Genomic DNA, 144,179 nt, shown 5'->3' with positions numbered 1-144,179 from the left:
TGCCATAGGGGTCCTTTCAGGGCTCCTCTTAGTAGCCAACTTTATTTAATGTTTCCCTGCAACATTTGGGGGCTTATCTGCATCCTATAGGGTTTAAAATGTATATTTATGTGGGCGATATTCAAATGTTACTTTGGAGGGGGATTGTGGAGCAATCCAATTTATTGGTTGTGGAGTGTTTGGAAGCAGTGCGAGAGGATATTACATCCCCTGGGGGGGGGGGGGGGGGCAGGTCCTAGCTACAGGCTTACTTTCTGCTTCACCAGGGTGATGCTCTCCTTTCAAGTGACTGCCCTCCTCCAAGGCAGCAAAGGATCTTCCAGACTGGAGGTGGGATATCTCTACGATATCCCTGTAGGTTTCCTCTATACATCTATTTGTTAGCCTCAACTCCTCCAAGTCTGCCACTCTAGCTTCAAGAAACCAGATCCATTTTCTAAGAGCCAGGAGCTCTTTGCACCGAGCACACACATGTAACCGCTCACAAACTGGGAGATAATCATACATTTGACACTCAATGCAAAAGATCAGATAGCATCCCTCTCGCTGCTGGACTCCTGTCTGCATCTTAATATTGGCGAATTGAATAATTAAAATGTACTACTACTACTACTTATTTTTATAGTGCTACTAGACTTTATATGCAGGTACTTTCTCTGTCCCTAGTGGGTTCACAATCTAAGTTTGTTTGTGTTTTTGTATCTGGGGCAATGGAATGACTTGACCAAGATCACAAGGAGCTGCAGTGTGAATTGAACCCAGTTCCCCAAGATTCCAGTTCACTGCACTAACCATTAGGCTACTCCTTCACTTGTTAATGCACTAGGGATGTGAAAAAAGCCTTAAGATTATATGGTATAGTGTGTGATTTATTTAGGGTCTCTTATCAAGCTGCACTAGTGGTTCCCATGGGGCAATGCAGACGGAGCCCATTCAAAGTGAATGGGTGCTGTCAATATTAGCACAGATTGATGAAAGGCCCTTAGTGTTTTAATTCTCAGCAAGTATGAAATTGTTAAAGCCAATTACTTGCAGATGAATTTATTCTGTAATGACAAGCTCCCTCTGGTTCTCTTAATTGTAATAATTGACTGTAAATTAAATGATTAGCAAGGGGTGGGAGGTTGCTGGGGAGGTTAGTGGGAAAGAAGACTGAACTAGGCCCTGTTATGCCTTCTAGAGGATATCTATCTGTTAATGTTCTAGGCTGCGACAATTAAAGTTTCAACCTCTAGCAAGAGAGATGTGGTAGCAGCGTTAGTCCACTTTCAAAGGTAATCAATAGAAAAGAAAATAAGATACATTTTTTTATTGTACAAGATTAAAGACTATGGGGGGGAAAGGTTTTACACTATATAAACTAGTTAGTAAATAGAGTTTGTGTTTTTTAAATTCAAACTGATTTTATTAATAAACCTACAATCTCTCTTATCCCAATCATTAGGTCACCAAAGCAGAATGCCTCAGTAAAGTTAATTGTCTGCTTCATCAGTTGACTGTTGGAAGGTAGGGGAGGCATCAAAATTATCTTTGGGAAAGGAAGGACAGACTCTGGTCAAATCTTATGATCTAGCAAGATTTTTCTCTTAGCTCTTCCATTGATTAAAAGTTTTACCTCAAAGAGGATTATGGAGCAGTTCCTTTCAGGAGTGACTCCCAAGATAGTGGAATAGGTTGCCTCTGACTCTAGGGAAACCCCAGGATTATTATATATTGTTTCAAAGTAGTTTGAAGACCTAGTTATATGATGAAGAGGAATAATGTAAGGAGGAGAGGTTTTGGGGGTTATTTAAATGTTTTTTATTGATGACAAACAGAAAGCATAAATTCTTCATTAAAAGACAATTTCCACAACCGTGTACATTTCTCCCACATTAACCCATTCAAACAAATCCATTATACAGTCATCAAGATTTTATTTTTTTTCTCCCCCCCTCCTCCCCCCTCTCAACTGTATAAATTTATGCGTCAACACTTTACTGAGGAACTTCCAAGTTAAGAACACCTTCAACATTTCAAATGCACAAGAGATCAGTCTTAAACCAACAAACCAATAAACAGGTGATCTAAACGGTAGCGTACAGCCATCAAACTTGTTTATCAGGCCTTCCCCTCCATCCCCCCCCCCCCCCCCCCCCCCCACTCTCTATTTACATCTTCTCATAGGTAGTACAGGACGTCAGACTCACAGAAGCAGAAGCCTGTGCAGCCTTCTACATGGAATGTTGCTAGTGGAATAGCAACATTCCATGTAGAATCTCCAATAGTAGCAACATTCCATGTAGAATCTCCAATAGTATCTATTTTATTTTTGTTACATTTGTACCCCGCACTTTCCCACTCACGGCAGGCTCAATGCGGCTTACATGGGGGCAATGGAGGGTTAAGTGACTTGCCCAGAGTCACATTAGTCAAATCAAAGGTAGCACAGTGTGCTAAGAAGAGTCCAAGGTATGATAGCCTAAACTGAACACATGGAGCACAGGAGCCGGCTCTGTGAGTGCTTGGGGATCCCCAGCATTTAGCAGGAGCCCAAGAAATGATGTAGGTGAGCAGAAACCAAAAAAATATATATATATTCATTAACATGAGATTTCCTTGGATGAGATACTGGTCAGAGAAACACTTAAACTGCAAAAAAAAAAAAAAAAGGTTTTCAAACATGCTTAGAATCTCTTTTTCATAAATTGTGTTAACCCTTTGGTGCCTGTTAAATTTTTTATGGCTCAGGGCACTTCAGGTCTAACCCTGAGCACAAATTTTGACTAGCATAGTGTTAAAAAAAATGGCAGGTGCTAACGGAGACTGTGATGTGAGACCAAGAGATATTAATATACATTAATGATACTGAAATAACGTTCATACAGACAGCATTTAAGCTATTCCAGAGAACCTGGTCTCCAAGAGCTGACTTGGGTTGGTAATTCTACCTAGTGGCTTATTTATTTATTATTATTATTACATTTGTACCCCGCGCTTTCCCACACAATGCAGGCTCAATGCGGCTTAAATAGTAATTTGAAATACAAAGTTAATAGAATTTTAATAAAACAGTAGTAAAACCATGTAAAAGTTGGGCTTAGTAGTGTATGATAAGTTGAGCTAGATAATATATGAGAAGCTAAAATTTGGTTACTGCAAGACTAACAAAAAACCCCAAACCCCCCAAAAAAGAATAGTGAGGTTTGTAATTAAAAGATCATTAAGGACCAGAAACGGGCCTCGGCCCTGATACACTCAGTCCTCACGCACTGTATTTTTGTGTAACGGGGGGGGGGGGGGGGGGGGAAGATAAACTTACCTCTAAGAGAACGATTCTTCGCTCCATGTACTCCATTAAGGACTGTTGGCCTCTTCCAGTGGACACGAAGGCACTCAGAACCACCATAAATAAAAATTGCGGCTGCATCGTGAACGGTTGCTTTTTTTTTTTGTGAGGGTAATGGCTTGCTTTTGTGCAGTCCAGCTGATTTTTTTTTTTTTGTCTTGAGAAAGGGATCTTTGCTCCTGCATGCAGGCGCACTACCCCTTGGCTTACCAGTAAAGCTTATTTTACCTCACAACTTTGGAATGTTTTTACAGTTTCTCCTGGAAGAAAGGAGGAGGAACACTGCCACATCTGACTTTCGACTTCCTATGATTTTTTTTTTCCTATTATTAAACCCAGATGTAGAGAGTAAAAGCTCCTTCGCAATCTGACTTTGATTTCAGATGTCTTAACCTTTTCACTGCCAGAACTTCTTGCAAAAGTCGTGAACTGCTTTCACAGGCCTTTTCTAAAAAATTTTTTTCACCAAGAATTGCGAAGACCTTCCAGTGTTTCATTCAGAAAGCGTTGAGTGGGTTGTAAGGCTTGGGTACTAGCAGATGCCCTGAAAAAGACAGGTGCAAACCAAGGTAAAGTATACACAAAAAATGGCACATGTGAGTTTATCTTGTTGGGCAGACTGGATGGACCGTGCAGGTCTTTTTCTGCCGTCATCTACTATGTTACTATGTAGATCAACTCTCGGGTACGAGCTGTGTGTCAGAAGTCTGTGAAATTAAGCAGAGTCCCAGAACGGAGTAAGGAGGACAGGCTGATTAAGGAATAAGACAGTGCGGTGTTTCAAAGCTTTGAACTGACACCTAGACTACTCAACGGGTATTAAAGATGGCAGCTAGCAGTTTATCACTTTGGTATAACTGACCTTTCAAGCCTGCTGCTCTCTCACCTGTAGAAGGGGTTGAAATAGTTACAGGAAAAAACATGGGGGAGGGGGAGGGTTTCCTAATGGGTGGGCCATATGGTCACTATCTGCCATCTTTTTTTTTTATGTTTCTATGAATGTACTCCTTTCTGAGCATTTCTACAGGCTATTGGGAATTGAGCTGCTATATAAATTAAGAATATGAAATGAAGGATCAAAAATGGTGGAAATCCTAGCAAGGTGCATTTCATTACACATAATATAAATTTATTTATTTATTTATGGTTCATTTATACCCCACAGTTTCCCACAATTGCAGGCACAACCAAATATCCACTTTTTCATAGTAGCAAACCCATTTCACAGCTGATCACATTACCGGCATTATATTGACTACAGACTCAACAGAATTGTATCTATTGATTGTAGCTATTCATCATCACTCTTTTATTTTGTTACATTTGTACCCCACACTTTCCCACTCATGGCAGGCTCAATGCGGCTTACATGTGGCAATGAAGGGTTAAGTGACTTGCCCAGAGTCACAAGGAGCTGCCTGTGCCTGAAGTGGGAATCGAACTCAGTCCCTCAGGACCAAAATCCAGCACCCTAACCACTAGGCCACTCCTCCACTGTTGCTACTATTGGAGATTCTACATGGAATGTTGCTATTCCACTAGCAACATTCCATGTAGAAGTCGGCCCTTGCAGATCACCAATGTGGCCACGCAGGCTTCTACTTCTGTGAGTCTGACGTCCTGCACGTACGTGCAGGACGTCAGACTCACAGAAACAGAAGCCTGCGCAGCCTTCTACATGGAATGTTGCTAGTGGAATAGCAACATTCCATGTAGAATCTCCAATAGTATCTATTTTATTTTTGTTCCATTTGTACCCTGCGCTTTCCCACTCATGGCAGGCTCAATGCGGCTTACATGGGGCAACGGAGGGTTAAGTGACTTGCCCAGAGTCACAAGGATCTGCCTGTGCCTGAAGTGGGAATCAAACTCAGTTCCTCAGTTCCCCAGGACCAAAGTCCACCACCCTAACCACTAGGCCACTCCTCCACTTCTTGGTCAATCACAATAGCATGACTGCTACGCAACCTTCCTTTGCTAACAAACCTCTTCAGAATCACACAGTGTAGGCCCCAACAGTCCACCTGCATGGTTAGCACGATTCTACGGGAAGAGGAGTAACCCAACTGGTGTGAACAGTGGGCCAAGAACCAGGGAAGCTAGGATTCAAAGGTCACCAACACTCCTCGTGATCTTGGGCTAGTCACGTAAACCTATACAAACAGACTAATCTCTTTTAGGACTGGGAAATACCCATTGTACCTAAATGTAACTTGCCTTGAACTATTACTGAAAAGACAGGAATTAGAGTTAAATTCAAATCCCTTTGCTTTTCCCTTTTCCTAATTCTTCTGCATTGGCAGTAGTTGTTAACGGAATGTTTCTGACAGATTTGGGAAACAGGGTATTATTCCGCCTGTAGTCTACCCAAGTTCTCAGCTTCAGGCAAAAGGGACAGCCCGTGGCTCATAGCTCAGCACACTCTTAGCCTCATGCAGTGGCTTTGTCTTCCAGTCCTTGAGGACTGGATTTTCAGAACCGTCCTAATGAATACACATGAATGAATTTCTATACAGTCAGGGGCGGACTGACCATTGAGACAATAGGGCCCTAATGCATCCAGCTTCTCTTACATAAGCACACAACTATGGAATGCATTACCCAGTGCTGTGAAAACAATATATGACCACCTAAACTTCCGGAAACTCCTAAAAACTAACCTGTTCAAAAAGGCGTACCCTAGCGATCTACCTTAAATGCCTTAACCCTGCAACACAATGAAATATAAGCTCATACTGGACATAACCTAACTCTTCCTTCTCTGGTTTCCAAATTTATCTGTCACACATGAACTTTACTCTACCATAACCTCACCCGGTATTTGTTCATACTGGTATTGGTGATCGCCTCTCCGGCACTATGTAAGCCACATTGAGCCTGCAAATAGGTGGGAAAATGTGGGATACAAATGTAACAAATAAATAAATAAAACAAAAAGAGGAAAGAAACACAAACATTTAACAGCAGTAACACTTGAGCAAAAATATACCCCCCCCCCCCCCCCAAGTAGTTGGTGATAAAACCACTCCGTCCAGTACTCATTAATTACGCCTGTGCAAAAAGCCAGGTCTTCAGCAACTATTTAAACTCTGGAATTCGTTGCCAGAGAATGTAGTAAAAGCTTAGCAGGGTTTAAAAAAAGGTTTGGATGGCTTCCTAAAGAAAAAGTCCCTAGACCATTATTAAAATGGACTTGGGGAAACTCCACTGCTTATTTCTGGGATAAGCAGCATAAAATGTTTTGTACTTTTTGGGGGGATCTTGCCAGGTACTTGAGACCTGGATTGGCCACTGTTGGAAACAGGATGCTGGGCTTGATGGACCTTCGGTCTGTCCTAGTATGGCAATACTTATGTACTTATGTAAGGAGAGTTGACTCGCAAGGACAACAGCACAGGATTCCACTATGATGTTGCGACAGAAATGAAAGCACTGTTATTAAGCCAGTTCTTGTATTCCGCTTATACCTGTTCAGTTCAAGGCCAGATTACAGTAATCAAGAGCTGGACCAATCTATTCAGGAGCTACAAATAATTAGAGCACGCTAATATCATGTATTAAACAGTAGACAGACTATGCCAAGTACATTCCATCTGGGCCAAACGAGGCCCAGGCAGAATCAAACGATGGTCATTTATAGAGCTCAGAACTCGTGCTGGTGAGTAAGGAATAGTCAGTGTAGAAAGCTAGGGTGGAGTGCCCTGATGAAGAAGGATTTTCAATTGAATGCGATAACTGATAGGTAACCAATGATGACTTTTTAAGTAGAATGAAACGCGATCTGTCTTGCGGAGGTGGCAAAGAAGGCGGATAGCCATGTTTTGAAGCATCTGAAGTCATTTAAGCATAGATTTAGATGATCCTAAATAAACACTATAACAATAATCAAGTCTGCATAATCAAAAAAAAAAGGACGTACAGTACGTAGCTGTCACAGAAGCAAGAAACCGGCCTTACACAGCGAAGATAGTCTGTGGTTCAAAAGTGAGTCAAGAATCTAAAATACCCAAGTACTGAAAGCTAGAGTGGAAGAGTGGCCTAGTGGTTAGAGCACCTGTCTTGCAATCCAGAGGTGGCTGGTTCAAACCCCACTGCTGCTCCTTGTGATCTTGGGCAAGTCACTTAACCCTCCATTGCTGCAGGTACAAACTTTGATTGTGAGCCCTCCTGGGACAGAGAAATATCCAGTGTACCTGAATATAACTCACCTTGAGCTACTACTGAAAAAGGTGTGAGCAAAGTCCACATAAAATGAAGCCTGCCATGAGTGGGAAAGCACGGGGTACAAATGTAATAAAATTTGAGATTCTGTTGCTGCTATCTGAAATTTTACATGGAACGTTGGTACTATTTGAGATTCTACATGGAATGTTGCTATTCCACTATCAACATTCCATGCAGAAGCCTGCCATTGCAGATCAGCAATGCGGCCGCGCAGGCTTCTGTTTCTGTGAGTCTGAAGCCTGCGCAGCTGCATTGGTGATCTGCAAGGGCAGGCTTCTACATGGAATGTTGCTAGTGGAGGCGTAGCCTAGTGGTTAGTTCAGTGGAACATCGAACATTGCTACTATTTGAGATTCTAGATAGAATGTTGCTAGTGGAGGAGTGGCCTAGTGGTTAGAGCACCTGTCTTGCAATCCAGAGGTGGCCGGTTCAAATCCTGCTGCTCCTTGTGATCTTGGGCAAGTGCAAGTTACTTAACCCTCCATTGCCTCAGATACAAACCTAGATTGCAAGCCCTCCTGGGACAGAGAAATATCCAGAGTACCTGAATGCAACTCACCTTGAGCTACTACTGAAAAAAAGGTGTGAGCAAAATCTAAATAGATACAGGAGTAATCAAGGTTCCCAACAAAGAAAGCAAGGTGGCAGTCAAATAACCAGTTAGCCAACACAATTCAAAACAGGTCAGTGTTCAATATATTTTATACTGTACAACGTGAACAAATTAGAATGCATTCTACCTCCAAAGCAAAGCTTTGGGACATAATAGGATTCATCTTTCACCTGCTCTAACAATTCGTGCTAAGGGTTAGACCTGATTCACCCCGAGCCATATAATCTTCCACAAGCACCAAAATGTTTGAAAACATTTTTTTGTTGTTGATTTTGCAGTTTTAAGTATTTCTCTGACCAGTTCCTCATCCAAGGAAATCTCATGTTGTTGATGGACCTATTACGATTTTTGCTAGTCCTGCCTCACTTCTTGGGCTCCTGCTTTGTAGAACCAATTATCAAGCTGTCCCTGTTAATAGGGCAGGGGGGGAAATCCTGTCTTTACATGTGTTCAGATTAGTCTATCATACACTGGACTCTTACTTCTTAGCACAACTGTAATACCTATAAAAAGATGTTATAGCATATGAACGTGTCAACCACAGGGTCCTTTATTCAGATGTACTTCCTGAATCTTTAACATAATAAGCAAACTTGTGACCTTTATGTGCACTTGAAAAAGAGAGACAATCCTATGCCGCTGATTCATTTCTTACCTTCTCTTGGGGCTTCTGAACTGACCTCCTGTTTCTAAACAAAGCATAAGGAGTGGAGTTTAAAATGTCAGTGTCAGGGTCGTGCCCATGTTTCAGGCTGTCAATCATCTCGCCCCCTGGTGGCCAGACCTGGTGGCTACACAGCCTGCACAGCACCCGTAGCTGCCTGGTGATTGCTGCAGCTGAATCTCAGCTGCTGTTGGGCTTATTAGCCATTTGGAAACTCTCTGCTTTGCATCGTCTAAGGTCCCTGGTATGTTGGGGTGCTGGTGCACTTTTGCCTAATCCAGTTATAGTCTGTAATTCTTGCCTGATTCTAGTTTAGTCTTTGTGTAGCTTCTTGTTCTGTATTGCTTGTTTCCCCGTCTTGTTTCTTGGTTGTATGTCTTTGTCTAGTTCTAGGTTGTCTGTGTTTCTTGTTCAGTGGCTGCCTGGCAGCTTTCAGTTCTGTCTCTTAGCTATCAGTGTTTGTTCCCTGTTTTAGTGGCTGCTTTCAGTTCTGTCCCTTGTCTGGCTGAGAGTCCTAGTCTAGTATTCTGCCTAGCCTCCCTGTGTACTCTGGTCCCTGAGTGTATCCTGCTGGTATCCAGTTCCGGCCCTGTCCGGCAAGTCCTGCCGGCCACCTGCACCCAGGGGCTCAACTCCTGAGGAACGGTGGTCAAGTGCAGGTGAAGTCTAGCTGTGTGGGGTGGTTTTGCCGCTCCTCGGCAGTGGCCCAAGGGCTCACGAGCCTAGTTCCTGCTTTTGGAAAACGTGACAGTAAGAAACTTACATTGCAAGCTAAATGTACTATTTACCTCTTCACCTGCTACAAGACAACAGGGTTTTGTATGCTTACTGTTGTCTGAAGTCTCTCCCCCCCACCCCCAAGTGCCATAGAGATCTGCATAGTGGATATTCACCTCTCCTCATCAGAAATTCCTCATCATGCATACTGCAGCAATATTGTAATTATTGCATATGATATAAAAGCTTCTGCATCACAGAAAGCCAACAGGGGATTCATTAAGAATTTTTTACAATCAAACTGACCCATGAAAATAACTAGGGACAAGCAGTCCTCTCTCTATGGGGTTGAATGACCCAGTTCTTATTAATAATCCTTTTTTAAAAGTAGCATTAACCATGTCTATGTTTATTTTACAGACATTGCAATCCGTCTGTTGCATAGATTTGCTTAAACCACCTCCTGGGGAGAAGAGGATCAAGGGAATGAAGGAATTGTTGCGAAACAGGAGTTGTTTCACTTGTTTTGGATTTTGTTCTGCAAAAACTTTTTACCCTGCTCTTTCAACAAGCAGGGGATATGTAGGCACACTTGGCAGGGATGTTTCCCAGACTGCTGCAGTCTGCAAAAGCTCTCCTCTAGGTCAGGGAGCCCTTAGGAGGTTCCCTGAACATGCATGAGTTATTTCACACTGGCAATCACTCACCCTTCTCTTTAGTTTAAAATTTCCCACTGGACCCAACCAAGATTCAGCTCTCTTCCTCCACAAGAGTCCAATCAATAGGAGGAATCTTCAGTACAACTCCCAAGGGCCTGCACCCCATACAGACCACACCCAGCACCTTTACCAGTCCAGGACCATTTGTAGATTTGGACCACCATCAGCCTCACTCTTACCTCCTTCCACAAGGCCCCAATCGGTCACCCACAGGCCAGATCAAGTTGTAGAAGAGTAAAAAGCTGAATACCCAGATGTGGCACTCATGCTACCTATAATGATCCAGTATGACAAATATACTTTATGGAATTAAGCATCCTTTCTCCCTGAGATACTTTCTAAGGCATTTCTTTTTGTTGTAGGGTTGTTTTTTTTAAACCTAGATGTCCATAATTCAGAAAACAGTAGTTGAAACAGTCATATTAACAAGAGAAGACATGTGCCGTTGGGGGCCCGCCTCCCCCACAATTTGTGTTCAGGATCCATGCCTCGTCAGTGGAAGTGCTCCTCATGACCACCATACCAGGCCTCCCTCCTGCAACAGATTGCTTTGCAAAAACTGAGTATGCCCAGGGGGCAGAGCTCTCCTGTACATGCTCAATATCATGGAAACTGAACATACACTGTGGGGGAGAGGGGGAGGGGGAGGAGGCCTGGCACAGAGGTGGCAACAGTCGCAGGTGGGAGGAGCACTTCTGCCGGTGGGGTTGGGGACCTTCACCAGTTCAAGTATGTGGGGGCTGCAGGGGGACAGAGCAACAGCAGGGCAAGGCAAAATGTTGTCATCCCCCCCCCCCCCCAACCAACCTTAAGCACACAATCCAGGAGCATAGCCAGTCTTTTCATTTTGGGTGGGCCCAGAGTTTGGATGGCTGGGCCTTCCAAAATCCCCCCTCCTTTGTCCTGCATCTTTCTCCCCCTCCTCTGCCCCCAGATCCAGCACTCCCCGTCCTTACTGAGGCCCAGCATCTCCCACTTCTCTGAAACTCCCCCCATACCTCAGTACTTTCAACAGTAGCTATGTACGTCCACTGCCTGGCCAGCCCGCAGGCTTCCCTCTGCCATGTTGTCCTACCAAGGAGGAAACAGGAAGTGATGTCAGTGAGGGTAGGATGTGGCAAAGGGAAGCTGCTGAGGTAGAACAGGGAAGGGGTGTGTTGTGGCGCTTCAGGCAGGAGGCAAATGCCAGATCTGGGGGTGAAGGGGAGAGAAAGAAGGGAGTGAGGCAGCCGCTACTGAACTATTTTGAAGGCCACACAGGGTGGGCCTGAGTCAGGAATGAGTGGGCCTGTGCCCACTCAGACCCACCCACAGCTACGCCACTGACACAATCACACATCTATGTCAGTGGACCTCATTGACTAGAGCAGGGATTCCTAAACCTGTCCTATTTTCAGGATAGCCACAATGAATATTCATGAGATAGATTTGCATAGCAAGGAGGCAGCATATGGTGTTTTGAGGCATAAAAACACATTTGTGTGGCTGAGGCACAACAACAGAGCGGAGGATCCAGGGAAAAGCTAAGAGAAGCAGGGCCGCCGTGATGTGGGGGGGGGGGGGGGCAGGGAGGACAAAACTCACTGGGCCCGAGACTCCAAGGAGCGCCCGGCGCTGGGGTCTCTCGTCCTCTCCTGCTCCCAGGCCGCTGGTGCTGCAGTCCCCAGTCTCCACCTACCTTCCCCTCAGATCCCTTCTGTCTGCCATTTGACCTTCATTTAAAAAATAAAAAAAAAATCTTGAAATCAGCAGCGCAGCACCTTGTGTGTGAAAGCGGCAGAGAGTGAGGGCAGGGCCGCCAAGAGACTAAGCTGGGCCTGGAGCAAGGCCACCCCCCCCCTGCAGTCCCCGGTCTCACCTGTCTGCCCTCAGCTCCGTCCACCACTGGGCCCCCCTGCATTAAAATCGGCAGCGCCTCAGCTCCGTTTGGAAAGGCAGATCGCCTCCCTTTGGGCCTTCCCTCACTGTGTCCCACCCTCATCTGATGTAACTTCCGTGCAAGGGCGGGACACAGGTAGGGCCCAAAGGGAAGTGATCTGCCTTTCCAAACGGAACTGAGGTGCTGCCGATTTTAATGCAGGGGGCCCAGTGGCAGACGGAGCCGAGGGCAGGTAGGTGAGACCGGGGACTGCAGCACTGGCCCCCCTTGGAGGCCTGGGGAATTTTGTTCCCCCCTGCCCCCCCTCGGTGGCCCTGAATGAGGGAAGGCCCACCCGAGACGATCTGCCGCTTTCACACAGAAGGCGCTGCGCTGCCGATTTTGAGATTTTATTTTTATGTTTTTAAATGAAGGGAGTCAAATGGAAGACAGAAAGGAGCCAAGGGAAGGTAGGTGGAGACTGGGGACTGTGGCGCCGGTGGCCTGGGAAGAGAGGGAGGCGACAGCAGTAGCAACTGGGGGGAGGCGGTCTTGACCTGGGCCCGGCTCAGTCTCTCAGCGGCCCTGAAGAGAAGCAGGGCTTCTCAACCTACTCGTGCCACGTTTTTAGGATATCCACGAGATATATTTGCATGAACTACCTCCATTCTGTGTAAATCTATCTTATGCATATTCATTGTGGGTATCCTGAAAATCTGATTAGGTGTGTCCCAAAGAAAAAATAAGGTTGCTTACCTGTAATGCAGGTCTCCCCCCCCCCCCCCCCCCCCCCCAATGCAACTTCCTGCTTCCACATGGGCGGGACATGTCAGTGAAGATTCTAGGGTAGACTGTAGGCAGAAGATGTGAAGCCCCACTGCTGCCCACAACCTTTAGTGGTAAAACAAATTTAAAGGTAGATGTGGAAGTGAGGGAGGGGGAATGGAGTTTGAGAGAAAGGAAACGCCAGATTTAGTGGTAAAATAAATTTGTAAGTGGATAATGGTGGGGGGGAAGCATTTGAGAGAAAGGGTGAGGGGATGAAGACATGCTATATACCGAGGGCGGGGGGGGAGGGGGGGGGAGAAAGGATGCTGAAAATTGAGAGAGTGGAAGAAATGTTGAGCCTGCGAATAGGTGGGAAAATGTGGGGTACAAACGTAACAAATAAATAAATTCTGGATAATGAGAGGGAAAAGAGGGAGAGATGCCGAAGGAATGGATCCTCAGGAGCTTAGTCAAGATCGGGAGGCGGGGCTGGTGGTTGGGAGGCGGGGATAGTGCTGGGCAGACTTATACGGTCTGTGCCAGAGCCGGTGGTTGGGAGGAGGGGCTGGTGGTTGGGAGGCGGGGATAGTGCTGGGCAGACTTATACGGTCTGTGCCAGAGCCGGTGGTTGGGAGGAGGGGCTGGTGGTTGGGAGGCAGGGTTAGTGCTGGGCAGACTTATACGGTCTGTGCCAGAGCCGGTGGTTGGGAGGAGGGGTTGGTGGTTGGGAGGCAGGGATAGTGCTGGGCAGACTTATACGGTCTATGCCCTGAAGAGCACAGGTACAAATCAAAGAAGGGTATACACAAAAAGCAGCAAATATGAGTTATCTTGTTGGGCAGACTGGATGGACCGTGCAGGTCTTTTTCTGCCATCATCTACTATGTTACTGGTGGTGGTGGTGGGGGGGGGGGGCCTTAGCGTCAACATGACATACGGCTTTCTATTTTATTGCCCTGAAACTTCGGCATGAACTCCCTTCCTGTTATTCGAGGGGAGCTGTTTTACAACAATTTTAAAATATTATTAAAAACCCATTTTTTCCTCCAGGCCTTTGGATGCGAGGACGTAGGGACCCAGTCCATCTCTTTAGATGTTTTGTCCTTTATATTTTAATTTTTTTTCTTGAAGTGTATCTAACATTCCGGGTGATTGTGTTCCTTTCCTATCAATAATGGACTTCCCTTTTCCGATTTCATTTGCTATACTTTTTTTTTTTTTTTTTTTTAAGATTAATAAAACTTTCTTTACCACAGTTTATAACCATTAAACAAGTATATTGGTATTCTAGGGTGCTGCCTTTTAAAAGCGAAACTTTAAGGAAGGGTTATTGTAATTTGAGTTCTGGACTGGAGACTGGTGCTGCTTTATTATGACAGGTTTTCTATCTGTATAGGTCTGGAATGGATGTTTTGTTGGGTTTGGTTACTAGAACTCTGAAAGTGTCTTTCCCACCTCCCCATCAGACCCCACTATCTTGGGAGAAATGGTGTTAGAGGGTCCATCTTAATTTTTCTGCTCTGCATTCCAGATTAGTTAAAAGATAATGAAAAGGGAAGAGAACCCTATAAGGCAGTGGATGAGAGAAAACGCCTGTCCCTCAGTAACTTAAAAGCAGTTCAATGAGCTTGGCAGACTTTTCAGATCCCCTGCAATTACACTAACATTTCACAGCTGGCATACAGTGCGTCCACAGAAACCTGGCCTCACACCAGGACTGGAAAGTTTTGGAAGCCTCGTTAACCCAGTTTCATGTGCTATATATACATACATATATACAAACCATAGCCTTCCACTCCTTTAAAACTTCAGCAAACGACTATGCTTTTCCATTTAGACACATACAGTGGGGGAAATAAGTATTTGATCCCTTGCTGATTTTGTAAGTTTGCCCACTGACAAAGACATGAGCAGCCCATAATTGAAGGGTAGGTTATTGGTAACAGTGAGAGATAGCACATCACAAATTAAATCCGGAAAATCACATTGTGGAAAGTATATGAATTTATTTGCATTCTGCAGAGGGAAATAAGTATTTAATCCCTCTGGCAAACAAGACCTAATACTTGGTGGCAAAACCCTTGTTGGCAAGCACAGCGGTCAGACGTCTTCTGTAGTTGATGATGAGGTTTGCACACATGTCAGGAGGAATTTTGGTCCACTCCTCTTTGCAGATCATCTCTAAATCATTAAGAGTTCTGGGCTGTCGCTTGGCAACTCGCAGCTTCAGCTCCGTCCATAAGTTTTCAATGGGATTAAGGTCTGGTGACTGGCTAGGCCACTCCATGACCCTAATGTGCTTCTTCCTGAGCCACTCCTTTGTTGCCTTGGCTGTATGTTTTGGGTCATTGTCGTGCTGGAAGACCCAGCCACGACCCATTTTTAAGGCCCTGGCGGAGGGAAGGAGGTTGTCACTCAGAATTTTTACGGTACATGGCCCCATCCATTCTCCCATTGATGCGGTGAAGTAGTCCTGTGCCCTTAGCAGAGAAACACCCCCAAAACATAACATTTCCACCTCCATGCTTGACAGTGGGGACGGTGTTCTTTGGGTCATAGGCAGCATTTCTCTTCCTCCAAACACGGCGAGTTGAGTTCATGCCAAAGAGCTCAATTTTTGTCTCATCTGACCACAGCACCTTCTCCCAATCACTCTCGGCATCATCCAGGTGTTCACTGGCAAACTTCAGACGGGCCGTCACATGTGCCTTCCGGAGCAGGGGGACCTTGCGGGCACTGCAGGATTGCAATCCGTTATGTCGTAATGTGTTACCAATGGTTTTCGTGGTGACAGTGGTCCCAGCTGCCTTGAGATCATTGACAAGTTCCCCCCTTGTAGTTGTAGGCTGATTTCTAACCTTCCTCATGATCAAGGATACCCCACGAGGTGAGATTTTGCGTGGAGCCCCAGATCTTTGTCGATTGACAGTCATTTTGTACTTCTTCCATTTTCTTACTATGGCACCAACAGTTGTCTCCTTCTCGCCCAGCGTCTTACTGATGGTTTTGTAGCCCATTCCAGCCTTGTGCAGGTGTATGATCTTGTCCCTGACATCCTTAGACAGCTCCTTGCTCTTGGCCATTTTGTAGAGGTTAGAGTCTGACTGATTCACTGAGTCTGTGGACAGGTGTCTTTCATACAGGTGACCATTGCCGACAGCTGTCTGTCATGCAGGTAACGAGTTGATTTGGAGCATCTACCTGGTCTGTAGGGGCCAGATCTCTTACTGGTTGGTGGGGATCAAATACTTATTTCCCTCTGCAGAATGCAAATAAATTCATATACTTTCCACAATGTGATTTTCCGGATTTAATTTGTGATGTGCTATCTCTCACTGTTACCAATAACCTACCCTTCAATTATGGGCTGCTCATGTCTTTGTCAGTGGGCAAACTTACAAAATCAGCAAGGGATCAAATACTTATTTCCCCCACTGTACATGGGAACTAAATGCAAAGGAAGCCATCATGGAGACATAACTCAGTGTCTAGCCATCTTCCACTTAATTTACCAAATGCAAAGTCTTGAAAAAATCATCTCATTGCCAACATCTTGGGGAAGGTTCAACAATCTAAGATTGAACTTCAGGAGTGTATTTTCCAATTATTCATATTTACGATGTAACATTACACAATCCTCTATGATCTTACTCTGCACTTCCTGTGCAGATTTTAAATTTCTCTCAAAACTTTCCAGCTTCTGCACTCCACTTCGTGTTGGTTTCCAACGTAGATACTTTAGCATTTAAAGAGTTTACATCCATCTCTACTTTCCTCAAACTTACGCACTTTTATGTCCAGATGAGCAATTGCTTGCCAAATGATTCCAAAAAAGTTACCGGTCCTGATGGTAAAACTTCCGTCGTGCTGAGTTGTGGGAGCCTCTCTTCTAGCTGACACCGCTATCGATGGAACTCCTTCCCACTCCTCATCTAAGGTGCCCCGCGGTTTCTACTACTACTTAACATTTCTAGAGCGCTACTAGGGTTACGCAGCGCTGTACAAAATAAACAAAGAAGGACGGTCCCTGCTCAGATGAGCTTACAATCTAAAGAACGAAATGTCAAGTTGGGCAGTCTAGATTTCCTGTGTAGAGGTTAGGTGCCGAAGGCGACATTGAAGAGGTGGGCTTTAAGCAGAGGTTTGAAGATGGGGAGGGAGGGGGCCTGACGTATGGGCTCGGGGAGTTTGTTCCACGCGTGTGGTGAGGCGAGGCAGAAAGGGCGGAGCCTGGAGTTGGCGGTGGTGGAGAACGGTACTAAAAGGAGGGATTTGTCTTGAGAGCGGAGGTTACGGGTTGGAACTTAAGGGGAGATGAGGGTTGAGAGATAAGGAGGGGCTGCAGATCGAGTACATTTGTAGGTTAGTAGGAGAAGCTTGAATTGAATGCGGTACCTGATCGGAAGCCAATGAAGTGACTTGAGGAGAGGGGTGATGTGAGTGTATCGGTTCAGGCGGAAGATAAGACGTGCAGCAGAGTTCTGAATGGACTGAAGGGGGGATAGGTGGCTAAGTGGGAGACCAGTGAGTAGGTTGCAGTAGTCAAGGCGAGAGGTAAAGAGAGAGTGGATGAGAGTTCGGGTGGTGTGCTCAGAGAGGAAAGGGCGGATTTTGCTAATGTTATAGAGGAAGAAGCGACAGGTCTTGGCTATCTGCTGGATGTGTGCAGAGGAGAGGGAGGAGTCGAAGATGACACCGAGGTTGCGGGCAGATGAGACGGGGACGATGAGGGTGTTATCAACTGAGATAGAGAGTGGAGGTAGAGGAGAAGTGGGTTTGGGTGGGAAGACAAGAAGTTCGGTCTTGGCCATGTTCAGTTTCAGGTGGCGGTTGGACATCCAGGCAGCAATGTCGGATAAGCAGGCCGATACTTTGGCCTGGGGTTTCCACAGTAATTGAACTTCAGGAGTGTATTTTCTAATTATTCATATTTACGATGTAACATTACACAATCCTCTATGATCTTACTCTGCACTTCCTGTGCAGATTTTAAATTTCTCTCAAAACTTTCCAGCTTCTGCACTCCACTTCGTGTTGGTTTCCAACGTAGATACTTTAGCATTTAAAGAGTTTACATCCATCTCTACTTTCCTCAAACTTACGTACTTTTATGTCCAGATGAGCAATTGCTTGCCAAATGATTCCAAAAAAGTTACCGGTCCTGATGGTAAAACTGCTGCCGTGCTGAGTTGTGGGAGCCTCTCTTCTAGCTGACACCGCTATCGATGGAACTCCTTTCCACTCCTCATCTGAGGTGCCCCGCGGTTTCTGACCTGCAGTCGCCACTTGCTGCACTTCTCCACTTCCAGAAGAATCAGTGTCAGAACTCCCTCCAACGGCAACAACTCTCGTCAGGGCTGCCGGCCTGCAGCGCCAAACTTGTTGCCGTGGATTGTGGTGGTGTGTAGGGCTGGTGGGCTCAAGACAACTTCCTCAAGGTCCGAGAGACCTCCTTCTCCCGTGCCAGCAAGGGAGCCTCCTGCGTTGCCAATCAAGGTAATTGTATAATGGGTTATCACAGCCGAGAGGATGCTGGAAGAGGTACAAAGCTTCCTTCACCTTTCCTCTTCTTTTCCCCATCACTGTGATCACCCAAGGTAATAAAAATCAGGCATAAACTAAGGAATAGACTTCCTGAGCCGGTATGTCAAGCTCCATCTTTGGCCATCTTCAAATCTAAGCTAAAAGCCCACCTTTTTGATGCAGCTTTTAACTCCTAACCCTTATTCACTTGTTCAGAACCCTTATTTTATCATCCTCACTTTAATATTCCCTTATCTCTTGTTTGTCCTGTTTGTCTGTCCGAATTAGATTGTAAGCTCTGTCGAGCAGGGACTGTCTCTTCATGTTCAAGTGTACAGCACTGCGTACGTCTAGTAGTGCTAAAGAAATGATTAGTAGTAGTAGTAGTAGTAAGGTGATCAGGAGTTACCAGCCCGGCATCTTGCCTCAGCAGCCATCTTGATTAAGAAATATATGATTGAGGTCAAGATGCCAACGGAGGCTATTACACCTATTAGTAAAGCCTATTTGCCATTGAGAAAGAGGACCTCTGAGGCAGTTTAAATGTGTCAGAGTTGTTGGAGCAACTTTACTAGTAACGTTTCCTTTTGAAACTGGATCAAAATCGTGTTTTGACACTATTTTAAACACAGAGCTGAACTGTTTTATGGACAGAAAATTTGGTGTTTCCCGGAAGCAGTTTCTCACCCTAACTTGGGTCTGTACAAAATGGAGGTACTTTTTTTCCTACATTTTCAATTAAATGTTTGGTTCAGTTTGGGACTACAAGATGTATATCCTACGACCCTAAACAGTTGCAGTCACTATTGGATAATAAGTTTCCTGCCCAGACAGAAGCTTTGGACCAAACTGTAGGAGTTCACTAAAATGTGCAAGTTATAGATTTGCTCTAAGGCCATCATATATATTGTAGATATTTTTTCTATTATAATAAGGATGTTTCCATGATCTTTTCTTCCCCGGTTTTAGGGGACTTAGTAATCTTTTTTGCCTTGTTTTTGTACGGATGTTTCCATTATTCCTTAAAAGAATTATGTTTTGTCCCCGTTTTCTATTATTCAAGTGATTGTTATGCTTTGCTTGAAATGTAAGCTAAAATTTCAATAAATACAAAATGAAAAAAAGAGAACTAATCTCAGAAGTAAATACACACTGCATTAGCACATCAGATATAGCAAGCAAATGAAAAAGTTGAAGGACTATGAACTGAAAATGCAGACGCTTAGTAGATGACTACAACACACTATTACCAGCACTAGAAACCAATTTACATGGTCTGCTCTGGTTGGCCCTTTCAGTCCCCCCATTCCACACCTTGGGTGTTTTGATGGTGAGACTGAGAAACCCCTGGATTAACACCATGTGGCCTGTTCAAATTGCACAACTCAAGACCTAGTGTTCAGAGTACCCCCACAAATAGGCAAATTAATCCAGTTCTTGGACCAAATGTAAACTGATGACTAGTCTGTGTACATACAGTCTTTGAAGACCGGAGCTGAAAGCCTCTAATTTTAACATCCTACTGCTGTTATAGTATGGATCAGTGGCGTTGTGTGTTCTGCTGAAGTTGCTGGACTTTAGCAATCAGCCAATGAAATTGTTTGCTTGTTCCATATTTTTTTTTTATAATAACCTACAGTTTGTAATGTAACTTCTAAGAACTCCGTAACTAGAAGTTTTATTTTTTGGCTTTTTTTTCTTAAGTTTTGTGCATTGAGAGTATTAAAGATCTGCTATTTCTGTTACTAGGGTGTCGTCTGATGCCATGGCACAACAGCGCCATCTAGTGTGTGGATCTGGATTTCATTACTTCCCTCTCCAAGACTCAGCTATAAAGGGGTACACAGTATGTATTTCCCTGCCCCAGGGGCCCTTTTAGTAAAGGGTTGGCACATGGCAACAGGGTTTTCATGCGCCAATCTGGAACTACAGCCGGGCTACCACCCCCAGGGCACACGTCATTTTTAATGCTAAAAAATATATTCTTGTAGAACCAGTGCTTATCTGGCAGTGATCAGGCATTGCCACACACTGTCCGGTTACTGCGGGTTAACGCGGGAGCCCTTACCGCCTCCTCAATGGGCAGCAATGCGTGCTCCCCCTCCCCCCCAAAATGGCCATGCAACAAAAATGGTTCTCTTACCGCATGACCATTTCCTTTCTGGAAAAAAGACAGTCTTTAATCCACTTCAGTAAAAAAAGAGGGGGTGGGGGACTCAGCGTGTGTCGAACACACACACCGACGCTAGCGCAGATCCCCTGAAGGGACATGCAAAAGGTCATAAGGCGCCTCGGTGGAGAAGCGAGATTGAAGCCTGGCTTTCTTGACCTTAGGCCACTCCTCCAGCGTTGACAAAAATATCATCTTATAAGTGTACATAAACTATTAATTTCTCTCCAGGATTGTTTTCTATTACAACTTAAATAGCAACCAACCTCACCAACATATGTGGATCTGCAAAAGGTTCCTCTTTACCCTGCAATTCCCTTGCCCGTAATGTCTTCTCTGTCTGTTTTACCTAGATTGTAAGCTCTTTGAGCAGGGACTGTCTCTCTATGTCAATTGTTCAGCGCTGCGTGCGCTCTGGTAGCGCTATATAAATGCAAATAGTAGTAGTACACCTATTTTTTTTTTTAACTTGGCAAAGGTGGGGGTAGGGCAGGTGAATGAGAGGAAGATTCATAACTTTATTTTCATCAGTCACTTCCTTATCTCACACACACCACCACAGAATCAAAATATCAACAAGTGTGAAAAAGCAGCATTAACACCATAGTACGGAAAATTAATTTTTTTTTATTGATGCATTGCAATTATCCTACATTTCTGCCATATTTGTAGAAAATACAAAGCTACTTTGTAGAACCAAAGACAAACATTGAATCCAAAGATAAACTTGTTTACCCCAATGGCCCCCTTTCCCGTATAGTTAGTATTAAATTTTAAATATCCATATTTCTGTTTGTTAAACAGATTACTTTATACACCCCCTCTAAGCAAATCCATATTGCAAACAATACCTCCATAATTCCCAGAATCTACCTGTTCATAGCTGCTTATAAAAAATAAACAAAAATGAAGGAAAGGAAGAGGAAATAACATCCTTAAGAGGGGAAAATATAACATTAAAATTTCACACAGTAACTAGGATACCAAAGACATTGAATAAAGCAAGCAGAAACACCACTGCAATGATTCAAAGTGAAAACAGAATATTAACATTACACAGAATGTGTTGTAACACATTGCGAAACATTTCAAGCAGATTCCAAAAGTCCACATTATATAAAAAGTTCAACAAACACCACAAGGCAGACCATGCAGTTCCATCAGCTAAGAAAAAAATAAAATCATAGAAAAAACAAACAAAAACTCCTGTTGACATGAGCCTGGGTTTTGCTAGCAGGTTGTTCAGTCGCCAGCATAAGCCTTAAAGCAGAGCAGGAAAAAAACCTTTCACCCTTTTTATCTCACGGTTTCAAGACTAACCTTTAAAACTGGTGGAATTTTGGCAAAAAAAAGTGGAAGGAAAAGGAATATTTATTTCAAATTTGAATGCTGATTCTGTTCTCTGTTACCCTCCCCTTGTTGCAGTTTACTCACGCCCGCTCCCTTTTTTCTTATTGCGTGTGTTGGTTCTTTCGATGCAGCTGGGTTTCATTTCTACTGGAACTGATCAGATCCTACAGAAGTGAACCTCAGCTGCAGCAGGGCTCAGAGTTCCACACGGGTCGGGGCAGCACATCAGATATAAAGACATTATTACAGAACCATCTTCCACCTGGTTCACTCGTAACATCGCTTTTCGCGTTTAAGCAACCATGCAGGATGGCTCCGAGAGTTTTTGGTCTCTGCTGAAGAGCTTTGAAAAGACCTTTCCTTACTAGGGAAATGGGAATATGTAGTGGTCTGTGCACTCTGACCCGAGGTTACTTAAAGGCATATTCAGAAAATCCTTCATAACTGTATCACAACGTGTGTCTTGTAGCCACACGTCACAAAAATAACCTGCAAAGCGCCATGTTCTGTATGAAAAGTGATAAAGAGAGAAAGACTGTGATGAAGCCAAACTTGTGAATAGTGTAACTATGTTAATTCTGGCTTTTGCTATATCAATAGGAAGTCGGCCACTAGTTCGGGGATGTGGGGGGGGGGGGGGGGGGGGGGCAGAGTGCTGGAGACAGCCTAATCCTATTCCAATATCTGTGATGGAAGAGAAACGTCTACACTCATCTGAAAAACCCCAGCACTGCATCAAGATTTACAAGATGTCACATTGGAATTATCAATCTCAACCTATTAAAGTAAAAATAAAAATTACCTTAACCTATGTCTATATATAGATCTTAGGAAAACTAACATCCATTTCCAGGAAATTCAACAAGGAAAGTTTAAAAAATAAATAAATAAAATAAACAAAAAAAATCCAGACATAAACAAACCCTAGGATAGAGTTAATTTTGGAGTCCAGCAGCTTCACCAGGCTACGGTACTATGAACTTAATTACCTGGAGGTTGCCCCAGCACCATTTTTAATTCTCTCCTCATTCCTGTCTAGTAAATAAAAAATTGTTTTCTGGGGGTTAAATACACATAAAATGTTCTAATTAAATGTGCAGTGCGTTTGTGTTTTCTGGTACGGGCAACGGTCCTATAGCCCAATTAATAAAATATATTTACATGACCTTTATTCCCCTAGCCTTCCTCGACTCCGTCATGGTACTGGCCGTTATTAAGTACCCGAATCAGGAAGCTGCTATAGAGTTCCTGAGCCATTAACAGAGTCCAGTTGGATGACTGTAAATTCCACCCCACAGCTAGAACCACACACCTTAGGCATAAATTTAATTCTAGACTGTGAAACTTTTAAATCAAACCATTTTTAAATCCAGATGCTGCTTATTTAACACTGCACATTTTCTATGGGTTACACAGATTGCACCGTCCTTTAACTGGTTACAATTGAATCTGTCATCTTTCTAAGAAAATGGTCTAAATACGTCGGCAAAGGAAGGAAGGAAACGGTTCAGAGGAAAAACCCTTTTTAAACTATATCAGGCAACCTCTTAAAAGTTTTAATAAAATTGCTGTATATATATTTATATACCACTTTGCACATAAGCAGAGGAGTTCAGAAAGCAGAGGGTTAAATAAGGTGCGACAGTGTGAGAAACAAGGATGACAAATAAAAACACTACAGAACTCTACCAAAGTCACTGGAGAGCTCCATGTCTTAAGGGTAGGGAAAGGCAGGAGACCTAGCTCAGCCCATCCCTTACGACATGAAGCCATCATGACCCTTTACCCTACTGCCAAAGGGAGACGATACAGCTAGAAGTACTGGAGATCTCACTCACAAATGTATAATACATATACGACATATGTACTGGGAATTAACAAAACGCTGGTTGAAAGAAACAGATTTTTAAGTCTGAACCAGACTGTTGGGAGAGAGGGGTCTTTGGCAAACAGAGAAGGAACAATATCCACAGATGAAAGGTAGCAAAAAAAAAAAAAAAAAACAAGAGCCTGGTTGCAGAAGGGCATAAGGAAAGCTGAAGGCGGTGCAAGAGAATGGAGGTTTCTGCAGGACAGAATAAAGAATTAAGTATGAGATGTCGGAAAAAATGGATGGAACTTGAGAGACGGGAGCAAAGGCACGGTGAATGAGAGAGCAGGCTCTCCCTATCATCCCCACAGATAGTGCCAGAAACGCACTGAATTAACATACGTCCTCATTTTATTTTCTCATTTAACTGGTCTATGGTCCTTTTCGTTAAAATGACCTGAGCTGCTACTGCTGCCTAATTAACAGGCTCCATCAAAGTTAACTGGCTTTCTGCTGCTCCTCAAAACAGGAGATTCACGTTATAGCGTTTACTTAAGGAGCTGATGTACCCAATGTACGCAAGCTAAAGTACTGAATAATATAAATATTTATTTTTAAATGAACTCTTAGCAAGAGCAGAAACAAACATATTGAAAAGGAGAAAAAAAAAAAAAAGACGTACAATTACCACACAAAAAATATTCTAACACCTGAACTGTAAACTATTTAATTGCATTTTAGCCTTAGATATTCTAAACTTCATAGAGAAAAAAAAAAGGTCAAAACTAAAAACGATAAAAGGAAAAAAAAAAATGCTGACAGCCGCCCTCTTTCTGCCATTTGTTTTGGAGGTGTTTACTACCCAACCAAGCACACTTCCACTGTAGCTTTAGTCGTAAAACGCCAGTAAACGGTCAATTCTGTAGCTTACCAAAGACAATCTCATTAAATTGGTAGCTGGAAAACATTCCTAATTAACCTGGGCAGAGCACAAAATGGAACCTTCTCTCAGATGCTGTAGCTCCTCCTTAGGACAGCAGCGATTTGGTTCCTCTAAATACCACAGTTTTAACGTGGCTCCGGAAATGCCCGGGAGCGGAGAAACTTCATGAGGGAACCTGAGGAAGCAAAGTGATGAACACTGGGGGGGGAGGGGGGGAGGGGGGGGGTCTATTAGTTTCACATTTTCTCTGGAAAGCATGGTGGTACACAAACAGTACATGTGTGGGCAGCTCAAATTTTAACTGCTGCATGCTAAGCTTTCTTTGGTATAATTATCTTATCTACTTTAACATTATCTCACAAGGAGGGTCTTATAGGGAGGGTCACCACACAGGGAGAAAGGGGGGGGGGGGGTGTCACAAAATTTAACAGGAAAAAAAATTGCACACAAACCAAAAATGAAAGGAACACGGAAATCACTTCTGTATAATAGATTAAATATTGTTAGGCAATATTGTTAGCAAATTCTCAACACATGGGTAAACGTATCTAACAGTATACATGTGTGCCATTTTAAAAGAGCGGGGTGGGGGAAGCTTTCATGAACTGTTCAAACCGGAACCAAACAAAAAGTAGCTTATGCTGGCAGAGAACGTGAGAACAAAGGAACCTAGACGATGCAACGCTACTCTTGTGACTTTGCAGCTGGGTGAACTGCTCAGGTTTCAGGAGGGGGCTTGCTGGTCTCTTATAAAGCAAGCTCACTGTAAAATCTATGAAATTCTACATTAGCATTTAAGGCACTACAAGAAAAAGACTTACATCAAACAATTCTTCACCATACATACCTGTGCAAAACAAATCAGAAAATTGTCCTCTCGTCACAATGCGAGTCCATTTTATACATTTACTTGCTTCAATATTTTCATTTTCAGTGCTACAGTTTTAGGATCCAGCAAGTGTATTAGGTCACATACATTCCAAGAATTCATTTTGGTTTCAAAACAGAAAGGATGCACCAATTCCATTCCCCAAGAACGGTTAACAACCAAACATCGCCTACAGAAGTTCAAGTATAATCACTACAACAGTTTGATTACAAAGACAGAACGGGTTGAACTGAAAGGAACGTTTGCTTGTTAATATTTGAGTTAGAAGGTACATATTCAATCTGATGGAAAATATTAAAATGCCACCATTACAAAATTTCCAAAATAGTATTTGATTTAGTAATAAACTTTTAAAATCTGGTTTTCTTTGCATTTCCCGCGTGCGCCCATGTTAAGTCCACAAAGGCGCTGAGCTTGCAGTTTGCTGGTTGAGTTACAGGGCACAGTATAAAAATACAGTCTGAAGCTGTGCACTGTGTGTATGATATTCTAAAAACCGCCCGAGCTCTTCCTGCTGGAGGATCAGGCGGATCCACAATGAAAATAGGGTTTGGAGGGAAACCTCTTCAGATAACACACTGTGTAAATAAGAGATCTGTGCTTCTGTTTGTCTAGAGTTGTCAGATAGTTGGTTGAAACCCAATTAGATAATCACATCCTGTTGTTAAAATCAGCTGTACAGACATCACATCTTGATCTGTATTTGGAGGTTAAACATTCAGAAGAACTTTACAATGTAAGGAGGGTTAAGCACTGCAATCTGTTAGGAAGGAAGCCAATGGAACCCCTCATTCAGGAAGGTCCCTTAAGAACATATTAGATTAACATTTATCTGGGGGCTGTTTACATAACTGGTTTCTGAATAAGTCTTCCAGATCCACCCCTCAAGTTTTCAGACCAGCCACAATGAATATGCACGATTTGTCACACTGCAATGCATGTAGGATCGCTTAGGAAAAGGAAGAGTTAGGGGTTACCGAGGATGGGCAGACTGGATGGGCCATTCGGCCTTTATCTGCAGTCATGTTTCTATACGTGTGTATCTATCGTATATATCCATTGTGACTATCTTGAAAACTTTAAACACTGGTTCTAGGTAGAGTTGAACTGCCTAGAAGCCAGGGATTTAACCAGATCATCATCTCTTGAGATCGCTTCCAGTGCCTTCTATTTATGATTGCATTTAGGCTTTCAATCTATACATCTATGATTTGTATCATGAGATAGGATGAGTCTGGGCTTACGTTAAAGGAAAACCACATACAGGTAAACCCACAGCTCTCCTCCTTACACAGTAAGCTTTATCCTTACGACAGTTTTAAGTGTTTATGACATTACTATTACCAACCTAAGAACTACTATGCCAGCAAAATCATCTTGACACAGACAGCAGTGTGGTAATGCAGTACTAGCATTGGAAAATAGGCCGCAGCAACAAAAAAATACTGACTCGTGGATTGTTGTGCTTTTGGCCAAGATAAAGTAGCATCAGGGTGTTCTCTGTCTCCATCTGCTGGCAGGATGGCATAACACACACATCTGGACTGGTCAAGCAGGGAACAGAGTCTTGATGAACTGAACCCACCTAAAAGTACTCAGAAGTGTTCTCAGCTTCTATGGTGCAGTGTGTGCACCCCAATTTACCAAGTAAAATGATGAGCAGGAAGAAGTTGTTTAAATATCAAATACCATGTGCCCTGGCTGCAGGGGTAATTCTACAGGCTTGGACTGATGACAACTGTGGCCCATAGGGGGAACCAATGGCTCACTCAATAAATGAGAAGCTTTAGTGCACGGCTCAAAGCAGGTACTTCCTTTATCCAACCACCCAACTTCCTCCTCTAGAGATGTGTTACAGTTTCAGCTGCATTTCTGGGATGCTTTCAGTGAAAAACCTGAAAGCTCAGTGATCATTTTGTAGCAGATGACCAGACCCACTAAAGCAGCCTGCGTTGTCCAAGGTACCAACACTACCCCAAAAGACCAGCACTCACACACTGCTTACAGGCTAGTCCGAGCCTTGACCCAATTAAATTTTGCACAAGGGTTTTATGTAGCTTCACGCCAACACATCTGCTGTAATTACAAATGCCTGGATGAGTTGTGCACATTGGTTAGCTTTTTTTCTGCTTTAAAAGGAGGACTTTTCTGGTATAAACCATCTCTATGGCTTAATGGAATATTAAACGGAAGCAGTATTGTATGACCCAGCAAAGAAATAGCGGCAAATCACCGAGAACACTGTATAAAACCATATCGTTAAAAAGGGGCAAACAGCTACTTACATTATAAAACAGAAAGTATTCAAAACATATTAAAAATGGCAACACAAAGCTAAAAAAGTGGAACTTGAACGCTGTTTTATGGCAGGATCCATCCCACCCAAAAACAAGTGCATTAAAATCATTACACCGGTAGCCCATCTGCCCCTAGTAAAGGAAATAAAAGATATTGCCATTCAGCTTATTAAATGGGGCTGTTCTGAATAAACAGGACTTTTGTGTATTAAAAGAAATGGGTAAAATAAAATGTCACCAATAAAAGTATAAAGTCTTGCAGCAGAACACACACAAAGTGCACCTCCTGCTCATTCGCATCTTCTCTGCTCAGAAACATCCTGAAAAGGGATCCATTTGAAAATGAAAAGTTGCTTTGGGAGGCAACTCAGCAGCAGTCAGCAGGTCAGAATGGCTCCCCCCTCATTTAGAGGCCTGCACCGAAGAAGCCTCTGGAGGGCTATAAATAAGAGAACTGATTGATGTTGGTTGGGCTCAGGGGGTATCCAGTGTAAATTGCTGATCCTCTAGAGGCGCCGATGTACGACTGTGTAGCAAACTGGTGAGGATACTGAGCAGGAGCCATGTTAGCCGAAGTCAGCAGGCTGGGACCCGCGCTGACAGGGACTTGATGGACAAGAGTACTAGGGTGGGTGGCATAGGTTGGATGTCTGGAGGAACCCTGAGGAGAGAAAAGATGGGCAATGGAGGTGGTGGAGCCCAGTGTTGCAGCTGTGGTGGGTGCGTAACTGTACATATGCGGCTGGCTGGTAAGGTGCGTGGTGGCCGTGGCTGCCAGGTGAGGATGCACAGTGGAATGTAGCGGACTGCTGTGCTGGAAAGTGAATGGTGCCTGAGAAATTGCTGCCGGGAGGGGTGCGACGTATGCTTGCTGCCTGCGTGGAACGGGGTTGACATTTCTGTCTTGCGTGGCCATCACTGCCGTCTGCTGGTTCTGTAGAGAGAAGAAAAACAAAGAGGCCATGAAGAAAGTCAGGAAGCTGCTCTGGTGTTCTGGCTGCACCGTTATGCTGCATAACTTATATAAGAACATAAGAATAGCCATACTGGGGTCAGACCGATGATCCCATCTGGCCCTGTATCCTGCTTCCAACAATGGCAAATCCAGGTCACAAGTACCTGGCAGAATCTTAAAGATTAACAAGATTCCTGAATCCCAAAGAGTAGAAAGATTCATGTTACCAATCCCAGGGCAAAAAGTAGGATCAGCAAAATAATACACTATATTTTAAGCTGTACGATATTCGGTAAATTTTTCATTTGGTGCTATAATCCTAAGAACTTAAGCTAGAGGGCTTTTCTTTTATTATACAAAGCAACTTGCCAGCACTAATTTTAACTACTGGTAATGTAATCCATATACAATAGGGATCATGCATGGGCTACAGTGCATTTTGGTGCCTAAAAATTTGTGACGTGCCCACAAATCGCTTCTCCAGGCACACGGCTATGAATTAATATGCGTGCAATCGACTGTATACATTTTTAAGTTCATGCAATGTATACGTGTGCCTAAAAACTGAATAGTGTAATGAACATGAAAAAATGCCCCAAAATAGGGAAACTTCTGCTTTAAACAACTATGATAAACCAATCCTTAAATGTCCCAATGTGTGGGGGTATCCTTGTATAACAATGTTACAGACAACCCAGCTCAAAACCAAATCTTTTAATGACTGTACGTGAACTAGGTAACTACTGTGAGAGAAGCTTCGGCAGCTATTCGTTTCGCGTCGGAACCACTGCTCGACGACTCATTTAGCTGATCATCGGCTTCAACTATTCTCACAGAATTTCCAAAATTCCACCCTTTATTATCTATGTAAAGCTTAACATTTTTCAATCCTTAGAATGCTTGAATAATAACTTAGAACACGTCATGTTGGCACAGGTTCTAGGCGATTGGCAAAATTGTTCTAAGTTATCCCTGAAGCATTATAAAATAAGTGAAAACTTTTATTAAGCTTTACAGAGATAAAGGGTGGAATTTTGGCAATGCTGTGAGAGCAGTTGAAGCCGATGATGAAATAAATGGTTCTGACGTGAAACGAGTCACTGCCGAGGCTTCTCTCGTAACAGTTACCCAGTTCACGTACATTCAGAGCTGGTTTTGCGCTGGGTTGGTTATAATATTGGTAAACAACTATGAAGCAGCTTTGCTTTTTAAACAAGAAAACAAAAAAAGGAGAAAGGTCTCCATGGAAGGAAGACAAGGAAGTAGGGGTTGACCAATAAAAATGAATCGTGGAACCTTGGATTAAGAACTCGTAAAACAAAGTACACTGTGATTAAAAATAAGACTGTACGTCTACATAAAATAAATCCCCAAAAGATGGTGGAAATTCCAGACTCAGATTTGACATAGTTTTATGTTTCAGAATCAGCAGTCAATGATCTGAGTGATTTAAAATGCAGATAACTCTGGTTAGGGGCTTGGTAATCTTTTGAAGGGAAATAAATTGGTATAAATACTTTCTCTGCATCAAGCTGTGAGAAAACACAAATCTTAACATAATAAACTTAGTGTTTTATCAGTTCTTACTCCAAGATTCCACCATTCATTTTTATTGGCTCACCCCTACTTCCTTGTCCTGCAGTTTTGCTTTTGGCCATGCACACCCCACATAAAAAGTAAGCTCCACCTTGAATTACCTTCAGACTCATTTTCGAAAGAGAAGGACGCCCATCTTTCAACACAAATCGCAAGATGGGCGTCCTTCTCACAGGGTCGCCCAAATCGGCATAATCAAAAGTCGATTTTGGGCGTTCCCATCACGGGGACAACCAAAGTTCACGGGGGCGTGTCGGTCGCGTAGCGAAGGCAGGACTTGGGTGTGCTTAACACATGGGCATCCTCAACCCATAATGGAAAAAAAGGGCGTCCCTGACGAGCACTTGGACGACTTGACCTGGTCCTGTTTTTCTTATGACCAACGCACAAAAAGGTGGCCGACATGACCAGATGACCACCGGAGAGAATCGGGGATGACCTCCCCCTCCTCCCCCAGTGGTTACTAACCCCCTCCCACCCTCAAAAAACATCTTTAAAAATATTTTGTGCCAGCCTCAAATGTCATAGTCAGGTCCATCACAGCAGTATGCAGGTCCCTGGAGCAGTTTTAGTGAGTGCAGTGCACTTCAGGCAGGCGGATCCAGCCCCCCCCCCCCCCCCCCCCACCGTTACACTTGTGGTGGTAAATGTGAGCCCTCCAAAACCCACCACAAACCCACATCGAGGTGCTCCCCTTCACCCGTAAGGGCTATGGTAGTGGTGTACAGTTGTGGGTAGTGGGTCTTGGTGGGCTCAGCACACAAGGTAAGGGAGCTATGTACCTGGGATCAATTTATGAAGTCCACTGCAGTGCCCCCTAGGGTGCCAGGTTGGTGTCCTGGCATGTCAGGGGGACCAGTGCACTACGAATGTTGGCTCCTCCCACGACCAAAGGGCTTGCATTTGGTCATTTCTGAGATGGGCGTCCTTGGTTTCCATTATCGTCGAAAATCAGAAACGACCAAGTCTAGGGACGACCTAAATGTCAAGATTTGGGCGTCCCCGACCGTATTATCGAAACGAAAGATGGACGTCCATCTTGTTTCGCTAATACGGGTTTCCCCGCCCCTGGTTGGGGACATTTTGCGAGGACGTCCTCAGCAAAACTTGGGCATCCCTTTCGATTATGCCCCTCCTTGTCTTTTTTAAGAGGTTAAGTGACTCATTTATGGCACGCAGTGATTTGGTTACAGTAGTAGGACTGGTTCTAATTTTGTTTTTCTTTCTCTTAGCAGAACACCCAGCTATCTCTCTTGAAGAACTAAGAGCATCCCTACTGTCTGTTCCATCCCTTACCTTTTCTTAAATAGATTTCCTCTCCTTTTACCTCACTCTCTGATTATTTGTCTGTGTGTACACACTATTACCTTCTCTTATATTTGAAGATTTTGTAAGCCGTCTAGATGGTACTTCCGAATGGAAGATTAGTACATTGAAATAAACTTGATACATCTAAAATACCAAGTGATCCTGGTAGCTGTCATCCATAATTCAGATTTCCTGTCCTCATGCGCAATGATAGATCTACTCAGCTCAGACTAGCCTTTTCAATAAACTAAGAAAACTAAATGTAGCCAAGAAGGAATTCTGGTGGACACTGGTCATGTATGAACAAGACTGAACCTCTCAAATAAACTGCAACTCCTTACTCATACCTGAGGAACTCTGTGCTTCAGAATGACACTGCAGAGAAAAACCTCTCTCTCTACTTTCAGAACATGAAATACAGGTGTGTTCAGGAAGTTTTTACCTGGCTGAGGTTCAGTGGCTGCATGCCATTAACCATACGGTGAGAGCGATATCCAGATGAACAAATTCTGGATGACTGTCCACTAACTGTGGAGGATTTTGCCTTGCTAACACTAGTTGGAATGCCTGAAAAACAAATAAACAAAAAAGGCATTTCATCAGCTGAGAGTCTGATCAGTGTAAGCATAAAAGTTAAAGAAAATGTCTTGTCGAAAAATATTCCCAGTTAAATGAATTGTCCCATGGATTGCCAAAAGGCTGGAGAGCTTTCGGTTCCCAGGATGCCAGTAGAGAATGACACGAGGACGGGGACCAGCAGTAACCGTAGGGATGGGGACAGAGCCCACGGAGACAAATTTTGTTCTTGTGTCATTTTCTACTTTGAAGCCTGTTAATGAACTGGACTGTTATTTAAGTTTGAGTGATGCAGACAATGATATTTTGATTTTTTTGGAAAAACAAGCAAACATGCTGGCCACAACTAGCAAAATTTGCTTGGGGGATCCTGTACATTCCTGCTACCAGCACATCTTCTAAGAAGACATCTTCTATTGCAGGAGGGACTATGGAAGACAGGAGAGCCAGACTGAATCCTGAGATTGTTGATGGCCTCTTATTCATCCACAGATTAAAAAATCATAACACTGCTTCAAAGGGCATATTTCTCCCCTCTAGGGCATAGAGAACAAGTTGTATTTTGTACCCCTGGATATTTTAATTTGGTGGGTTAGGATTCCTTGGGGTAGTAGAAATTAGCTATTGTTAGGGTTGGAAGGGTAGAGGGTGGTGGTGAGGAGGGTTATTATAGCTGCTCATTGTTATTTCTTTTTCTATTTGTAATTTTTACACAACAGTTGCACAGCATATTGTTCCTTTTTATACTTTTTTAATAAAAAGATTTAAATATAAAATCATAATTGTTTGAGGCTTCTGCAGATGAGGACAGAGCCCATGGGGACGGGACGGGGCGGGGACAGAGATGGGGCCTGCAGGGATGGGGCAGGGACAGAGATGGGGCAGGGACAGAGATGGGGCCTGCAGGGATGGGGCAGGGACGGAGACAGTGCGTGCGGGGACGGGGCAGGGACAGAGACAGAACTTGCGGGGATCGGGTGGGGACGGAAACAGAACCCACAGGGACGGGGACAACTTTGTCCCCGTGATTCTCTAGTTGCCAGTTAAACTCTGACTATACTGAACAGTGAGTGAATCTTAGAGCGGATCACCATCCCTTTAACAACCCAACATCACTAATCGGCACCTTTAACAGCAGTCTCAGGAAAGCTACCAAAAATTACCCAGGCACCCAATAAATCTCACGCCCTCAGAGGTGGTGCCTACAGAGCACACATAAGGCAGCATATGGGAGAAAGCTTGTGTAACTGCTCCCCAGGCTCCATAAGAAGAGGTCTGATTTCTAGTGTCATGTACCCAGCATACGTCTCAGTAGACATGGAAAGACTGCAGAAAACTCTTGAGGTACCTGAGACGTGGTTATCCACTGTACAGTCATGAATATGAGTTTTTAAAGGTGGTACAATGATTGTGCGAGAACTGGAAGTCTGACTTTGCTCCACCCGGCTGGGGATTTCCAACACACTGTTCATCGTGGCCAGGGGATCCACAGAATACGGGCTGCCCAAGGAAGAATCGGAATCGGGCGAGTCGTTGACTGTCACATAGCTGATGACGTTGGATCTCTGCTTCATGTTTGAGCTGAAGGAGGAATCAAATTTACCACTTTAAGTTCCCATTTTTAATCTTATCAATCCATTTCCTCTTATAAGGGGTGGGATGGGGGAGGGACACTGCCAACATATGTTTTCATTGGGTATTTCTAGGTCATATCTCCAATTTTAGCACAGGGTGCTTTACGAGTTTCTTTTTAGGTACAAGATGAAAGAGAAGCAACAGCAAAATGCCAGAAGTAAGTAAATTTCTGGTTTCTGTAACACTTCAACATACAGTGCATATGATTATTACCAGTGGCTTGTTTCTCTTCAGAAGGAGAAAAGATTGTTCCACTTTTTATTCTTATGATCACTTCTTTTCATCTTTCAATATTCAGATGTGCAAAAGGAACATTTAATGGAGCAGGTTTAACTGAGAGGTGGGTGGGAGGGGCAAAACAGATTGCATATTTCCAAATACAAAGCAATCGTACCATTTAATGCACTTCGATTGCCATTAATGCCGTGTTGCCTTTGTTAACATAGGGTGACAAATTGAAAATCTAATGTAATATTACTGTAAAGTTTACAAAGCAGGATTAAATCATGGGAAGTTATCAGAACATGAAACTGCTCTTTTGCCACATTACTTGGGAATATGTTCAAGCGTTACATAAAATGTTGCCACCTCTGTATGTTGTGACATCTTTCAAACAAAAAAAATCACATTTAAAAAGAGTTGCAACCCATATGCAAATATTAGAAAAGGAACATGTTTTAAATGGATTACAGTCCAAGTGAAGCATGGGTCTGCTTTGCGCAGCTTAATGGAGAAAGTACCAGGGGCGTACCCAGACCTCGGCAGGAGGGGGGGCGGGGCACTGTTTAGCCGCCAACCCCCCCCCCCCCCGCCGCAACCGCACCCCTCCCACTGCCGCCGCCGCCACCACTTTGGACCGCCGCCGCAACCGTAACCCCCCCCCCCACCCCCGCATCAGGTACCTTGTTTGCTGGCAGGGGTTCCCAATCCCCGCCAGCCGAAGAGTCTTCTTCAGCGCCGGCTGACTCCGGCGCCTTCGTTGTGGAATCATCTGTTTCTGACGCCTTACGTCCTGCACAGGGCTACATGCACGGTGCAGGATGTAAGGCGTCAGAAACAGATGATCCCACAACGAAGGCGCCGGAGTTGACCGGCGCTGAAGAAAACCGGCTGGCGGGGTTTGGGGACCCCCGCCAGCAAACAAGATACCTGATGTGGCGGCGGGGGTGGACGATCAAATGTAGAGGGGGCCAGGGCATAATCTGTGGGAGCCCATGCCCCTGTGGCCCCACGTAGCTACGCTCCTGGAAAGGACACTTACATAGAAATATAGAAAAATGTAGGCGGATAAAGACCATATGGCCTATCCAGTCTGCCAATCCATGCCATCTACTACTACTTAACATTTCTAAAGCGCTACTATGGTTATGCAGCGCTGTACAATTTAACATGGAAGAACAGTCCCTGCTCGAAGAGCTTACAATCTAAAAAGACAAATGTACAGTTAATCAGATAGGTCAGATTGGGGCAACCTATGTGTTCGAAAGGTTAGGTTCCATCTACTTTCCCCATCACTCCCTTAGAGATCTCATGTATAGCTCTCCACCACTTCAACTGGGAGGCCACTGCACGAACTCACCACCCTTTTCGTGAAGTATTTCCTCAGGTTACTTCTGAGTTCGTTCCCTTTCACCTTCATCCTATGCCCCCTCATTCCAGAGCTTTCTTTTAATTGAAAGGGACTCGCTTCCTGTGCATTTATGCCACACAGGTATTTAAATGTTTCTATCATGTCTCCCTTCTCTCACCTTTCTTCCAAAGTATGTAAGTCTGTCCTAGTACGCTTAATGACAAAGACCACTAACCATTTTAGTAGCTGCCCTCTGGATTGACTCCATCCTGGTTTACATCTTTTTGAAGACACAGTCTCCAGAGCTGTACACAATATTCTAAATAGGGTCTGATCAGAGTCTTATACAGGGACATTACCTCATTTTTCCTACTAGCTATTCCTCTCCCTATGCACTTCTGAAACTCATGAATATGTAACCTGGTCGCCACAGCAAGAGATGAGGCATCCAGGTTCCAAACTTCCATCTCACTGTACTGCCACATGGGCTGTGAAGTTGGCTTTTATTAGACTGTAGTGTCTAAGCTACACATTTTAGGACAAGTGAGAAGCTGTTGGGTCGCTATTTCCAGATTAGGATTCACACTATCTCTGCTTCAATGACCTCTTGGGAACCTTGAGATGAGAGAAGCAAAGCTACGAGAACAGTGATCAGACAGGAAGAGGAGTGTTCGGAATTCATCTCTCTTAGGACTCAGGAAATCAAGAATGGGTAAGAAATTTAAATTACCTGAATCCACCTCTATTCCAATTCCCTCATAAAACACAGTGAAACAGCAGCAGAAGTAACGAGGGCATTTTTGAAGCTTTTCTACCTTGGGGAAAATATTTCTGGGATAAGCAGCATAAAATGTTTTGTACTTTTTTGGCATCTTGCCAGGTATTTGTGACCTGGATTGGCCACTGTTGGAAACAGGATGCTGGGCTTGATGGACCTTTGGTCTGTCCCAGTGTGGCAACACTTATGTACTTGGGATTCTGAATGGAATCTTGCTAATCTTTGGGGTTCTACATGGAATCTTGTTATTCTTTAGAATTCTAGAATCTTGCTATTCTTTGGGGTTCTACATGGAATGTTGCTACTCTTTGGGTTTCTGCCAGGTATTTGTGACCTGGATTGGCCACTGTTGGAAACAGGATGCTGGGCTTGATGGACTTTTGGTCTGGCCCAGTGTGGCAATATTTTGCATCGTATTGCAGATCAAGACTTACACTCTTATCTTACGTGTGGCTCTGATTATTTAAGTTTTATTGTTTTCCTTTTAAGATTTTACAAGGTGATCCTCCAACTTATATATGTATGAATTTTTTTTTTACTTTCCCCGATACGTTAGTCCCTTTCATTTTCTAAATCCTAGGGAGAAAAAAATGAACAAAACTATTCAATTCCTCTTTCACTTTTCAGGCTGCAAAACTTTGGAGAATTCTTCCAACCCAATTTAGGGCTATTTCTGACTACAGAAAATTTTGAAAAAACTTTTAAAAACCTTTCTATTTCAAAAAGTTTTTATGTTAGCGGATTTAGGTGGATGTATTGATCGAACTGTATACTTTGGTTGTAATTTCTGGGTCTTTGTCCACAGCTCTTTTAAATTGTAATCCGCACTGAACCTGATTTTTTTTCCTAGGCATATGCGGAATAGAAAAATAAATGTTATGCTATACTTATAGGCAGGGAGACGTGACATTCCAAGGTCAGAGAGACAGTGTGAAATCCCAAGGCACAGAAAAGGCTTTTACCCGATGTCCAGGATCCTGCAGCAGCTGTTAGTATTACCACAAAGGTCAGAAAATTCTGTAAAATGAATTTTAAGATTCTCTGGTTGCTCTGCTGGCACACTTGCATAACTTAACATACATTTTACAGAATTTTATATCCAAAAAGGCATTCAATCTATCAAAATATTTCACATTTAAATTTTAAAAAATGGTTTTCAACCCTTGCCTGTTTGCCTTCTTTATTTATAACTCCTTTTCTGGAGTACAATATTTGATTTTCTTTCCTTTATTTACCTCACTCCTATCACCACTCCCCATCTCCCTTCACCCTTTCCCTAAAGGGAACTATGTTTCCCCTCTTCTGCTCAACCTCCCATACAATCCAGTTTCTCCTCCTGAGTCTCACCTTTGCCTGTGTCTTCGCTCTCCCTATATATCTGTCTCCCCTACCCCCAAAGTTCAACCTTCCGCAGTCACATCAGTATTTTACCTTCCCGGTTTATACTTGCTGTCCTCCTCTTCATCGGTGTCGCTGCGAATGGTAATGACACTTACAGGGGGGCTGGGGGTGTCTGGAATTACGATTGGCTGACGCTGTTCCTGGATTGGAAGGAGCCCACTGTAAGAAGAGGAGGCATGTAGAGGGCTGCTCCTCACCAGGGAGTAAACTTGGGAAGGTACGATATCCAAAGCAGCGAGGGTCCTAGAAGAACACAGAACACAGCCTCAGCAGTGCTGTATTTCCCTCATTGGGGCAGCTTTCTTTCAAAATTGAGCGAGTTTGTGGTTTGTTGGGTTGGGAAACTCTTTGCAGATTCATCTGAAATTTATGCTGTCATTCTATTCCCAGGGTTACTCCCTAGGGACAGGCTGACAACATAACCTCAGAGTGGCATAGAATCGCAGGGTTAGCGAGACGCAGCCGAGCCTACGAGCTGCAGGGAATCGCAGGGTTAGCGAGACGCAGCCGAGCCTACGAGCAGCAGGGAATCGCAGGGTTAGCGAGACGCAGCCGAGCCTACGAGCTGCAGGGAATCGCAGGGTTAGCGAGACGCAGCCGAGCCTACGAGCTGCAGGGAATCGCAGGGTTAGCGAGACGCAGCCGAGCCTACGAGCTGCAGGGAATCGCAGGGTTAGCGAGACGCAGCCGAGCCTACGAGCTGCAGGGAATCGCAGGGTTAGCGAGACGCAGCCGAGCCTACGAGCTGCAGGGAATCGCAGGATTATGGAGATACAGCAGAGTCTATGCGTGGAAGGGAGCTTAAGAGTTATGGTTATGTAGCAGAGCCTATCAAAGGAGAGAACTGCAGGGTTACAGTGACAAAGCACAGCCTATGAGTAGTAGGGAGTCCCAGGGTTACAGAGATGCAGCAGAGATCATGGGTGGGAAACAAAAATAAAATTCAGATGAAGAATCTGCAGTGAGTTTAAATGGTGCTGTAAACAGCTTTAAACCTCGCCCCCAACCGCACATCTTAAGAAGCAAAAATAAAAATTCAGAGGACGCTGGGAAGCTGGCAGCCTTTTTACCCATTTGGCACCTACCAATGGTAATGTCAATATTATGCCCCACTTACTTGGCCGGCGCTTGTGCAGGTTGTGATTTGTTCTTCTTGGCAGGCAGGGCCCCGCTGGGTTGCTGCCGCACAACATGTGCGACACCAACGTTCAGAGGCTGGGCTGTAGCTAGCGTGACGTGGTTCGTGAGCAAGGGTGGTTGCTGCATTATGGCACTGTACTGGTTTCCATGGGAATGGGCACTCCTAAGAGATAACAGCACAGAATACAAACAATTCACATGGGCAGAAAGCTGAATAGCAATGAAGCCAACATCACAAGCATTTAGGTCTCAAGGTCTTACACCTTATCACCTTCCTGTTTTGTCCAATATACTTTGCCACATCTTTTTTGTTCCTACGTTCTAGGAATAAGACAGATGTAGGTTTTAGTACAGCCAGGGGTCTTGTTTTTGAAAATCTGTTTCTCGGAAAGGGGCTTCACATTTGTCAGTGTAATGCTGGATTGGGAGTTTTACAAGCACAATTCAAGTAGGCGTGCCCATTTAACATAAAACTCATTCTAGTGAAGTAGCTAAGTGAGATAAAGGCGTCCTTGAACTCTCTTCTGTGTCTTGGTGCCTCTACTCTCCTCGAATATACCGAGTGTTGCGTTTCCATGTAAGCTAATGAATATACGATAATGAATGATTATGGTTTCTTAGCCCATCTTTCTAAAAGCTGTCCTACGTTATTATTAAATGAACTAGCAAGAGAAGAGCCAAAAAAGGTTCAACAAACAATAATTAAATAACATCGTTAATAAAATTAAAATAATAACATCAAAATAACCCATTCGTAAGCAGGTGTTCTCTAAGGACAGCAGGATGCATATTCTGAGTGAGCCCAGCGCAGGAACTGCTCCCCAGCGACCATTCCGGAAGCCTTCAAGAGTGGCTCACTGTGTCACCCACCATCGCCATGTGGATCCACAATGCAAATACAAGGTGAAGAGGGCAGTCAAAATATGCATCCTGCTGTCCTCAGAGAACATCTGCTACAGGTGAGTAACTTTGCTTTCTCAGAAGACAAGCAGGATGCAGTTATTCTGACTAATGGGGGTCAAAAGTAACAAAAAGCTGGGTGGACATTCTGTAGGCTTTAGTCTGCTCCAGAGAGAAGGCCAAGGCTCTCTTGCAGTCCAAAGTGTGCAGTGCGCTTTCACTTAATAAGCATGTGACTTTGGGAAAAATGTTGCCAGAACAATTGACTGGTCAAGATGGAATTCCATTACTACCTTAGAAAGGAACGTGGACGAGTATGCAAAACCAGTGTTAGGTGGATCAGCTACTGGGAACTGGAGCTCATGGATACTGTGGGTTGAACTGACCACCACAAAAAAAACCAAGACCTCCCCAGTGACAGGTATCAAGTAGCTCAAAGGGAGCTTCATCAGTTGAGTAAGGAAAACACTGAGATCCCATGACACCGTGGAGGACTTGATAGGATCTTTCAATAGAAGCCCTTCATAAGGCAAACAACTAAATGATAAGCAGAGATAGGCTTACCCTCTATACTATGACAAGTTCCAACTGAACTGAAGTGAACTCTTACCGAATTGGTCTTGAGACCTGATAGGTATAGAAGGTACTCAAGCAGTTTTGGGGTAGGACAGAAAAAAAGGGCATCTAGGGCCTTGCCCTCACACCATGCAATAAACCTCTTCCATTTGAATCCATATGACCTCCTAGTGGAATCTCTCCTAGAAGTATTCAGGACCTGAGAGAAACCCTCTGGTAAGCCCATGGAGTCTTTTTACCTCTCAACATCAAGAGGTAGAAAGGAGGACTCCTCTTTCTGAGTGATGGAAGGTCAGAAAGCATTCCAGTTGCCATGGGTCCATATCTGCTGCTGCCAGTAAAGCATGATGAGAATCATGGACCCCAGATGCTGCTTGAGAGTTTTCACTATAAGAAGCATTGGAAAATATGAATACAGAAGACCCTTTTCCCAACTGAAAAGAAAAGCATCTGAGGCTAGCCTGCCATGTGAGCCCAGTCTGGTGCAGAACCGAGAGACCTTGATTCACAGAGCATAGCCAATCTGTTTCCTAGATCATGGGAAATATGGTCACAGGAAAATCATTCTGAACTTCTCCTTTTCCAAGTACTTGTTCAGGGACCGTAAGTCTAGGATGGGAAGATATCCTCCCATTTTATTGGTGACCAGGAAGTACTTTGGGTAAAATCCCTTCCCTTTTTCCCCTGCCTTGGTCTATAAAAGGGAAGAGAGTTCCTTTATAAGAAATTCTTGTTGCTGAGAACGTAACTTTTATGCTCTTGGTGGGCAATTTGGAGAGACTCTGTCCAGGCTATTTTGAGAACTCCACCGTCTTCAGGTTACAAGGGGCTACCTTTGTTGAAAAAAAACTTCAGCTTCCCTCCTATCAGAAGGTCATCTGGAACAGTCACAGGAATTGCGGCTATGCTCTCCTGGAGCCACTCAAAAGCTCATCCTTTGCTTTGACGGAGCTGGTCAGGACTTCTGCAAGATACAATCTCAAAATGGCAGTCAAGGCTTCCTGTGGCGGTCTTGTGAGGCTGCCATGGGAAACTGTAGCCATTTTGACTGTGGAGCTGGCATGAGTAAGAACAACTGGCTGTCCCTATGAGGCCACTAGATCACCACAGCTTCTAAGCTAGGCCCAGGGAGGGCCTAAGGGTGGCGCCTTTTGCATGGGGAGGGGGGAGTAAAGTGCGATCATGATTTGTGTTGGGGGGCAGAGAGTAGAAAGTAGCATGCTTTTTGTTTGGGGGGTGGGGCTCGTTTCAGCTAAAGATGTACTGGCACTTTTGGCTGAAACATTGCCAAGTATGAACTTCAGGCTGGTTTTGGCGCCAAATCCTAAACCTGGTCAGCCTCTAGCCTCCCCCCCAGGAACACAGTAGATTGAGTCTTGAAGCTCTTGGCTTGTTTCAGAGTGCACTCAACCACCACAGAATGGTGAGAAAGCTGGTGCTTCCCAAATCACATAGCCTTCTGGACTGTATACATAGTCAACCTTTTTATTGACAAGTGAAGGGGGTCTCCCACTACTTCATCTGCACAAGTTTAAGGATTCTATGCATGGGCATTGTCCCAGCTTCCTTCAAAGTGTGTGTGTGGGGGGGGGGGGGGGGGGGAGTGCGAGGGCATCAAACAGAAGTATTCCAACATCTTGGCCTTAGGCTCATCCTCGGTCTCAAAGTCAATCGGATGGACTTAACCATCTCCCACACAAAACTGAGGGGACCCAGGTACTTCCTCATACAACCAGAAGCAGTCAGAATCAGCTTCATAAAAGTACTGACTTGGAGACATCAGAGTCTCTGCCTGCCTTACACAACTGACACTGTGGTCAGGCCTGGGGCAGGACATGTTCAGTGCAGACTGGCTCTGAGGCCCTTTGAGGCTTTGGTGTTGACAATGAATGGGCCTTCAAAACAGGCTGGAGCTCCCAAAGAGCTGGAATTGACACCCTCGATGCCATAGCTTCTTGCTGAGCAAACAATCGCCTCAATCTCTCCTGAAGCATGGACCTGTGCCTTTCCTTAAGAGTGGCAATCAATGAAGGTTGGGGCTCAGCAACAGCAGTCACATCTTTCAAAATCATCAGGGTAGTATCAGTGACCTGGTCTCAGCTCAATGGAGGCTGTTGTGACCCACACGGATCCAGGGAGGATGAGTGGTCATCTTGTTGAGGGTGCTTTGAGGGTATGTATGCTCTCGATACCATACTTTGAGGTGGATCGATGACTATGCTTCTTGGCCTCTGCCCAATGCTTAGCACTGGACTCCCTCAGCATCGATGACGAATCCTTCCTCATCCTTGAAAGGGAACTGGGGGATACTCAATCGCAGGATCTGGTATTGATGGAAGGTGAAGGCCTTCTCGATGCTAATGAGTTTCCAGTATCTGATTGCTACTCATGAAGTCAGAGACCGATACTTCTAATGCTTTGGTTGATGGACCAGAATTCTTAGCGCCAAAACAACATTTGCACTGCTTTTCATAACCTCCAATGTATCTTTCGGCATCTGGGAGCAAGAAGACGGATTATGATTGGGCCCCAGGTACAAATTATGGATGTCCACAAGAAACATGGTCATGCTGTACTGGGTGCAGGTTTTAAAACCAATGGAAGTTTTCTGGGACATGGTAGGAAAAATAACAGAGGCGAAATAAAATGGCTCGAAAAAGTCCATGGCTGGGTATCTGAGGACTAGTGGGCTGCAGAAAAACAAAGAAGACTTAAAAGTGTCAAAAAATCTGTCTAGGGAAATAAAAAGGGAAGAGAAGGGAACACTGGCCCCGCGCAAACACGTACACACAAAATGCTAGAACAGAACATCGCAAATGTGATTACACTTGAAGACATGAGCTGTGTGGAGGAAGCAGAAGATGCATCCACACTGCTCTGCAAAAAAAAAAAAAAAAAAAAAATGACCGATCTGGTTCTGCACCACAATGGCAGGTGGGAAAATGTATGAATGCTCAGTAAGCCACTCTCAAGCTTCTGGAATAGTCATTGGGGTGTGATTCCCATGCTGAACTCTGTCGGATCCCCAGAGAGATTACAATCTAAGTGGATACCTGAGGCATCAGAAGGTAGCTTGCCAAAGGAGAGCCAGTGGGAGAGGTGGGATTTGAACCCTGATTCCTTACCCTCCCCTCTAAAAATAAGAGAAAAATCAGAAAAGCAGGGCAACTGATTGCTTTAATGTTTGACAAGAGAAAAATGAAAGGGAAGAGAAAGATATGGGTTTTAAATTGATAGTAAAGCCTTTCCACCCCCCCCCCCCCCCCAAAAACAAACAAACAAAAACAGAAACAGGAATTCCTCACCTCCAGTCTGCAAGCTGCTGGTTGCTTGCAATGGTCTCAGGCATCACAGCCGTGGGCTGGACAGAGTTGTGCAGGGTCACCCCAGGGAGCTGCTGCCAGGTGGAGGGGAGTAAGATCTGCTGTGCCGCCCCAGGCCATGCCTGCTGAGGGAGGGAGGGAGGGAGGGAAACACCTTTATACTAAACTGCATCTACTTTTGAAACAATTAGAAAAAAAAATGTGTTCAAAACCATTTGTAGAGCATTAACTTGCAGAAACAAAAGGATAACAGACTGCACTGCAGGCACAAGACTCCTCCGAGACTTTTGGAATGATGAGCAAAGGTCAGCTAAGGTGGCCCTGAATGAAAAGGTGAGGTCGGAAGCACATTTTGTACTGAATAATTACGTTTCTCAAGGTAATGTTTGGGAACTCTGCCAAATATTGTAGAAAGGTACTCCCCCAACCCCAAAATCATCTTAGGTGAGCCCATTAAGATGGAGAACCGTACAAAATTTTGTTCAGCCATGTGGTGATGTGTTTGAATCTCTCCAGCATTATGTTCTGAGACATAGGGTTTTAATATAGACCCCTTACTCTTATATTATCAAAACTTCTTTTTTTTTTTTTTTTTTTGGGGGGGGGGGGGGGGGAGGGTTAGAAATGCCCTCCAGTTACTAGCCCCAAACTATTACTTACTGAAATGCACAACTAAATTGTCAATTCCATGTCTGCAGAAACAAGGAGAAAGTAAAGTAAAAATCTTATTTTGGGCACCTTACAAAAGCTGTATTGTGCATTTTTGTATTATGTACAATAATGTACAAGTCCCCCCATGATAGAATCCAATATTTTCTCCTAAGTGATTAAAAAGGAAAATCCCCAAATTACATGCCCACCAGCTTCAGGTTGAATAACTGTACTTCGAGGCTCGAAGGGCCATCTGAGCTGCCGTTTTGTTGGCCAGTGTCTAAAATAAGCGCTTTCCGAGAACAGCTCCAGTGGACCGGCCCTAGTTTAGATCAACTCTCCTCCGTGTAGAGGGATTCCCTCAGTGGAACGCAACTGGAACCTGCTATCCTGATAGCCATCACAGGGTCTATGACATGTGCGCATGTAAGCCAGACATTTCTGCAAGTTACTGATCTACCTGTTACATCCTGGACAAGAAGCCTTCAAGCAGAAGACTGCAAACACCCTCTGCCGACATAAGCAGTATTAAATAAAGAGGTAAAAACAAAATTAAAATAAAAAAAGGTTTGAATGTTAAGTCACACCATGCGTCTTTCCAAAAGCCAACACCTGCACAAGACAAAGCGTATAGTTTAATACACAGCAAGAACCCACGTCCCCCGCTGGCTGTGGAAAATCTGGCGTTCCAAGTGACCAACTGTTATGACAGAGGGAAGACAAAAAAATATGCAAAGCTCAGCAATGACTCAAATGCAAACTTATGTAAAAAGCAGCGACAGAGGAGTGGGCGTGCCTTCCGGTACGACACACTCTTAAACTTAAGGTGAGCTCCAAGTCAGACGTCTAAAACTTTAGAAGTAAACTTCTATCTGGAGTTCTTCTCGGATTTGGGGGGGGGGGGGGGGGGGGGGGAGGAGGACAGTGGGAAACGTGACTGATGGTTTCCTGGAAGCTAATGCTCCACTGGGTGTGGGAGTAACATTTATAGTAAATTTGATTTCCAGCCAATGTGAAACTAGACAGATATATATATATATATATATATACACATGGACAGTCAGTGGTGAGTGGTTATATATATATATATATATATTTTGGCGGTTGCAGTCAAACAAAATCCAAGAAAATGAATCCATTGAAACAAGAAAAATAAGACACCTGAAGAAAACAGGCTTGAAAACAAAAAAGAACTACATACATCTAAGGGTAACTGGTCAAAATAGCCCCGACAAAATAGCTCCAAACAAAAAAAGCTCCCAAAGTAATAGTCCCTGACATTAACAGCCACTGTCAAAATGTCCTGCCCACAATATAGCCCTTGACAAATTAGTCCCCCGACAAAAAGGCCAGATCAGGCTGCCCAGAATATGGGACTGCATTTTTTTTCCTAATAATCTTACCTTGCCAAACAGGATAAGGTTGGTAAGACTATGAAAATGATGACAATATTGTTTGGGTTTTTTTAATTAGCATGTTGATGGAAGAATAGTTTCCTTAAACAGCAGAACAGATCTTGAATACCAGTTGGTAGCTATAGCATTTTATTTATATACTAGTCAAAAAGGCCCGTTTCTGTTTGAAAGGAAACGGGCGCTAGCAAGGTTTTCCTCTGAGTGTGTATGTTTGAGAGAGTGACTGTGTGAGAGAGGCTTCTGTTCCTGCTGCTGTGCATTCCCCGTGTTGTGCTGATTCGCTGCTCCCTGTATCGTGGCTCCGCCCCTCTCCCTTCTACTGGCCAATCTGGTGTGGGTTGTGTGACATCACTATTATCTACTCCAACATGATCCACGATTCCAGGCAGCCTCAGAATGTTGGAGTTGAGAATTATTATATAGGATGCTTTATGCAACTGAATGCTGGTAGGAGTCTTTATCAGTGAAGATTTCAGTTGTAGTTTATTATATTTTTTGTGATGTGTTATTTTTTCTTAGGGGGCTGTTTTGTGTAGGGGGCTATTTTGTCGAGGGTTGTTTTGTGGGAGGGGCCATTTTGTCAGGGTGTGAAATGACAAGGCTTATTTTGTTACAAGGCTGTTTTAGCAGGGCTTTTTTGTCAAGGCTATTTTGTCAGGACTATTATGACTGGGTGCCATCTATAAGATAACATGAAAACACGGTGAAAAAGCCTCATGTAGCAGTCATTAAAGCAGTCGTTTCCAATCCAGTCCTCAGGACACAACTAGTCCCATCAGGGTTTTAGGATATTCACAATGAAGCAGGCAACTGAGGCAGTGCATGCAAATTTATCTCATGCATATTTATTGTGGATATTCTGAAGTCCTGATGGTTCTAGGTATGCCCCAAGGGCTGGGTTGGGAATGACTGCATTAAAGAATGACACATTCAGATTGTAGGACATAGCCAGCTGATATTAAATCTGTACTCATGTTGTCTTAAAGAGCTGCCCTCGACAGTCCAGGTCACGAAGGATCAGAGAAAATTTTACAAACCAGATTATTAAAATATTTGTAGGACAGATGAAAGTTAGAACTCTGGTCACTAGTTCTGAGGATGATGCTAGGTGCTGTGTGTTTGGGGGGGGGGGGGGCAGAGATTTTCTAATTTCATGCAATAGTTTTCAACTATTGGGTAGGAAAATCTGTAAAAAGGTTTTTTTTTAATTGCCCCTGTGGCTGTTGTATGAGCTTCTAATTAAGAGTATACACTTTTTTTTTTTGGGGGGGGGGGGGGGGGGGACAACTTCATTCAATTTCTGTCCACAAGAACAAACTTTTTTTTTATAAGTGCAGGTGCCAACCCACAAGTAGCATAATCTATGAAATAAGTGTTCAGTTCTCCATCGGCATCAGTTAACGAATTAAAGGTATATGCAATTTCTCTTTCCACCCCTTACCATAACAATGAACTCTGACAGAATTACTCTATACCTGTAGTTGTGATCGGGGATTATCACAAACTTCACTGACTGACTTTCAAGTGCTTATTTAGGATGCTTTCTAGTGGATTGTGGGATACCAAAGCACAACATGAGTAGCCACTCATATTGATGGGCTGCCGCAGGCATTCTGAACAGGACCCATTCAGGTTGCAAAGCAGAAATTCCAGATGCAAGCCTAAAATTCTCTATCAAAGGTTACTGAAGAGGACCTGGATGTTAACTGGCAGCTACAATGAACTGTCACTTTACAAACATTTCAGAAAGAAAATCCCAGTACACAGGTTTGACCAGTGTGACTGGCTCTTAAAACACAAGGTCTTGCAAATCAGCGTGCTGTCTGCGTTATGTAGGCCAGAGCTGCAGATTTTGGTAATAGTTAAGGACCTTAACAATGCAGTATCCTCTCAGGGTTCTTGAACCCTGCTGACTGCTAAATAACCAGTTGGAGGCACTCTTCCCTGTGTAAGACCTGCAGTCCAGTTGATGCCATGTTCTGACCAGAACTGCTATCATGTGCTTTCACCTTGCCAATGAAATGCCAATTTGTAGTTGGGGTGGGGGGGAGGAGAAGGGGGCTGTTCCTATTACTGTCCTCAATAGTCTATCATATAGGGAACATGCAATATTTAATGGATTACTGTGCATTATATAGCATGGTATCATATGGCTGTACGGAAACAATGCAGCACTGCATCTGCTTTAGAAAGTTTGGTTTGAAAAAACTCCTGATCTGAGTACTGTCCATAATTCTCCCATCACCATAAGTCACATTCCAACTGCCCCAAGCTAATCCATCTCCACAGAAGTGTTTTAAACCAGGCAACTTTGGGCCCTTATGCAGTAAAGACTGGCACAGAACGGAGGAGTATCATTGCTCAATAAGGCCTTTTAAATCGGGAAGGTTTAAAAGTCCTGATTCTGAGCTCACCTTTAGTTTTAACTGGGGACTGCAATATGAGAGAAATAGGTTTCTGTGTGAAAGCAACAGATTCAAGAGGACAAGGCGCCCGGACAAGTGGTTATAAGGCAAAGCTGAAGAGATGAAGGTCATTCTCCAATAAGGGTTAAAGTACCTTGATTGCTAAAGCACTAAATTTAAAAAGCGTTACTGGTAAAAGTTAATAAGGGTGTAAGAGCACTGTGAACATACTTTTGACATGCAAAGAAGCTTTTAACAGCAACCAGGGAATCACACACTGATTTGCATTTTGGCAATCCAGGGCAGAGAGATAAGCTAAAGGCAAAACTTCTTTTCTTCATCAAGAGGGAAGACAACAGAAAGCAAGGAAGAAGGGGTGAAGGGGTACTAGATACTGCCAGAACTTTGGATGAAAACAGGGACACCGACACACTGGGCTGGCAAAAAGAAGAAAGTCCACAAAACTGGATTATTTTAAAAGCCACATTACAAAGAGAAAGAGAGAGTCAGGATAGTGCTTCAGCCAATGTTGGGGAGGGAAAAGGGGAGGGCACAAAAAATTCCAATGACACATTATGAATAAGCTGCTTAAAGGATGTAGCAAGAACACAGCCACGAAACGGCACATGCTTCTACACCTTCCTGTATGATCTAAGAAAAAAATACAACACAAAAAAACAAAAAAATAAATAAATGAAAATAAAAAAAAATAGTGTACACAATCAAGTGAGGCAATTACCAGTACTGCAGCAGTCTGTTCGAGTAGCGCGGGCCGCCCGGCTGCGCAGTTCAGAGTAAATGGAACCGCATACTGCGGCGTGATGGTGGCTACGTGTGGATGAAGAGTTGCTACCATTAATGGTGTGCAGCTTCCCTGAAACGCAGATTAGGCAGTGAGTGAAACAAACTGAATGCAGGTGGGAGGAAGCGGGTTGAACAGCAGGGCCGCTAAGGCTTTTATACGGCCGACGCTCTTCCATGGCTCCCTGGGTTTCAAGGTTCAGGTACTGGGATGGCTGGTTGCTGAAGGTTAAGCTTTCTCTGATCTACAAGCTACCAATTAATTTGAGCAGGATGAATGTTATTGAATATTGGAGTTTGGGCAAAGGGACCAGGAGGTTAATTTCTGCCCAAAATGCCCCTGAGAAACACTTATCTCCCCAATGGTTGTTTATAGCAATGGCACCTATTAACCTTTCTATTTTCAGATGATTAAAATCGCCCACTTTTGGCTGCAGTCAAACAGTCTATTGCTCCTCCCAAGTGCAAGACCATACTTTCCAAGAAAAATGAAGGAAGTATGGCATGTCTGGCCAATCCAATGATGAGACTGGCTGAGCCCTCTCCAGCGACTTAAACACAGCCAATCAGGACCATGAGAATCCTGGAACCAAAATTATGAAGGTCAGTGGTAAGCAGCTAAACAGACTTCTGACAGGAAAAAAAATACATCACCCTGTAACCCCACAATAAATTTATCTCCATAGCTTTGCTTTACCCAGTGCAGCTCCTCAGCGGAGTCCAGAACAGAAGCACTGCTCCCCAGCAGCTTCCCATTCGCTGCGGCATTTGGAAGGGAAGAGGGGAGAGACGCTTCAGGAATGTGGAAAACACTTACAAATCTAAAGAAAATAAAGCTTGAACTACCCCAGTGGTTCTCTACTCCAGCCCAGGGGCCCACAAACAAGCCTGGCTTTCAGAACGCCTAAAGATAAATCTTCGGAAGTACATTTCAGTCAGATTAAGTTTAGCAAATTCGGCTTACTCTGGGATCTTAAGTATCAGAGTCGAGAACCACTGTGCAAATGTGAACATTTGGTAGAGAAATACACACAGCCATCAGACGAACTCTATTCCAGCATATTTGTGAAATACAGTCTTCAGACAGCTTATGTAAAAGTTGCTATACTGCCCTTCATAAAAACATCAGAGCAGTTTATAAAATGAAAAACAGAAAGAAACTTCAACAGGTTATAGATACACACAGCAATACACACCTTTTCTCAACATCAAATACAAATCAACTCATGACATTTGCACAATAAAAATCAAAAAGCGGTGGAAGCTTCCATATTATATACATACAAATGACCAAGGATTAAAAAAACCTCTTAATTTTGGTGGCAACGGATAGAATTACACTAAAGGGGAAAAGACATGGGTACTAGATTAGAAATGAGCAAACATTTTTTTTTTATTTTCAACTAAACCGGTCTGAGCAGAAACATGTGACAAGAAAAAATACACCAAAAAAGATACAGTTCAAGTGTAATATTAAAATCCTTTGTTACCAAAGTGACAAAGGAGTCAGACTATTCTGCACCCTTTTCCAGGGTGCTTCATGCAGCTGTTGCCTACTATTTAGCTGGAAGCCCAGTTTTCAGCTCTCTATCTCCACCTGCTGGCTGATGGACACAACTATCCCACAGGTTCTGGAATAGTGGGAAGCTACTTAATGGAAAGAGGCTATTCCCTCTGCACCACAGGAGCCCACGTATTGTACACCACTGAGATTTGTAAAAGCGTGGCAGTATAGTAAGACAAAACTGTAACTTATATGAGAGAAAGTCCAGCCAATGAGCCATGTGAAAGGCCTTGCAAGGAAAGAGCAAAGGGACAATGAACAGCCTTACACATGTACTGGGGGACTGCTCTGCCTGGTCACCAAATTATGGTGAAGGACAGGGTGAAACGCTAGTCAGTCTACTAAGTGATGGAGGGGGCAGGGTTCTTAAACACTAGCAAGTATTAAAAGACATGGCAGAGTGGTGTATGGTTCATCTGTCTGTACAGCAGAACATGGTGAAGGATGTGTTACTGTGTTTAACCCTATAAATTTGGAGTCACTAACAAGGCCACAGGTTAGCGTCCTGGTGCAGTTCCTTCAGACGGTATTTCTGATCTTGAAACTGTGAGGCTGGTAACAACAAAAGATTCAATCAATGGAGCGAATCTTGCATCTCAGGAGACACACAGGGGGCCAAACATGACTGTTACAGAATGTGTCTTAGCTTTAAAGTAGACATGAGCTTCTAGTAAGGGATGCAAGGAAAAGGTAAGTCTCTTGCATCTGGTCTTCCAAGCCACGCTTACACTGATTGACTATAGCTTACTAATACAGAAATTAGACAGATGGCCATTCTGAAGTCATATAGACAGCTAACTGAAGTGTTTGTGATTGGGTGATCAGGCAAAAGCAACTAAATCTTGGTTGTTGAGATTGAAATCTTCCTCAGTAGACTTCCCAGCCAGCCAGGAGAAGAGGAACCTGAAGTAAAAATCAAACCCAGGACTCCTACTTGAACGCAGAATGCTAAGTGCTGCACCACCACAGTAACCAATCCCAAGAAAAGCTAAATGAAAAATAAAACCTCCCACCCAGACATCTGAGGTAAGCATTCTCAGACATCACAAGAAAAAGAATTTTCCAGAACCAGTGAGCTCCGCCTGAATAATCAAGCACCAAAAAGCTCCCTTAACTAGTTTTCCCGCAAGCGACAGGTTTACCTGTGTGAGAACTCCGGACTGTATCTGCAGAGGCTGAGCCGCTGGTGCCTGTGGTACTATGGGAACCGGGTTATCCATTCGTACTGGAAATGCAGAATGCTTCGTGGTGGCCTGAAGCCCTGCTTAAAAACAAAAACAAAAAAAAAACCCACACACCCCCCAAAACACAAGAAAACTACTTAGATGTTTTTTTCAGAAACACATGGTAAGATGGACATAACAGAGATAATCACATATAAAGCAAAGCTACTCACCTGCAGAAGCTGTTCTCGTAGGACAGCAGGCCAAGTAGTCTCACAAATGGGTGATGTCACCTGACCAAGCCCAGTGCACGACTAGCAATAATACTTAGAACTTCTAGCAGCGTCCCCATCGCGCATGTGCTGGCACCTTCCTACCCAACGCATGAGCGCAGGTGCCTCAGTCATTTTAAAAAAGCTATAAAATACAACTCCAAGGGGAAGAAGAAGGGTATGTGAGAATACTTGTCCTGCTGTCCTCAGAGAACACCTGCTACAGGTCAGCAACTTTGCTATCTCCAAGGCCAAGCGGCCGCTGTATTCTCATAGATGGGAATCCCTAGCTACTAGGCTCACCGAAAACAATGATGCTAGGACAATAGGGACTCGAAATGTTGAGGCCTGTACTTCAATCGACCTGAAACCATAAGAGTAGCCAAACTGGGTCAGACCAATGGTCCATCTAGCCCAGTATCCATTGACATACTAGGTGTAGAGGTGCAGCCTGGAACAGAACAAATCTGGGCCTAAGGGGGTGAGTTGGATTCTAGACAGGAGTGCTTGCTTGAAATGGCCATCACGTCAGGTATCCTACTCAAGGCAGTAATGAGATATAAATGTGTGGACAGATGACATCACAGCTTTGCAAATGTCCTCTGTAAAGGCTAATCTCAAGCATGACTCTGACATTATGAACCTTGATATGACCCCCCCTAGAGTCAGCCTAGCCTGGGCATAAGTAAAGAAGATGCAATCTGCTAGCCAACTGAAAATTATACATTTGCCGATGGCTACCCCCATCTGGTTTGGGTCAAAAGAAACAAAAAGCTGGGTGACCTGTCTATGGGCTTTAGTCCACACCAGAGAGAAAGCTAAAGCTCACTTGTAATCTAAGGCAAATACTTTAGATGACAGGAATCTAGTGGCTCGAAAGGAGCTTTCATCAGCCTAAATGGATCTCGCAACTCGTGAAAAAGAAAGGTAACTTGAAGTACCAAAAACCTACTAAAAATAAAAGGAAATAAAATACACTGAAGAAAAATGAAAAATTACTGAAAAATGGGGGGGGGAAAAACAGTGGCACAGGAAGGCACTGCAAAAGAGAGAGAGAGAAAAAAAACATATGCATAGAACACGAAGATGCATCTTCCCTGCTCCACAGAAAAACGAAGACTGAGGGACCCAAATCGGGCAGGAAGGCGCTAGCGCATGCGCTGTGGGACAGTGCTAGAAAGTTCTAAGTATTATCACTAATCAGCGTCCGCACTGGGCTCTGTCGGATGACGTCGCCCATCTGTGAGAATACAATGGCCTGCTTGTCCTCGGAGAAACGGCTGCTTTTCTTTCAGCTGTGATCTTTGAGCAGAAAAAATTGATATGTATAAAATTACAAAACCTTACAAACATTTAAATCAACATAAATCTATGCATTCAGGCCCCCATACAAGTAACCATAATCATGCATTTCAGCACAACCAGAAAAAAAAAAGCTGCAATTCCCAGCTTTCCACTAAAAAAAAAAAAAAAGACAGCCTCAGAACTTCAGTTCAAAGGATGATGGTGAGAAACAGGAGCTGCGGAAATGCTCAGTTGGACTATGGCCACCTCATTTTATTGTGAAGCCGCAGTGGCCCCACAAAGAGGAGTGACCTAGTGGTTAGGGTGGTGGACTTTGGTCCTGAGGAACTGAGTTCAATTCCCAATTCAGGGACAGGCAGCTCCTTGTGACTCTGGGCAAGTCACTTAACCCTCCATTGCCCCATGTAAGCCGCATTGAGCCTGCCATGAGTGGAAAAGCGTGGGGTACAAATGTAACAAAAATAAAATAGATACTATTGGAGATTCTACATGGAATGTTGCTACTATTGGAGATTCTACATGGAATGTTGCTATTCCACTAGCAACATTCCAAGTAGAAGGCTGCGCAGGCTTCTCTTTCTGTGAGTCTGACGTCCTGCACGTACGTGCAATACATCAGACTCACAGAAGCAGAAGCCTGCGTGGCCACATTGGTGATCTGCAAGGGCCGACTTCTACATGGAATGTTGCTAGTGGAACAGCAACATTCCATGTAGAATCTCAAGTAGTAGCAACAGTGGAGGAGTGGCCTAGTGGTTAGGGTGGCGGACTTTGATCCTGAGGAACTGAATTCGATTCCCACTTCAGGCACAGGCAGCTCCTTGTGACTCTGGGCAAGTCACTTAACCCTCCATTGCCCCATGTAAGCCGCATTGAGCCTGCCATGAGTGGGAAAGCGCGGGGTACAAATGTAACAAAAATAAAATAGATACTATTGGAGATTCTACATGGAATGTTGCTATTCCACTAGCAACATTCCATGTAGAAGGCTGCGCAGGCTTCTGTTTCTGTGAGTCTGACGTCCTGCACACAGAAGCAGAAGCCTGCGCGGCCACATTGGTGATCTGCAAGGGCCGACTTCTACATGGAATGTTGCTAGTGGGACTCTGGGCAAGTCACTTAACCCTCTGTTGCCCCACGTAAGCCGCATTGAGCCTGCCATGAGTAGGAAAGTGCAGGGTACAAATGTAACAAAAAAAAAAAAAAAAAGACCAGCAACCTGTCTCTTTTGTAAGCCCTCGCAGGGACAGAGAAAATATTAACTGCACCTAAAATTTGTTTTCAACTGTTAATTTCCTTTTCTTGAGTCCTGCTAGACCAGTCCAGACCTATGGGTTATGCCCCCTTACTAGCAGATGGAGACTGCAATATCATCAGTATAACAGGTGGAGCAGCCAGGAACATTGTTATGCTACGTTATTTATTTATACCCCACATTATCCCAGCAACCAGAGTTCAATCTGGCTAACAATACAAGAGTGAATACGACTACATCATACAATATTAGAGAGAATAAAAAAAACACTACAATGCCTGGATCAGACAGGGAGACAGAAAGGTAAGAGTGAACAGATCAGCCTCAACAGGAAGATCAAGGGCAGCTTCCTGAAATCTGCTAAAGAGGAAGGTCTTTAGCATTTTTCGAAATGTCGTGTAATCACATTGACTAGGGACAGATTTAGGTAAGGAGTTCCAATATTTAGCGCCCTGGTAAGCAAATCTTGCGAGGTTGCATATAGTCAGGGGATATGTGTGTTGTGTGTGTGAGAAGCAGACCCAACTAGAACTCCAGGCTGCCTGTTTACCCACAGGCAAACAAGCACAGCCCAGACCACCGCCGACTCCAGGCTCCGCCCTTTCTGCCTCGCCTCACCCCATGCTTGGAATAATCTCCCTGAGCTCATACGCCAGGCCCCTTCCCTGCCCATCTTCAAATCCCTGCTAAAAGCCCATCTCTTCAATGTCGCCTTCGGCACCTAACCACTATTCAAGAAATCCAGACTACCCCAACTTGTCATTTCGTCCTTTAGACTGTAAGCTCCTTTGAGCAGGGACTGCCCCCACTTTTTTGTTAAATTGTACAGCGCTGCGTAACCCTAGTAGCGCTATAGAAATGTCAAGTAGTAGTAGTAGTAAATTGGTCCCCAAAGGGGATGTGAGGGAGTGGGAAGGAAGGACCCAGGGCAACACAGACCTCCGCAGGCCTCAACCCCTCTCCAGCACTCACAAATAGACTACAATTTCTCATTCATAATAGATTTTCTAAATGTTAAACATCTGTAGCTATCTCAGTATCTTTATGATATTGTATTGTAAAATTGAATTCTTACAACAAATTACTTTCTCATGCATTATTCTTTGTTATGTATCCTATACTGTTTATTGTAAGCCACACTGAACTCAAACTTGTTTGGGATAATGTGGGATATAAATGTCACAGATAAATAAATAGAAAACAGACTAGCCCCGAGAGGGAACTTAAATATAATATCCTCCTAAACCCAAATGTATTATATTTTCTTTTAAGCCAAACTTACAGGCCTAACACTCCTATACATGGCTGAGACTGCACAGCCTTGAATGTCCACCACCTGCTGCAGACTGAGAACAACTGGCTTCTCGGGACTGAAAAACAGGATAATAGGCAAACTCAAAAGTTCTGTGTCTCCACCTGCTGGTCGGTATGCATATCCCATCTGTGCCGGTCTGGATGGGCACTATGGAATTTATTGTACTCATACTGTGGAACTGTGAAGCTAATTAGGTACATATTCTAGTGTTGCAAGGTACCCGGTGAATGCCGTAAGGTGCACGTGCACACATTTACACGACAGGAAGGCAATGTCCAAACTTTTTACTTGGGTAACAGAACAGTTACAAAATCTGCATGCACTCAAATTCTTGAGGCACCATTTTCAAAGGAAATTCCACAGGGAGTTTCTCTTCAAACACGTGTTTTCAGACACATAGGTACAGAGTACCTTCAGGACTTCCACCTCTCAAGGAAATACGATTACTGCCCCCTTCATAACATAAGGAAAAACCACACTTCCTATCCACACCATTGCATGCCCCCTAGTCCTAGTATTTTTGGAAAGCGTAAACAGGCGCTTCATATCTACCTGTTCAACTCCACTCATTATTTTAAAGACCTCTATCATATCTCCCCTCAGCCGCCTTTTCTCCAAGCTGAAGAGCCCTAGCCACTTTAGCCTTTCCTCATAGGGAAGTCGTCCCATCCCCTTTATCATTTTCATCGCCCTTCTCTGCACCTTTTTTAATTCCACTATATCTTTTTTTAGATGCGGCGACCAGAACTGAACACAATATTCGAGGTGCAGTCGCACCATGGAGCGATACAAAGGCATTATAACATCCTCATTTTTGTTTTCCATTCCTTTCCTAATAATACCTAACATTCTATTTGCTTTCTTAGCCGCAGCAGCAGCACTGAGCAGAAGGTTTCAATGTATCAATCACACCTAGATCCCTTTCTTGGTATGCGACTCCTAACGTGGAACCTTGCATGACGTAGTTATAATTCGGGTTCCTCTTTCCCACATGTATCACTTTGCACTTGCTCACATTAAACGACATCTGCCATTTAGACACCCCCAGTCTCCCAATCATATGCATCCTTCAATTCTAATATTATCCTCCTTTCCATAACTCTACTGGGAGGCTGTTCCATGCATCCACCACTCTTTCTATACAGAAATATTTGCTTCGAGTACTCCCGAATTTCTCCTTTTACCTTCATCCTCTGACCCCTTGTTTCAGAGCTTCCTTTGCGAAAGAGGCCCACCTCCTGTGCTTTTTTTTATCTTGGAAGTATTATGTGTATTATCCCCTCCCTCCAAATTATTTATTTAGATGTAACAATGACAAATATGGCAACTTTGTAAGGCTTGGATTACAAGTATGATCAAAACCGGTTTTTTTTTTAAAAGCTACCGCCATTCCATATGAAATAAATAGTTTTGTCATGTTATATCTCCTGGGCGGACAGCTGAGGCACAACCCAGTTCATAGCTTTACTCAGCAAGAAGCCTCCTTGGTGGTATTATCCCACTGACAGACCCCCAAATTGCTCTATCTTGTCAGCCACAACCCCCTTCCCCAGGAAACTCCTAAAAGCAGAAAGTCTAAAAACTATATTTTGGTCGTTGCTTAGCAAAAATGGGGGGGGGGGGGGGACCCCTCCATTTGCTTCCAACTGCATGTAACATTCTTGAGTGTGTAAACAGTAAGACTGACAATTTCTCTGCTGGGCTAGATAAACAGAGACTGCAAGAACACCACTAATTGGCAGCCATATGGGACTGTCAGCATATTATGAGCAGATGTCTACTGTTTGATTACACACAAGCAAGTTAAGTGATCAACATAGGGTGTGGTGCTGATCTGTTTGTTAAACGGTCTGTTCTGCTTCTTGGTTATTCACAATGCAGTTCTTGCTTTCTCGCTGGTACAAATCTCATGGCGGCAGTCTCTAATCAGAGCACAGGGAACATTCAACGTTATGTCTTTACAGACTCACTAGTCACATCTCCTGTGTAACACAGTACTTAACAGACCAAAGTTCTAAGATTGTTGAAAGAGCCTGCACAGTTGACTCCATTTTGCCCGGCCCCACAAGTAGTCAAATATTAACAGGTCTAGTAGTGGAGACATATCTGAAGGTTGCAGGCTCTGTTATACCTTCTTTCTTTCTTTTTTTTTATTTGTACCCCGCACTTTCCCACTCATGGCGGGCTCAATGCGGCAGGCAATGGAGGGTTAAGTGACTTGCCCAGAGTCACAAGGAGCTGCCTGCGCCTGAAGTGGGAATCGAACTCAGTTCCTCAGGACCAAAGTCCACCACCCTAACCACTAGGCCACTCCTCCACTGTTGCTACTATTGGAGATTCTACATGGAATGTTGCTATTCCACTAGCAACATTCCATGTAGAAGTCAGCCCTTGCAGATCACCAATGTGGCCGCGCAGCCTTCTGCTTCTGTGAGTCTGACGTCCTGCACGTACTCACAGAAACAGAAGCCTGCGCAGCCTTCTACATGGAATGTTGCTAGTGGAATAGCAACATTCCATGTAGAATCTCCAATAGTAGCAACATTCCATGTAGAATCTCCAATAATATCTATTTTATTTTTGTTACATTTGTACCCTGCGCTTTCCCACTCATGGCAGGCTCAATGCGGCAGGCAATGGAGGGTTAAGTGACTTGCCCAGAGTCACAAGGAGCTGCCTGTGCATGAAGTGGGAATTGAACTCAGTTCCTCAGTTCCCCAGGACCAAAGTTCATCACCCTAACCACTAGGCCATCCTCCACTCCTGGGCTGCTTCCTCTGGCTTTCCCTTCAATTCTTTACATTTAAGTATGCATTGTTCCCATCCCTAGCTATTACTGCTTTTGCCTCCTCCTCCTCCCCCCCCCCCGCCCCCCCCACATGCCTCTTCTGGTGTTGCTTTTCGGCCTACCCCCATTAGGGCCAATATGTCCCCATACATTTGGCTCCAGTTGCACACGTCCTCAGGCCCATTCCCCTCAACGACATGCCACAGCCTCCAGACTAGAGAACTGTGCTGACCGCTTTTTTTCCCACTTACCTTGAAAAGCAGGTGGACAAACAATGAAGGTCTGTTGGAAAGGATCCGTCTGAGCGCACAGCTGTGTGGCTGCTGGCTGCAAGGACACGCTTTGCTGAGCAACTGGTGCTGTGGAGGGTGGATACAGGGCAGGCTGGTAGTTTAACAGTGAGATATCAGAGTTTGCCAAAGAAAGAGTGGCAGCAGCAGTTGAGCTAGAAGCCAGCACGCTGGCCTAGGAAAAAGAAAAGAAAAACAGATTAAACCTATTTGAATCTCCAAAGCATTTATAGATAAGAGCGGAAAATAGAACTAAGGCAATTCATTTGGGTGTGCTGGGCCAGAGGGTAGGGAGAATACAACTATAATCTTCTGAAGCTGAGCTGGAAAGGTGGGGGGTGGGGGGGAGTGAGGACACAGAAAATGTTTCCACTAAACTACATTATTTTTGCAGCCACAGTCTCTAGAAAAGTAGACTAACCATATAAAAAATCTAAATAGTAATGAGGCAGCATAAGAAGGGCAGTCAGGTGTACTTACAGAAGTGAAAACAAAATACTCCAATTTATACATAAGTCTTCCAAATACAGTGATAGCAATCAAAAGTCTTAGTTAAGAATTAAACAGTGTTCCCACCATTCAACTAATTTTTTTTTTTTCAATTATCAGGACACAGTGGTTTCAGAAAGCCATTTCATAAGAACAAAGCTCCCTTTGGGACTAGGCTTCACCATGAAAACCACCCTTGGATGACAGAGGGCATGGCTAAGTGCTCTCAAAACCTTCACGTATTCAAGTACATAAGTACGTAAGTATTGCCACACTGGGAAAAACCAAAGGTATATCAAGCCCAGCATCCTGTTTCCAACAGTGGCCAATCCAGGTCACAATATACCTGGCAAGATCCCAAAAAAGTACAAACATTTTATACCGCTTATCCCAGAAATAGTGGATTTTCCCTAAGTCCATTCAATAACGGTCTATGGACTTTTCCTTTAGGAAGCCGTCAAAACCTTTTTTAAACTCCGCTATGCTAACCGCCTTTACCACATTTTCTGGCAACGAATTCCAGAGTTTAATTACACGTTGAGTGAAGAAATATTTTCTCTGATTCGTTTTAAATTTACTACTTTGTAGCTTCATTGCATGCCCCCTAGTCCTAGTATTTTTGGAAAGCGTAAACAGGCGCTTCACATCTACCTGTTCAACTCCACTCATTATTTTATAGACCTCTATCATATCTCCTCTCAGCCGCCTTTTCTCCAAGCTGAAGAGCCCTAGCCGCTTTAGCCTTTCCTCATAAGGAAGTCGTCCCATCCCCTTTATCATTTTCGTCGCCCCTCTCTACACCTTTTCTAATTCCACTATATCTTTTTTGAGATGCGGCGACCAGAATTGAACACAATATTCGAGGTGCGGTCACACCATGGAGCGATACAAAGGCATTATAACATCCTCATTTTTGTTTTCCATTCCTTTCCTAATAATACCTAACATTCTATTTGCTTTCTTAGCCACAGCAGCACACTGAGTAGAAGGTTTCAACGTATCATCGACGACGACACCTAGATCCATTTCTTGGTCCGTGACTCCTAACATGGAACCTTGCATGACGTAGCTATAATTCGGGTTCCTCTTTCCCACATGCATCACTTTGCACTTGCTCACATTAAACGTCATCTGCCATTTAGACGCCCAGTCTCCCAAGGTCTTCTTGTAATATTTCACAATCCTCCCGCGATTTAACGACTTTGAATAACTTTGTGTCATCAGCAAATTTAATTACTTCACTAGTTACTCCCATCTCTAGCTCATTTATAAATATGCTAAAAAGCAGCGGTTCCAGCACAGACCCCTGGGGAACCCCACTAACTACCCTTCTCCATTGAGAATACTGACCATTTAACCCTACTCTCTGTTTTCTTTTAACCAGTTTCTAATCCACAATAGGACACTACCTCCTATCCCATGACTCTCCAATTTCCTCTGGAGTCTTTCATGAGGTACTTTGCCAAACGCCTTCTGAAAATCCAGATACACCAATATCAACCGGCTCACCTTTATCCACGTTTGTTCACCCCTTCAAAGAAATGTAGTAGATGGGTGAGGCAAGATTTCCCTTCACTAAATCCATGTTGACTTTGTCTCATTAATCCATGCTTTTGAATATGCTCTGTAATTTTGTTCTTAATAATAGTCTCTACCATTTGCCCGGCACTGACATCAGACTCACAGGTCTATAATTTCCTGGATCTCCTCTGGAACCTTTTTTTTAAAAAATCGGCGTTACATTGGCCACCCTCCAGATACCACACTCAATTTTAAGGATAAATTACATATTTCTAACAATAGCTCTGCAAGCTCATTTTTGTTCTATCAGTACTCTGGGATAAATACCATCCGGTCCAGGAGATTTGCTACTTTTCAGTTTGTAGAACTGCCCCATTACATCCTCCAGGTTTACAGAGAATTCATTACGTTTCTCCGACTCATTAGCTTGGAATACCATTTTCGGCACCGGTATCCCACCCAAATCTTCCTCGGTAAAGACCAAAGCAAAGAATTAATTTAATCTCTCCGCTACGGCTTTGTCTTCCCTATCACCCCTTTTACTCCTCGGTCATCTAGCAGTCCAAAGGATTCTTTAGTCGGCTTCCTGCTTTTAATATACCTAAAAAAAATTGTTACTATGTGTTTTTGCCTCCAACGCAATCTTTTTTTCGAAGTCCCTCTTATCCTTCCTTATCAGCACTTTGCATTTAACTTGACATTCCTTATGCTGTTTCTTATTATTTTCAGTTGGTTCCTTCTTCCATTTTCCGAGGATTTTCTTTTAGCTCTAATAGCTTCCTTCACCTCACTTTTTAACCACGCCAGCTGTCGTTTGGTCTTCCGTCCTCCTTTTTTAATACGCGGAATATATTTGGCCTGGGCTTCCAGGATGGTGTTTTTGAACAGCATCCACGCCTGATGTAAATTTTTGACTCTCACAGTCGCTCCTCTAATTTTTTTTTTCACCATTCTTCTCATTTTATCATAGTCTCCTTTTTTAAAGTTAAACGCTAACATACATAAGTACATAAGTAATGCCACACTGGGAAAAGACCAAGGGTCCATCGAGCCCAGCATCCTGTCCACGACAGCGGCCAATCCAGGCCAAGGGTACCTGGCAAGTTTCCCAAACGTACTAACGTTCTATACATGTTATTCCTGGAATTGTGGATTTTTCCCAAGTCCATTTAGTAGTGGTTTATGGACTTGTCCTTTAGGAAACCATCTAACCCCTTTTTAAACTCTGCTAAGCTAACCGCCTTCACCATGCTTAGTACTTGACAGTATTAATTTGCAATCTTTTCTCTGATTTTTATTTTTATTTAAGTACACCTGGAGGCATATTTTCAAAGCACTTAGCCTTCCAAAGTTCCATAGAAACCTATGGAATTTTGGAAGGCTAAGTGCTTTGAAAATATGCCTCCAGCTGATCTCCTATGGTCTCTTTTGCAACCTCACTATCAGGATATCCTACCTTCCCTGTTTTGGTGATATCTTAGAAAGATACCTTTATCCCGAACCATGCGCTTTTGAGCAACTGTCGGCCTTCCCCACGTTTCTAGTTTAAAAGCTGCTCTATCTCCTTTTTAAATGCCGACGCCAACAGCCTGGTCCCACCCTGGTTAAGGTGGAGCCCATCCTTTCAGAATAGGCTGCCCCTTCCCCAGAATGTTGCCCAGTTCCTAACAAATTTAAACCCTCCTCCCTGCACCATCGTCTCATCCACGCAATGAGACTCCGGAGCTCTGCCTGTCTCTTGGGCCCTGCGCATGGAACGGTTAGCATTTCAGAAAATGCTACTCTAGAGGATCTGTATTTGAGCTTTCTACCTAAGAGCCTAAATTTGGCTTCCAGAACCTCTCTCCCACATTTTCAAGAACATCTCTCCCACATTTTCCTATGTCATTGGTACCCACATGTACCAAGACAGCTGGCTCCTCCCCAGCACTATCTAAAATCCTATCTAGGTGACGCGTGAGGTCCGCCAACTTCGCACCAGGCAGGCAAGTCACCAGGCGATCCTCACGTCCACCAGCCACCCAGCTATCTATATGCCTAAAGATCGAATCACCAACTACAACAGCTGTCCTAACCTTTCCCTCCCAGGCAGCACTTGGAGACATATCCTCAGTGCGAGAGGATAGTACATCCCCTGGTAGGCAGGTCCTGGCTACAGGAGTACTTCCTACTTCACCAGGGTGATGCTCTCCTTCTCGGAGACCTCCCTCCTCCAAGGTAGCACAGGGGCTACCAGACTGGAGGTGGGACTTCTCTACAACAACCCTGTACGTCTCCTCTATGTACCTCTCTGTCTCCCTCAGCTCCACCAAGTCTGCTACTCTAGCCTCAAGAGAACGGACATGTTCTCTGAGAGCTAGGAGCTCTTTTCATCGGGCACACACATATGACATCTCACCAACTGAGAGATAATCATACATGTGACACTCAATGCAAAAGACTGGATAGCAACCCTCTCGCTGCTGGACTGCTGACTCCATCTTAGTGTTTTTGAGTTTTTCAATAATTTAAAACTTGCTACAGTATTAAGGGTATTAGCCTAATATAAAAGTGTATTTTAGTTTATATAGTATATTGTATGATTTATTTAGTGTTTCCTTCTTAGATGGTAATGGAATGTAGTTAAAACTCTGTAAAAGCACTCCTTGCTTGTTACCCTAATTACAATAACTGACTATAAATGAAGAATTGTCCTAGGGGTGGGAAGATAAACTAGATCCTGCAGTGCCTGCTAGATTCTATCTGTTAATGCTGTGGTACAAAGTTTTTAAACTAAGTGGAAGACTAAGTGGAGGAGTGGCCTAGTGGTTAGGGTGGTGGACTTTGGTCCTGGGGAACTGAGAAACTGAGTTCGATTCCCGGCACAGGCAGCTCCTTGTGACTCTGGGCAAATCACTTAACCCTCCATTGCCTGCCGCATTGAGCCTGCCATGAGTGGGAAAGCGCGGGGTACAAATGTAATTTAAAAAAAAAAAAAAGTTGATAAAATTGCTTTTTATATTTTTATTTTGCCTAACACTAACCTACAATTCCTCCTTTAAACCCAAATCTTTAAATTCCCAAAGCACAAAGCAAAATATCGTTCACTTACCAGAGAAATGTCCTCTTCTCTCGGAACTTCTCAGAAAAGCCCTACTTCAACCCAGAACTATTTGCTTTTGCAAACTGGATTCCTGCTATTTTTTTTCTCTTTTCTCAAGTTTTCCCCTTATATGATAAGCAGTTGGACTAGATGCCTGCAGTGTGACTCAGCTCCCAATATCGGGGTATCTTGGAGTTCTCCATATTGTTTGGGTTAATTGGCTTCCCTCTGTTGTTGTTTCATAACAAACCACTCTTCTACTAAACTAACCTAAAAGCAAACAAACCAGCAATACCAACTCTTCCCAGGATAAAGCAGCAGCTGCTCAGTGATGAAATCGGCGGGATCAGAACCAGGGTTCAGATCCCTGGTCACCTTAGTTTCAAGTTTATTGGGGATTTACTATCCCGCCCATTGCATAGTATCATCTAGGTGGCTTACAATCTAAAATTACAAAAAAAAAGGGGAAAGGAAGGAAAAACTAAACGGACTTGGAAAAATCCAAAATTCCAGGAATAACATGTATAGAATGTTTGTACGTTTGGGAAGCTTGCCAGGTGCCCTTGGCCTGAATTGGCCGCTGTCGTGGACAAGATGCTGGGCTCGATGGACCCTTGGTCTTTTCCCAGTATGGCATTACTTATGTACTTATTACTTATAATGAGTAGGACAGGAGTGGATGAACTCTACTGTGTATTCTCAGAATAAAATGTTTTCCTGCTCTGTGATCTTGCCAGGTACTTGTGACGTGGACTGGCCACTGTTGGAAAACAAGATACTGGGCTCGATGGACCTTCTGTCTGTCCCACTACGGCGATGCGTAATTTTATAGTAAGGAACACTGCATAAAGGCTTAGACAAGTCACTTCACCCATCACTGCCTCAAGGGTCCTTTTACTAAAGCGTGGTAAAGTTTTGCACTCCCTGCTTGGTTCAATGTCCAAATTGCCACTCAGAATGTGTATCCACGCTGTCCGTCAGTACAGTAACTGTACGGGAAGATGCTGGGAACACTAAGTGAAAGCCCCTTGCACTAACTGCTGCTAGGGGGGTTCCCAGCATCCTCCCATACAGTTACTGTACTGACAGACAGTGTGGATACACATACTGCCTCGGATTTAGGAAGCGATAGACAAAAGCACATAGTAAGTGATTATGTGCTAACTGCAATGCACAGTCCAGCACAGAAACCGTTACTGAACACTAAGGGGTAGATTCAACAAAGGGGCGCCAAAAATATGGTGCTAAATGTCAATTCTGTAACAGCAACTGCGTGCAAAACTGCTGATCTACAATAGGGAGCAAGTCGGCATGCGCGTGCCTAACTTTAGGTGTACAGCATCAAAGGCTGATGCCTATAGTTGCCAGCTGTGCACATGATAGTGCTGGGCAGACTTATACGGTCTGTGCCCTGAAGAGCACAGGTACAAATCAAGGTAAGGTATACACAAAAGTAGCACATATGAGTTGTCTTGTTGGGCAGACTACTATGTTACTATGATAGCGTTTTGCAACTTATGCAGGTAACTGCAAGACCCACTCCTGATCTGCCACTTTCGTAGCTGTGCACTGTCGCATTTAGGCGCTAAGTTAACAGAATATCGCCTTACGGCAGATATGCATAACTGCAAATTAGTGCCAATTAGTACCCATTAGTCATTTAAAGGCTATTATTGTTACATAAAGCCAATTGGCACCTAATTTAACAATTAAGCATGCAACTTGTATTATTCTCTAATTTGTGCGCCAGTCAGAAGTTTGGGTGCCCAACTTTATAGAATCCAGGGGAAACTTATCATCGCTCATCAGTAACAATGCCCTTCAGCTTTCTGGGAACCTGAAATTACCTTCTGTCCCAGAATTTGTAACTCACCTTGAGCTCAGGTTTGTAAAACTGAATAATTAAAACTGACATTGTAACTGTATTTAATATTTAAAAAGAAAGATGCTGAAATATAAGGCCTTCTATAAGCTACTGCGATCAATCCACACCAATTCTGGCTGGACACTGAATTGATTCAGTTACTTGGTACTGCCATGAGGAGGATTACGTTTTGGGACAAGCAGTGACAGCTGTCATGCCACCAATTACACTTCAGCCATATACGCAAATGGGTTTACTGTCTGCCCATCTGCTGGCTTAAACCTTTCTACAGTCCTTTTCCTATACCATCCCCAACCACAAAGAGGTGCAGTAGTAACAGAAAGAAACGGGGCATGCTGCACCTGGGCTAAAGCTTCAGCATCACTTTGGCAGCGACGCAGGACAAAGCCACTCAGGTTTCAGCTCTGCTGCGGCATGTCATGTCAGCTTCATTACACACAGGAAGACTGTTCACACTGCATAGCAAACGAGCCACTGCCTTACACAGCGAAGCCTCAGTGTGCAGGGCAGAAGAGAAACTCAGCCCTTTCTCGCTCAGGCGCAAAGGAATTCAGGTTAACGCTCGTAACTGGAAATAGCAGCTGCCCGAGTTCTAACACACTTTTTGTTCTAAATTTGTATTGAGTTACTAGATCACATAGTCGAGGTTAAACTTGTGACTTCCTCTTGCACCACAGAACAGTTTGGCTTTTGTTTCTAAGACGCTTGCTGGATGAACTTGTTTAAGCCTTCAGAGATGCTCTGTTTTCCATAAAAAGCAGCAATCTCTGGAAAATTTTCCATGCACTTACAAAACAATCTGCATATAAATTTATGTCAGAAAATTTTACTATGCAAATTTTCCAGATTCACTAAATAGAACTGGGAGTATATCTGGCATGTTATTTGCCCTATCTTAAAGCAAAACAAACACACACCATTAATTTGTCACATTACATGTCAAGAAGTTGAGCAGATGAACTGAAATATTGGACTGAGAAAATGCTGTACTGAAACAAATTCAAAGTTTTATGTTGAAAGCAATGACTTACTGAAATACTTGTAAAACAAATACTACACACTACCATGTCCTTCCCTTCCCTTACTTAAGAGAAAAACCTAAAGGCAATGCAAACTGCTGAGACTCATTTTAGGAAACTTGGACAACTGTTATGTGTCGTAACTCTCCTCTTATCTGCATCAACAGTTTTAACGTTCATTCACTGAGGTCACTGTGGCATCTCAATGCTCACTGTTGCTATCCAGAACCACTGGCTCTAATTACGAGTTCCATTTCAGAAGCAGACTGAGGCCAATCCACCAACTTCACTACACATTCCCAGTCTACGGGCAAGAGTAAGTTAGCAGATTGCATCTTTTTCACCAATATGCTAAAAGCACTTTCTTAAGAGAAATACAAACTTAGCAGTGCGCTCAAATCCTCCTTTTTTTTTTTTTTTTGTCTTGAGTGAGCCAAAAATCTTCAGGTTACATTCACAAGCAGCTGCTAAACATCTGTGTGAAGGACCACTGTAAAATCTGGGCTCATAAATGTCTAGAATACCAGCACATACCCGTAACAGAGCCACCATGGCGCTGAAGTGATAATCTGCAAATACCCGCTTAACTTACATAGCAGATAACTGCAAGGAGGGGGCGGGTTCCCACCGACACACAAAGCTTATGCTACGTGGGTCCCAGCCTCATTTCATCGGCCACACTTGTAACTGAAAGTGCCTACATATTAGGCAGGTATACCCTAGAACAGAACCTGGACACCCAGATTCTGAGGCCTCAGGGGGTCCAGCTGTAGAATGCTACTGAAATTTTAATGACAACTTTTAAGCAGGGTACTTACACAGGTAGCACAGCTGAAAAAATGTACAATTTAAAATAGATAACATCCATCTAAAATTAGACAGTGAGCCACTACTGAAAATTGAACTCTAGGGATGGCTGGTGGCAATGCACACATCATTGCCATGCAGAAGATCCCTGGTTCTATCACCAAGCTTTCTGCTCCCCAGGTTGACTGAGACTGAGAGTGCTGCAAAGTGATGGGGTGAACCTCCATCGGTGCTAGGAGAAAATGGTGTCTTGCTCCTCCGAACACCTGTATATGCGCATTATCTTTCTCTCCTTCTAATACTCTGGGAATAGAGGGATTGTATCATTTAATATATTTTGTTTTAGGTATGTACGGGAGGAGTGCATGGTTAAGATCGTGGGAAAATATTTTCATGCATATTAAAGATTTGAATAAAAAAAGATTAAGACATCACGTAGGAGTTAGGGTTGCTATTTTATATTATAATGACTATGCATGAGATATTTGTAAACAAGAGAGGCAGTGAGCATGCAAATCTCTCTCAAGTATGAGGGCTCTCCTGAAAACGAAGCCTGTTCACCGCCCTCAAGGACTGAATATAATATAGACCAGGCTGGTCCAACGTATTAATTTGTTTACTTACAATGGACCCCTGAAATAGGCTTCCTCTGATGAAGCTGTTACAACACTGTTGAACAAGCTGTAATGCAGAACGGTATTACTGTTTCAGGACACTCTGTACATTTACCAACCTTTTTCCTTCCTTCAGCGGCTTGAACTTTGTTATGATGATGCAACACACTGGATTTATGTTCTAATGAGGCATTATTAGGACAACTTCAAACCAAAAGCATTGAGAAGCTAGCAGATCTCTCACGCAAACCATTTTTAACCTCCCCAGCTTAGGAACAGAAAGGCGATACTGCTCTGTATGTTTGCTGTACTGAGAGTGTAACAGATCGAAGGTGTAGTCCAAGATGAAGTAAGAATTTTTGTTTTGATTTTTTTTTTTTAAGTTTAAATTTGGCATTTGGTTAGGCTTATCGTGAGTTTGTTTATTCTCCTATTTAGAAATCTTCACGCTTTCCAAAAATACTAGGTCTAGGGGGCATGCGATGAAACTACAGTGTAGTACATTTAAAACAAATAGGAGAAATTTTTTCTTCACCCAACGCATAATTAAACTCTGGAATTCGTTGCCGGAGAACGTGGTGAAGGCGGTTAGCTTGGCAGAGTTTAAAAAGGGTTTGGATGGTTTCCTAAAGGACAAGTCCATAGACTACTACTAAATGGACTTGGGAAAAATCCACAATTTCAGGAATAACATGTATAGAATGTTTGTACATTTGGGAAACTGCCAGGTGCCCTTGACCTGGATTGGCCGCTGTCGGGGACAGGATGCTAGGCTTTATGGGCCTTTGGTCTTTTCCCAGTATGGCATTACTTATGTACCTTAACACACTTCTAGAGATGCTCACCTGAAAACCATTAGTTAAGACTTTGAAATTACTATGGCACTGGCACCCAATTCAGTGTTAATCATGAACTATATGGAATAAGCATAAGAAAATGTTCCAGGCCACCTCCTTGGAAGGGAGTAGCCCACATACCTGATTAGGCACCGTATTCAGCTGGTTGCCAAAGCTCATGGTTAAGTTTGTGCTTGTGTTGGGCGCCACATGCGTGGTAAACGGGCTCTTTATCTGATTAACAGTATCGTACATATTAACTCTTCGTTTACAAATCTCCATGTTCTGAAAGCAGGACTTCACGCTGAAACAGAGCCAAGAAGCTTTTAGATTTCAGAACCTTTCTGCCATACAGATCAAACAACTGTTATTTTAAGAGTTGAAACTATATGGTGCAAGTCTAAATTTCATGCAAACCCTTCCGTTACACCCTCCCCAGAATAGAATAGGCACATGGGTAAGTGATATGGATAAATAGGAAACGGTTGTTTATCCTTTCAAGTAGTACTAAAATGAGAAGACACTTCACAAAACTGACAAGCCAGTTGTATTTAAGAAAAAAAATCATGTAAAGCATTTTTTCACTGTAAATTTGTTGCCGAAAGATACAGGCAAGGAGGCTAGCATAGCTGGGTAAGTTCCTGGAGGAAATGTTATCAGCCATGTAGGCTTAGAAAAAGCCATTGCTTATCTCTGGGAATGAGAAATAAGGAATGGACCTACGCCTTGGGATCTTGCCAGGTAACTTGTGATGCGGATTGGTCACTCTGTAACAGGATTTTGAACTTGATAGTCTTTGGTCTGACCCAGTATGGCATGTTTAATAATCTTATGGCTACATATGCACCCCATACTAATTTTTCTCTTTTTTTTTTAAACATCCAACAAAACATAACAGCAATTTTAAAAATTTTAAGATGGCAGGAAAGACAGTATTATTTTTAAATGCTCTGGTTTACCAGTTATTTACCTGTAACTTGTGTTCTCTGAAGACAGAGGTTCAAATGACCCACTCGTGTGCCACATGAACCTGCTTGTCTTAGAGAACACACACAAAAAAAGAAAAGTAGGGGGTAGACCAAATGTATATCCAAACAGCAGGTTTATTCAAACATAAAAATCCAAAGACTCGACGACGTTCTGCATTTCGGAGGTAGCCGCGCCTGCCTCAAGAGTCAATGCAAGGTGGTGCAGATCTTTCACCATGCCTAACTCTGCTGTGGGAAGGGCCAATACCATCTTTGTTCAAACAGCACCATTAGCCGCTTCTCCTTTGCACCTGAGGCCACACGACGGCAGAAATCCACAACACCCGCACGCTGGCATATTCAAGCAAAGAAAACCAAAGTGCAAAGGTGAAGAGGCTAATGGTGCTGTTTGGACAAGGATGGTATTGGCCCTTCCCACACCAATGTTGTTAGTCATGGTGAAAGATCTGCTTCACCTTGTATTGACTCCTGAGGCAGGCGTGGCTAGCGCCGAAACGCAGAAATGCGTCGAGTCCTTGGATTTTAGGTTTGAATAAACATTTGGTCTACCCCCATTTTTCTTTTTTGTGTATTCTGCGTGGTTTGTTGTTAGGGGGATAAGTCTGTTTGCTTTGGTCATCTTTTAGAGAAATCATATTTCCAAGGCATAAAAAGAAACATAGTTGATACCACCTGTGTTATTACTTGAAAATGTTCTCTGTCAATAGATTGTGAGCCCTCCTGGGACAGAGAAATATCCAGTGTGCCTGAATGTAACTCACCTTGAGCTACTACTGAAAAAGGTGTGAGCAAAATCTAAATAAATATGGTGACCAAATCTCAATGTCCCACATAAAGCCACAGGAGCAGAAGAGTGCGAACAGAATCAGGGCTCTTCAAGGAACAGAACTGCAAACTAGTGGCGCTGAGAAACCATACCTTACAAAGGTCTTTTTAAAGACTGCAACATTTTTTTTTTTAAAGGGAAAGGGAAATGGGACTTGATATACTGCCTTTCTGAGGTTTTTGCAACTACATTCAAATTGGTTTACATATTTTCAGGTACTTATTTTGTACCAGGGGCAATGGAGGGTTAAGTGACTTGCCCAGAGTCAGAAGGAGCTGCAGTGGGAATTGAACTCAGTTTCCCAGGATCAAAGTCCACTGCACTAACCACTAGGCTACTCCTCCACTCATTCCACCAATAAGAGCCAACCTCATCAGTGATGTCACAATGGCTTGATTGCCCCATACTTGGCTCACTTCTGATATTGTGATGTCATAAGAGAAAGGGAAATGGGACTTGATATACTGCCTTTCTGAGGTTTTTGCAACTACATTCAAAGTGGTTTACATATATTCAGGTACTTACTTTGTACCAGGGGCAATGGAGGGTTAAGTGACTTGCCCAGAGTCCCAAGGAGCTGCAGTGGGAATCGAACTCAGTTCCCCAGGATCAAAGTCCACTGCACTAACCACTAGGCTACTCCTCCACTAGCAAGATTTCATGTAGAAGCCTACCCTTGCAGATCAGCAACCCGGCCGCGCAGGCTTCTGTTTCTGTGAGTCTGACATCCTGCACGTGCAGGACGTCAGACTCACAGAAACAGAAGCCTGCGCGGCTGCGTTGCTGATCTGCAAGGGCAGGCTTCTATTCCACTAGCAACATTCCATGTAGAATCTCAAATAGGGAAAGGGAAAATGGGACTTGATATACCGCCTTTCTGAGGTTTTTGCAACTACATTCAAATTGGTTTGCATATATTCAGGTACTTATTTTGTACTAGGGGCAATGGAGGGTTAAGTGACTTGCCCAGAGTCACAAGGAGCTGCAGTGAGAATCAAACCCAGTTCCCCAGGATCAAAGTCTGCTACACTAACCACTAGGCTACTAAAGATTTACTTCTGAAGACTTTGTCCACAAGGATTTTTTAAAAATATCTATCGAGACTCCTGAAGAAGACACTTTCAGTGCCGAAACATGGTACTGTGTTGAGTCTTCTTTTAATAAATTTTATTTCTACATTGGACGTCCTTGGTCTGTTCCATGAAGAGCCTGCTCCTCCGTCAATATATAGCAGCTGTTTGCTCAGGGGGCTTTGGGGGAGCACAGGGGAACTGGAGATCAGACTCTCATTCATTCTTGCACTTCAATTAAGATGCCTTATGACTCACTGATTGCTGTGTGGGAAATCCAGTAGATGGTTCATTGTGACAAAAGCATGGTTCAAGGTTTTTAACGGCGTGACTCTCTTGTCTACGTCAATCGTCAACATTTTCTTCAACAAATCAATATACTCTCTTCTGTCTGCCTTCTCTGCCAGCATATCAGTTCCTTCCAAGTCTGTGGACATATTCACCTTTTCAAAGAGATGCAAAATTGAAAAATTAATTAGAATTTTTTTTAACAAGCGGCCACAGACATTTTGCCATCAAGGCTGCCATTTCATAACAGACTGCTTCTATCTCAACCCGGCACACACCAGTGACTGCTATTTATTTAATTCCTCTGATTTCGTCTCTAAGGGAATGTGACATCATGGCTCTTAAATCAACAGCCTGACCAACAGGGCCATAGGAAAAAATTAAAGATGTACTACTTTCATTTCAAAGTACTATTTGGAAACAGGTTACAAATAATAGATGGTATTTGTACCTTTAATAATAATAAAAACCTGATACATATTGTGTATAATTTAAGATCTCAATACACATGCGTCTGCTTCTCAACCCAGTCCTTGAGGCACACCTAGTCTTGTCAAGTTTTCAGGATAGCCACAATGAATATGAATTAGAGATTTACTTACCAAGGAGGCAGTGCACACAAATCTCTCTCATGCATATTCATTGTAGATATCCTGAAAACCTGATAGGACTAGATGTGCCTCAATAATGCAGTGCTACTTAAGCCAGTGAAATAAATAGCAATAAAAATACAAACATGCAAATGCATGTAAAACAGCTCATTACTACGTAAATTTTGTAATGCAGGTTGTGCAAATCACAGTATTGCCAGTAAAATAACCCCATTGAAAAGCAGGTGTTATTTTATCATCCAGGAGCATCAGGCCACCAAGCCACAGCCCGATGCTTTTGGGCTGTCTCTTAAAGGGGCCAACACAAATCACAGAAGCCAAAGCTCCTTCCTACCACACCAACCCTCAAATCAGCAGCCAACTTCAGCCCAAAGGTTGGTCGTCCCCTCAACAGAAGCCCCCTCCTCCCCCCCCCAACGGCTTAACTTATGCAAAAATCCCTGGTGTTTAGTGGTCGTCAGGGGCAATGCCCAGTCACTCCTTCCCTTGATTATGCCATCATCCAAAATGGCACCAGCGCCCCCTACGAAGTCCCATGGCACAAGCAAGAGCGACTGGGCATTGCTCATGCCCAACCACAAGACACTAAGGATTTTTGCATAAGGTAGACTGTGGGGGGGGGGGGGGGGGGGGAAGACACAGAGGGGCTTGGGGAAGAGGGTGTCATGTTGGTTGGGGAAGGGTGCTTCCAGTGGGGGACAGCCACATTCCAGGTGGAATTTGGCTGCTTGAGGGCAGGGAACTTTGATTGGGGGGGGGGGGGAGCTATGCCCACTTCTTCTGCAGTCGGTGCTGGCCCCTTTAACAAGAGGTCCAATGCCATGAGGTCCCAGGAGCAAACACTGCTTGTGAAGTGGTTCACAAGCAGCATTATGCATTTATCACAGGAGTTACCAACCTGCGATACTGAGATACCACAGACTGATAATTCTGTGGTACGATAACAGCTTGCTTTTTACTGCACCTTGATAACTCTTTCCCCCCCCCCCCCCCCCCCTTTCCAGGTGATGAAATAAACATTTTATTTAACGATATCACAAAAAATAATGTGCTACAACACTACAGGTGCATCCTCCCAGTTGACAATGTTACATTCACCAAAATGGAAACGGTACAGAAAAATGCTTATGAACTCAATATATTAACACAAAGGGGCCTCACCAGACAATCATAAATGCAACCAATCATTTCAGCCCATAATATCTGTGCACAACCTAGTATCATAATGCAATTTCTAAACATTTAAAGGGTTAGCCACAGTGTGCGAATCCTCAAACCAGTCTATCTGAAGGTTAATTTGAGATTTTTTGAGCGTGTATTACATACACTGTGCGCTGTTTGGAATTCCTGCTGGAAATTTGCCACCTGTAATTACAATCTAAACTCTGTCTGGGGGGGGGGGGGGGGGGGGGGGGAGAGAAAGAAATGGATCATGATCTAAGACCAGATACAAAGAAACACTGGTGAAAACAAATCTGAGTGGTTAACTGTACTAGGGACGCTTACACTTCCCCAATGTTTCAGGAACTTTTTAGAACAATGGTAGATCAAAAAAAAAAAATAGTAAGACCCACCCAACAGCTGATCTCCAGACAGGGTTTTCAGGGAATGATTAGTTTCCAATTTCTTATTTAAGCATCTCTTCACTATAAATTTCTTATGCAGAGGTTCACATCAGCTCTGTCCCACACAGAGACCCTTTGTTTTTCCAAAATAATTTAACACAGGCTGCCAGAGAGCCCCCTCCTTCACAATACAATCCCAGGTGAGGATTTATCAGGGCTCTTAAGCTCCTCCTGACTTCCTTAGTGTCTGTTGCTACTGCATATAAATTATAACATGCAGACTGGAAGGAGGGAGGAATATCCCAAATGTAATTTGCTCTCGTGAACCCTCTGTCCTGTTTAATTCCCCCCTCCCCCCTTTAGGGAAAAACCAGACAGAGATGACGGGAAACAAGCTTACCTGGGCCATATCATCTAAACAGTTAAATATATACTTTCGAGCTTCTTTTGACTTTATTCCTGTCTCCATTTCATGTTCTTCCGGTGTCTGTAAAACAACAGGCTAGATCAGTTAAGGTCATTTACCTATTGTTTGGCACAAATAACATTTTCCAATAAATTAAGTCTCAGGATGTGTCAGTTCACTAGCATTTCCTACTGTCATGCCGGAAGACTCATCCTTCTGCCACTTGATGGAACAGGAAAGTAGAACTGTTTTCCAAAAGCTGCCCCTACACTGTGTGGGCATTCTCACCCCACTTTTTAGTCTTTTTGCCTCAAGCCAGTGGCATAGGAAGGGGGGGGGAGGGGCGGTCCGCCCCAGGTGCACGCGCTCGGGGGGTGCCGGCCCCGCTGGTTCCCTGCTCTCTCTGCCCCGGAACAGGTTACTTCCTGTTCCGGGGCAGAGAGAGCAGGGAACCAGCGGGGCCGACGCAGCTCCGAGTGACGTGCACTCGGGGCAGATCGGCCCTCCCGCAGATAAGAATGCGGTCCGGGGGGGGGGGTGCGCAGCGGCGAATTAGCCCTCGCTACGGCACTGCCTCAAGCACAACCTGAAAAGTCTCACTTTCAACCAACTGCTGGACCCACCCTTTCAGCATTTCTACCAGGAATACCAGCAGCAGAAACAGCAAATAGTGTGTTGACTCTCCTAATTAGTTTTAATTAAATTCAGCCAGATGAAGAGGATCCCTTTAGCTGGTTAAGAAATGCTTTAAACATGCAAGCATTCAGGTTACTGAGGTCCCTTTCAAATGGAAACAGAAACCAATATAATCACATTCAGAGAGTAACAGAGCAAAACTTGAATGAAAAACCCCCCAAAAAACAAACATTCTTACTACTTCACATTTCTTCAGTTCTTTCTCCGCAAACACCAAACCTGTAAAGCAGATCCCTCATGAAAAGCTGAGCTGTCTCTGCATACCAAGCACAAAATTTATGGCTCATATAACTCCTCAGCTCAGACTTAGCGACTAAGACCCCAACACACGCCTAATGTAGAACACGCTAAAATATTCTGTGATAGTTTTGTCATCTGTGCATGCCAAACTTGGGGGTCCTTTCACTAAGCCACAGTTAAAAAAAAGTGGCCTGCTATATTGTGGGCACATGTTTTTGGCACACACTGGGCCATTTTTAACCGCAGCTGGGGGGGGGGGGGGGGGGGGGGAGGAGTTTTTTCAATGGGAGTAGTAAATGGCCATGCACTACAATTAAAAGTAGCGCATGACTATTTACTGCCCAAGCCCTTACCGCCACCCACTGACCTAGCGGTACGGGCTCGCGTGCACTGTGGCCCGCACTGCCAATTACCGCCGGGAACACCCCTGCAGTAAATCGAAAACTATTTTCTACCGTGGGAAACAGCGTGCGCCAACTTCGGCACTACTGATGGGGATGGTAAGCTAACCGGGCAGTAGCGTCGATTTGGCACACCCTACCGCTACTTTGTAAAACAGCCCCTTGGTATATCTTTTTTTTTATTTTATTTTTTTTTGGGGGGGGGGAGGGGGTATGAAAGGGCAGATAATGGGCGTGGATGCACTAATCAGCTAGCGGGATGACATTAACGCTGTGCTGATTAGCGTGTCCATAAAACAGGAGCCCTTAGCACTTCCTAAATAGGAGGCAGTTAAGCGCAGCTGCAGTAAATTTGTTTAAATGGCTGCAAGTTAATAAATAAAACAAATCGGAAAAAAAGCCCTTCTTGACAGCCGCGCTAGAAATGCGTTTAGAGTGTTGAAAGACCAGCATAAGGATGCGCTATGCCCATTTACTAGCACAGCTTAGTTAATTGAGAATTAGGGCTGGAGTGGGCTCTGATGGCAACTCCAGTGGTGCCAGACGGACATCTATGGTCTGTGTCCCAGAAATACCAAAGAAAGATCAGGATCAAGCATTTTATATCACGGCTGGAGCGGAGGAGTAGCCTATTGGTTAGTGCAGGGGTACGCAACTCCAGTCCTCGAGAGCCGCAGGCAGGTCAGGTTTTCAGGATATCCACAATGAATATGCAGGAGATAGATTTGCATACCATGGAGGCAGTGCTTGCGAATCTATCTCCTGCGTATTCAGTGTGGATATCCTGAAAACCTGACCTGCCTGCGGCTCTCGAGGACCGGAGTTGCCTACCCCTGAGTTAGTGCAACAGACTTTGATCCTCGGGGAAGTGGGTTCGATTCCCACTGCAGCTCTTTGTGACTCTGGGGAAGTCACTTAACCCTCCATTGCCCCAGGTACAAATAAAGTACCTGTATATACTATGTAAACCGCTTTGAATGTAGTTGCAGAAAGGCCGTATATCAAGCCCCATTCCCTCCCCCCCTTAATCGTGAATTAATAGTGAGTGTGACTGTTGGGCACACACGATGGACCACTCAGGTCTATATCTGCTGTCATCTACTATGTTACTATGATGTTTATTTTTCTCAAAATGCTCTTCAGTAAAATCATGTTTCAATTGTCAAAATATACAAAGAGGTTTAATTAGCACATGTGATCAACCCTGGTAACCTCGCTGTTTTGCTGCAGGAAACTCAAGCAATATGATACAATCAGCAATACAGCATGTGCCTTATAAAAGTGCCACTGTCCTGCAGACAACTACAGAAGTCATGATGTTATTTAAAAAGAAAAAAAAAGAAAGAAAATCACAGACCTTTAGCCGCCATAAAGGATACCCCAGATCCGGATCTCTATTGAAAAACCTGGATGTTTTAGTTCCCGCACTGAGGAGATATTCTGCTGGGAGTCCTTGGGTTTGGGAAATATAGCGAATCTAAAAACAGATATTTATACGCTGTTACTGCACACAGGTCTGTGGAAGATAAGTGAAAGAGCTCAACAAGAGCACAAAGGTGATGAGAGTTAAAACAATTAGTACATAATTCATAGGTATCTGCTCCCGCTTAACTTTCTAAACTGGAAAATTAAAACCAACAGCACGTTCAACTTCAGTATCCTATATAATAAAAAGCACCTCCAACATACAGAAGCTGACTCTGTGGCACTGTAGGGTTCGTAAGTCTGTAGTTCAGCGTTTCATTGGCTGTCACTGTCAACGAAGAACCAATCAGACAGAACGGAACTTGGAAGAGGGAAGTACATCAGCGGAGGGAAGTGCACCAAAGGGAAGACAAACATTTAATCACTTTGTCACTCACACACACACACACACACACACACACACACACACACACACACACACACACACACACACACACACACACACACACACACACACACACACACACACACACACACACTCAATCACTCTGTGTATCTCTCTCTTACACTGTCTGTAAAACACACTGTCACTCTCAGTCTCTCACATGGGCAACTGTATGTTGCATTCTCACGAGTAAGGAGCTCTTCTGATGTGATTGTTAAACTGATTGAAGGGCCTGAACAAGGAAAACGTTTACCACATTGTAACACAGTTTACACAAAAAATATTGTATATAAAGAAATCTTACACATGTAAACAATTATATTCAGAATACAACCTTGGAAACATTAATGGCAGGAACTCATTACATTGCTAGCGCCCGTTTCATTGCGTTAAGGAACGGGCCTTTTTTTACTAGTGACAAATAAAATCTTGGTACTTGGTTCAATCTGTATTTGGTGTCCTAGAAGTTTCTGCACCATATTTAATTACATAAAGAATGCAAATGCTGGACTATGTAAGCGAAGTCTCCGTTAAAAATGTGAGTACTCTGAGCATTCAGTTAAGAGTCTGCTTATTACAGAATTCTTTCGTAGTAACCAGAAGAGAATACACCAGCCATGAAGTGGCCAAAATGTGGGCCTTCACTGGGTTTTTGAACGAAAAATAAGTAACTAAAGGCTTTAATTTTTTTTTTTTAATCAGCAATGATAGGGAAGCACAAAACAAAGATTTATTTTTGTTTTTTTTAATATATAAATTCAAGATGATATAGAAAGTTTACATAAAATGACATTTTTCTTAAATGCTTTCTACAAAAATTTTAAAATTAAACCGATTTAAAGGTGGTCTTTCACAGTAATGATTGAGTAGTCCAGTTCTACGGTAAAGTGTAAGAGATTAGTATCAGAGGTGTTTTTCCTTCTACTTAGCTTAGCAGAGGAATTTGACAAACCGCATAGTAAACTGTTTACTCAGCGTATACTGGATATTGAGAAAAACTGCTCCTACTACATATATAAAAGTTTATTAGCTGGAGAGTAAACCACCTTTGGGATAAAATAAACTCATTACATATGTAAGTAGGTGAACTGTCTTTTTCTTCACTATATTCATGTACCACTTGGTCTTTCTATCCTCTCTCTTATACTGGATGCAGTCTCTCACCCAAAATATTCTTTTCATAAGTGCCCTAAACCTCAATGCTTTACAAAAACATGATTATAATGAGTATCTTCGCTTACAGTCTGGAAGTACCTGATGGAATGGGAAATAACAGAAGCAGAAGTAAGGTCTTCTGGATCCCAAGCCATTATTCTAACTTCTAGGACAAGGGTCATCAAATCCTGTCCTTGAGGTCTACAATCCAGTCTGGTTTTCAGGATTTTCACAAAGAATAATTATGAGATTTATTTGCATTCACTAATCTCATATATATTTATTTGTTGCATTTGTACCCCACATTTTCCCACCTGTTTGCAGGCTCAATGTGGCTTACATAGTACATATTCATTGCGGATATCATGAAAACCAGGCTGGGTTGTGGACTTCGAGGACCTCTGTGCAAGGCCCTCATCTTCAGCACAACAGCTTTTTAATAAAATATGCATGGTTCATTTGTTTTATTACCACCATCTAGTGACGTAAGGCCACTACATACGGTACAATCAGCTTGATGACGGTGGATTTATGGGAAACCACGGCTCCCACCTTCTTTTCTGACATTTCTTGCAATCACAGGACTTCCTACTGGAAAAAGCCTCCTGGTTACAGGAACTTGTCCAAACTTTCACGGCCATATTTTTAGAAAAGTTATTTCAGGAGTCCATCGACCATATTCTTGGCAAAATGCTCACACTGAGCCACCACATAAAGCTTATGAGATGGAGCTGCGCTTTCTCATCACCACCAAAAAGGCACACTCTGACTCTGTAGTGCTGAATGTCCAAACAAGTCTTGTGTAACCACATCCTCTTGAATTGCAATCATTTGTAGTAACCCAAGATCAAAGACCCGATTAAAAATAACACAAAGCCTAACGAACCTGGGTCACAGCAAGCTAGCAGCACTGCAATCAGCAGCTCATCTTCTGACAGACCTGCAACCTTTGTATTCTCTTAGGCCAGTCCCAAGTCCGGTCCTGGAGTATTTTATTTATTTTTGTTACTTTTGTACCCCGCGCTTTCCAACTCATGGCAGGCTCAATGCGGCTTACATGGGGACAATGGAAGGTTAAGTGACTTGCCCAGAGTCACAAGGAGCTGCCTGTGCCTGAAGTGGGAATCGAACTCAGTTCCTCAGTTCCCCAGGACCAAAGTCCGCCACCCTAACCACTAGGCCACTCCTCCACTGTTGCTACTATTTGAGATTCTACATGGAATGTTGCTATTCCACTAGCAACATTCCATGTAGAAGTCGGCCCTTGCAGATCACCAATGTGGCCGCGCAGGCTTCTGTGAGTCTGTCAGATTCACAGAAGCCTTCGCGGCCACATTGGTGATCTGCAAGGGCCGACTTCTACATGGAATGTTGCTAGTGGAATAGCAACATTCCATGTAGAATCTCCAATAGTATCTATTTTATGTTTGTTACATTTGTACCCTGCGCTTTCCCACTCATGGCAGGCTCAATGCGGCTTACATGGGGCAATGGAGGGTTGAGTGACTTGCCCAGAGTCACAAGGAGCTGCCTGTGCCTGAAGTGGGAATCAAACTCAGTTCCCCAGGACCAAAGTCCACCACCCTAACCACTAGGCCACTCCTCCACTGTTGCTAGTGGAATAGCAACATTCCATGTAGAATCTCCAGTAGTAGCAACATTCCATGTAGAATCTCCAATAGTATCTATTTTATTTTTGCTACATTTGTACCCTGCGCTTTCTCACTCATGGCAGGCTCAATGCGGCTTACATGGGGCAATGGAGGGTTAAGTGACTTGCCCAGAGTCACAAGGAGCTGCCTGTGCCTGAAGTGGGAATTGAACTCAGTTCCTCAGGACCAAAGTCCACCACCCTAACCATTAGGCCACTCCTCCACTGTTGCTACTATTTGAGATTCTACATGGAATGCTGCTATTCCACTAGCAACATTCCATGTAGATGTCGGCCCTTGCAGATCACCAATGTGGCCGCTGCGCAGGCTTCTACATGGAATGTTGCTAGTGGAATAGCAACATTCCATGTAGAATCTCCAATAGTAGCAACATTCCATGTAGAATCTCCAATAGTATCTATTTTTTGTTATATTTGTACCCCGCGCTTTCCCACTCATGGCAGGCTCAATGCGGCTTACATGATGCAATGGAGGGTTAAGTGACTTGCCCAGAGTCACAAGAAGCTGCCTGTGCCTGAAGTGGGAATCGAACTCAGTTCCTCAGTTTCCCAGGACCAAAGTCCGCCACCCTAACCACTAGGCCACTCCTCCACCCTTTGCCGGTCAGGTTTTCAGGATATCCACAATGAATATGCATGAACTTGATTTGCGTGCACTGTCTCCATGATATGCAAATCAAGTTCATGCATATTCATTGTGGATATCCTGAAAACTGACTGGCAAAGTGGTACTCCAGGACCAGCCTTGGGAAACACTGTCTTAGGCCATCCAGTCCTTTCTCTGCAACAAAGCTCCCTATACCAAGATCTGAGAATGGTTTCAAATAGATGTAGCACAAACGTGCTGGCAGTTTCCAGAAGCATCCCTCCCCAAATCCCCCCCCCCCCCCCCACCTTACCTGATCATATTCTGAAGCACCGGGATAGAGGGGCCATCCTAGGAACAGCTCAGCTATCACACAGCCCAAGGACCACATATCAATAGCTTCACAGAATGGCAACCCAAGAATAATTTCAGGAGCTCTGGGTGGGGAAGAAGGAAAATTCAAATGCAGTAATACAATTAAAAACAAGCAGCCCATTAAATTCCCAAAGCGACAGCAAGCTCTAAAGACCATATACATGTGTACAGAATAAGACAGTTTTATTTCTATTTAAATGTCTCTACTGTTCTTCACCAACTATCAAGAATGGGTCAAGGATTCACTGGACTGTGAATACGCTACACCTCTGTTTCAGAAGAGACGGGATGAAACTCAGGCAAAAAAGCCACTGGGAAACAGAGGCAGAGCAACTAATCAATATTCCCTCTGCTGTCAAAATACAATCGGATTGCTTTTTATAAGATCTAACTTATTTATTCATTATTTTTACATTTATTCATCACCTTAATCAAAAATTGCTCTCAGATGGCACTGTGATGCAATTAAGAGCCCACAAGGACGTGAATCAAGAGCAATCAGTTTCCCATACTTTACTCTGACCGAGGTACATCAAAGTATTAAAAGTAAAGATAAACTGGTCTCTATTTATTTATTTTAATCTCTTCTATACCATACAATCCAAAAGTTCAACGGTTTACAATTTACACACACAATAAACAGTCCACAAACTTTAAAACATAATTACAACAAAAATAAAACAGAATTAACTACTACTGAAATCTCCTCTTACTCTCAAGCTCTATAAACCTGCATTTAAAATTTAAAAAAAACCACTCAATTTTGCAGCTAACGCCTGCAATCCAACACCAATATGAAATTCAATTGGAAACCACTGCAAAGATTTCAATATAGGTATATAATGATCATATTTACCTACATTTCTCAAGACTCTAGCCATTGAATTTTGTGCAATCTGTAAAGCTTTAAGTTGCAATTTAGGTAGACCAAATAACAAACCATTACAATAATCAAAACATGGCATGAGATAACTTTGAATCACTGTTCTGAAGTTTGTTGGATTTAGCAATTTCTTTAAATGTCTTAACACCCATAATTTGAAATACACTTCTTTCACAACTTTATTTATATGCTGTTTCATATTCAAACTTGAGTCCACTATAACACCTAAATCCCTCAAATGTTTTTCAATCACTAAAAACCTTCAAACTGAAAAGAATCTGGAATATCCACAGAGGAAACACTTTTGTCTTACTTAAATTCAATTTCAAGCAATTTGCTGTCATCTGCGTCCTCCCCCCCCCCCCCCCCCCCCCGAGCAACAACAACCCAGATATCTCCCTGTAGCTTTTCACCAATTATATGAAGCCAAGGAGGTTTATATGTTTTTTTTTTGGGGGGGGGGGGGGGAGGTGTTAAAGTCACTCATGCTAAACTCTGATGCTTTTCAATGTGTGCAGCACATTCTCCTGAACTTGGATCCATATAGTAACATAGTAAATGACGGCAGATAAAGCTGTACGGTCCATCCAGTCTGCCCAACAAGATAAACTCATTTTACATGGTATGTGATACTTTATATGTATACCTGAGTTTGATTTGTCCTTGCCTTTCTCAGGGCACAGACCCTAGAAGTCTGCCCAGCACTTTTCTTGTACTAAGTTCTGAAGCTAACATCGAAGCCCCTTAAAATTTACACTCCAGCCCATCCCTATCTATTCAGTCACGATCCGGGCGTAGACCGTAGAAGTCTGCCCAGCTCCCGTTTTGTTTCCAATTACTGGCGTCGCTACAAAATCTCTGCTAAGATTCCACGAAACCATTCCTTCTAAACAGGATTCCTTTGTGTTTATCCCACTCACGTTTGAATTCCATTACCGTTTTCATCTCCACCACCTCCCGCGGGAGGGCATTCTACATATCCACTACCCTCTCCATGAAAAAATACTTCCTGACATTAGTCCCAAGTCTGCCCCCCTTCAACCTCAATTCATGTCCTCTAGTACTACTGCCTTCACGTCTCCGGAAAAGGTTTGTTTGCGGATTAATACCTTTCAAATATCTGAACGTCTATATCATATCACCCCTGTTTCTCCTTTCCTCCAAGGTATACAAGGTCAGCAAGTCTTTCCTCGTACAGTTTGCAACGCAAATCCCATACCATTTTCATACTTTTTCTTTGCACCGCTTCCAGTCTTTTTACATCTTTAGCAAGATATGGCCTCCAAAACTGAATACAATACTCCAAGTGAGGCCTCACTAAGAAATGTCCTTATTTTTATCAAAACCAATTCTTCTGTGAAGAAAAACAACTCCTTCACTTATTAATAAATGGAATGAAGACCTTACATTCAAATCCATTGCCCAAAAACTGGGTAAGGCTATGGAGTGCTATACAGAAAAATCAATTTATGCCCATCAGAGAAAGGTAATATCAGGGTTGATGAGAGGAGGAGGGCTGGGGGGGGGGGGGGCAAGATATCCCCAGGCTCAGCCTCCAATGGGGGGGGGGGGGCTGGTGCCAGGGTCTGTCTCTCTCCTGCTCCTGACTGGACCCGGGTGACTACATCCCGACAGGAGCAAGAGAGAGAAAACTCCGGCGCCAGGCCCCCCTCACAGGCTAGGGAGGAGTAGACTTCAGGGGCCTCTGGTTTGGCTGGCAGGGGTCCCTGAGCCTCACCAGCAGAAACCTTCCCCCACCGCTGTTCTCCGCCGCATTGCCTGCCATGCAGCACAGAACTGGAGGAAGGCTTCTGCTGGTGGGGCTTGAGGACCCCCGCCAGCCAAAACACATGGAGTTGCGGCAGGGGGCAGCAAAATGTGTCTCCCCCCCCCCCCCCCCCATTTTTGTACTCTGGCTACGCAGCAGTCCCGGGGGGGGGGGGGGGGGCAGCAGCGGCCCTGCCCTGGGCCCGGTCTATCACCAGCCCTATGTAATATTATCCTATATAATAATTCTCACCTCCAACATTCTATGCGTCTGCCTGCCTGTGTCCGTAACTTTCTTCACAGATGGGCTCCGAAGCCCAGAGTGTTGGCGGCCGGAAGGGGGGCTCAAGAGTGTCGCGGCAGGGGGGGTCCAGGGGTCAGGAACTCTGAGAGGGGGGGGTCGGGAAATCAAAGGAAGAGGGGTCTGCAAATCGGAGGGAGGGAGGCAAGCAGGTGGGGTCTGGAACTCGGAGAGGGAGGGGTCTGGAACCTGGAGGAGGGAGGGAGGGGGGTCTGGAACTGGGGGAGAGGGCCAGAGGGAGGGGCGTCTGGAACTTGGGGGGGAGGGGGGTCTGGAACTTGGAGGAGGGGACGAGAGGGGAGGAGGGGGGAATGTACTACCTCTACAAAAACTAAAAAAAAAAAAAAAAAAGGGGGGGGCAACCCTGGAACTCGGAGGGAGGGAGGAGGAACGACGACCCTGGGACACTGGAACTGGGTGGGAGGGAGGGGCCTCAGGCACACACACTCTCTCTCATAGACACACTCGCACCCAGTCTCACTCTCTCTGTCACACACACACAAGCGCAGATTCACTCTCTCTCTCACACACACACTCTCTCTCAAACATACACACTCCGAGGAAAACCTTGCTAGCGCCCGTTTCAATTGTGTCAGAAACGGGCCTTTTTTACTAGTCCTATATAATAATTCTCACCTCCAACGTTCTGACTTGCTGCCTATGACCGTGGCTCATTCCGAGTTGGTCTGCTAGGCTCCCTAGATCAGGCTGACATCACCGTAGACATTATGATGTCAACTTCAGAACCCGGGGGGGGGGAAAAAAAGCAAACATGCCTCACAGCTGATTCATGTCCAGAGGAGGGTCGCTGGACATGGGTGGCAGGAGGGGGGCAGGGGAGAGAGGACGTTGCCGGACATGGGTGGCTGCAGTGGGCGCAGGGGGAGAGGAGGGTCGCTGGACATGGGTGGCTGCAGGGGAGCCGAAGAAAACCTTGCTAGAGCCCGTTTCATTTCTGTCAGAAACGGCCCTTTTTTTACTAGTTATGTATATATTCTGCATCAAATGTCTAGCTATCCAATCTGGTACACAGGATGTAAATTAGGAACATTTCTGCACATGAGGTGGCACTGCAGGTTCTAATGAACATAAACAACATCTATTATAGGATCTGTTTTCAATCTAAGTCCTTCGATATGCCTTCTGAGATTCAGAACTCCCAGCAAACACAGAAAAGCTTCTAATGCATTTGCTGCATGTGGCTAAGCTTATAATCGCTTCCTGAGGCCCAGACAGGACACTGCTGAAGGCCAGTAGCTGAGCTGGCAGAAAACAGCAGCAAGACAAGATCTAGGACTGCTACAGGACACGGACAGCTAAGAGTCTGTGAAAAGGAAAATATTATTCCCTTTTGTCTGTACTGTTTGCATGCTTGCTGTGCTTCATGGTATCCCCTTGTACCTGTTTATGAAATGAAGCTGGAAATAGTTATAAAGGCTTTAAAAATAAAGTCAGACCAGGTGATAGATAATCCCCAGCTGCAGTGCGTTTCTGGGAAAAGCAATATGATTACAAGTTAAAGACATGGTTCCAGCTGCACTGGATCTCCAGTGTGCTCTCAAGAGAGAACGATTCCCCTGACTATCTGCAACACTTCCAACAAGGGCACCTGTTTGCTGTATGGCAACAGGATGTTCAGAAAATTCTCTGTAACATGCTGGCCAAGCTCTCTGCCGGTGCCTCAGTCAGCAGCTGATGGGCTGGTGGTTATTCTTGGTCACCTGTACATGAAGCCCGTATAATAAAAACAGATCTAGCGATGACCCCCTTAGTGTTTAATACTCCAACTGACAAGAACAAGACATTTTTATTTAGATTTTAGCGAACTGCCACTTTCAAAACTGAAGCCAAACACACAACAAGAAAAAAAACAACCAAAAACTAGGTCAACAGAAGAATGGCCATTATATAAGACATGAAAAGTGGGGTGTGTGTTAAAGGATCTTCACACGCATGCTCTGGGGAGTGTGTTGCAATCCTGGAGAGAGTTATCGTGCTTCGAAACATATTCAGCTTTTAAAATGAATTAAGCAAGGTTACAACTCGCCCCCCCCCCCCCCCACCTCCCCCAAAATCAAAGAAATTTAAACTACAGCGCTCTCTGGTGTCTTCATCTATTAAAGCTGCCTTATCACTTGGCCACTGAAAATTTTATTTATTGATTTATTGACATTTGTTTTGTTACATTTGTACCCCGCGCTTTCCCACTCATGGCAGGCTCAATGCGGCTTACGTGGGGCAATAGAGGGTTAAGTGACTTGCCCAGAGTCACAAGGAGCTGCCTGTGCCTGAAGTGGGAATCGAACTCAGTTCCTCAGGACCAAAGTCCACCACCCTAACCGTTAACCACTAGGCCACTCCTCCACTCCATTTATATCCCACATTATCCCAAGCATGCGCAAGTTCAACTGAAATAACAAAGAAATAGAAAAATTAGTGCAATTTCAAGATGGAAATATGAAGACAAATATCAACAAACTTTAGACAGACAATGGGAAATAGACTGTAGTACTCACAAAGCAGATTTAGTTAATATTCAGCAACATAGTAACCTCAATAAGAATTTACTGAAAAGTTTTTTACAGAAGCTCAAATAGTCTCATTTCTGATTGATCTGGGGAGGGAATTCCACCATTTGGTACCCAGGTATGAAAACCCAGCCATGAGAACTGATTTATAAGTTACATTTCTACAACTGGGGAAGTGGAGTGTAATCAATCCCTGGATCCTACAGGATGGAATTCTAGTAAGGAAGATTGATTAGGGATTGCATGTAATAAGAGGACATACCATAATAGCAGTGGTTCCCATACCTAGTCCTGGAGGCACCCCAGCCAGTCAGGTTTTCAGGATGCCCACGATAAATATTCATGAGAGAGATTTGGCCCTGGACCCCCCTGCCGACGACCTTCTCAACCCCCCTTCCCGCCGCCAACCCTCCCCCACCATCGCTGTGGGCTACCTTTCCTGGCGGGGGACCCCAATCCCCGCCAGCTGAGGCCCTCTTCTTACATAAGTACATAAGTAATGCCATACTGGGAAAAGACCAAGGGTCCATCGAGCCCAGCATCCTGTCCACGACAGCGGCCAATCCAGGCCAAGGGCACCTGGCAAGCTTCCCAAACGTACAAACATTATATACATGTTATTCCTGGACGCCTTGGGAGGAAGAAGAGGACCTCCACAGCTGGCGGGGATTGGGGTCCTCCGCCAGCAAAGGTAGCCCACGGCGACTGCGGGGGAGGGTTGGCGGTGGGAGGGAGGGTTGAGAGGGTCGTCGGCAGGGGTCGTCAAGGTTGGCGGGGGGGGGGGGCGGCAACAGCGGGGGGGGAGGGGTCAGTGGCACCGGGGGGGGGGGGCTAAAATGTGCCCCCTCACCTCAGGCTCTGGCCCCCCTCCCGGCTAAGTTTGGCTACGCCCCTGAAACAAACATTGGCGCATGTCCATTTTGGGCTTCAGACCTTACTGCCACCCATTGACTTAGTGGTAAGGTTTCACGCGCTAACCGAGCGGTAATGGTCTACGTGAGTAGAATGACGATTCTCGGCTGGTTTCCGTTACTTGCCAGAAAATAAAAATTATTTTCCGGCGCGCATAGCAAGCATGCATAGAAATTGAAATTTCCACCCGGGCCACAACTCCAAACTGGCGCACGTAGGCGCCTATGCGGCTTAATAAAAGGGCCTCATAAATTGAAAACAACTCTAACTCTAATGGGAAGCCAGTGTTGCAATGGGATTAGCTCTCTGATATCGTGATGCCCTGAAGACAAGTCAGGCTGCTGTATTTTATGCTGCTTGCCATTTTTTTTAGTCATGCCATGCTAATTTACAAAATCGCTAAGCAAGATTTCCTCTTCACCAAGCATTTTAATAGTTAAATACACCCAATATTCATCAGCACTGAAAAATTCATGGACACCACTTCAGTATGTTTTGAATGACATTACCAGAGCTAAGCAAAGCACATCTAGTTAGGGAAAAGTGTGTGTCACCAGGTTAACCAATATTTTTCTAGCATAACATCAAAGACCATCTTAGAAATAACATACAAAACTCTTAAGACCTGGGTTTTGGAAACCTAGTTGGCTTCCTGCTCTTTAAAATAACCAAAGCTATCAGCCAGCTTTTCCAGTAGAAGCTGTCATTCAACCAAATCCATACAATTTTAATACACGCCAACTTCTAAAATTATTCCTGAATGCAACTAGCTGATCGTTAATTTCTCCCTCTTTTAAATATCTTTGGTACGGGACAGATCAATGGCATCACTTTTGCCATACTGCTCGAGGGGAGTGGACCAAGATCAAGCAGAGGGCAGGGTAAGAGGAAAGTCTGAATATAGGAACATCCTGACAAAATAACAGCATGAGCAGAGCACCCTACTGAAAACAGTTTTAAAGAATCGTCTTCAGTGCACACTGTAAGCACAAGGCAATAAAAAAAAGTCATTCTAGAAGGAAAAACCTTGTTTTGATTTAAGCTTCTTTGATTTCATCTTTAAAAGCGTCATCTGCAGTATAAGGCACACGTCTATGGGCATGGTACAAACACTTTTCCTGATTAAAGATACACATATACCGTATTTTTCGGACTATAAGACGCACCGGACCATAAGACGCACCTAGGTTTTAGAGGAGGGAAATAGGAAAAAAAAAAAAATTTCCGGACTATAAGACGCACTTTTTCCCTCCTCTAAAACCTAGGTGCGTTTTATGGTCCGGTGCGTCTTGTCCGAATGCAGGGCCCCCGATCTCTGTTTTCCAGGGGCCCCCCTCCGTCCCTCCCTCCCTCCGTTTTCCAAGGTCCCCCCCTCCCTCGCTCCGTAATTCCGTTTTGAAAGGACCCTCCCTCCCTCGCTCCATTTTGCAAGGTCCCCCCCTCCCTCCCTCGCTCCGTTTTGCAAGGTCCCCCCTCGCTCCCTCCAAACTGTAAAAGTTTTACCTGGTCGTGGTCAGGGCAGCAAAAAGCATGCACGCTGGGCGCGTCAGTCTTCCGTTCTGACGTCTCTCTCTGCTCTGGTCCCGCCCCTTGAGGGCGGGACCAGAGCTGAGAGAGACGTCAGAACGGAAGACTGACGCGTCCAGCGTGCATCTTTTTGCTGCTGCTGCCGCAACCACGACCAGGTAAAACTTTTACAATTTGGAGGGAGCGAGGGGGGACCTTGCAAAACAGAGCGAGGGAGGGAAGGACCTTGCAAAACCAAGGGGGGGGGGGGGGACCTTGCAAAACGGAGCGAGGGAGGGAGGGTCCTTGCAAAACGGAATGTAGCTTTTAAAACTACATTCGGACTATAAGACACACCCCCCCCCCCCCATTTTCCTCCCAAATTTGGGGGGGGGAAAAAGTGCGTCTTATAGTCCGAAAAATACTGTACATATTCTCTAGCTGTTGTGATGCTCTGCAGATCGAGGCCAGGGTGCTAAGCACTGGATTTAGAGTGAAAAGATTGCAGATTGACAGGGATGCCCACATATAAAGTGTCCATAACATCCCATGACATAGTCACAAAATCACAAGATCCAGGCCTTCTCAACGCAGTTCCATCAGGTTTTCTGGATACCCACAATGAATATTTATGTATTTCACTTGTATCCCACATTTTCCCACCTATTTGCAGGCTCAATGTGGCTTACAAAGACCAGTTGTGGCATCGCCATACAGGCTGAAGTATACATTTGGTGTTACAAAGAAGTCAAGGAAGACAAGAGGATTTGATCAGGTAGTTGTAGAGAGATACATATGCATATCAAGGAGGAAGTGCATGCCACTATCATGTATATTCATGGTGGAAGACTGGGTTGAGAAGCCCTGCATTGATCTATCAGCAGCAGCTTTCAATAAAAGATTTAAGATTCCCTGAACAAATCCTGAGGATGAAGTAACTTTTCCTATGGAATTTGTGCTGTGTAGGAAGGCCTGCTGTCTGTCCCTAAGACCCACCCAAGCCTTGCAGACTTTATCAGGGAGCCACACACCTCCTTAGCAACTTCCTGATAGGCTCAGCCAGAAGGTTAAAAAACAGCTGGACAACCAACGCCCATAAGCAAGCTGCTACTATTATTACGACTTATTTCTATAGCGCTACTAGATGTACGCCAAAGCTCTCGTTCTTTTCTCATCCAGACACAATGTGCCTTAGTCAGTCAGCCGAGGTTTCTGCTGAGTGACAGTGGGAGCTGTGGATGCTTCTTTTGCATCTGAAATTGGAACTTGGACTAATCAGGCCAGAGCTGTCAGTTGCATCCTGCTATTACTTGAAAATTACTCCCTGCCATAGCCCAGCATTCCTGGGAGGACCTTTAAAAGCAGCATGGTATTGCATTTAATTTAGAGCAGCCATGAGAGGGTCTCATTATTAAAGAGAAAAAGACTACCACAGGGAGAAGAGATCAAAGAGAGACATTTAAGAAGGGAAATCTGAACTCTTAAGAAGAACAGATCACATCAGTGGAAAGTGCTGGCCAACTTTAAAAATGGAATTAAAAATATAGCTGGACACTGCTACTATATATGGTTCTTGACCGTCCATACCACCTTTTGCACTGCTTACCTCCGCATAACCAACTACACAAAGCAGTGTTCTTCAATGCAAGGCCCAGGGGCCAGTGGTGGTCCCCATCTTCATTCTGGGTTTTTTTTTCTGCTACTCTCTGCCTCTCTACCCAGGCTCAGGACAGAAGAGTTGCATGCTTCTCAAACGACAAAGAGAACGCATTGACAAATGCAAGCCTCTTTGAGAATACCCCCAATTGATGACAACCTTATGTTTTGCACACACGCCTGCCAACCCGTACCCACCTCCAGTGAAATAAATCATTCTGCAACTCCGATATTAGGGCATACAGAATTCAGGGGCACTTCAGCTTCTAAGAAAGTGTCCAAGACTTAATGCAGGGCACCTATACTGACGTGTTCATTTTCATCGGGATATGGAAGGCTAGAAGCCAGTCTCCATGGCGGCAGGGTGGTAGGGCGGTATATCTGTCTATACATAAAAAAATATTTCTGAGACGCTGTAGGATGAAAATATAAACCCAAGACAACATTCCCATTTGTTTCTAGAAGCTGTTAAAAGAACCACAATCACTAGGAGGGTGGCTGTGATACTGTACATGCACAGATCCACTTCAAAGAGAACGGAAAATGTTTTGTGATGTTTTTATAACACAAATATATTTTTGAAACAAAAGGGTACTTTACGGGTAGTGGAAAAACAATCAGTAAATAACTGAGGGCACCCAAGTTCACCTGTAATGGGAAAATATTTGCTTAGCAGAGTACTTGGAATTTCAGAGAGGAAGCTGGGTGCAACATGCTTGTTACTAGGGCTATAAACAGTAAACCCAAACAAACTGGCAGGCCAAATTCACTACCACCTTCTCTATTTAATAACTATTTCTACTTTTCTCCTGTGAATTCCAGCACCTAATGCTGCCAAATTCCTCCAGCAATGCCAAAAATCACACTTAATCTGCCATTAAGAAAGAATACATGAAAGAGTAATGTGTCTCCGAGATTTACTCTACGTACCTTAAGTGTACTAATGCTTTGTTTAAAACTATGCAAAAAATATCAAAATGGTGCAGAGGCATAAAGGCAACATTCACTGGAAGGGATCCACCTCCTAACGAAGACTCAGGGTGCACATGCACAAGGTCTTGGCAGATAGATAGGAAGAGGATTCAAAGGTATCAATGAACGAAACGTGCCATTTTAGACCAACAGGAGCAGGTAAATAGAATTACAAAAGGTGCATGAGTGAAGCTGTTGAGTCTGAAAGGAAAAAGCTTCAACAGAACACCGGCTAAAGGTTTAGGGAATTAGAACAACATCAAAGAAAGAGATGAATGAAATACTGCTGAAAAAAAAAGGTCAAAATAGTTTACATCTGGAATGAAAAAGAGACAAGTACACATGTATAGAATATGGGTATCCTTGCTTCAAAACCAGATAAGACTAAACTGAGAAATTATATTTTAAAAATGTATTTTGAACAATTATTCATCTGCAACTTTACACCAGAGGAATATGAACCCCTGCACTTAAATTGATTGGCAGAAATTACATCTGGATTATGAATTACCATTCTTGAAAGAAGTATACAGCCAAGATGCTGTCACACACACACACACACATCCCTCTTCACGAGCTAACGACGAGGGACAAGTGCAACACAGTGTACTGAAAAAAATGATTAAAGTTATTCTACTAAAATCCCACCTCTCCAGCTCATGCCACCTCAGCTTCCTCCCTTTCTGCCAGCCTCTCCCCCACCCTGACGCCAAACCAACCAACTCTGGGTATTCTACTGTTCTTGGTGGCTGGAGCCACACTGACCCAGCAGCCACTGCAACAGGAGCAATGCTTGAGCTCTCCCTTCTCTGCACTTCAATGCAAGTAATTAAAGCTAATTTAAGTCCCAGTATTTGAATTGCTCCCAATGTGCCTCCAGCCCAATGGGGAACCAAATTACCTGCATTGCTAGAGCTCCACCTGACCCACTTGTCTCCTTAATGCCACAGCACTAGGTAAAATTCTTTCGGACTGCCCCACAGAGAGTAGTGCTGGATCTAATAATTTTTATGAGTGCGGCTGATGGGGAGGAAGATGAAGAAAAGTCCGCTGGATGACAAGGAAAGGACCTAGACTCCTCCAGATATGCTCCAAGTAAGCAACTGACCTCAGCAGGACCCTGGATACCCCCTCCGACCACTGAAACTCAAACTGGGCAGCCAGTTTTCCCAACTGAGCCTAAGATCCAACGCCACCAAAGAAGTTCTCAGCTCCACAGTATCCCTATCACCATTTCCTTAAGACAGAGAATTCTGAACAGCAAAATGGCTGAAAGGCATTCTTATAGGGCAGAGCTCACAGATCTTTGGTCTTTGTCTCCATCTGCTGACTGAGGGGCATAAACCATTCATTCTGGACTGGTCTGACTGACAAAAACGAATGTATTTTCAGGAAGCGGTAACAGAAGAAATAAATTTAAAACATAAAACTAAAATTTAAGAGCATAAGAAGTGCACGGCAACAGGGGTGGATTTAGGACGGGGGAAATGACTGATTTTGAGCACTAGGCTCAGAAATAAAGCAAATAAATGTATAAGCCTAACTCTTAAGCTCATAAATTAAGATCAATTTTCAGCTGAAAACTTAGGGGCCCTTTTACTAAAGGGTTGTCGCACAAATCCAGAACTAGCACCCTGCTATCGCAGAAGCCAGGCGGTAGTTCCCACCCCCAGTACGCACCATTTCCGGTGCTTGGTGGTGGAGATGAAAACGGTAATGGAATTCAAACATGAGTGGGATAAACACAAAGGAATCCTGTTTAGAAGGAATGGTTTCATGGAATTTTAGCAGAGATTTTGTAGCCACGCCAGTAATTGGAAACAAAACGGGAGCTGGGCAGACTTCTACAGTCTATGCCCTGATCGTGACTGAATAGATAGGGATGGGCTGGAGTGTAAATTTTAAGGGGCTTCGATGTTAGCTTCAGAACTTAGTACAAGAACAGTACTGGGCAGACTTCTATGGTCTGTGCCCTGAGAAAGGCAGGGACAAATCAAACTCAGGTATACATATAAAGTATCACGTACCATGTAAAATAAGTATCTTGTTGGGCAGACTGGATGGACCGTACAGGTCTTTATCTGCCGTCATTTACTGTTACTATGTAAATCCAGAACTAGCACCCTGCTATCGCAGAAGTCAGGCGGTAGTTCCCACCCCCAGTACGCACCATTTCCGGTGCTTACCTGGCTGTAATGGGGAGCATCACGTGCTAGCCAGTTACCATCAGGTTAGTGCAGGAACCCTTACCACCATGTCAATGGGTGGTGATAAATGACCCCCCCCCCCCCCCCCCCCCCCCCCCCGAAATGGCCATGTGGCAAGTGGTTCACTTACCACACAGCCATTTTTTTTCCAGGAAAAAGACAGCCTGTGGTAAAAGGGGGCCTCAGTGACCATCGAAAACACGTTCTGACACTAGCGCAGGCCCCCTTTTAACGCAGCTTAGTAAAAAGATCCCCTTAGGCTCTAAAGCTCAGCTAAAATAGAGCACAAGTTTACGAGCTCAACATTGTTTAAATATTGGGGCCTTGCTTTAGGATCTGGGCCGTTACACTACAAAGATCAGATAAAATCTAGCACAAAAAAGGCCCGTTTCTGACACAAATGAAATGGGCGCTAGCAAGGTTTTCCTCGGCTCCCCTGCAGCCACCCATGCCCAGTGACCCTCCTCTCCCCCTGCAGCCACCCATGTCCAGCGACCCTCCTCTCCCCCTGTGCCCACTGCAGCCACCCATGTCCAGCGACCCTACTCTCTTCCCCAACCCCCCCTCCTGCAAGCCATGTCCAGCGACCCTCCTCTCCCCTGCAGCCAGCCATGTCCAGCGAACCTCCTCTCCTCCTGCAGCCACCCATGTCCAGCGAACCTCCTCTCCCTCTGCAGCCACCCATGTCCAGCGACCCTCCTCTCCCCTGCAGCCACCCATGTCCAGCGAACCTCCTCTCCCCCTGCAGCCACCCATGTCCAGCGAACCTCCTCTCCCCCTGCAGCCACCCATGTCCAGCGAACCTCCTCTCCCCCTGCAGCCACCTATGTCCAGCGACCCTCCTCTCCCCTGCAGCCACCCATGTCCAGCAAACCTCCTCTCCCCCTGCAGCCACCCATGTCCAGCAACCCTCCTCTCCCCCTGTGCCCACTGCAGCCACCCATGTCCAGCGACCCTACTCTCTCCCCAACCCCCCCCTCCTGCAAGCCATGTCCAGCGATCCTCCTCTCCCCCTGCAGCCACCCATGTCCAGCGAACCTCCTCTCCCCCTGCAGCCACCCATGTCCAGCCAACCTCCTCTCTCCCCTGCCCCCCTCCTGCAAGCCATGTCCAGCGACCCTCCTCTCCCCCTGCAGCCACCCATGTCCAGTGACCCTCCTCTCCCCCTGCAGCCACCCATGTCCAGCGAACCTCCTCTCTCCCCTGCCCCCCCTCCTGCAAGCCATGTCCAGCAAACCTCCTCTCCCCCCTGCAGCCACCCATGTCCAGCAACCCTCCTCTCCCCCTGTGCCCACTGCAGCCACCCATGTCCAGCGACCCTACTCTCTCCCCAGCCCCCCATGTCCAGCGACCCTCCTCTGGACATGGATCAGCTGTGAGGCATGTCTCCCCCCCCTCCCCCCCCCGGGTTCTGAAGTTGACATCATAATGGCTACGGTGATGTCAGCCTGATCTACGGAGCCTAGCAGACCAACTCGGAATGAGCCACGGTCCCAGGCAGCAAGTCAGAACGTTGGAGGTGAGAATTATTATATAGGATGACCAACTACTAATCAAAAGCCTTAAAAGAATAACTTGCAAAAATGTCCCTCCCCCCCCCCCTCCCCCAATAGCCAAAGGCTGCTTTAAGGACAATTTAAAGCACTTCAACTTAAATAATTCAGCTGACCGTAAAAAGGCAAAAATCAATTTTTCCATTCACTGTTCTTTTCCTTAGTTCAGCTATGGGTTTAAAAGGTTTGAAAGCTTCCTTTAGTTCTTGACATAAGGGAATCATGATAATGAAAGAAAAACTGGGGTGTTGCTGTGCCATTCTTCATTAGAACTACATACTTTACAGGAAAGTAAATTTTGGAATTTTTATTTTTTAATTTTATTTATTTTGAAGAAAGATAGTCACAATGGGTGCACATCCTCTCTCCAACAATTCAAATCAGACCTTCAGCCTTTTCTTTTTTTCTGATGCCTACGGCTAATGCTGCCGTCTAGTTCTATTTGTGGGGAACCTGCCGGCCAACCCGACTTACACATTTCCCTCCCCTTTTGTGAACCCCCCCAACTCTCCTATCAAATACTGTAATTCAATCCCCCTTTCCGCCTTTCTATTTTCTACTATATTTATTTATACACTTGATATACCGCAGAATTGATCCTTGACAGGTGACTAAAGCGGTTTACACCACCAAATAAAATTTTCAATAATGATGAAGGGGGGGGGGGGGGGAGGGAAGGGAAAGAGAAGGAAGGAAGAAAGGGGGAATAAAGGGAGGAGGGGGAGAAACCAGATAAAGGGCAGAGAAAGAGGCATGTAAGATGCTCATACAACATGTTTGATGGCGGGATAGAAATCCTGAATACGTGAAACTAAGGAAAACAAAAAACTAAGGAAGGAAAGATCAGCATAAGACCGAAGACGACACAAGAATCAGTAAACAGCATGATTGGTATATTTAGCTCACCAGCTTACACAGATGCATTAAGGTTTGGCATCTCAATAGTGGTTTTTATTCTGCCCTGTTGAGCAGGCAGCCGCAGCCAGCCTTAGCCCAATTCCTCATACCAGTGCTCTCACTCTTGACCAGCTAATAAGCGACAAGGCAGAGAGGAATTGCTGGTATTTTCCTGCTGCAGATCCTGAAGCCCTGTAGTCGGAACTCTACCACTGCTGGCAATGGGCTTGGAAGAGGGGGAAGGAAAAGAGTCTAGCAATGAAGTGCTGCGGACTTAACCCTCAGTTCCTGAGGTAGGGGCACACCTGACCCACAGATGTTCTATAAATCAGCGTTTCCTCCAAGTCAGAGCCTGGAGTACCCCCCCCCCCCCCCCCTTGAAAGCCAGGGTTTCAGGATACCCATAATGAATATGCATGAAATAGATTTGCATATAATAGAGGCAGTGTATGCAAATCAATTTCATGTATATTCATTGTGGATGTCCTGAAAACCTGTCTGGTAAGGGAGCACTCCAGAAAGGACTTGGGAACACTGCCTTAAATGATACATAGCAGCTGATCAAGCAGTACTGGAAGCAGGTCACAGCAGGCCTCTGCAGTAATTGAGATGCAGCTAGTCATACAGATTACATACAAATTATGTAATAAGCTCTTTTCATAACCAGGATCTAAACTGCAAGCACAGGCTGTTTTACCATTGAATACAGGAATAATTGTATCGACGCATAGTCCTGACAGGGTTACTATGAACAGGCTTTAAAAATGTATTTAATCAAATTTTTCCACTGGTGTGTACAGCCTTGTACTGAAAAATAAATTACAAAGTGATCAACGGCTCATGACAAAGGATTCTATTAATCTTTAGATTGCACGCAAAACATTAACAAGATTCCCTTTTCACTCACTAGTTTTCAGTTATTTCATTTGCTGAAATAAAAGATACATTTGAAATGGTAAAACCACTTCCTCCACAACCAATCAACTTATTCAAAATATTACCATAAGCACATAAGCATTGCCACGCTGGGAAAAGACCAAAGGTCCATCAAGCCCAGCACTCTGTCTCCGACAGCGGCCAATCCAGGACCCAAGAACCTGGCAAAAAAAACCAAATTTAATAACGCTCAATGGACTTTTCCTTCAGAAATCTGTCCAGACCCCCTTTGAACTCAGCAAGGCCAGCTGCCGTCACTACCTTCTCCGGCAATGAGTTCCAGAGTCTAACTACGCGCTGAGTAAAGAAAACCTTTCTCTGATTCATTTTAAACCTACCACATTCTAATTTCATCTTGTGTCCCCTGGTTCTATTATTGTTAGAAAGCGTAAACAAACGCTTCACACCGTGAATGGTGGATATGTGACCTTAGGGCTGGTGTCACACACCTTTAAATTCAACTAAACTTATAAAATAAAATATCCATCTTTATCAGAGGTTTTCAACCCAGTCCCTGGGACACACCCAGCCAGTCATGGTTTTCAGGATATCTCCTGAATTCAATGGGGATATCCCCACTGGTTTTCAGGATATCCCCAAGAGTACCACTTGGAATTTCAACTTGAAATTTTACAGCTTTCTTTGTTGAGTGGAATGAGATTAGAGACTTCTTAGCGTGACCACCCAGCCTTTTTGCGCTTTCAAAGATGTCTGCATTGCGATCTCTCACAGAAGTGCTGTTTCACCCCTCTTAATTGCAATTTTGAGTGCCTGAGATATTTTACTAATTGAAAGTTTTTGACCGGCGGTTATGAAATAACCCGGTTTAAAGTAGTATTGTGAATTCTAAAAAACTAACATTTCTGATACTGCTCGGGTGGCTGAGGTTTTTCTTCTATTTAGTTTATTCTACACCGCCCAAGTGCTTATAAGTGATTTGTTTCTTTTCCACAATTACATTGATCCAATTTGTTAGCAAATTTTTAGTTGTGGAAATTTTTTCCCAAAAAGTGCTGTGTAAAACTACCATTATTTGGGGAAAAAAAAAAAGGGTACCAGCTTACTGTTAATGATGTCACAGTGATGTAGACTTTTGTAAACAATAATCTGAATAATTTGCATTATAATCTGAATAATTTGCATTTGATATGATAATTTACAGATAATTTATTTAAAAGCATTTTGGATCGAACAACAATCACGGGCAAGGTGTCGGCAGCGGACAAAGTGAGAATTCAGACACTGTGTGAACGTTTCAGAACACAGGCAATAGTGGCTACGTATCATCATGAGAACTGGAAGCTGAGCACCATGAAGAAAATTTGACGGCGTGACTGCAAAATTCGGACAAATTGTTAATTATACTGTTTGAATGGCGTTATTTTACTGTGTCTTATCTTGGACGTTTCTAATATGCACAAATCACTAGGTAGTAATACTAAAATGTCATAATGTCAACATAGCCTGTGATAATTAAATGTTGAATAGTAATACTTAAGCGTGACGCGACAAGTACATAATATTTCTTGTTGAAAAATTCAAAGCGGTTGCTAAGAACTATGGGGGTAGGGATTAGGTTTTTTTTGCCTCGGTGTGGCTCCTGCCGCTGAGAGCAATTGAACAACCAGAGCGGGTTGGTTCGGCGTCAAGGCTAGGAGAGAGGCTGGCAGAAAGCAGGAAGCTGAGGTGGCCATGAGTTGAGTGTGGGATTTCAGTAGAATAATCATTTGTTGCACTTGTCTCAGTGTCTCCCTTGTCGCTAGCTCATGAAGAGGGATGTGTGTGTGACAGCATCTGGGCTGTATACTTCTTTCTAGAATGGTAATTCATAATCCAGCTATAATCTACGCCAATCAACTCAGATGCTGGAGTTCATATTCTTGTGGTGTAAAGTTGCAGATGAATAATTGTTCCAAAAAAAAAAAAAAGATATAATTTCTCAATTTATACTTAGCTGACTTTTTTTGCCTTTTTTTTGAATACACACAAACACATATACACATACATACACACATGGAAAGAATGGTATCTACACAGAAGAAACAATCTAGGAATAACGTCAAGAAACCAAAAAGAGCTAGGTACTGCAGGTCATACTCGGAATGATTTAATCCATCTCTAATTACAATTCTGAACAGCTATAAGGCTGATCAACCCAGATCTGGAACATCTGGTCATAGCTGCCTCCTCGGGTACAGAACAGAATTAAATTCCTGACAAGATTTCACAACTGCCTTCATGTGAGTCGCTTTAAAAACAAACAAAAAAAAAACCCATAACGAACATTAACATTAAAAAAGGAAAACAACCTCCCAGAACCCAGAGTTTAGATGTGGCATAACCAATGCATTCAGTGAGAAAGACTGAGGAAGGTTTGAATGTGTAAACATAGCAGCATTTCCACATGCCAGCAGCAGATTTTTCACAACCGCAGGTTTTAAAGAAAGCCAGTTAAGGATCCAAGATAAAAAAAATGCATTCTGACTTTGAGGTAGTCGTCAATAACCAGAGAGGTGAGCCCATTTCCCCCCTCTTCATCATTTCAAACCCAGGTGCAAACAAGCATATAACTGACAGTTATGCCTGACGTGAAGCAGGTGTAAATGTCAAAGGACAACTATATGTGTACTGTCATTGTAAGACAGGGAAGATAAATATACCACATGCCCACCCGGATGTGCCACCTGCGTACTTTTAAAAGCAGTGCCCCTTAGAAGTGTATATTGATACACAAAAGTGAAAGAGCTCCCCTCCCAAAAGTATGCATTTTTCTGCAGCCTTATTTATTTATTTCGATTTTGCTCACACCTTTTTCAGTAGTAGCTCAAGGTGAGTTACATTTAGGCACACAGGGTATTTCCCTGTCTCTGGAGGGCTCACAATCTAAGTTTGTACCTGAGGCAATGGAGGGTTAAGAGTGACTTGCCCAAGATCACAAGGAGCAGCAGTGGGATTTGAACCGGCCACCTCTGGATTGCAAGACCGGTGCTCTAACCACTAGGCCACTCCTCCACTTCATGGATGTGTTCAGGAAGCCTTTTGTAGAAAACCCTGCAAACTCTGAACCACCTGTTTCTATTCTAGATGCCCCATACTATTATGTCGTCAACTACACACAGAGCACAAAGGAAGAAAGCATAAGGTCAAAATTAGAATGACAGCTCCTTGATGGAGATTTTGCTTTGGGGTGGTTCTAAGGGCCCAATAAAGGAACCTTGAGTCCTCCTCTATTTAAGGATACCCATGATGGCGACAGTTACTGAACCTACCACACAAATGGGGCTCATTTTCAAAGCACCTGGACTTAAAAAAACTTCCATAGGTTACTATGTAACTAAGTCGTGTTTTGAACATACACCTCCACCTATCTCACCTAGAGGGCAACCAAAAGTGCTTTTTTCCAGTTTCAGCCAAAACCTAATCTGCAGCTGAAGATTATCACTCAGTTTATTATTATTATGACATTTATATCCCACATTATCCAGAAAGTATGAGATTCAAATTAATGATTACAAAGAAAATAATATATTACCCTGATAGAGATAATGACACCTTATAAAATATATATATAGTAAGTGAACTTCAAAGTTTGTAAACTATTAAGTCGTAAAAGAATAAGAAGCTGGAATTTTATAGTTTGTTGGGATAAACTTTAGTGAGATGGATTTTGAAATGAGTTTGAGAAGAAATGCAATTTCAATAATTTGTGGAATAGTAGGTAATCTGAATGAGATCTAATAGATTCAACCAAAATTGACCCTGCCCTGCCCCCCCCCCAAACAGCAGCAGCCTTCACTCCCTCCATCGAACAGTTACAGCATACACTCACTCCTCCATTTCCCCCCCCCCCCTTCCTGAACAGAGGAACCCCCCAGGTCAATCTTAAAGTGCTTAGTGGTCTAGTAGCATAGGCGGGGCAAGACCAATCCCCAGTCGCTCATGCCCATGCCAGCTCCAATCTCAAAATGGCAGCTGCAACCTTCGGCAGCAGTCTCGCGAGATTGCTGCTGGAGGTTGCAGCAGCCATTCTGCTAGTCGAATACAGACTTCAGGCTGGTTTCTGTGCCACAACTGAAATTCAGTCGGCCTCTAATCTCACCACATCCAATTCCAGCATTCAACATGAGATATTTTAACACTTTCACTGCACGGCAGCAGAAGCCACTGCAGACTTTACAACAAGTTTAAATGAGCACAGTATGATTTGTTTTCCCTGCATCCCTTATTAACTGTTCATGAACAGCTATTTGACAAAAGAAAAAAAAAAAACCTTGCAAATTCAGTACAATGTTTATAAGCTCTCAGCCAAATTATTTGCTAGAACAGTTGATAACACACAAAGAGCCACTGCAATTTGCCAGATTTACTGTACCTGTAATAACGAGACTGCAAATACGTTGAACACACTGCTTTTGACACGTGACTTGCTGAACCAAAATCTATCACTTTCACTCGATAAGGCTGACGTACGGGATCCACCAACATAATGTTCTCTGGTTTCAGATCAGCATGGATCAGGCCCAGGCTCTTCAGTTTCATCAGTGCGGTGGCCACCTGCTGCAGGATGGGTCGTATGTATTTCAAAGGCAAAGGGCTGAACTTGTTCTGTTTCAAGAAATCATACAGGTTCTGTTCCAACATTTCAAAGACAAGACACGTATGGTTCTTGTGCTGAAAGCACTCATAGGACCGGACAAAGTTGAACTCGTCCGCATTCTCACTGCTGAGGCGGGACAGGATGCTCACTTCAATCTGTCCCTGTCTAGCATAGGATGGGTGGTTCTTTAAGATTTTAATGGCTACGATCTCCTTGGTGCTCCGTTTCCAGCATTTAGCCACCTGTCCAAATGTCCCTCTCCCCAGAAACTCCAAAACTTCATAGCTATTGGTCATGGAGCAAAGGATCTCATGTTGGACCAGCTGATAATCTCCCTCACCGTTTGAGCTGCTGCTTTTCGTGGATACGGTGGTGGTCGTGGCAGCAGCACCCACCGCAGTTCTGTTCTGCAGCATCAGAGGTGGATGTTCCTCGATTATCTGCACGCTTCCGTTGCTGTCCACCTCCTCACTTTTCCTTTTCAGTCCACATTTTTGGTAGGGTTCTAGCAAAGTAGCGTTGCTTCTGTGCGTTAAGATCTGGCTGCTCTGGAAGGACGTCGTGGTTCCGTCGCCTGTGCTGTCAGCAGCCGTGACCACGATGTGCTCCACAGCGGCGGCAGGGAGGTGCAAGTTCTGCTCGTATGCACTTATGTTGAAGCCGGCTACTTGGTGAGAGGAGCTGACTTGACCTTGTGCCGCTGGAAGGTTTTTGTTGCGTGGATAATACTTGCTGCTGTTGCTGCTCTGCCCTGAAACATCCCAGCCGGAGGGCTCCACTTTCAGTTTCTTCGCGCTGCTGAAGGCACTGGACGATACTGACAGAGGAGAAAACACCTGCAGCTGTGATGCCATACCTAGGGGGGGGGGGGGAATTAAACCAGAAGACCAATTAGCTACATCCAAAATAACAATAAATGAAATTGGCACATCAAATTATTTCACAGTTTTAAATACATACAGCTCTGTATTAAGAAATAACGTTCATAGGAAAAGCAATATCCTTGAGACAATGACCTTGGCAGAAGACATCAGAAATGGATCACTTTAGCTTTAGAACATTTCTAATAGCACTTAATAGAGAAACACAAACAATATAACAGAGCAAGGCCACTAGGCCTAAAGTTTCCTGCCCTGTTTACTTCCTGGTGCAAATGCCACAGATCCCAGCTAGTTTCCTGTTTCCCCTAAGGATCCTATTCTTATCCCAGAGCTTAAGAAAACCCTACTTCTGGGGAAAATGTTCCATATATCTATCACCCATTAAGCAAAAACAAATAGTTTCTTACGTAACTATAAAATCCCACCTCACTGGAACGTCATATCATGATCTGCTCTAGAGAACCCTTTGCTCTGAAAACAATTTGCTTCTTGTGCATTTATAAGTTTCAAGTATCTGAATGTCTATCATAGTCCCCTCCCTTCCTCTTCCCTAGAAATGAAGATCTTTTCTGTCTTTTTATCCTAAGAACTGCTGAGAAAGCAATTGTCTGATGATGACAGTTTGAAGCTTCAAAAGGCAGGGGGAGACTTCTGATGCAAACGCTGATCCAGACTGTATCTCTCACCAGCTCACTAGGCTTATAAAGTAATCATTATATACCATCAGCAAGGGTATTATCACCCAAAAGGTTCAAGAGTGCACTTGTACATCCTAAGCCAAGCAAATACTTCTGGAGCCAAGTGGGATGGAATAATACCACCAAGAAACTTCCACATCTCTAAAATCCCTTGGTTCCAGAAGCTAACAGCCTACACTCTCAGTGAAAGCATCAAAGCATTTCCTTCATATTTATATTCTGACACGTTCTCCCTCTATATAAGTACAGAAGCTACTTCAGAAGCTTGATTTAAAAAATTATATATCTATCTTTTTTATCTAATACATCATATGCAACCAGTAACAAATAGAATGATTATTCCTGGGGGAATTCTGCACCATCCAGAATTCCCCCATCCCCAGAACATGCAGAGTTCTGCTCAGTGCCAGCATCAGGTCTTTATCCCCCACCCACCTCCCCTGCAGAGATATCGAGGTAGGAGGAATTGAACCGTTGCACATCAGGTCACTTCCTCTTCCTCTGCTGACTTAGACCGGACTATTTATGTGAACTTCCGTGGACCCGCAGTTCCTATAAACAGTAGAGTCTAAATCAGTAGAGGAGGAGGAAGTGACCCGATGTGCTGAGGTTCACTTCCTCCTCCTCCTTCTACCACCTGCTCTGTGCGAGAGAGGGGGAGAGCCAGCTCCAGGAGTACAATGAAAGGGGGGAGGCAGCAGAGAAATATGAATGTGCCATTGGGAGGGTGGGGGAGACTGGAGCTTGACGGGGGAAACTGAAGGACATTCTGGGCCTTAGGATGGGGAAATTCTGTGCAAAACCTCTACAAATAAACAGCACAGAATTCTGCACAATTTTTAAACGTTTGGCTCAAAATTCTCCCAAGAGTATAATATCTATGTTCCTTAACGGAAGTTACTATTTAAGAAGTTCACATGTATAATAAAGACATCAGAGTAACTAAGAAAAATTAAAATCCTACACATATACTAAAACTATATAGAATGGTTCTTGGAATAACCAGGAGGAGTAACCTAATGGTTAGAGCATGGTGAGAAAAATGAAGTCCAATTCAAATCTTACCACAGCTCCTGGTTTTAACTTGAGCACAACTCTTGAGCCCCTCCACTGCCTCAGGTGCAAACTTTTTGATATGTAAGGGTATGGAATATATCATCTTTCTGTGGTTACAATCAAAGCGGTTTACATATTATATACAAGTACTTCTTTTGTACCTGGGGCAATGGAGGGTTAGGTGACTTGCCCAGAGACACAAGGATCTGCAGTGGGAATTGAACCCAATTCTCCAGGTTCTCAGGCTGCTACACTAACCATTAGGCTACTCCTCCACTCTGTAAACCCTCTGAGAACAAGAAAATACTAGCTGTACCTAAATGTAATTCACTTTCAGCTACAACTATAACAGAACTGAGCTAAATTCAAAAACCCTTCCCCTTTCCATTTATACTTTTACATGCTCTGTACTCTACGGAAGGGGTTCTCAACCTTTTTTTCAATCAAGACACACCTGATAGACAATGCTTGCATCAGTGACACACTGCATACATGATCTTCATGGACCTTTGGTTTGATGTACATCAGTTCTTGCGTATTAAATGTAAACATGCTCTCATCCACAAAATCCTTATTTCCTACCAACAGGTGCAGATAATAACTAGCACATTTTCTCCATGAAAATTACCACACCAAAAAAAAAAAAATTCTGATTCTCACTTCATCTCAGTAATAGCAACGTAAATCTCTCCACTAGCAGGTACATTGTGAAATACAAAACCTGAAAAAAAAAATCCTAACATACAAACAGTAAACCTGTCATAGAACAGTGACCTTCTGGGGTCCCGCGGTTTACTTAAATGTAATTCCTACGATTCAAACAAGAACCCTACTTAAGGACGGGTAGCACTACAAATATTACACAGGGTCTCGTGTTCTACACAGAAACTACATACAAACAGAATACCACACCTCGGTCACACACAAAATACAGACAAACCCATACCAAATACAGAACAAGGGGTCACAAAAGATAAAAACTGAACTGGAAGCCCCATGAAGTCAAGTACTACTAGATAAGAGAAATAAAAACAGAAACGTATTTCCTCTTGTAATCAACATAATACAAAGACATCCGTGATGCACATTTCCCAAAGCTAACATATTCCACCACATACATTCAAAATAAAACACTTTTTTCTACCTTTGTTGTCTGGGTGCTTTATTTTTCCAAGCCTGTTAGGCCCAATTTCTTCTTTCCTATATTCTGCTCTCTTTGTCCATTTGTCCTCTTCTTTTCAAGTACAACATCTGCCTCAGATATATTTCCTCTCTTTCTTGCTCTTTTCTGGCTGCTCACTCAACTTTCCATCTCCTCCTCTCACCCGCTGCCTCTCCTGTCTTGTTCCTGCCCTGGCCTATTCCCTCATCTTTCACTCACTCTCCATTACTACACCTTTTAACCTCTGCACTTACCATCCTCCTGTCGCTCATCTCCTTGAGAACCCCCATGGCCCCTCCAACATGGTTTCACCATGCCAAGCATCTCCTCTCCCTTCTTACACTCTTGTAGCCCAGCATCTCCCCACCTCTATCCTCTACCCCTATGGCCCAACATTTCCCTGCCCCCTCCCTTCCCCTCCACCCCTATGGTCCAGCAACTCCCTGGCTACTCTCTCTCTCTCTCTCCTGCCCTGTAATAGTCCAACACTCCCTGTATCTTCTGCCTCCTTCCCCTTTATGGTCCAGCAATTCTCTGTCCCCCGTCTCTCCCTTTTCCCCTTATTTACATTTTGCTCACCTTTTTTTCAGTAGTAGTTCAAGGTGAGTTACATTCAGGTACACTGGATATTGTTCGGCAGCTTCATGTCGTCCGTTCCCCCACCCCCAAAAAGTGCAGCTTGGAGATGACAGCTGACTCAGGAAACCCAGCCTGGTGCCTGGAGACATGGCTACACAAATCCTGATGCCATGCGCCTTTCCAAGTTGTGTAGGCAGCAAACTGCACACCTAAAGTGAAAGCCTCCTAAGTGTGGTTTACCGCCTACAAACTTGGAAAGCGCATGGCATTGGGGTTTATGTAGCTGATATCCTGTGGGTGCAGCATCTCTCTCCCTTCCCCATCCATGGTCTTCCATCTCCACCTATGGTCTGCACCATACCTTACTCCTCTCTTCCCAGCCCCCCCCCCCTCCTGTGAGTCCAGCACCGCTCCCCCTCTTCTTACCTGTGTCCCCACCTGTGCCTGCGAGTCCAGCACCGCTCCCTCTTCTTCCCTCATCCCTGTGCCGCCCATGAGTCTAGCATCATTCCCTTTTCTTTCATCACCCCCCCCCCCCCCCCCCCCGCCTACCTTCTCAGGCCATCAAACCTGCTTCGTTTGCCAGCACCTGCAGCCTTAACACACTGCCTGGTCAGAAATGGATTCATCCTCCCCTCTGACACAACTTCCTGTTTACATGAAGGCGGGGCATGGCAGGCAAAAGGACTCAACCTTGGCCCAGGCAGCATACTATAGCTGCAGGTGTTAGCAAACAATGCAGGTTTGTCATCCCGAGGAGGGGAAGTGGAGGAAGAGAAGAGGAAGCAGTACTGGATTCAGTGGTGTGGTGGAAAAAAAAAAAAAAAAGAGCCCTGCTGCTGTGTGCCGGCCCCGTAACACACCAGTTAAGAACCGCTGTTCTAGAGGTTCAGATATCTGATAAAAAACAACAGAAGGTAGCACCACAGACCACACAGGAATGCTTGTGATTCTGGAAATAACCTGCATTTTTCATTACCTTGAAACCTCTGAGATAACCAAGAAGGAAGAAAAGAAAATGGGAAGGTGCATCACAGAAGATGAAACATCAAATATAAATATCACACAAATTGTATTACCAGAAAGTACAAGACACTGCAGGCATTATGGAAGGAAACAATCACCACTTAATAAAAATGACTTCAGTTAAAAGGCATAATATTTGGTTATACTTTAAAAAAAATGTGGCATGAAATAATTGATTCTCACATTTTTGGTAGGAAGCTACCAGAAAACATCTCTACCTGGAACCTTAGACATGACAATGCCTCATAAGTTTCTCTTGGAATCTTCTAAAGCCCAGTTCTACAACAGGCAACTAGTATGACATGCTGAATCATTGCCAAAAATGGCTCTAGGCAGGAGAAGCCCATGCTTAAAGTTTGTTTATAGGCTTCACTGGATCCTATGCTCATCTTTCTTTCATCTGCCTTCAGCTACCTGGGTCTCAAAACTTTGGAACGACGTATCACTTCACATCAGAAATCAACCCTCTCTCAAAATTCAACCTAAAATCCTAAAACTGACTACACAAAGTTATTAAAAGTTGTTAAATCGCAAGAGGATTGTGAAAAATTGCAAGAAGACCTTACACGACTGGGCATCCAAATGGAAGATGACTTTTAATGTGAGCAAGTACAAAGCAGGAACCCGAGCTATAGCTACATGGTGCAAGGATCCACATTAGGAGTCACTGACCAGAAAAAGGATCTAGGTGTCATTGTTGACGATACGTTGGAACCCAGTGTTGGGGGGTGGTTTGGGCTTGAAATTGTTGATGGTTTTATGTGATTTTATTATGTATGTTTTAGTGTACACCACCCAGATTTTTGGATGGGAAATTATACATTTTTGTAAAATAAGTGTGCAGCGGCGGCAATGTTAGGTATTATTAGGAAAGGAATAGAAAACAAAAATGAGGATGTTATAATGCCTTTGTATCGCTCCATGGTGCGACCGCAACTTGAATACTGTGTGCAATTCTAGTCACTGCATCTCAAAATAAAGATGTGGAGGGGCATTTTCAATATGACGTATAAGTCCAATTTTGGACGTTTTGAACAAACGTCCAAACTCCGAATAGGAAAGAAGTTCATTTTAAAAAAAAAGAAAAACATCTCTTTTTTTTCTTTTTAAACACTGTTTTGAACAAGGTTTTGTGATTTGGACATTTTGGGTTTTTGGTCCATTTTCAAAAAAAAACAACAAACAGGTGCAAAACGAAGAGATTCACGCCACTGGGATGTAGCACTTTTTTAGTAGACTAGTCCCCCAGACATCCCAGGGGAGCAAATGGGCACCCAAGAGGGCACTTCTGTGCACTTAATAAAAATGCTCCCAGGTACACATCTCACCTTTGCTCCCTTCTTATCTTGTTCCCTGAGCCCTCCAAAACCCACTGTACACCACTACAATAGCCCTTATGGGTGAAGGGGGCACCTATATGTGGGTACAGTAGGATTTTGGTGACCTTGGGAGGGGTCACAGTTTCCACCACAAGTGTGACAAGTAGAGGGAGATAGGGAACTGGGTCACCCATTGTGCACTGTACCAACCACTACACTACTCCAGGGACCTGCTCTAATAGACCTGAATAACATCTGCAGCTGTACAGGCTGGTCATACTTCTATTCACATTTTTGGGGGGTGGGAGAGGGTCAGTGGCCACTAGGGGAGCACTGGGTTGTCACCCCTGATTCCCTTGAGTAGGGGGTATTGGGGTGTCACCCCTGATTCCCCTGGTGCCCTCCATCTAGGGCCACCTTTTGTGCTTTATTTGTTCTGAAAACAGGTCTAGACCAAAATGTCTTGGTTTTAGTCCTGGACGTTTTTGTTTTGTTCTATTATGGCTGTAAAATATCCACGTGTTAGACACGCCATAATCCTGCCTTCAAAACGCCCCTGACATGTCCCCTTGTGATTTGAATGCACTTCTGACGGACTTCATAGAAAAACATCTAAAAATAGGTTTTGAAAATACTGATGCCACTTTTTAGATGTTTTTCTCTTTCAAAAATGAGCCCCATAGTGGGAATTAGAAAAGGTACAGAGAAGAGTGACGAAAATGATAAGGGATGGGACAACTACCCTATGAGGAAAGGCTGACGCGGCTAATACTCTTCAGCTTGGAGAAAAGACGGCTGAGGGGAAGATATGACAGAGGTCTATAAAATACTGAGTGGAGTGGAACGGGTAGAAGTGAATCACTTGTTTATTCTTTCCAAAAATACTAGGACTAGGAGGCACACAATGAAGCTACAAAGTAGTAAATTTAAAACAAATTTCTTCACTCAGCATGTAATTAAACTTTGGAATGTGGTAAACGCAGTTAGCTTAGTGGGGTTTTTAAAAGGTTTGGATAGCTTCCTAAAAGAAAAGTCCATACACCATTAAGATGGACATGGGAAAATCCACTGTTTATTTCTAGAATAAGCAGATTAAAATGTTACTATACTGTTTTGGGGTCTTGCCACGTATTTGTGACCTGGATTGGCCACTGTTGGAAACAGGATACTGGGCTTGATGGGCCTTCAGTCTGTCCCAGTATGGCAACACTTTTATGTACTTATGTACTTGGGATTCTGAATAGAATCTTGCTGCTCTTTGGGGTTCTACATGGAATATTGCTACACTTTGAAATTCTGCAAAGATTCCATGCAGAATTTCAAAGTTATTCTTTAGAATTCTAGAATCTTGCTATTCTTTGGGGTTCTACATGGAATGCAGTTACTCTTTGGGTTTCTGCCAGGTACTTGTAACCTGGATTGGCCACTGTTGGAAACAGGATGCTGAGCTCGATGGACCTTCAGTCTGTCCCAGTATGGCAACACTTATGTCCTTATGTACTTCCCCTAGCACTGCACATTCTTTCTCCACCCCCTTATTCAGATTTTATATTCTGTAAACCGCTTTTATACCTGTGCGTAGGCCCTAGTGGACCAAGTGTGTGATAATAAATATGTAAATCTCTCACACATTCAGATCCTTGTGTTAAAAATGTTCTTCTAGACTGAGGTCTATTTGTCTGTTCTCCAACACTGTCACGTTTGGGTTTGTTTCAAAGTTGGTACCATCCATATGCATGCAACCGCTGAAACTTGGAATGTTAGGTTCGCATTCATTTAATAACTCATTCTGTGTGCTGGTGTCGCCTTGGTTTTTTTTTTCCTCCGTTGGTCGTTTATCCTGAACTTTCAGCACTAGTTTATTGATGACTGTTCTTGTCTTGCCTCTTTCATTTGACATTCATTTGTCTCAATACATTTTATTATTTCAATTGCTGGTAATTAAAAGGAGCACATTCTGTATTGCAGAAACATTCTTATCTTGCCTATTGCTTGTCTCTGTCATTCTCATCTCTTCATCTCATGCTGTTCCTAACAAGGTGCCTACTTGGTGGGGGGGGGGGGGGGGGGCAGTAGATCAGCACAGGTTTACCAGCCGTCATAACACTGGATGTGACTAAGCAGGGCCCTCAGAAAACTTGTTTTTTCCCAGCAGGAAGCGGGTTAAGCATTGTTAGCGGCAAGTGGTTAACTCCTGTTTGTGCAGATTAGACATTAAACAAATGGATATGTCATACAACATCGAAGCAGGGACCTTTCCATTTCTGAACTCTGCCTGCATGCACTGTGTATTAAAAGGGCAAATTTTCCCTCTCCAAAAAGAGCCTTAATGACAGTAAATCAAGCCAACAACAAAGTCATTTCGGAGCAGGAGTTGTGCAAGACAGTGACTCTCTTAAGAGAGCTCTGGTACCAAATACAGAAGTTATTTTTCATACTCTCCTTCTAGAAAGTGCTAACAGGGAATCTGTATACAGCATTCCTTTCCTAAGAATATTTCTTCAACATTTTTAAACAGCTAGGAAATATTTTTAAGAATCTGAACTATTGTACAAGATTTATTGCCTAAGGGAGGAAGTCAGGAATGCTGAGAACATACTGTTTCAGGAAAACAAGTAAAATGGATTTTCCTTTCTTAGTAACTAAAACACTGTCATTTCAGAAACCTCGAAACATATTCCAGTTTGACTAAAGACGTCACACTATCAACTAAAACAGCACAGGGAGGTAACACAGAACATATTATGAAAAAGCAAGGGCGTAAAGGGGGAGCTGCATTATTTCTTTGACATGAGAACTTGAAGTTGGTCAGTTTTCCACTCAGGACAAATTGCTGCTTGAAAAGGGACAGCCTTCCTGTAAGAAATGACAAAGCCAAAAGTTCATCCCACATATTGGAAGCACTGCTGAATGAACATGATGCGGTCAGTTACGGAAAATACAGGAGGCTGTGGAGCATATTCCATCACAGCCTCATAAAAAAAATATTTTACTTAGCCAATCATTATGGAAAAACAAAAAACAAACCATCTATGTGGCTTTCAAGTTTTTATCAAGTTTATCAAGTTTTTATGCTTTGATGTCCCCATGCATACCTCCTACCCACCCCCATCCTCCCACCCTGTCAGACTGTCATAGTAATGCTTGAAGGTTTTCACTTATATACACTGTCAGCTAGCACATTTGCTTATTTCCGATCTGAGGAAGAAGGGCGACCTTCGAAAGCTAATCAAGAAATGTATTAAGTTATGTCCAATAAAAAAAGGTATCATCTTATTTTCTTTCCCATGTTTTATTTGGTTTGATTTCTATTGATAAATTTTTATCAAAATTCACACAAGAGCTGCTGTATTCAACTTTTGTTTTTTTTTTTTTGGGGGGGGGGGGAGGGGTTTCTGTGCCAATTTTTAACCCAAATTATCTTATTCAAAAATTTGCCAAACAAATTACAAACCTAGGGATAGGTGTTTTCATTAGATAAATATGGTATAGTCTTTAGATTTCAAAAGATTAAGAGAAAACATTGAAGCTATATCATTTTCCAACTACCACACCCTTATTTCATCTAGGACTTACGGCTATCGTCTTTAACCAACATAAAGTGAACCTTTATAACTGAGAGCGTATTCCGCTGCCTCCCTCTCTCCAGAAGTCTCTGTGATGCAGAGATAAAATGTTTCATGTTCTGCAGCAAGGGCTCCAATGTTTTTCACGTTTTGACTACCATCTATTGACTCAAATACCTAAAATATTTTCAGTGCTCCTGACGTGCTATTTCTTCAAGGAGGGCTCTCTTCAAGTAGCAGCTTGGCCAGAGTGGAGAACAGAGATGGTTAACGGTTCAGCCATGCAGAATGGCACAAAAGGTTAAGGCTCAACCCTCTAGCAGAGCTTTTCTATTATTCAGCCAGGTGGCTATATTACAAATTCCGCTTCACATTCATAGAGTAATTTGTGACTCTTATGATAATCAACTTTAACTTAAGCTGAATTCAACATTTGGCTTTTTTTTTTGGTGGTGGGGGGGGGGATTGTGGGGGACTGGCAGCAGTGTGGATAAATTTAGTTTAGTAGTTGTATCGTTCCCAGTCTGTGATATATGTGTATCATTTCTGAGGCATGATCATCACTCCAATACGTGGCAAAGCTCCACATCATCCCACGGGTGTGTGTACTTACTATAGTAGAAGAAAGGCACATGGGTAGAAGACTAGACTTTACCCAAAACCAGAGTCTAAAATGAGATGGCAGATAAAGACCATAAAGCCCCCACCTGCTCTGCTTCTTTTACTTCTTACCATTTACATTACAGAAAACACTTATATACTGCATATATCTTTTACAGCTCAGGGTGGTTAACATAAGATAAACCAGACATTTCTAGGAATATATATCTATAACTAATCAGTAATTAAATATACTCAATTAGATACTAGATAGTTCCAGAACAGATCATTTCTTATAATCTAATAGCCCCCTAATATCAATAGGAAGGGAATTTCATGTTTTCACTGGATATGAGGCCCAAATAGATTTAAATCTAATGCCTTTCAGATCTGGAAACTTAACCGACATCTGTTGTCTATTTGGCCTTTGACCATATCGGGTCGGAAAAACTATTAAGTCAGTTAGGTATGACCGTGTAATAATTAAGGTAACCATTACATATAATTTAAATACTGCTGTTGCCTCTTCAGGTAGCCAATGCAATTTTACCAAATAGGGAGTTATTCTATCATATGAATCAGTTTGCTTCTTCTGAATGGACATCTTTACATATTCAAGTGATTTATCACATTCCCTCTCTCATACTAAATTCCAAACGAAGACAGACAGACAAAAGATCTGAAACACACTGACAGGACAGTGTGTATAAAGTCTGCACTGCTGTTGCCTGTGCTATACAGTACCTATCTGGTGACAGGATTCTGTGTGTTTTTGCATAAGATAATAGTCATCGACCTAGTTCTTAGGACCTCATTAGCCCAATGTTCCCATATGTGGGAACAAATATGAGAACATATGGGAACACTGGGCACTAATGGGTTAAACCAGCGATGACAGCTAGAAAATTCCTAGGAGCCAGGTAACACGAGCTCCTAAAGCCTTGCACCTGGCTTCTAAAATTTGGAGCTTTCTGAACTGTCTCAGTTCAACTGCCCACACTAAGATTTCATTTCCGAAACCATCCTATACCCTAAAACCCACAAATGTCTTATCCCCGTCATGGTCCTAGAAGCAGGCAAAATTTGAGAATCAAACAAATGGTGGTAAGACACACACACAAACTCGAAAAATGCAACACACTCAAACATCAGCACAATCTAATAAATCAATTATCCATATTTTTAGTATATAACGCACCCACGCATTTAACACGCACAAATTGCGTCTCTATGTAAAAATTGGTATAATGCACCCACACAAATAGGGCCAGGTTCTATATGTGGCGCCTAAAAAAATTGGTGCGATTTATGGAATACGTGCTTAAGCAGAGAGTTGTGCGCAAATTTAGGCGAGGCCATATGCACCAACGAAAACATGGCGCAAATGCCCATACCTAAATTTACACACGGAACACCATTATTCCATAACTATATGTGTAACTCTAAACCGCCCCAAAACGCCCATGACCCCCCCATTTTTTTTGGACCGCATGTAAATTTTAGGCGCCGATCTCACACCTAACTTTACGCACACTGGTCCTAATTAAATCTAATTATCAATAATTGCTTGTTAAAAATGCCATTAGCATTAACTGGCTCACATTATTCAATTAAATTGTCAGTGCAAACTGGAAACGAGCCTAAATTTGTGCAAGCAATTTTTGGTGACCTTTATACAATCAGGAGGATAATGCATGCTACACCAGTTTATTTTTCTAAGACACTGGTTGCAAAAATAACAGGTTTGTTTTTCAGGCCTCTTATTTTTAGATTCTTGCAGACATTATTAGTGAACAAAACTTGCAAAAAAGTCTAAAAGAAAAAGCCTTAAAAACACACTAATTTTGCAATTAGCGCATCTTACTAAAAAAAAAAAAAAAAAAAACACCGGTACAGCGCAATCATGCATACAGCATGCAGGATGTGCATGCGATTTGTAAAAATGCATATAACATGTGCATTATATGCATGACAACACGGTATATTGAAACAAGATTACAAAGAGCTAAATAATAAAGTACAACAATATAGCAAAGAGACCGAGTACATAAGTACATAAGTAATGCCACACTGCGAAAAGACCAAGGGTCCATCGAGCCCAGCATCCTGTCCATGACAGCGGCCAATCCAGGCCAAGGGAACCTGGCAAGCTTCCCAAACGTATAAACATTCTATACATGTTATTCCTGGAATTGTGGATTTTTCCCAAGTCCATTTAGTAGTGGTTTATGGACTTGTCCTTTAGGAAACCGTCTAACCCCTTTTTAAACTCTGCCAAGCTAACCGCCTTCACCACATTCTCCGGCAACGAATTCCAGAGTTTAATTACGCGTTGGGTGAAGAAAACGTTTCTCCGATTTGTTTTAAATTTACTACACTGTAGTTTCATCGCATGCCCCCTAGTCCTAGTATTTTTGGAAAGCGTGAACAGACGCTTCACATCCACCTGTTCCACTCCACTCATTATTTTATATACCTCTATCATGTCTCCCCTCAGTCGTCTCTTCTCCAAGCTGAAAAGCCCCAGCCTCCTTAGTCTTTCTTCACAGGGAAGTCGTCCCATCCCCGCTATCATTTTAGTCGCCCTTCGCTGCACCTTTTCCAATTCCACTATATCTTTCTTGAGATGTAGCGACCAGAATTGAACACAATACTCAACAGTAAAGCAAGTAAAAAGGGGGGAAAAAAAGAAAAAGTTAACTGGCCCTTAAGTTTTCTAGGTATGTAAGGCAGGCATGTGTTTTGATGCCATATTCAAAACATACCTACTGATTCACCCTCAAACTCCTGACCACGCTGAAAACAATGGGTGTCAGAGAAGCTTCCAAAACTGCACTTCTTTTTTTGGTTTGTTTTTTTTAATAGTGCCATATCAACTTTAATGTCTTTTCCATTATCAAAAAGGTTTTTAGAAAGTTCTGGTCCTTTTCATACATACATTATAATTGAATTTGATCTCCTTTCCCTTGGAAACCAATTCAGTGAAATGCCAGCATGCAAGCAAAGAATCTAGACCCTAATTCTAAGCTGCAGGTGAAACCCTGTACCTAGTAAATATATTTAGCAAGGCGTATGCGTGTCTGTCAGATGAAATCTCATACTTGGGTGGTAATGAAAGGTTTTGCTTGTTTGTAATATGGCAAACACAGTTGTGAGCAGGGAGAATTAGAAAAGCAACAGGTCAACAGAAATGAAACATTTGCGGCTCTGCTGGAGGCCCTCGGTGATATTAAAAGGAAAACCAGAACAACTTCTTAAGTGCTTTTCAGGGTACTATGCAAAGTCACAATTCTCTCAAGCTCTCGAGTACTGATGAACTTGAACAATGGCATCCATCTGGAGGCTGCACAGTAGCAAAGCAAGTAACAACTCTGAAAGCTTTTCGACAGTTCAGTCCCATGTACCTGGCTGAGCAAAAGAACCACAGCAGTCTCTTTTGGGTTACTCTAATCGAGTTTCTAGGGTTTCAATTTTTACCTAGCAGCAGTAGACAAACAAAATAGAACGCTTAATTACTTTCAAAAGAACCCAAATGCATTCTGCAACTGAGCAGAATCTGATACCTACTCAAATTCTCTAATGGATGCACCCCGAGTCCTGAAAAAATTACACAAGGGCAATCAGTGTGGAGGGAAGTTTCCATTCAGTGAACGACTAACAGCATGACAAAAAGATATTTGCAAATTTGTCAGTGTTTGATTTCTATCATAGGGCTACTGGCTCCACAAACTTTTAAATGTCTTTTTTCTGCCTTTAAATCATGACAATACTTTTAAATCCGTGTCGTGTTCAAAACAAAATTTCTGTGTAAAAATTCAAAATCACTTGAACAAAATTTTAAACATTGTACCAAGTTCCAAAAACACTGAAGTCAGTACAAAACTTACTCATGAATCTCTTATCCACAGCAAGTTGGAAATACTTAGCTTTTAAAGTTCAAACAGCACTCAGCTTTCAAAATTCAGACAAACAAAATAGAACGCTTAATTACTTTCAAAAGAACCCAATGCATTCTGCAACTGAGCAGAATCTGATACCTACTCAGATTCTCTAACGGATGCACCCCGAGTCCTGAAAAATTACACAAGGGCAAATCAGTGTGGAGGGAAGTTTCCATTCAGTGAACAACTAACAGCACTCGGTCAACAGGTCAATAAGGCCAATCACCACTCCACAGAAAGCTGCAATTGGTATTACTATATAGAGGCCCAGAAGAGTTTGTTTTGTTTTTTTTAATGACAGTGGTTCTTTAGTCAGAAACGTGTTTTGAAAAAATGAATGGCACATCAGTTTACACCATCCCTTTCTTGCCAGGTATAGAGATTTATAGTAAAACAAATTCTTTTCCACCCCAGTTACTGATATGAACAAATATATTGAGGAGAATCCAGGTTAGAGCTGAAAACAAGGTGTATTGAAGTCAATTCTAGTAAAAGCAACTTCATATTGAAATCAAAAAGAAAACGTTAATGCAGAACAACCAATACTGAACACAGTGTTGTCAATATCCTCACGGGATCAACAGCCAATCACTGATCAGAAAAACCATTCAACAGACTAACAGCCTCACCTTGTCACACCGTGTGACTGATCTTTGCTGAATCTTCCATCAGCTCTGGTGCATTTTGGTTTTGCTTGCTCCACTGCTGCCGTGCTGACATTGGAGGCACGGTTTCAGAGAATGAAGAAGGTCAGTGCATTGGGTACACAAGCTGTGTTAGTGCAGTCACTGATAAAATGAATGACTTCTACAGCCCACACAGTTTGTTTTTTTCCCTCATCAGCTTTTTCCCTGTAATCGGATCACAAGAGTTCAGTGGGGAAAACAGTCGGTGGTTCTTTCCAATTCTGCTGAAAGATTTTCTTGTTATCAGAACGTGGTTTCCAAGGCCTCTCTGCAACAGGTAAGCCATGGCAACGTGATCACATCCTGCTAAGCCTCACACTCCTAGGCTGCCACCAAACCAAAGCATTCTACATGAAAAGACAACGAAGCTTTATTGTAGCAGTGACTGGAAGTTCCCGAAATATTCCAAGGTCTTTCACCTTTGTCACATTTGGGGACAGAGAGAACTGGAATAAGGAAGTGAGATACCTAGGTTTCTCAGCATGATAAGGATCTTTGCTGTGGAGCCCTCACCAGGTTAATCTGTGCAATATCACACCTTCACATGGGGAACACAGCTTCTTTCAGGGGCTTCATTCTGCAGAATCGCTACTGTGTCAATTAGGCAGAATCCTGCAAATTCCTGCCAGGTGGATGCAGAGATCCAAGACATGGGATAGTTCTTTCCATGCACAACATCCAGAATTCCTGTAAACAGCAGGAAGAGAATAATCATCTCTACTGCTGGCCTACAAGTAGAATTAACTGATGTCTGTATGCTTAAACTACCAATGTAGAGGGAAAAGGAGAAAGCTCTTCATTCTAAGTTCTAGCAGAAGGTACAGTTTTTCTGCCTTTCAGGTGGACGAGGTAACAAAATATAGAGGACTGCATGATAAGATGATGCAAAAAAAGTAAGATATGTTTTTAAGCCATCTAACCTGGCATCTCTGCCACATGTGGATCTGACAAAGAAGTGTCTCATTTTCAACACCCTCTCTTTTGGGATTCCCAGCAATTGACAACGTCGCCTCCAGGGCTGTGGCCTGCATGGTACTTCAGTACCTGAACTCCATCCCCTTCTCCCTTCCTCAATCCCCAGAGAATGTTAGTCATCCAGGAAAGTTGATCACTTGCTTTCACCAGCATATGGCAAAAAACCTGAAACCACCAAGCTAGTCGCAAACACTTTACAAGGATCAAAATAGAAGAACTCCAAAGTACTTGCCAACTTTCTAACCAAATTTTCCCATGCATTTCTGATTCTTACGTGTCCGTGTCTGCCAAGCTACCAAAGACATATCTTCTGTTCCAATTACATTAATTCATTTATATATGCCAGTTTTGTAAAAATTATATGCCAAGCAGAGAGAACACTATGGGGCTCATTTTCAAAATATTTAGACTTACAAAGTTCCATAGGTTACGAGGTGACTTTGTAAGTCTAAGCGCTTTAAAAATGTGCCTCTATGTGTTATAATCAAGCCAGTGCTGCATTTAAGGAAGCAGGTACTATGGTACTTTCCCTGGGTTTCAGGCTCTACAGCATAACAGCCAGTTTTAAATTTACACTACAGTTACATGCAGCAACCCCCCCCCCCCCTCCCAAAGTGTATACCCGCGATAGTTCCCACAGTTCAATGAAATTGTTCCAAAGCTTTCAGAGTACCATGCAAATTTCAGCATACATTACATTTCTTCAGGTAAGTACAAAAAGTTTAAACATAAGTTTACATAAAGCTTTACTTGGCTAAATACTTGAAAACAGCAACAAAGAGACGTTTAGACCACAAACCCCAAACAATCCCTGATAAAACTGCAATGGAATCTTACAAATCTTGAAATATGCCCTAAATGCAAAACAGTGTTTTTTTGTTAATGGAAATTGCAAAGGAAATACTCAAAGCAACCTTGTTTCCTTGCCAAAATGCTACCCCCCCCCCCCCCCCCCCCCCCCCCACCTTTTGTCTTTCACCGATTCTGATAAAGGCTGGAATAACTACGCAATGGTCTCAAGTCTCGTGTATGACTGTCGCCTGATCTGACCTCTGTGACATATATGTACCTACAGTCAAAACACTATTGACATTTGCAAAGAAAAAATAATGTGACAAAACAGCACACAAGGGTGTGTTTAGATCCCAAATGAACTGCAAACTGACCTAATAGGCACTCTTACGTCCTCGCTTGACTGACATTATTCAAGTTAATGCAGCCTATAAAATTTCTCATGACCGAAGATGTGTGCACAAACTCGCCCCCTCCTCACAGACATATGGGTCTCTTAACCCAATAACAGAGGAGGGCCTTGGCAAAATCCTGAGACCTTGGACCAACTACCTGCTCCCTCAACCCCTGCCTATCAAAAACAGTGCAGCAGGCACGCATGGGCCTCACAGAAGGTGCCACAAAAATCATGAACTCCTCAAGAGCAGTAGGGCATCCTCTGCTGAAGAAAAACAGTCTTGACCAGGACAAACTTGAAAGTTACCAGCCAGTATCCAACACCCCATTTTTAGAACAGTCTTTGATCAACTCAATGATTGGGTAGAAGAGGGAAACTGGCTAGAACCATGTCAACCTAGATTTAGGCTCGATTATGGCACAGAAACAATCCTTGTATCCATACTAGATGATCTTCACAGAAACCAAGACAGGGGATTTGCCTTGGTGTTAGTACTGCTAGACTTCTCAGCAGCTTTTACACTGTGGATCACAATATGCTAGCACAACTGGCAGAAACAGGTATCAGTGGAATAGTACTTGCCTGTTCAGATCCTATCTATCAGACAGGCAACAGTCCATAGTGTTCGTCAGCACCTCATCGCCACCATGAGCACTGACCTGTGGGGTACCACAAGGATCGATACTGTCACCTATTCAGTTTAATATCTACCTCAATCCACTAGCTGGGCTGATCTGGTCGACTTTCACTCAGTTCTTCATCTAAGCGGATGACACGTAGCTACTTATACCCATTGAACCTGACTTGCCCACAGCCCTGAATAAACTACCTAACATCAATTCAAGAAGGAGCTAAAAACAGCAAACTTTGCCTGAACCCAAGTAAAACTGAGTTTCTATGGGTCCCTAACAAGTGGGCACATACCTACTATCAAAATCTCTTTGGGGAAATACGAACTCCCCCTCAAATCGCAAGTCAGGAACCTTGGAATACAGCTCGATTCAACACGTACTCTGATCCCCCAAATCCAAGCAACCTTCAAGAGCAGCTTCTATCGCTTGCGACAACTACACTGCCTGTCTCCTTACACTGAGAAGGAAAGCCTTGTCTCAGTTGTGCATGCCATGATAACATCAAGACTGGATTACTGTAATGCACGCTACACTGGTCTGACTGACTACAAAGGGTTTGCACCAGCTCCAATTGATTCAGAATGCCGCAGCAAGACTAACAGAAGGTTGTAAGCGACATGACCACATCACACCATATTTGCAAAAACTTCACTGGCTACTAGTACAATACAGGACCAAATTTAAAACTATGTTTGACCTTCAAGGCCCTTAAAGGAAAAGGACCAGAGTACCTGAAAAACAGGATCTCCCTCTATACAACTCCAATGTCACTAAAGTCCTCCCAAGGAGTATCCCTAACCACACTCTCTCCAAAGGACATCACACGATGTGATACCCGCAAGCGAGCCTTCTCCAGAGTAGCCCCCACAATCTGGAATGCACTCCCTGAAAGGCTTTGCTTAACACAAGACTATCTCTACTAGAAGAAGCAGGTGAAAAGCTTGGCTCTTCAACCAGGCCTTTAATGGGAGAAGTAACTAACTTGCTTGTCACACACACAAGGAATGACACCAGTTGCACAACCTACAGCAGGACATGGGTTAGCCACTCCTACCCTAGCTAAAATAATGTTCAAGCACTTTTCTGACCTCATTTGCAACTTTCTTTAAATTAGTTCCTTATTTTCTTACTCCTTTTACTCTCTCTTACCTGGATTAGCCACAGTTGGAAATAAGATGCTGGGCTTGATGGACCTTCGGTCTGTCCCAGTATGGCAGCGACTATGTTCTTGTCTATATGTTCCATCTAGGGACACTCTATGCTGTCTATTAAAATGTTTGTGTATTGTGTTGACACTGTTAATGTAGTATATCATGCCATACTTGTACTGTTATTTGAATACTTTTACTGCTGTAATTGTCTATTGCTTATGTTTGACTTATTCTTGCTGTAAACTGCCTTGAGTAAATTCCTTCAAAAAAGGTGGTAAAAAAAATCCTAATAAATAAATACATGTGTTATTTTGGCTAAAAAGACTGCTAAATCCCACAGCATCTAACTATCCAAGTGTTACATGCAGTACTCAACCCTGTCCTACTTACCCAAAATCATGATTCATATGACACAAAAGCATATTATTTACAATAATAGAAACCAATTGTCTAAAACTAGAGCCTAGTTTTTCAGTGTTTACTCTGGGTATCCAGGATCTCTGAACTATGAGGAAGAAACTAATTTTTCTAGATATCATCAAAACCATCAGATTCATATCAAGGGATGAAAGGACAGGAGTCTGTTACAAGAAGACCTTGTGCAGTCATTCTTTCACTCAAAGAAATCTGTGCTTCACTTGAGTTAATCCTACAAGATGCTGGAGGAATAACACGGTTGTAGTCATCTAGGCACTGTCTTTTCATGCAGAATTCTGAATCAACTGGAGCTGGTGCAGACCCTTTGTAGTCAGACCAGTGTAGAGTGGATTACAGTAATCCAGTCTTGATGCTATCATGGCATGCATAACAGACAAGATTTGCCTTCTCAGTGTAAGGAGAGAGGCAGCATAGCTGTCACAAGTGATAGAAGCAGCTGCCTGGCTGGTTCTGAGTCTTGCGGTCCCCCACAGGCAGCTGCTTCTAGTGCCCGGCACCTTTTTTTCACAACTGGTTCCATCAGCAAGATCTTGTCAAATCAGGGAACACTTCCACGTATAACCATGCTTGGCCCAGAGATTCCAGAATTAGCCTTTTCTTTAACCATACATAAAACAGGACACAGCATATACACTGCAAGCTTAACTCAAAACCAAGTGTCTCAACTCACATTCAGGGTCAGGGTTTCACAGATTAGCAAAGAGCAGGATTTCAGGTCTGAGACATTATGGAATGCAAACCCAGAAGTTACCAAAACATCCTGGAATTAGGGCCATTCGTTTTCCCACTGTTTGAAACACTTCAAGTGTGAATGTTATATAGGGTAACGTACCCATAAAAATAAACCAAACATCTTAAAAGGCCACCATCACCCATAGAAAAAGCAGTGCTGAATTCAGTATACTATGTGAATGGAAAATGCTGGCCAGTTTTTTGTTGTTGTTTTTTTTTTTTTTAATAGGGCAAGATTGTTAAAATGTGTTGAGTGGCATTATCAGAGAAACAGGTTGTTCAGTTAAAAAGCTGAACTCTAGTCACTTCCCTCACCTATAGCTAGGGGATATTACATTGGGTACATTTCATTCACAGAATGCACTGGTTCCACTGTTATCTAATACAGGTCATGAACAAGAGGGCCTTCAAGCACTCCTGCTTCTCAGAATGTGTGACCTTTTTTTCTGGAATTTGAGTTTGTTATTCAAGCGTTAGATGGATTAGCCAATTATCCATGATGCCTGATCCCTAATAAATCAGAATCTTCCACTATAGGGAGTGCCTTAGGAACACAAAAAGGCTACAGTAAAATTGTTTTACAGAGGAAACATTAACTCTCCATCAGAAACATCATTAGGAGTTCCCAGACTGTTTACTACTCATTTGATAGTAAAGGTCTAACATAAAAAAAAAAACTTGCCTTGTTCGGGAGGGAAGGGGCTGAAGAGCAAACAAATGTGCCCAAACCAGCTGGCCAATTTAGGATCCGCAAACACAAAACAATGAAACTTCCCATGTAGCCTGAAGATATCAGGCCCCTGGGATTCATTTCATAGACATAAAGATTGGATGAGATTGCTTGAAGGAAGCAAGTCATGAGAAAATGAGGTGTGCAAACATAAATAAACAGAAACATCAAAACACTACCACAACTGCAAAAATATTTCTGCTGCAAGCGGTCAACAATTTTTTTAACAGCTTTAGACCCTTGCACAAAACATTTACGCACCACCCCTGCTTTCTTCCTATATTATGTAAACATGTTGAGGCAAATACTCTCCCAAGATTACATAATCATATACAAAAAAAAAAAAACCACACAGATGCATTATGGATCTCTGTATGGGCGTGCTTTACAACATATAATCTTGAGAGCAAGTCGGAGAGAACTGTCCCTTATCTGTAGGGGGATATCAATGTGAAACATCTTAATTTCACCTAGCAACTCCTGCAAGCATTCCACAGCATTACAATATCTGAAAGGGAAACCCAGAGAAGAAAGTCCCTAGGCTCAGCTTGTACCCGATGCTGCTCAGAAGAGAAGGATCACATGCTACTTTCTGACACCTAAGAGCAAATTCCACTGTTTGTTCTACATGGAAGAGTTACTGAACCATCACACTTGAACCATATCTCAGTTCGCTTTCTCCCTTCTCCCATGACTTACCACTTCACAGTATTTACAAGAAAACATGAAGACGACGTTATTCATGAGCATTTTTTGCAACAGGCACAGAATAGAAGCTCCTTAACACATCTGTGTCAGATTCATCTATGTAAGCTTTTTATCTTTATCTGAAGGCATCATAACTTTTTACTTGTGACATCACAAGATGTTGCTGTGGAAATCATAATGCTGTCATAAACTAAGGATTTATACCTTCAGATGAGACAAACTTGACAGGTCTCCTCTAGCAGTCATCTTATCTTCTGTGCTGCTTTTTGAAAATAAATGAAAGGCAATACACAGAACAAACTGTACAGTATCTAAATATAACATTCTCAAGGCACTGTCTTATGAATCAATAACTATTCATAATAAATAGGTCACTCGCTCTGAATTGCGTTTGTGCTTGAATGTCATGCTACCTACTAACTTACAGCCTCTTACGTTTGGAAGATTTTATACTTTTTAGGCACACCAGGGGACTTTCCAGCTAAAGGTTATAATATTATATTTCCATCTTGGAGTGAATATGTTAGATTCTCTTTACAGTGGCATTACAAAAAATGCTGTCGGTACAAATTCAAAAAATCTTAACAGTTTTAAACTATTAACGGTAACAGCTTTCTTGCAAGAATGATTCAAACTATGTTAACCGACTTACCTTTTCAATAAACTATATATTTTTTTAATTTAAGCAACAGAGTATTCTTCCTCATTAGCATCTTCTAATTCTTTTAACCACTGGCTTGAAACAAAAGATGTAATCTGGAGAGCACTAATACCCATAAAAACAAAGCCTATAATACTAATTGCCCATATATCAATCTTTGAGCGTCTGAAATCTCCCAGACGAACACCGGACATAAGTCTTCTTGTGCCTTGGATCTCCCACAGACCCACCCCGTTCCCTCTGATCCTCTCCCAGTAGAGCACCACTCGCAGATAGCAATGGGTCCATACAATACCCCCTCCACCTGTTTCTTTAATTCACTATCTTCGCTGGCAGTAACCATCTGTTCCCTTAAACCTCCCCCTACAAGTAACCCCCACATCTCCCAACTGTTCCTCTAATCTTCCCTAGCAGCAGTCAATTCCCAGACTCCCCCCCCCCCAGTGATCCACAGCAGAAACCCCCACCTCTCCATGTAATCATAACCCCACGGATCCCCCCCACCTCCTCTCCATGTAATCATAACCCCACGGATCCCCCCTCTCCATGTAATCATAACCCCATGGATCCTCCCCCACTTCTCCACGTAATCATAACCCCACGGATCCCCCACTTCTCCATGTAATCATAACCCCACGCCCCCCTCCATGTAATCATAACCCCATGGACCCTGCCCCACTTCTCCATGTAATCATAACCCCATGGACCCTCCCCCACTTCTCTATGTAATCATAACCCCACGGATCCCCCCTCTCCATGTAATCATAACCCCATGGACCCTCCCCCACTTCTCCATGTAATCATAACCCCACGGATCTTACTCTCTCCCCCCACCACCACCACCTGTCCTTGTAATCACAACCCCACAGATCCCCCCCATGTAATCATAACCCCATGGACCCTCCCCCATTTCTCCATGTAATCATAACCCCACGGATCTTACTCTCTCCCCCCACCACCACCACCTGTCCTGGTAATCACAACCCCACAGATCCCCCCCATGTAATCATAACCCCATGGACCCTCCCCCACTTCTCCATGTAATCATAACCCCATGGACCCTCCCCCACTTCTCCATGTAATCATAACCCCATGGACCCTCCCCCACTTCTCCATGTAATCACAACCCCACGGATCTCCCCCTCCCCCCACAGGAACCTCACTAATCTCCCACCTGTTCCTGTAGCTTCTCCTTCCCACAGTTAACCCCCCCCCCCCTCACCTCCGGTGTGTTGGGACTTTCAGCCGCTGACGGGTGCTGCGGAGCGGACGAGCTTGGCTGCGGAGCCCCGAAGCAGGTTCATGATCCCGCGGGATGGAGCTGCGCCCTGGGGCCCCGGCCGGCTCTTCCGTCGCTGCCTGACGCGCACCCGGGCCTCCCTCTAACTCCGAAGCCGGCGAGAAGCAGCCGCCGCCAGGCCCACAACCATCGCCAGCTCGGGGAGCGGGAAGCCCCCTGCGCGGCCTACTGTCCCCCGCCCGGCCTCAAGAAAGCACGACGGCGCCGCCCGGGACTCCGGCTCCCGCTCGAGCCACCAACAAACGGCGCCAGACTGAGCCGATGGCGCCACCTCCAGCGCGCTCCCGCGGCCGCGTAGCCAGCAGCACCCGCCTCCCGCACCCCAGCGAGGCCAATCGCCACCTACGTAACGAGCTGACGTAAGAGACCGAGCTCTCGACCAATCGCTGAGCCGGCTGTACGTGAGGGCGGAGCAAGGACGGAGGAAACCCATCTTTGTGCGGGGCAAATAGAGTTGCTTGGATGGAGGGTCGGAGCACTTGATGCCCATTGGACGCCGCACCGTCACTTAAGCTTCTTCTAAGCCAACGAGTCTGGGCGGGGGGAGGGTTCTCATTTTGTGAGGATTAAATGCTCTCCATAAACAGACTAGAGTTCAGAACCCATCCCTGTGGCCTTGCACAAATCATTCACAGCCTTCATTACAAAGGAAATGCTCCATTCCCACAGTCAGGTGGATTCACAAAGGCATTGTAACTCGAACTTTTGTGCAGCCCCATCATTTCGTTTTGTTTGTGTTATATACTACAGATATTAAATAGTGGCATAAAGACGTCCATCAGGGACGCTGTACGTACTCATACCAAAAGGCATCTAGTTTTTGGGTTGTTTTTTTTGTGGGATAAAAGGTACTCATACAGGGTCACTTTCTATGGCTCTGCCCCTGTAGTAGCCACACCCATTTTACCAGCCATGGAGCATATAAAAAGGCATAATTGAAAATAGTACACCAGACCCTGGGACAACAAAAGAACTCCTAACAGTAACCATAAACTAATAAAATATATAGACAACAATTCAGCTGCAATCCCCCCAAAAATACACTCTGCTATAATAACAATTCAATAGTCCATTGACTACACTACAAGTTAGCAACTACAAATAAAACAAAAAATTAACACAACTACCACATTACTTTATCTTAAAATAAAAATACAATTCTTTTTTTCTGCCTTTGTTGTCTAGCCACATACTTATTTTCAATTGTGTTGGTCCCAGTGTCTGGTTTCTACTTTTCTCATCTTCTCTTAACTCTGTTGCCAGGATTTCTTGTTCGTTTGTCATTTTTCTCTCCTCTTTTTTCTTTCAGTTTTCTTCAATTTATTTTCTGCCTCTCTCCAGATTTAATTCTTTCTTACTATCCAATCTTCAATTTCCCTCTTTTGACTGTCTGTCTACAGCTTGCCCCTTTCTCCTCCCCACTTCCATCCAGCATTTCCCCTCTTTCTCCTCCCCATTTCCATCATCTACCTCTCTAGCTCCTTGTGATTCTGGGCAAGTCACTTAACCCTCCATTGCCCCAGGTACAAAATAAGTACCTGTATATAATATTTATTTATTTATTTATTAAGGTATTTATACCCCACATTATCCCCACAGACATGCAGGCGCAATGTGGCTTACATAAACCGGAGAGAGAGAGAGAGAACTCTGGGTGACATCAGATACAAATGAGAATAGTAGAGTAGAAGGGCAAGAAAGAAAGGATACTTTACATATAACAGTACATTAGAATAGGAATAATCAGGATCCACTTATGCCAACTGGCAGAGGCGATAGTCCTATATTGTTCCCGGAGAAAATGCTTTGGTAAACAGATGCGTTTTTAGTGCCTTTGCGAAAGATAAGGTAGTCTCTCAGACTGGTTATGTCTGCATTCCACAGTTGCGCACTGATGAAGGGAAAGCTTGACGCCTGAATAGATCCGTGCTTACAGCCTTTCCAGCTGGAATAGTGCAAGGTGAGATATAATCTTGAGGATGGGTCAGCATTTCTGGTCGGCAAGTCAATCATATTCAGCATGTAACCTGGGACATCCCCGTTGATGATTTTGAAAGAGGCATATTTTCAAAGCACTTTGGGAGGCTAAGTTCCATAGGTTTCTATGGAACTTTGGGAGGCTAAGTGCTTTGAAAATGAGCCTGTTTGTGAACCATGGTGCAAACCTTGAATTCAAAGCGCTCCTTGATCGGAAGCCAGTGAAGTTTAGCAAGTAGAGGCATCGCGCTATCGAACCGGGCTTTAGTGAAGACAAGTCTCACTGCTGTATTTTGGACAGTCTGTAGTTTGTAAATTGCTTTGAATGTAGTTGCAAAACACCATAGAAAGGCAGTATATCAAGTCCCATTCCCTTTCTCTCCCCACTTCCAGCATGTTCCCTCTCTCTCCTCCCCACATTCATCCAGTATTTGCTCCCTCTTTCCTCCAAACTTCCAACCAGCGTCTCTCCTCTTTCTCTCCCCCTTCCATCCAATATCTCCACTATCCCCATCTTTCAATCCAGCATCCATCTACTCCCTTTTCCATGCAGCATCTCCCCTCTTCTGTCTATCATTTATCCCCCTTCCATTCAGCATCTCCCACCTCTCTCCTGCAGCTGCTGCTGCTCCCAATGAGCTGCGGCAAGGGCAAAGCAAGGAGAAGCAGGCTGGGGCCGCAGTGCTCAGGCATGCGCTGTGAGCTCTGCCAATCCCCTGCCTCTCTGAAGTCAACTTCCTGTTCTGGGGGAGGGGAGTGGCAGAGCCCATTGCGTGTGCCTGAGCACTGTGGCCCTGTGCCTGCTACTCCTTCCCAACCCCCAACCCCCGCCCCGCAGCTGCCGAGGCCGAGGCAGGTAAAAGGTAGGTCTTTCTTTTTTTCAGGAAATGGTCGTGCGGCAAGTGAAGCATTTGCCGTGCGGTCATTTTGAGGGGATCCCTTACTGCCACCCACGCTTGGGTACACACCAGCATTAAAAAAATACAAATCTTTTTGTAGTGCCGGTCATGATGGCACACTGGGGGTGGAAACTGCTGTCAGGCTGCTGCGGTAGCCCAGCGGTACTTCCTTTTTAGCTTTGTAAAAGGGGACCACAGTGCTGGATTCAGGAAATGCCAATAGAATTGAGATGAGCCAGAAGAAGAGGATGATCAACAAGGTCAAAAGCGGCAAATAAGTCAAGGGAAACATAAGAACATAAGCACCGCCATACTGGGAAAAGACCAAAGGTCCATCAAGCCCAGCATCCTCAAGAACCCGGCAAAAACCCAAAAACCAAACAAAAATTTAAATTAATAATGTTCAATGGACTTTTCCTTCAGGAATCTGTCCAAACCCCCTTTAAACTCAGCAAGGCCAACTGCTGTCACTATATTCTCCGGCAACGAGTTCCAGAGTCTAACTACGCGCCGAGTAAAGAAAAACGTTCTCCTATTTGTTTTAAATCTACCACATTCTAGCTTCAACTTATGTCTCCTGGTTCTATTATTGTTAGAAAGTGTAAACAAACGCTTCACGTCTGTCCGCTCCATTCCACTCATTATCTTGTAGACTTCTATCATATCACCCCTCAGCCGCCTCTTCTCCAAGCTGAAGAGCCCTAACCGTCTTAGCCTTTCCTCATAGGGAAGTCCTCCCATCCCCTTTACCATTTTCGTTGCCCTTCTGTGCACCTTCTCCAATTCCTCTATATCTTTTTTGAGGTGCGGCGACCAGAACTGAACACAATACAAGAAAGATAATCTGACCAGACTCAAGAAAGGAGTGTAATTCACTTATCAAGGCGGTTATTTGGTTTTGGTGCTACAATTGTTGCAATATCCTGTCTGGTGGGGGCGAAGGATGTGGTGACTATCTGTAAACTGTACCAGTTGATCAAAGACAACACGTTCTGTGAGTTTAGAAAGAAAACAAAGATTGGAAATGTGATGGTAATGCTCAGAGCAGGAAGGATCTAAAGAAGAATTCTTAAGAATGGGCTTAACTACAGCGGGTTTCCAAACTGATGGAACCTGGCTGGAAGAAAGACTAGAGCTGACTAAGTTCAAAGCCAAGGGAAGAAGACAGTGTCTATCGATTTTCGACCGGCTGGTAGGGAGAAATTGTGAGATGCATAGCAGAGATGATTTTGGAGAGTTGGGTGAGGGAAGGGATAGAGAAAGTCGACCAAGATGAATAGTGTGGTTTAGGAATTTGGAGGTCAATAGAATCAATCTGTTCTGTAATAATGGAAGAAGAAAGAGAAAGTTGGTCGAGTGTTAAACTAAACGTGGAAACTTTTTTAATGAAAAATTACGCTAATGCGTCAGCAGAGGTTTCCCGACTAGAATGCGATGCTAAAGGACTTGAAAGAGCAGATGTAAGCGAGAACAGATTCGCACCTAATTTAGGCACGATGATTTTCACCAGATTTCAGCTGGTATAAATCTTCACACCTAACACTGGACATTAATCGCAGCACTGAGTGCTACTCTATAAATGGTGCCCAATTCAGGGAAACTGCCCACATTGTGTGTGTGTGCCCTCATTGTTTCTGTGTGTGAGGGGGGGTGTGGGGGTGGTTGGGACAGATTAGGGGCCTGAAAATTGAGGGAGAGAGTGTAAGACTGAAAGTTTTGAAGGGCACCCGATACCCTTGCACCAGCCCTGTGCAACCAGCGTTCAGATTGGCTACATTAGCACAAGAAAACTCTGGAAGTTCTTGGTGGAATTGCTATGTGGTATATCAAATGATGATGATGATGACAACGATAACGATAAACTGGTCTTATATCCCGCTAGTATCTCACAGTTCAAAGCGAGTTACACAAGCACAAGAGACCAGAATTAGTTTTCTGGGAATGATAAATAAATATTAAACACTATCAAAATTTTTGACGCAAAACATATTTCTGAAACAAAAAATTTTCAAATATTTCCTAAAAACGAAATAAGATTGAGAAAAATAAAAAATATCAACAGAATCCTTCCAAACACCTGGCTGCTTGAAAAGCCAACCTTTGTTCAAATAAACACAATCTTTTCTTTCCTTTGGCCGAGGGGAATCAGTAACACACCTCACTTTTTTGTCTTGTTCTTTTGTTAGCATAAAATTTGAAATTAAAATTAGAAATGATCATACAAATAATCAGGTACTAAACCATGCATGATCTTAGAAGGTAAAATCTGTCTATTTGCGGATGATACTAAGATCTGTAACAGAGTGGACACCCCGGAGGGAGTGGAAAACATGAAAAAGGACCTACGGAAGCTAGAAGAATGGTCTAAAGTTTTGCAATTAAAATTCAATGCGAAGAAATGCAAAGTGATGCACTTAGGGAGTAGAAATCCACGGGAGACGTATGTGTTAGGCAGGGAGAGTCTGATAGGTACGGATGGGGAGAGGGTTCTTGGGGTGATAGTATCTGAGGATTTGAAGGCGACAAAACAGTGTGACAAGGCGGTGGCCCTAGCTAGAAGGTTGTTAGGCTGTATAGAGAGAGGTGTGACCAGCAGAAGATGCCCCTGTATAAGTCGTTGGTGAGGCCCCACCTGGAGTATTGTGTTCAGTTCTGGAGGCCGTATCTTGTTAAGGATGTAAAAAGAATTGAAGCGGTGCAAAGAAAAGCTACGAGAATGGTATGGAATTTGCGTTACCAGACGTATGAGGAGAGACTTGCGGACCTGAACATGTATACTCTGGAGGAAAGGAGAAACAGGGGTGATATGATACAGACGTTCAAATATTTGAAAGGTATTAATCTGCAAACTAACCTTTTCCGGAGATGCGAAGGCAGTTGAACAAGAGGACATGAAATGAGATTGAAGGGGGGCAGACTCAAGAAAAATGTCAGGAAGTATTTTTTCACGGAGAGAGTAGTGGATGCTTGGAATGCCCTCCCGCGGGAGGTGGTGGAAATGAAAACGATAACGGAATTCAAACATGCGTGGGATAAACATAAAGGAATCCTGCTCAGAAGGAATGGATCCTAACGAGCTTAGACGAGATTGGGTGGCAAAGCCGGTGGCGGGAGACGCAGATGGTGCTGGGCAGACTTATACGGTCTGTGCCAGAGCCGGTGGTGGGAGGCGGGACTGGTGGTTTGGAGGCTGGGATAGTGCTGGGCAGACTTACACGGTCTGTGCCCTGAAAAGGACAGGAACAAATCAAGGTAAGGTATACACAAAAAGTAGCACATATGAGTTTATCTTGTTGGGCAGACTGGATGGACCATGCAGGTCTTTTTCTGCCGTCGTCTACTATGTTACTATGTTACTATGATCTTAAAGAGAAAACAAGCTAACTTGAAAAATATTCTGGCTTCAATAGACAACCAGTGTAATTTTTAAAAAGCTAGAAGAAATACTATCATATTTAGACAGACTGAAAATCAAGTGATGTTGAACAGATGATGTATTTTGTTCCCAGGCAGGGCTGGTTTTTGCATGTTTGTTCAGATTGTGTTCCTGAATTTCATAAAAGCATCTAGTTATCTCAACAGTTAATTAATCAAAGCTGTCACTGCACTACTGAAGGTTTCACTATGTATCTTGCATGCCTGTGGCATCACATGACCTGCTTTCTACCCTTTGGTGTTTGGTAGAGATAATGTTCCCTTGGTCTTGCATCAGTAAGGAGGGGGCAATCACTGGTAAATGCCATTGTTAAAACTGAAAAAAAGATAACAGTCATGAGTCTTCCTCCTGGCAGTCTCATGTTTGATCCTTTCTATTCATTTCACTCTGTCTCTTTCACAGTCCAAATCAGTGTGTATTTTTCTAGATGAAAAGGTGCCAGTACTCACATGAAGGGCTTTCATTAAGGAATGGGGTGACTACCCAAAGATGCACCCCCCACAATATCCATGCACCCCACAACTGGTCAGACAGTCTATGAAAAGGTGTCATTGTAAACATTACACCAGTCCCTAGAACACACTGGGGCTCATTTTCAAAGCACTTATCTATCTATCTATCTATCTATCTATCTATCTATCTATCTATCTATCTATCTATTATCCAAAAACAAGTTTCTGTTCAAAGCGGCTTACAATTTACATTTTGGTTGAGTTACAATAGTGTTGTACAATGTTGAGAGGGCATCTATAGTTTGTGTGGTTATTCACAGAGTTTTTGAAGAGATAGGTTTGAAGTGGAGAAGGTAGTGGTAGCTTTTGTGTTCAAGTGTAGAGTTTTGGGGATATTTATTCGTATAGTTTTTGAAGAGGTAGATTGAAAGGAAGGCGACGATATCTTTGTGATTAGCTGTAGAATTTTTTGAAGAGGTAGGTTTTAATTTCTTTTCTGAAATGGAGGAGATTTGTGACGCTTCTTACGGTTTTATCGAGTTCCACCATTTGGAACCCAGGTAGCTAAATCCTGCTGTGTAGATAGTTTTGTAGATGGTGTTTTTGCAGTTGGGTAGATGTAGAAGTAGGTAGTTTCTGTTTTCTGGGCTAGCATTTCTTGAGGATAGTTCAATCATGTGATTGCCATTCCAAATAGTATCTTGACAATTAGGGTGCTCACTTTGAAAAATATTCTTGCCTTGACTGGTAGCCAATGTAGTGTTTCAAGCAGTGGTGTTGCTCTTTCATATTTCGATTTATTGAAAATCAGTCTTGCTGCCATATTTTGGACTGTTTGCAGCAATTCTAGTGTGTTTTCCTTGCACCCTATGTATGCTGCATTGCAGTAGTCTAGTTACGATAGTATCGTTGATTGGACCAGTATTTGGAAAGATTATTATTATTTATTGCACTTGTATCTCACATTTTCCCACCTATTTGCAGGCTCAATGTGGCTTACAAAGAACTGTTATGACATAGCCATGCCAGGGTAGAGAATACAGTTGGAGTTTTTTGTTTTGTTACATTTGTACCCCACACTTTCCCACTCATGGCAGGCTCAATGCGGCAGGCAATGGAGGGTTAAGTGACTTGCCCAGAGTCACAAGGAGCTGCCTGTGCCGGGAATCGAACTCAGTTCCTCAGTTCCCCAGGACCAAACTCCACCACCCTAACCACTAGGCCACTCCTCCACTTACAAAGTTACAAAGATGTCAAGGAAAACAGGAGTTTTGGTGAAGCAGTTATAGAGAGATACATTCTAAATAAAGGTGGATAGGTGTTGTGTTATAGTTGGTTATGTGTTCTCGTGGTAGGCTTTGTTAAAGAGGTAGGTCTTCAGAGATTTGCGGAAATTAATTAATTCGTTGATCGTTTTCAAGTGGGTTGGAAGTGCATTCCACGTCTGTGTACTCATATAGGAAAAGCTGGTCATGTGTGTTAATTTGTATTTTAGTCCTTTAAAGCTGGGGAAGTGTAGGTTGAGGAAGGTGCGGGAGGATTTGTTAGCATTTCTGGGTGGAAGGTCCACGAGGTTTAGCATGTAGGTTGGGGCATCTCCGTAAATGACTTTATGAACAATCGTGCAGATCTTGAATGTGATACGTTCTTTAAGTGGGAGCCAGTGTAGTTTCTTTCTTAGGGGTTTCGCACTATCATTTTTGTTTTACCGAATATGAGTCTGGCTGCAGTATTCTGGGCTGTTTGAAGTTTCTTGATGGTCTGTTCGTTACAGCCGGCGTAGAGTGTATTGCAATAGTCCAAGTGACTTAAAACCATTGACTGCACCAGGTTCCGAAAAATGGCCCTAGGGAAGAAAGGTTTTTTACTCTTTTGAGTTTCCACATGGCATGGAACATTTTCTTAGTTGTATTCTTCACGTGAGTTTCAAGTGTGAGATTTCGGTCCATGGTAACTCCCAGAATGTTTAGATTGTTCTCTTATTCTCGGACTTACAAAGTTCCATAAGTTACTACGGGGCTCATTTGTAAGCGAGAAAAAACATCTAAAAAGTGGCATAAAGCAGCATTTGGACATTTTGTTTGTTTTCACAAAAACACCCAAATCGGTATTTTTGAAACCATTTTCCAGATGTTTTTCTATGCTGTTTGCTTGAAGTGCATCCAAATCTCAAGGGGGCATGTCAGGGGCGTGTTACAGGCGGAATTTGGGTGTTCCTAAGACCTGGATGTTTTTCTGTCATAACGGAACAAAACAAAAATGTCCAGGACTAAAACTAAGACGTTTTGATCTAGACCTGTTTTTATAATGAATAAACCACACAAAATGGAGGAATAATCAGTCCCTATGTGCGTCAGAAAGAGAAACACCAAAGGGTAGGGTAGATTGGCTCTTCCAAAAAAACGAGGGAGACGATAGTTCAAAGAGGTGATCTTTATTGGAACAGTTCAAAAGACTCGACACAGCTGCTGTGTTTCGGCGTCTAAAAAACCTGCTTCAGGAGTCTCATGATGTTTGCAGTTCAGATATAAGCAAAATTCTCTGGGATCAGAATTGAACGCCATACAAACTCAAGGTGAGGCCACAACCTGGAGCGATACAGAGGCATTATAATATTCTTGGTCTTATTTTGCATCCCTTTCCTAATAATTCCTAACATCCTGTTGGCTTTTTTGGCCTCCGCTGCACACTGGGCAGAAGATGACTGGTTTTCTTGGAAGATATAGTAGAATTAGAAAAGGTGCAGCGAAGGGCGACTAAAATGATAGCGGGGATGGGACGACTTCCCTATGAAAAAAGACTAAGGAGGCCAGGGCTTTTCAGCTTGGAGAAGAGACGGCTGAGGGGAAACATGATAGAGGTATATGAAATAATGAGTGGAGTGGAACAGGTGGATGTGAAGCGTCTGTTCACGCTTTCCAAAAATACTAGGACTAGGGGGCATGCGATGAAACTACAGTGTAGTAAATTTAAAACAAATCGGAGAAAGGTTTTCTTCACCCAACGCATAATTAAACTCTGGAATTCGTTGCCGGAGAACGTGGTGAAGACGGTTAGCTTGGCAGAGTTTTAAAAGGGGTTAGACGGTTTCCTAAAGAACAAGTCCATAAACCACTAGTAAATGGACTTGGGAAAAATCCACAATTCCAGGAATAACATGTATAGAATGTTTGTATGTTTGGGAAGCTTGCCAGGTGCCCTTGGCCTGGATTGGCCGCTGTCGTGGACAGGATGCTGGGCTCAATGGACCCTTGGTCTTCTCCCAGTGTGGCATTACTTATGTACTTATATGAAATAGAATATGATTCTGCCTGTTGTATTGAATGGAGACTTTAAGAGTTGGGGGAGCAGCAGCAGAAGAAGGGCAATAAAGTGATCTACAGCAGGTCTGAGCCAGCTCCAGGCCTGAACAGTCACAAGGTGTGTTTGGTTTTCTGGAGAACATGAGTATACCAAAGTAACAGGAATGAAGCACTTGAATGTAATTTAATCCCTGGAGTTTAGCTGATCATTTACTTGAACTGGCAAACAGGATGATGGTACAGGAAGAACTGTCTGTCAAGCCTCCTGGCTTCAGGTTTTTGGCATGTAGTAACATCTGTGTTGACGTCAGATCTTTCAGTGGTTCATTACTTAGGTTGGTTTGGAATGATTAAGCCTGAAAACAGCTGGAATGCAGCTGCCTTATACTGTATATTTAGAATTAATAATGAAGGCATCAGCCAAACAGTTATCATAACCATCATCATATTATTATTATCATTCATTTCGGTGTCTGTCCCAAAGCTTCTTGGACAGCCGCTTAGGTCAGAGTAATATCTCCAGATGGGCTAGTTTTGCACATAGCATGATAGGTGTGAACCTGACTCCTAGGTCAGAGTTTTCTGGAGATGATCTCATTCTGAGATTAACCATTAGCATTCATCTGAGCACTTATATAATGCTAACCACAGCCTCCTTCTGGACGTTATAAGGTATAATGTGTACAGGCAGCATATCTAGATATGTTAGGAAATGATTCTTAATCAGGTTGGTGGCACCCGGTGCAGTTGGCTTAATTTCTGCATCTTTCCGCCCCACTTTCTTGGTCTCTGATTCCATTTGGTATTTGAGGATCTTCTCTTGCGACTGATCTTTCAATTAATAATGCAGTTCTTATGCTTTTCTTCTTTATTACAATAACTACATAAGTACATAAGTATTGCCATACTGGGACAGACCAACGGTCCATCAAGCTCAGTATTCTGTTTCCAACAGTGGCCAATCCAGGTCACAAATACCTGGCAAGATCCCCAAAAAGTACAAAACATTTTATACTGCTTTATCCTAGAAATAAGCAGTGGATTTTCCCAAGTCCCTCTTAATAATAGCTCATAACTTTTCGTTTAGGAAGCTATCTAAACCTTTTTTAAACCCCACTAAGCTAACTGCTTTTACCACATTCTCTGGCAAAGAATTCCACAGTTTAGTCATACACTGAATGAAGAAATATTTTCTCCGATCTTTTTATCGGCGGGACTAGGAATATCACAGGTGACCAGGATTTCTTGTTTACATTTTAACTTTGGAAAATATTTTGAGCCTGATATTCAGCTGGCGGTAATCAGTGTTTTGCTGACTACCACTGGCACGATCCTTGGAAATTCAATGCCAGACCTTGCCTGATCTCCAGCACTTGTTTCCAGTTATATGGAGCTGATGAAAACATAACCGTTTAAGGGCCCCTTTTACCAAAAGGTGGCCTGCACTGGCGTAGACGCGTGTTTTTCCACATGTGCTGAGGCCCCCTTTTACTGCAGCTGCTAAAAGGGAAGCTTCGCCTTCCTGCAGGAAATGGCTATGTGGCAAGTAAAGCACTTGCCGCATGGCCATTTCATGGGGGGGGGGGGCCATTACTGCCACCCACTGAGGTGGCGGTAAGGGCTCCTGTGCTAACCCAGCGGTAACCGGGCAGCGCGCGGCACTGCTGATTATCGCCGGGTATAGTCCAGCGCCGGAAATGACTAGGGGTGGTAAGTACCGCCGAGCTGCTACAGAAGCCCAGCGGTACTTCCTGTATAGCAAGCGGTAAGCTCGCATTGGGCTTACCGCCGCTTAGTAAAAGGAGCCCTAAGTGCATTATTTGTCACTTAACAGACTATGGCGAACTGCGGAAAGCCAGCACTGACATTACGTTTTATGCAGTTACCTCGACTGTTTAAGGGGCCCTTTTTACTAAGCTGCGGTAAAAGGAGCCCTGCGCTAGTGGTGGTGGCTGGTTTTGCCGCGCACCATGGCCCCTTTTACCGCAGTGGGTGAAAATAGTAAAAAATGAAATGGCCATGCGGTAAGTTCACATTTGCCATGTGGCCATTTCGGGGGGGGGGGGGGGAGCATTGAAAGCAATGGGAGCAAAACCCAGACTGGCTCAATCTGTCCTCCTTTTTCTGGAGCCATATGGTAACCCTACACTTACTGCCATCAACTGAGGTGGTGGTGAGGGCTCCCTCAGCACACAACGCTGCCCAATTACCATCGGGAAACTCCCTGTGGAAATATTTTTTTCAATATTTTCACTAGTGCCGGAAATGATGCGCACCAGGGGCAGAACCCACGTTGGGCCGGCGGTAGTTCCAGGTTGCTGTGCGGCAACCCTTTAGTAAAAAAACCTCTAAGTGCTGAATATTGGCATTTAATTAACCAAGTGCTGACTCCACCCCCGGAATGCCCCCCCCCCCCAAAAAAAAAAACAGTTTTGACTTTTGAGTTGGGCACTAACTGGACATTTTCAGCAGCAACTATCTGGTTAAGTACCACTGAATATGACCAGTTTGCCCTGAGCAAGCGATTTAACCAGCCAGGATCTATTTCTGGATGGTTAAATCACTTTGAATATCAACCTTTTTATTCATTTTTAATTTCATTTCATTTATTCCAGCACACATAATAATACAATAAATAGTATACTGTGAGGGAGTGAGTGACATAGGAAACTCTCCCTCACTGGTGTGGTTCAGCCTCCTTTCGGCAGATGGCGCTAGTCTGCCAAGACGGAGGCTGAGGCTGACTCTTTTCAGCCACCTGGCAGCAGGTGGCGCTAAAGAGGCGGGGCTCAGGCCAGGAGGGAGCTAAAAAGCCCTCAGGCAGTACAGATCAGGGAGGCCCCAACACAGAGGCTCACAGAAAAGAAGGAGTTGAAGCCCCAGGGTATGATTAAGAATTGTGACCTGGCTGAGGAAAGCTCTTTTTGTTTGGAACTGGCAAGCCTTGCTCTGAGGTCTAGCTGGAGCCAGGCCCTAGTAGTTAAAGGAGAACTGAGAAAGACTGTTTATTGAATTGCAAGAGGTGTTTTCCCTGTGTCCCTGGCCCTGTGCTGTTACCAGGCCTCAGGATTCAAGTAAATAAATATTGAAGTCAGTTATATCCCCTTTGTTTGGCTGTATTTTATGAGGACGCCATGCCTTGCCGTGGTTCACACTATCACCCACACAAACAAATAATTTCAAATCCAGCAATACAATCAACCAAAGGTCCTTCAAGAACTACTGTGCAGTTCACAAACCTGTTTCTGCTAACACATGCTGTTTCAACAGTTTTTTGAACGCTGCAAAGATTTTCTGCTTCCTGAGAGCTGCCAGTAGCTTATTCCATGCAACAGGTCTTGCCTCCCTTGTGCACTCCAGTAAAATTTAAAAAACGGAAGTCAGGCACCGCCAACATACTTGAATCCTCAGAATGAAGTGATTGCTTTGGTCTATACCAATGAAAACAATCTGTCAAATATTGGGATATACACTCTGATGAACTAGTACCTGCAACTCATACCTAATCCACTCCAGTACTAACAGCTAATGTAATTTCTTCAAAAAAGGAATAACATGATCGTGTTTAGTTAACCCATACAATATACGTATTATGGAATTTTGCAGAATTTGCAACATCTGAGAGGCAGATGCATCAAAGTCCTGGTAAATCACCGATCGCTATTTCCACCTCGGTAAAAATTACCGAGTTGGAAATAGTGAGCGATGCTCAAAAGAAACGGAATGCAAATGAGCTGCTCACAAAAACAGCGAGCAGCTCAGCAGGGGGAAAGCCAATCAGTCACCTGAACGTGCGCAGTCACCTAATCGTGGCTGCTCTACGCATACTATGAACGCCTTTCATACACGCATACAAGCTGTGTGTATGAAAGCAGTGTGCAGCTTTTTTTTTTTTTTTTGCAGCACTTGATTGACGTTCGAAGAGAGGCAACCGAGAAGCGTGTGCCTTTAATGAGCTTGCCATTACTGCTTGATGCATAACGTGTATGGTGTATAAGGATATAGAATTCCACAACTCCTGTAGCTTTAGACGCCTGATGTAGGCCTGTTGGCCGAAACACAGGCCAGTGTCGAGTCATGCCTTGTTTCAAATAAAAGTTGTGACAGCACCATTATTGACTTTGTTGTGATTTCAGGATCGTCTTCGCTGTATTCGATTATTTGTGTTGGTTTGTGGAGAATTGTGGTCTAGCACTCCCCCACCTGGTGGTCTAGAGGCCCTAGCCCCAACCCCCCCCCCCCCCCCCGTACGTTTAGGATGATGGAGGAGGGAGTAGCACTCCATCCTCCTAGCGCCACCTCAAAAATGGTGGTGCCCTGCCCAGTACATCCTGAGATGTGCTGGGTGGGGCTTCACTAAAGGTATGGGGGATTCGGGCTCTCTAGGCCACCAGGTGGGGGTGCTGGACCACCAAGTGAGGGCTGGAGGGGGATTCAGAGCTCAGGGCTTCTGTGGGGGAGAGGGGGTCAGGGTCAGGTCTCTTGCAGGGGGAGGCTGTAGCTCTTTTGTTGGGGGGGGGGGCCTGCTAGGATGCAGATGTCAATGCTGGCAGAGGGTTTACAGTGGGCATAGTTTGGCCTGCTTGACTGAGTATTGGGGGGGGGGGGGGAGGAATACTAATGTCCCTATTTAGCATGCATTTGCATGCTATTATTTTTATTTATTTATTAGATTTTGCTCACACCTTTTCCAGTAGTAGCTCAAGGTGAGTTACATTCAGGTACTCTGGATATTTCTCTGTCCCAGGAGGGCTCACAATCTAAGTTTGTACCTGAGGCAATGGAGGGTTAAGTGACTTGCCCAAGATCACAAGGAGCAGCAGTGGGATTTGAACTGGCCACCTCTGGATTGCAAGACCGGTGCTCTAACCACTAGGCCACTCCTCTACTCTGTTCAGAACTGGTGAGAGCATTGTTACATGCGCTCACCGGCTCTGATCCTGGGATGTAGGCAAACACAGACGCTAGTCCAGCGCTAATGGCCTCTAGCGCACACATTTGCTTTTGCATCTGGGCCATAACGCCTCCTAAATAGGATGCAGTAAGTGCTAAAGTAACATGTGCTAAAGGGAACATTAGCATACGAACTGAAAATGAATAATTAAAAAACACCTACAATACTGCTGCATTAGGAATGAGCGAAGCGTCCGCGGAAAGCCCCATGTTAAAATGCGCTAAGCCTATACTTTTAACGCGGCTTAGTAAAAGGGCCCTGAAGTTTGTAACTGAGGCACTAAAGGGTTAATAGGGTCTAATACACAGTCCTAGGATCTCAGAGAAGGACCTCATGTGCATTTATGCAGAGAGGGAGGGGGAAGTGATACATTTGAAAGGCAAGTTTAACACTTTTGGGGGCTTCTGATTGTTTTAATTGAGGCCACTACTTTTGAACAGAATGGGGAGGGAAGAGCCAAAGAGTCACAAAGAACTGAAAAGTCACAGGAACTGCAGATTTGCCTAAACCAACAATTACCAAGCAGGCCCGGGCACATACATGAAATCATCCCACAGCTATTAATTACCTGCCTGCAGGACAGGCATTGGCCAAATTAACAGAAAAAAAGAAGGCTTAATTATTGTTTACGGTTTGTGGGTCACAGATGGGTTCAGGCAAACACTGACCTTTCCAGTTCATCTTGTAACATCCCCATGTGAAGCAGCAAAGGAATCTTGCCTCAACCATTCTTCTCTTGTTTGGGCTTTTCCTAGTGAATTTAAAACTTCTGAAAGGTGCCAGACCAGTGTGGTTTTTTTCTTGCAAGAAAGGTTCAGGTACTCAAATGCTAGGCCACTCTTCAGGAATGCAGTGATCACTGAGGGACCCACCTCATAATACCCAGGTCCCCTGCAACCAGTCATAGAATCTATGGCAAGACAGAATTGGTTTGTAGAGCCTGAGGTCTATCATTAAAACTTGGGTTCCCTGGGTCAGTTTTAGCAGACAATGTAAAAGGTGCCGGTACTCAGTACCCCCAAGTACCCCCTCAAAAAAAGTCACTGGATGGCACCAAGTCCTAGCGGGAGGCCAAATCAGTCAAAGACATCATTTGGTCTCATTGCATTCAGGAAGCTGTAGGTCACTTCTGGAATTCCTATAATAAGAGGGCCTGCACTTCCACTATCATAGGGGATGGGAACTCAATTTAAGACTTGTTTGGCCTGACCTGGCTCACTTGGTACCCATTTATATAAAGAGAAGGTGCAGTATGGACAATGGCAATGCAGGTCATGACTTCTTACTGTCCCGCCCATGCTGCACCTCATAAAAGCATAAGAACATAAGCGTTGCCGTACTAGGACAGACCAAAGGTCCATCAAGCCCCGCAGTATCCTGTTTCCAACAGCGGCCAATATATTGCAATACAACAAAAGAATACAACATTTTATGCTGCTTAACCTAGAAAAAAAGTAGTTACTATTCTGAAGGAACCAACAACAGGGACAAGTACATTTACTATATCCAGTGGTGTGCTGGAGCAGGCTCTCACAGGCTCTCAAGAGCCGGTTGTTAAGTTTTTAAGAATTTTGGGAGCCGGTTGTTAAAGTAGGGCCCTCCATGGCTACTTTAACAACTGGCTCCCAAAATGTGGGCTTGGGCCCCCTGCTGAATTCTCTTTTACTTTGCTGGTGAGGATGCTGAGCCCTGCCAGCCAAGTAAATAGACTGCTGCTGCTCCCCGCTCCTTGTTTCCAGCTCTGGGCAGCAGGCTGGGACTTCTCCAGCATGTGTGAGAAGTTTCAGCATGCTGCTCAGAGCAAGATGTTGGGAGTGGTGGCAGTCCATTTATTGGCTGCCAGCAAAGGTATGCCTAGCGTGCCCGCACGAAGGGAGGGAGGAGAGAGAAGCAAGTGTTGCTCCCCCCCCCCCGCCCCCCTGGCCCTTCCAACTGCAGAGCTGGCTACGTCCGGAGAAAGAGCCTGTTGTTAAAAATTTACCAGCACAGCCCTGACTATATCCCAGTAAATCCCTGAGCCTTCTGCTGAAAGTTCCAGCAAGCAAAGCATCTGTCCATACCCACGGCTCTCAACCCAGTCAGTCCTTGTATATATCTAGCCCAGTCTGGATATCCACACTGAATATTTATGTATTTATTCATTAGAATTTATTTACTGCCTTTTTGAAAGAATTCACTCAAGGTGGTGTACAGTAAGAATAAACCAAACATAAGCAATTGACAATCACAGAGGAAAAATATTCAAATAACAACACAAAGTATGGCATAGTTTACTACTTACAACGTCAACAAAACACATAATAGAACATTTTAATAGACAGTGTAGGGTATAAGCAAAGATGGAATATATAGATAAGAGAGTAAGAGGAGTTAGGTGACTAATTTAAAGAAAGTTGCACGTGAGGTCAGAGAGATGGTTAAATATCATCTCAGCTAGGGTAGGAGTGGATAAACATGTCCCGCTGCAGTATGTGCAGCCCGAGTCAATCCTTGTGTGTGTGAGTGAGACTAACAAGTTAGTTACTTCTTCTGTTAAAGGCTTGGTTGAAGAGCCAA

General features: G+C 43.7%; 2 protein-coding genes across 7 annotated transcripts in view; both read right to left on the bottom strand.

The window, feature by feature from the left end:
- Positions 1 to 3,592, bottom strand: part of OLFML3 (olfactomedin like 3) — a 13,771-nt gene extending 10,179 nt beyond the window's left edge. Inside the window, exon 1 of the mRNA XM_030221482.1 lies at positions 3,302 to 3,592. Within this exon, the coding sequence (XP_030077342.1) occupies positions 3,302 to 3,409 (108 nt within the window). The 5' untranslated portion in view covers positions 3,410 to 3,592. The remainder of the gene's footprint in view (positions 1 to 3,301) is intronic.
- A 24,468-nt stretch (positions 3,593 to 28,060) lies between these two features.
- On the bottom strand, positions 28,061 to 126,865 carry HIPK1 (homeodomain interacting protein kinase 1). 6 transcript variants are annotated; one of them, XM_030221851.1, is made up of 16 exons: positions 126,526 to 126,865; positions 102,349 to 103,429; positions 81,797 to 81,920; positions 77,558 to 77,677; positions 74,858 to 74,944; positions 72,252 to 72,436; positions 69,250 to 69,412; positions 58,817 to 59,030; positions 51,610 to 51,731; positions 48,842 to 48,976; positions 43,614 to 43,756; positions 38,810 to 38,995; positions 37,723 to 37,935; positions 33,657 to 33,889; positions 32,175 to 32,299; positions 28,061 to 28,807 (listed from the first exon to the last, which is right to left on the bottom strand). In XM_030221851.1, exons 2-16 carry the CDS (start codon positions 103,425 to 103,427, stop codon positions 28,313 to 28,315), a joined length of 3,624 nt encoding a protein of 1,207 aa, XP_030077711.1. In that variant the 5' UTR covers positions 103,428 to 103,429; positions 126,526 to 126,865; the 3' UTR covers positions 28,061 to 28,312. The 6 variants fall into 6 exon arrangements, with proteins under 6 accessions (XP_030077711.1, XP_030077713.1, XP_030077712.1 ...); XM_030221853.1 differs by having other exon boundaries at positions 43,614 to 43,753; XM_030221852.1 differs by having other exon boundaries at positions 51,610 to 51,728.
- Positions 126,866 to 144,179: the final 17,314 nt, after the last annotated feature.

The sequence above is a fragment of the Microcaecilia unicolor genome, chromosome 12 (assembly GCF_901765095.1).
Source record: "Microcaecilia unicolor chromosome 12, aMicUni1.1, whole genome shotgun sequence".
NCBI classification, from domain to species: Eukaryota; Metazoa; Chordata; class Amphibia; order Gymnophiona; family Siphonopidae; genus Microcaecilia; species Microcaecilia unicolor.
The sequence above is the reverse complement of the archived record's forward strand: the minus strand, read 5'-3'. Positions and strand labels throughout refer to the sequence as shown.

Bases quoted from the DNA above. Each gene is read 5' to 3' on its own strand.
- HIPK1 (XM_030221851.1), bottom strand. From the start codon at position 103,427: ATGGCATCACAGCTGCAGGTGTTTTCTCCTCTGTCAGTATCGTCCAGT. The intron at 33,890-37,722 runs GTAAAATACTGA...TTCCTCCTTCAG, and splicing joins AGCAAGTATAAACCGGGAAG to CTCAAACATGAAGCAGAGAT. The intron at 28,808-32,174 runs GTAAAAACTTCC...TTCTCTCTACAG, and splicing joins AGCCACTGAACCTCAGCCAG to AACCAGCAGACGGCAGTGAT.